General features: G+C 42.9%; 3 protein-coding genes across 6 annotated transcripts in view; all 3 read right to left on the reverse strand.

Moving 5' to 3' along the window:
* SCML4 (Scm polycomb group protein like 4) overlaps window positions 1–47,870 on the reverse strand; it is a 90,091-nt gene extending 42,221 nt beyond the window's left edge. For 2 of the 4 annotated variants that reach the window (XR_014582023.1, XM_083830188.1), the window contains exons 1-6: window positions 46,807–47,870; window positions 45,746–45,911; window positions 26,209–26,420; window positions 20,694–20,792; window positions 18,306–18,506; window positions 15,057–15,251 (exon numbers count right to left, since the gene is read on the reverse strand). Coding sequence is in view for 3 of the 4 variants with exons in the window: in XM_083830188.1 (XP_083686314.1) it covers window positions 15,057–15,251; window positions 18,306–18,506; window positions 20,694–20,792; window positions 26,209–26,420; window positions 45,746–45,911; window positions 46,807–46,831 (898 nt within the window). In the remaining variant the exon portion in view is untranslated. Of the gene's footprint in view, window positions 1–15,056; window positions 15,252–18,305; window positions 18,507–20,693; window positions 20,824–26,208; window positions 26,421–28,527; window positions 28,641–45,745; window positions 45,912–46,591 lie in introns of those variants that run through there. The other 2 variants (XM_083830190.1, XM_083830189.1) reach the window with 2 other exon arrangements.
* A 12,395-nt stretch (window positions 47,871–60,265) lies between these two features.
* Window positions 60,266–117,819, reverse strand: SEC63 (SEC63 homolog, protein translocation regulator). The gene is made up of 21 exons (XM_083831846.1): window positions 117,446–117,819; window positions 100,027–100,126; window positions 99,088–99,202; window positions 95,371–95,483; window positions 93,315–93,376; window positions 90,311–90,369; window positions 89,513–89,563; window positions 86,644–86,752; window positions 84,066–84,160; window positions 80,915–81,047; window positions 79,714–79,806; window positions 74,064–74,218; window positions 72,107–72,254; window positions 70,413–70,495; window positions 68,690–68,749; window positions 68,320–68,478; window positions 67,424–67,582; window positions 66,380–66,481; window positions 62,104–62,202; window positions 61,165–61,269; window positions 60,266–60,688 (listed from the first exon to the last, which is right to left on the reverse strand). The coding sequence occupies exons 1-21, from the start codon at window positions 117,567–117,569 to the stop codon at window positions 60,545–60,547; spliced, it is 2,268 nt and encodes a 755-aa protein (XP_083687972.1). The 5' UTR covers window positions 117,570–117,819; the 3' UTR covers window positions 60,266–60,544.
* Window positions 117,820–135,256: 17,437 nt separating this feature from the next.
* OSTM1 (osteoclastogenesis associated transmembrane protein 1) overlaps window positions 135,257–144,179 on the reverse strand; it is a 9,633-nt gene continuing 710 nt past the window's right edge. The window contains exons 2-6 of the mRNA XM_083828344.1: window positions 142,380–142,494; window positions 140,752–140,849; window positions 139,254–139,418; window positions 138,288–138,453; window positions 135,257–137,980 (exon numbers count right to left, since the gene is read on the reverse strand). Of these exons, the coding sequence (XP_083684470.1) occupies window positions 137,925–137,980; window positions 138,288–138,453; window positions 139,254–139,418; window positions 140,752–140,849; window positions 142,380–142,494 (600 nt within the window). The 3' untranslated portion in view covers window positions 135,257–137,924. The remainder of the gene's footprint in view (window positions 137,981–138,287; window positions 138,454–139,253; window positions 139,419–140,751; window positions 140,850–142,379; window positions 142,495–144,179) is intronic.

Here is a 144,179-nt window from a genome sequence, read left to right on the forward strand (position 1 = left end):
GACTAGGATGAGGAACCAGATGCCATAATTTCTGTTCCCAACTCTGCCTAAAACTCTTAATCCAGGTCAATTTGTTCCACCTGTCTCTGTTTTGGGCTCAGCAAGTGGAGCAGAAGCACCTGTTGCCATGGACCAAGAGCATTACTGCTTGAAACATGCCCAAGCTGAAGGTGCTCTGGCAGTTTGAAAAGTGATTTTCATGTCATTAGGCAAGGGGGAGCAGGAATTGCCTCACACAGCCAGGTTTCTAAGCAAGCCTTTTCAGAGCTCCTGATCTTCAGGATGACACAAGTAATCAGTGCGTTACAAGAGCAACTCACCAGAGTCATCTCCTCCTGACCAAGAGAAGCTCAGGAGGAAAGGCAGTTCACAGACTGGGAAAAAGGAGACTTTGCATTCAAGTATGTGTGGCTAAGGGTTTTAATTCACACATTTTTAAAAGATGCTGGTCAGCTTCTGCACTCACTGTTAGTGTGGGCTGCTTTGTAAAACTGCACTGGCTGATGCAACGTGAGCCACCACGTCTTCTAGCTGGGATGCATCAGTCAATGCTTGGGGCCACCCTCACATGCAGCCTCATTTGCCAAAAGCCATGACTGTGCAGAGGAACTGCTGCAGCTCTTGCCCAGGCCAAACACCTGGATTTTCTTGGAAACAAAAGCATGTGGTTTTGGGGAGGAGAGGTTATAATGTCTCTCTTCATTTGCAGTCAGGACGTGCTGGGTGGGATGTGGACCACAGCAGTGGAAGTGGGAAGCACCCCCAGGTGCTTCCATCTCGACGTCACCAGAACAGACAAGACTCAAAAATTACTAAAACATGGCATGTTCACCAATATTAGGAAGCTAACGAGCTAGGAGATAACATTAAAAAGCCTCAATCAAAAGGAGCTGGAGAGTCTCCCAGCTAACAGAGTAGCAGAAACTGGAGGATCAATGGGCACAGTCTGTTGGGGAGGAGGGATGGTAATGTAAAAATCTTGGCCACATGTGCACCAAAGCCCTTGGTGAACCAGCTGCCCCTTGCCTGGCTCTGCTTCACAGGCTGGGCTTCCTGAGAGCCCCCCACCATGGTCCCAAATGGAGGGCACCCTGGGCTCAAACACGCTCCAAAAACACCTCCCATGGATGCAGTGATGACAACTACATCAGTGATGACAACTACATCAGCTACATACAGTGAAGACAACTACAGAGCCACGGCATGGTTGGGATGGGGAGGGAAGGGACCTCTAGATGTGTCCAACCTCACCTCTCAGTCACCAATGAGATAGAACTAGGCTGTTCACAGTGGTGCACAGCAGGACAACAAGAACCAACAGGCAAAGACTGGATAAGATATTCAGACTGGATGTAAGGAGAAACCTTTTCCCTGTGAAGACAGCGCTGGAGTAGCAGAGATTGCCCAGAGGGGCTGTGCAGACGCTGTCCTGGGAGGTTTTCTAGATCCAGCTGGACAAAGCCCTGAGCACTCTGGTCTGATCCCATAGCTAACCCTGCTTGGGGCAGGGGGCTGGAACAGAGACCTCCTGGTGTCCCTTCCCACCTGAATTATCTTCTGGTCCTTGGATCAACATCTTCTCCCCTCAGGTAAGCAGCCACAAAGAGTGAAGAATGACCATGGGGAAGGCTGATGTACGGGGCCCACGGCCCTTACAGTGGCAGGGGAGGCAGCAAGAGGGACAGACTCCACTGTCCAGAAGCTCACAAAAGACTGTGGAAGCTTTCTGTGTTCATAGTTCTCCAGCTCCCTGTTTATAAAACACAGAAGCTGCACGAGCTGCAGCTCAAGCAGTGATGTGTATCAAAATAGCTGCATTTGGTAAGCTCCCTGAAGGCCTTGTAAAGTGCATGGCTTTCACAGATACTAATCCCACTTTGACCAATTAGAGGAAAACATATTTTCTAAGACAATAGAAGAAAACATAACTCTCCATTGAGGTTTAAAATGCAACAGTTTCATAAATCTGTAGCTTAGCCCTTCTGTATTCTGTTGCACTTCTGTATTTTATTTTCTAGGTAGTCAGCAGAAGGGCACACAGTACTGAAAAATTAGTATGCGATGTTTTAAAGCACGGTTTATGAGAAAGCTGTATTGAGCCTTTGCTTTGAGCACAGTAGTCTCCATTATAACTTTACACCACCTGAGATGCACAAGCCATTTTGAATTAGTTTTCCAGTCCAGGAATGGTCCACAGGCAACTGGTCTGAAAAGTGCAAGGTTGTTACATCTAGCACACCTTAAAATGTAGCAAAGGAGGAGAAAAAAATAAAAATAGTAATAATAATAATAATAATAAACACAAACAAAAACAAAAAACACACCTATTTTCCCAATTTAAAAATTCAGGCTTCTTTAGCTGAGATTGTTAAACTAGTAGTCTGCACATTTCCCAGCCAACCTCCTGAAGATGGGTCAGCAGAAGAACCTGCAGCTCAATTCCCAGTGCTGCTGCAGACCTTTGGGGTGACCTTGGTCAGGTTATCCACCACCTTTGGACCACACTTCTCCATTAGCATGAAGAAAAGTAATTGGTTAGTCATTTTCCTTGGGGGTACATCTGTATGTCACTGCAGGGTGCCACGTGGATGTAACGCTGCATGTGTGAATGCAGAACACATACAAGGGACCTTTCATATTGTCTGGGAATAGAGGCACTCCAGAAAGAACAACAACAAAAAAGTTTCCCATTAGGAAAGCAAATGAAGAGATCAATCGCAAGTCAAGCAGGAAATGGAGAAGAGAATATCTCTAGGAAAGATGATCCTTAGCTGACATTTTCCTGGGCAGATATAACCTTTCACTAAACCCAGGACACAGGATGGAGGTGGAGGGCAGTCCCTGTGGCCGAGGGGCAGCCTTTCTCTCTGGCAAGCCAAATGGCCCAGGGGAGCCAGCCCCAGAAAAGGGGCCCTCAGCCCCCCCAACCCTCCTCCTCCTCCCACATGAGGGCATCTTCCAGGCTGCTCCCAAAGCAGATGCCTTTGGCCACGCGTGGGCCACTGCATCACAGAGGCTTGCTGAGGTCACAGTGGCCACCACTGCCCTGCCTTTGCTGCGGGCCCTATAAAACAGGACCCCTGCCACTGGCCCACCACTCGCTGAGCTTCTAGGTGCTCTGACTGCCAGCTTGTGCGGCAGGAAGGAGACCCGAAGCAGTAAGGCGAGAGGCAGCCCTCGTTGGTGTGAGAGGACGGCAATGCAGTCCCAGCAAGCACCAAGAAAGAAGGCAGCTGATGAGAAGGAGAAGCATCATGGGCAGAGGCAGAGCGCTGGCGGCACAACAGACACCAGTGCCCAAGGGAGCTCTGGCATGAAGCCCACAGACCCCTATAAGCGGTACCATTGGCACCGCAGCGACGTGGGGAACAGGCCGGCCCCTCAGCCATCCAGCGACAGGGGGCCTGGGCCTTCCCAGTGGCGCAATGGCGGCGTGGGGAGCAGGCAGGAGCGTCAGGCAGACAGCCGCGTGGAGCACAGGCGTGCCTATCATCCACAACAGAGTGCGGGACCCAGCCATGGCCGTAACACAGACGGCGGCGTCAGACCCACAAATGGAAATGAAGCAAACAGTAGCATGGGACCGTGGCGTGGAAGCAGACGACCATGTGGTCCAGCACCCCGGCCTGGAAACTTCCTGGATGGAAGGCATCCCGTGCGGCCTGTCCCAAGAAGGGGCGGGCTTGGTCATCAGCCACTCCGGGCTGTGCGCAGTCCTTCCTGGCATCCATACAGCGACTGCAGGCCTCGGCCCTACCGTTGGCGCAACAGCGGCATGGGGCGAAGGCAGCAGGTTCAGGCAGACAGCCGCAGGGAGCACAGGCGTGCCTATCATCCGTACCACAGCGTGGGACCCAGCCAGGGCCATAAACCAGATGGCAACTTTGGACCCACGCACAGAAATCAACCCGACAGTGGACATAGGCGTGGAACTGGACAACCCCGTGGTTCGGCACTCTGGCCTGGAAACCTTACGGACGGAAGGCATCCTGTTTGGGCAGTCCCGGGCAAGGACTGGCTTAGCCTTCTGCCCAACACCGAGGAGCCCATGGAGGTGGATCCACCAGCAGACGTGGAGGAACCGATGGAAGTGGATCCACCTCAGCCAGAACAGACCTGGGACTACCGCGGCGCGTCTTTGCTCTCTGCTATCTGAGCACAAAAACAGCGTCGCAGCAGTGCCCAGCCAGCCCCCTACTCGTCATCGCACAGGCTCCATCCCAAGCATTAGCTTGGAGCCCCCAAACACCATGGACATCCCGCAGGCTTGCCTGCAAGATGTCCCGGCAATAAACCACTCTGTTGCCAATTCTCAGGGGTTTGAGTGCTTCTTTCCCATCCCCCAGCCCTTGTGCCAGAGGTGGCATCCCTTCTGCACAGAGCCTCGAGGAAGAGCACAAGGGAGGACCCAGCTCCCTTCGGGCTGCTGCGCTGGGGTGACAGGAGGAGTCTGTGAGGGCCACCATGCACCTCTAACATTTGTGCAAATAGTAGACTGAGGGGTGAAAACAGGAGTGTGTAAGCAATTATAGGCGTCTAATTTCTTATCCTAGGAGTGCGTTTCTCTAGCTGAATAATTGGTAACGACAGACGTGGAGAAGGTTGAGGTACTCAACAACTTCTTTGCCTCTGTCTGCACTGGTAGACGGGCTTCCCAAGTCTTTCATTTCCCTGAACCCGTAGATGGAGGCTGGGGAAGCAAAGTCCCACCCACTGTAAGTGAGGAGCAGGTTCGAGACCACCTGATGAATCTAAACAACAGGTACAAGTCTATGGGACCTGATGACATGAATCCCAGGGTGCGGAGGGAACTGGCTGATGTAGCTGCCAAGCCTCTCTCCATCATAGCTGACGAGTCCTGGCAGTCGAGTGATGTCAGTGGTGAGCGGAAAAAGGGAAACGTCAAGCCCCTACTCTTCAGCAATTAAAACAAAGAATTGAACAAAGAACACTACTCTTCAACAATTAAAACAATTAAGAGACATTTCTTCTCAGAAAGAGTGGTCAGGCATTGGAACAGATTGCCCAGGGAAGCAGTAGAGTCACCGTCCCTGGGGGTGTTCAAGGAAATCATAGAATCATAGAATATCCCAAGTTGGAAGAGACCCCTAAGGATCATCAAGTCCAACTCCTGGCTCCATAGAGGTCTACCCAAAAATTCAGACCATATGACTAAGTGCACAGTCCAAATGCTTCTTGAATTCTGACAGCATCTCCTCTCCTCTCCTCTCCTCTCCTCTCCTCTCCTCTCCTCTCCTCTCCTCTCCTCTCCTCTCCTCTCTGCAGCTTTCCACACCAGCAGCCTCACCCTTTTTCTATTTTACCAGCTATTTTATGTCTCCCTTTTCTGCTTTCCCTCCTCCTGCATTGCTGACCTGCATAGTCATTTCCTCCACAGGCATCTACCTTCTCCCCATATCATGCTTTCATTCACCTGGCTTTCCCTTTCCTGATACCTTCTGTGGGTTCATCCCTCAACTACTGCTTGGACAGCAGAGTCTGGGGTCAGGGCAGTGAGCTAGGGCCAGGGGCCTCGTTCACAGTTATTGGGTCACGTCCTGCACAGGGGCAGCTACCATGGGGTACCTCCTGCTCACACCTCGCCCTGGGAGGATGCACGGAGGGCAGACAGACACCTTGCTTTCACTGCCCTTCCCAGCAAGGACACCTACTACAGCACCCTCCCTCTTTGCCCTGTGGGGTGCTGACATAGCTGGGGTCCTGTTTCACACATTGGTAGCTTCCTAGGACAACAGCCCTTACTTCTGGACTAGTGCTTCTGTGTTGTTCCATAACCATATTCCACCACCTGCAATGTTCTACCATCTGTATTAGCTCTAATTCAATTCCCCATTAACTTTTCTTCACAGTCAATATAAAACTTTTCTTTCTCTCTTTCTTTCTTTCTTCTCTCTCTCTGCCCCACTGTTCCTTTTTTTTTTTCTCGTCTCTTATTCCCAATATTACTTAGTGATGGGCTTTGCCCTCTGACCCCTCCCTGCACCTTTTTAAGTGCTACCATATATTTTCTATAATGGGTTGACCAGATGTGAACTCAATATTTTAAGCAGCATGATATCATAGCTTCCCCAGACATCTCCTCTCCCCCTGCCAGGGCCAGCTTTGCCTCATCTCCCAGTCATTTTGAGAGGAGCTAACCACAGCAACAAAGTCCCGTCGAGAGACTGCTTATATGTTTTTACCTTCCCTCTATTTTGTACATCCTGGTCCTTGCCCAGCTCCCTGCCCAAGGGTGGGTGCCGTGGGGGGGCAGAGGGGATGATTTTCAGCAGCTGGGGAGAGTCCTGCTGGCCAGCATCATGCATTTAACTCCTGCCCTGGTATTCAGCTTATTGATTTGCCTTTGCTAAGAAGTGGGTAAAGGAGATTCAGGTTCTGGACCAGGCAGTTTCTCACTCCAACGTTTCTCCAGAGAAACAATCAGATTCCTCTGGTTCTCATTAACAGGCTCTCTAAATGTCTGTATTTCTTTTCCTTTAGTTGAGACCAGTGGAAACACAGCCTTATGACCTGTAAAACTTCCATCACAACACACAGCCATGTCTTTTTGTCTTTAGTTACAAAGCTTGGCACAAGTGGCCAGACACTTTGGGTCCCTGTAAGCAGTGATCTTCAAGGACGATTTCCAAAAAAAACCTACATTTTTGTCTAATGAGCTCCAATTACCAAGGGTTAGAAACCCTGCATCTCAGCCTTCATGTAAGGACAAGTAAAACTGGGAAAAACACAAAAAGCCAAAGCAGAAATGCAGAAATAACCACTTCAGGTGAGTTTAGCCATCAGTTCAATCTAGTGTAAGCTGGAGAGGGAGGGAGCAGAGAGATCGGAGTAGTATTTAACAGCGTGAAGATATGCCTTGGTTCTGAACTGCTATCTTCTATTTTAACATCGGCTCTTAGAAGATTAAAAAAACTTTTTCTGTGTCTGCCAAGCAGCTTCGCATATTTCCAGCCAGTCAGAAACGGACCATGCACCTTATCTGCCTTGTAGCTTGAGCCTACATGCATCTATCTGAAGATAAGAGCTTCCTGTGATGGATTAAGACTTTCCAGCTCATCCTGCCTTGATTTATTCTGGGATGACAGCACCATCCCCTTCCTTTTGGCTCCACCGCCTGCCCAGACATGCAGTGTGATGAAAACATGAGGTCACCCCTTAGCAGGCTTTCCCCTGGCGCCTCAGCACCGCTCTGCTGCACGCACACGCCGGGCAAGGACCCCATGGCTTGGCTGGAAGGGGAAAGCATTCGTGGGGGAAATGCATCTGTGGGGGAAGAAAAGGGGGTACTCGTCAATCTGAACAGGAAGATGTAAATAAGCCTCATCCATTTGTAAATGCGCTTTGAACACTGAAACCATGATCACACTGTGGGGATAAAACCTGCCATGAATCCTCAAGGGTTCAGTCTGAGGCTTTACTGCACCACGCATCACCTCGCCATGCCCCAGCTGCTAACGTTTTTTGGGAACTGAAATGCAGAACCCCCTTGGGAGAAGCTGCCAGTCAGTTAACGTCAAGAATTGAAATTTTTAGAGAATTTTGCAAAACCCAGTGTTGTCCTGATTACAAGGATTTCAGCTCAGGCAATTTTTTTCATTATTTAAACAATTTCCCCTGAGTGTTTGCAGCCTAGACAACAGCCACATTGTGTTTAATGCAGTAGAACCAGGAAATGAAACTGGCTGGGAACAGATCAACATGGCTTTATTGTCCAAACCAAGTAAAAAGGTAGAGTAAATTTGCAAGCTAGCTGCTGACAAATAAATTAGATTTAATAATAAAAGGTGCTCGTGTGTATAAATAACCCATAGAGGATTTTTTTTTAAGTGCTTGGGGGTGACTGAATAAGTGCCTTGTGTTGCAATGGAGACATTTTAGTCCTACCTTACAGTGTAGGCAAATTGTTAAGTACTGAAAACCCGTGAGTGCAGGTGAAGGGATTTCAGTGACATATGGACCCAGCCTTTAGGAAGTCTTCCTTTGGTCTCCTCCTCGTGATTTCAGAACCACTCCTCCATTCTCTTTCCACCTCCCTCACCTTTATGTTCCAACAGGGTGTACTTCACGAAAAGGAGATTTATCAGGGTTGCAAGGCTTTGTGTCTTAGCGTAGCAGTAGTTCTGCACTGGCAGAGGGAGGCGAGAGGCTGCCATCCATCTGTTCTGCCTCCAGCTTCCAACAGTACCTGGGGCTGCTCCTCTCTCCAGGCAGTTTGTGAAGCACCCTGTATGCTTATAAATCAGCCTTGATAAGTCACAAAAAGCTGTGTATAGAAGAGACTGTATGAAAATGACCGCGTTATTTGGAAATTGCAACACGGTGTGTGCTGACATTCTCTGCAGATAAAGTGCTGAATGCATTTCTGTTGTTATCAGCATGATGAGTCTCCCTGAACTGTATGGTTAGCACTGACTTAAAATATTTAACAGCGATGTGTTTAAAAAAAAATTACTTGAGATATATTATATGAGATGTCTACAGTGAAGCACAGTAACTGCAAAAATAAGCTATATTTACCCATTAATAACTAATAACCTCATCCAGTAATTAGGTAGAGCACATATAAAGTATGGGCCTGTGCATGTGTCTATACACAGGTGTAAGATCTCTTATGAAGTCTGTGCTTCATTTCTCTCTGCCCAATGCTGTTGCTCAGTTGGACTTTCTGATATTTCTTCTGGGATTTCTTCTGCGGTATAAACACAACACAGCTTGGCCCTAAGGCTTTACTTCCCCTTCGCAGATCCACGAAGAAGCCCACCATAAGCACTTTATGTTTGGTGATTCCCCAAACCCGCATCTCCACTTCATTTTCAGTGAGAGGTGGAGACATCATCCCTTGCCCAGCTCCTAGCAGTGCTCCCATCACCTTGCACCTTATGTTTCTCGCTGCTGCCCACCGCCTGCACCGTCCCAACACCAGCACCCAACTCCCCTTGGAGCTGGACTCCCCTTGCAACTTGCTTCTGATTCTCTCTTAATTGCTTTAATCTGCTCTGAACTCGTTTTGCCAACAGATGAATGTTCTCCAGGCAGATGCTGCATGTTGCTACTCTCCGAAAGGCACTTTGATGTAGTCTGTATAATTACTGCTAACAAATAAATCCTGGGGAGCACTGTTGATTAAACCAGGACCAAGAGTTTTCAAGAAAAAATGGGTGTTTTATTTCCATGGAAGTGGAAATGCAAGTTGTGTCGTGTGGGTTTCCATTTATTTGGAAGCAAAATGGAAAAGGAAAGACTGGAACAGAAGATAGATGAAGACAGATAAAGGAAGAAGACCCTTTTAAGCTTTTAATCTAAAAGGTTAATAAAGAGGCTAACGTGGGGGAGGACGAAAAATGGAGCTAAAAAAAATAAAGAACATCCAAGGAAAATTTAGTAAGCTGCCTGGAAAAAAAAAAAAATCAGTTTTGAAACCTGTGCAATGAGAATGGCAACTCTCATATCCCCTGCACTGCCAATGCCAGGCTTTCCATCACCCTGGATGTGACAGCAGCCCTGCAGCAAGACGCTACACAACCAAATTGCCTGCAGCTTCCGTGGGATAGCAGAGCACACGTTGACACATTGCTTGTGGCTCCCAACAAACTTACCTAGCACGGCTTGAACCGGCATAAGGTCAGGACCTTGAGGATCATTTTCTCCTCCCTGGCATTTTTCACTATCGGTTGTGGCCTGCTACCTGTGCTACACCTATTGATCTGACTGCATGGAATATGGATTTAGTGGATAGCAGATATTTGTATCAACATTTTACAAGTTTAGCAATGGAAATTCGTGTTTCGACTTTCATGTGAGCCACTTTAAATCAAAGACTGGACTCCTTATTTCAGATATCTCCTAAAGGAATAATATAGCTCTGCAGACATTACCAGCTAAAGCATAGTTAAAGATACACCTGAAGCTAAAGCTGAGTTGCAGTCACACGATTTACCTGACTAGGGCTCTAGAAGAGCATCTATGCTTCCTCCACGTGACTGAGCATGCAAGGCTTGAATTAAATGCTTATACCCAGGGGTGTTTTTTCTGTAGTGGATATCATCTCATCCATCATGCTTCATGCACTTATGCCCATCATTTCATCCACTTTCCTTACGCATACCCTTTGATAGAGAAAAAAAAAAAAAAAAAGGATTTATTTCTTTTTTTTTCATTCTCTAAACTTCATTTCATAGCCTAGCTCCCCTCTTCTACCCTGCACAGCTGCTGCCAGGGCCATCTCCAGCACCACCACTTCTTGCACCATGGCCCTGAGAACATCTTGGGCTGGAGGACAGAAGGGCTTTTGGGCTTCTCCTCATCCACAGCTGGAAGCAGAGTGCTTAACCACCTGGCTTTGAAGGGAGCCTTTCCAAAATGGGGGATTTTCTTCCACTCCTTCAAGACTGTAGAGGTACAGCAGCCGGGAGGGAAGGAGGCCTGCCCTTGGGCTGGCTGCTGGATGGAGATCTGCACACAGCTTCCTGCCTCTGTCTCCACAAGGAGATACAATTTTATAAACTTTGAGGTTCAGAAGGGGACTTTTCCTTCATTTGCGGGTTAACAAAGAGTAATCATACACTGTAAGGGTCAGAGAGGTCAATTTATCCAGTTCTGTCAATTCTGTAGAGTTCGGGCAAATTTTATTACAGGTAAATTTCATTTCTCCCATTCATCTCTTATCTTTCTTCTTGTCAGGCCAGGATTTGCCCCTTGGTGTACTGTTCTTTAGTCTTTCTGGGTTTAAAGGGCCCAAACCCAAACTGTATGACTGCCCTTGGGACCCCCCAGGACCACTTCCTGATGTCCTCCTTCCTTCACCCTCCTGCCTCTCTGCAAGCTTCAGATCAAACTCCCTGAAGCCCAGACAAAGATTTGATATTAGACTTCACTGTGTATGGCTGGCTTGTGCTGTTCCTCTGCTCCTTCTTTAAATGTGACCTTAATATTTTATTTATTGTTTAAAGGATAATGTTCATGGCAGAGGAATATATGAGGCAATAAATGGCCTTTGCAGGTAATTAAACACTGAAGAGAGCCAAAGCTATTGATAGCCATAAAAACCATCTATTCTGACTGTGCTGTGAAGCCAGGAGCCCTGTTCCTCGTAGCATACAACAAGACAAGATTAAACAAGTCCCAGTACTTGAAAAAAAAAAAAAAAAAAAAAGAACATTTTTCTTGCCCTCTCAGGGCTTGAAATTTCTGAGCTGCTGTTTATGTGGTGCTTTGAACAGGAAATATCGATCGTAATAATATGTAGTTTTCTATCATGTTGCTCTTTTTCTTCTGTCAGTTTTAGCAGGGCTTTGCACGTGGTGGCAAGAATCACTGCCCTCGCTGGACAGATGCTCAAATAAAGGCACAGCACGGAGGGGTGACTTACCCATGCAATCAGTGGGAAAGTCTCTGACAAAATCCAGCTCGGGCAAAAATCCAGTCTCTGACTAAAACACAGATCCCAGCCTGATGTCTTGCCTGTTGCTCACGCTCTTACAGCGCTTTCCTACAGCACTTCTCAGACTACCTTTTGAGTGCTTGTACATAGGAGGAGCCCACCTTCCTGCAGAGAGGCACTGCTGTAACAGAGAGCCTCTACCTCTTGCTGTGCTTCTGCTCCATTTGGGGCCCTACCTCCAGCCCCTAGCAAAAGAAGGGGTGCTCCTCTCCTACAGACAGCGATAAGGAACACCATATGGTATCTTTGGGGTAGATATGGGGTACCCCCTCTCACACACACACACTAAGGACAAAGATACATCTGGTGGCCACGGGAGTCCTTGGACAAAGAAAGATCTGCTGCAGCTACTGCTGACATGCAGCCATGCTCTGCATGAAGCACAACTGTCTAACAGCACAAAGTAACCAAAGCCCAAGCTTCAGGTCAGGAAGAGCAAAGAAAAGTTTGACCCAAAGGGGAAAGCAGAAGCTGTTTATCAAGCCTGATGATTCCCACATAAGCCAACACCCCAACATGTATTTTGAGAAACTTGCTTCGGTTTCCCTACCCAGGATTAGGCTGGCAAGAAGTCTTAGGGCAAACATGATTTCCTCAGGAAAATAGCACCCTAACGTTGCATAGGTGCATGCCAGCAGTATGTGGGTTCTCCAGAAATGTCCTTTCGCCGTGCACACACCCAAGCCTCTATTGGCTCAGTGTGGGAGGACTAATGAAAGCTGAATGAAGAGGGTGTGGATGGGAACACTTAACAGGATCCCTGCCCCATTAGCTTCTCATCTGTGTAGCCCCTGGCACACTTTAAGCATTATCTGCAGAGTTAATCCAGATCTTGCTTTTGTTTTAACTTAAACTTCACTACCAATCATGTGGAAAACTCTGGGGTGAGGGTGTGGAGGAGCTTTGAGCCCTGGTGCCATGGGGACAAGTAACATCTCAGGCTTTGCTCTGATGCAGACCTGAAGCCAGCCAAACCCCTGGGAGTCCTCCCACAGCAGCCCCCACAAATTGCTCTCACAGCCCCCCAAATCTCCTTACAGCTGACACAACCGCCCAGGAGACAGAGCAGGGGGGAAGGTATGTCCCCAGATGTGCCAAGACAAGGCAAACCTCTGCCTTTGGGGGGGAGACCCTCACCCCAGGCGCTAGGTGCTGCTCCTAGGCAAAGTCAGCTCTTGCTGCAAATGATCTACACATGCATCAACAAATCCCACCTGGCCTGCGTGCAGCCATTAGCATCTGGCAGCTCCCTGCGAGCAGAGGTGAGTAATGGCTTAGGGGCATGTGCTTCAGGGCAAGGTTAAAAGGTGGCTCCCGTATGGTGTGAGTGGATTAATATGACTGGACACGACGCCGGCCTCGCCTTTCGCATCTGCCAGTGTAAATCAAGAGTGACTGCACCGAAGTCAATACACGTGTTAAATTCATTGGCACACAGAGGCTGAAAGGCACATGATATTGAAAGAAAGAACATCTCGACTACAAGCTGGAGAACAGACACCATGAAAAATGGGGCTGCTTTGCATGGCTTCCCGTGGTGCTTTATTATGGCCCTGCACCTTCCATGCGAGACCTGTCCCAACAAAGGCTCTCTCGGAGCCGTCTGCATGAAGACCTCCTGCTGTCCTTGGTTATCGCCAGTACAGGGAACCCCTGTCCCTGTTCTGTGTACAGAGGGGCCCCTGTGCCGACCTTGCTGCAGAGAAATGCTGGCTCCCAAGGGGATGGAAAGGAGATTCAGGCCATGCAGCAACACAGAGAGACTCAGAGGCTCAAGCTCCTGTGCCTAAACCTGGTGTTACTCCAGCTATTGAATACAGCCTGTCATTACGAATAGGAATATTATTTATCTGCCTGTACAAAAAGCAGCTTCTGAGCCTATATCCCGGGGCCCAGAGCAACATTTCCTGCACCTTGCAACCAAGCTGCCCCCTTGCTGCTGTTAAGCCCCCTGCTCTGCCGGTGACAAAGTACCAGGGAGAGCAGCAGCCAGGCTGGGATGAGCTGTGAGCCATGTGTGATAGCAGGACCTGGCTCTCGGCACTCCCTTCCCAGAAACCTGGACGTCTCTGAATGTTATTTCAAACATGAGAAAGGAAAAAAAAAATTGCTGAAGAAATGCTAAGTGCAAGCCAAAATAGTAATCTACAATCAGTGTCTCTTGTGATGCAGGATTGAAGTACACCGGCTTGTTAGCTGTGTCTCCTTCAGCTGTTTCCCAGGACTCATTTTCCACTCTACCATGGTGCTGCTGACAGCAGAGCTGTAAAAGCCTGGGAGCCCCACTCTGTGCCCCATCCCACTCCCAGGTGAGGGAAAGAAGCCCAGGCCAGCACGTGCCCTGCCAAAGGCAGCCCCAGCCCACACTGCCTCCAGGAGGGCCAGTGACTGCCCCCAGCAGCGCGACAGCCTTGGGGTTAAGGTCTTTCCCTACATCCACATCCCCTGCCTGCTCTGGAACAAAGATAATGCTTTGCCCCTTCCTCAGTAGCTGGGCTGAGCCAGTGTGGATGGTGCCAGGGGTATCTGCAGTGAAATCGTGTAGGAGGGGAGATGCTCAGAGTGTAACAGCCATGGTGGAAACTCCAGCGGTGGAGTTGCCTTCCATCACACACAGCATTGCCATGCAAAAGCAAAAGCAAAAGCAAAAGCAAAAGCAAAAGCAAAAGCAAAAGCAAAAGCAAAAGCAAAAGCAAAAGCAAAAGCAAAAGCAAAAGAAGCAAATACAAATGTAAATGCAAATGCAAATGTAAATGCAAATGCAAATGCCAGGCCTGCTGGGTGTCACTCACTCTGTGCTACTGAAACCCCTTGGCCTCTCAGAAACATTCGGGTTGCTGCAAGTGCCCTAGTCTAGAGGAAAACAAAATTGCTTTTCAGTGTGGGCTCCTTTGTTTCCTCCCTTACGTGTAAGAGCAGCAGCTGGATTTCTTTGCCCAAAAAGGAGGTTTCTGCACTGTGTGTGCACTCCCTGCTCTCAGCCTTGGTGCGTAAAGCACACTCTGCAATTCTTCCTGGCAAACAATCTGTGGATAATAATTGTGGACACAAAACCACCCTTCTCTCAGCTGCCAGCATATAATTGGGTGTATGAGAGAGAGCATGTGCTCCCCAAGTGCCCACATCACCATTAAAGAAAGAGAAGGCACAATAATTTAAGTTGGGGTGAGGCCTGCAAGCGAAGCAGAAGCTCAGGGCCTTATCTTTGCACCTTTCTTTCACTCCCTTTGAGACTTCTACCCCAGGACTAGATATGGTTGAGGAGGCGAGAAGTTATGGGACAGAACTGACATAAACTTGGACACTGGGACCACATGAGCCTTGCTTCCTTAGGAAAAGAGATAAAAGAGGCAAATAAATCCAAAATAGTCTGAAAATCATCCCTGTCACTCCTGGGGCTCCTCCACACAGAGGTTCTCAACTGAAAGCCTCCTCTGTAGCTAACCAGGAAAAATACTGCAGATCCACCTGTCCCCCTCTGGAAAGATCCCATGGGGACCTGCAGATCTCCAGCATATGCAGGACACGACCAAAAGGAGAGAGTCTTCTCTTCTGCCCCATTAAAGCTTGAGCACAAGTTGATCAGGCAGCCTACCTGCCTCCACCCGTCTGTTCTCGTACACCTCCGGGGCTTCTGGCGCGGTGCTGTACTGCTGGGAAGGCTGGTTGCTGAAGAGGTTGTCGCACAGGAGGCTGCGACAGAGCTTCTTCAGGAAGCGCAGGACGTACCCGATGCTGTTCACTGCCAGCAGGCTCAGGAGATGCTGCTTCCCCTCGAAAGAAGCTGAGACTGGAGAGCAAGCGAGAGCAATTCAGTACCCAGCAACGTATGGATGGGGGTCATTTGAGAGCAGGAAAAAGAGGTTTCATACCAGTATTTGTCTCCATGACTTATTCTACCCAATTATCCCACCTGAAGTACAAAACAAACTGGAGGATCTTAAGGAGCTGAGTTCATGTGAACCACATTACCTTCCCCCAGAAAGATGCAGCCAGGCATGGGCAGCAGTGCAAGGATATCTAATACATGCATCTGACTGAAAAATGTACTGTATGATCAGAAGCAGGCAATTACAATGCAAAAAAACCACGGTTTTAAAAGAAAATGGGGAGACGAGAACTAAAGACATGTCTGTGAAAAAAATATCAGGGTTTTACTGAAAAGAGGTCTGCCAAACTAAATCAGGGATCTTTATTTAGTGATATAATAGCATTATAGAGAAGGGAAGGGTGGTAGTTCTGGTCATTAAAGTATGAGGAATCTTTTGTGAAACTGGAAATGATTGCGTATGAGAGGTGGGTCAGGAGAAGCCAGCAGGCTGTGCCAGCAGGAGAGCCTTCGTGCTGGGGAGGAACTGGTAGTGGTCCATGCTGGCACAAAAAGATTTTGTTGTTTTACAATACATAAAGTACAAGGCAATCCATCATTTTTTGAGGGGCTCAACAAGACCTGACAGGAGAAGAAATGATGGGACAAGCTCACTGGATGCCCACGAGCCACCAAAGTAACACATTGATGAAAAAGGCAAATGTATTTCTAGGAGAGATTGGACAAGACTTTTCCAGGAGAGACAAGGGAGTGTTAATTCCTGGAGAAATCTGAAGTGTGCTCATAGGCATCATTCTGGTCATCTGGGCTCAAAAAACGTGAATTGATGCTTGCAGAGGTGCACAGGCAGGCCACAGTGATGTCCAGGGAACAGAAAGTTTCCCTGTGGCACTGCTGCCAGCACCATCTCTGCTACACGGTGTCGTGGGGAGACCCCTGCAGCCAGGACTCTTTTCACCAAGAGCAATCTTCCTCACATTGTCGAGAGGACCTGAAAGTAACTCTGTGCTTCAGCCTAGGAGGATGAGGGCTGCTCTCTAGAAATACATCTAAGGTTGAACTCGAGGGTGAGAGCAGAGCAATTAAAATTCCTGGACAAAGCTGTCAAGGAGTATATTTAGCCAGGAATCAAAGAGGGCACAGGTCCCAGCCATCAGAGAGGTGGGGGGATCACCACAGACCCAGCAGGATCAATGGTAGCAGGACACATTCAGCTGTCAAAAGGTTTGCAGAGAGGTATGGTATGGCTGCCTGAACTCCACCACCCAGGTTTTTTCCATCCTCTAGTTACTACTGCTGAGTCTAAGTTGCAGTCCTCAGTCATTACCTTGGCATGGCTTCAAAGACTTTTCCTGCCGGCCTGGGCTGCCACAAGGGATTGTGCTCCTCATCCAATCTAGCATTTGTGAGCTGAGCCATGTTAAGATGATGACCACAGCAAGACCTGCCTGTGCTGCTGCTGGGTTGGGAGGGAGCTGCAATCTCAGAGCCCCACCATGGCCAGAGGGCCATCACGCCTCCTGGATGGTGACTAGAAGAGGTGAGAAGTTTGGAGTCATGTTGGCCAGGTGCTTTTAGCTCAGGTACCTGAGGCTGGGCCAGCTTAGATGAAGCCCAGCATTTGCCAGGCTTGGTGCACAATGTGGCTCTCCTGCTTGAAATTAAAATCATATACACAGCACAGAACCAAGAAAAAAAAGTGCACTAAATTACTTCAATCTCATGTTTCTGTGAACTAATCTGGATCATTCTCAGAGTATTCCGAATGTCCCTTAGGGAAGGCACACCTGTGGTTAGAGAGCTCAAAAGATAATTAAAGGAGAGGGAGAAAGTGGTGTGGATGTGCTGTTCCCACACAGGACACGGACCCTGCACGTGGAATTGTGATGCATGGCTTGAATCAATCACAGCAGCTCTTTGGAGAGTGTTGTTCCCACACGCCTGTCATTTCACTTCCACTGCATCCCCACATGCCCAAACAGTGTTGTGACACAAACCTCCTGATGTTGTTAAAAAAAGAAAAAAGTTCACGTTCAGTCTGAGAGCCATGCCAGGTGACTCAGGGTGGGACACGGGAGACCATCTTGACAAAGAGAGAAGCATCACTCTGGGACAATGAGAAGGTCCTCATGGACCTTGCTGGGACCATTTCCTCCTGGGAAATACTCTCTGGTTGCCCTGATGTGTTTCTGTAGTGCTGCTCTATAGGAGGCTGCTGCAGGACTCCTGCAATTCCTGCAGCTGAGAGCAGATTTGGTTCACAGCCTGCAGCAGCAGGACACACCAGCAGCTGAATCCTGTGCAAGCTTTCCTTCAGAGCAACACGTGGCCTTCACATGGGCTTGCAGTGCTGCTCATCACTGTACAGCTGCATGCAAAGCTCAGCTACTGGAGGGGCCAGAGGCTCCCAGGCTTTCCTTATAGGAGAGGTGCTCCCATCCTTTGATCATTTTTGTGTCTTTCTTGGACTCTCTTTGGTATGCCCAGGTCTCTTTTGTACTGGAGGGCCCAGAACGGGGCACAGTGTTCCAGGTGTGTCCTCACCAATGATGAAAAGAGCAGAAAAACCACCTCTCTTGACCTGCTGGTGATACTTTACCTAACACAGCCAAGAATACCATCAGCTTTCCTAGCAGCAAAGGCACACCACTGGCTCTTGTTCAGCTTGACGTCCATCAGGAGCTGCAGAGCTGCTTTCCAGCTGGCTGGTCCCCAGCATGTCCTGGTGCCCGGGGTTGTTCCTCCCCATGTGCAGCACTTCTCCCTGCTGAACTCCATGAGGTTCCTGTCAGCCCATTTCTCCAGCCTGCCAGGGTCCCTCTGGGTGGCTACGCATCCTTCTGGTGAGTCAGCCATTCCCCCCAGTTTTGTGTCACCCACAAATTTACCGAGGGTGCACTCTACCCCATCATCCAGATCATTAATGAAGGTGTTAAACAGAACTGGACCCCATACTGACCCCTGGGGTTCTCCACTCATTAACAGCCTCCCAACCCCTGTACACGAACACCGTACCTGACACCATCTCTCCTCCATAGCCCTGCTTGATGAGTGAGAAGACGGCCTTCTGCTGGAGGGCACAGTCGATACAAGCCTGGACAGCCTGCTGCAGGACCGTGGAAGGCCTCTCGGGCCCAAAGTGCTCCGGCAGTTGCTGCACTTTTTTTCGGTCGAGGTAGGGCCCCAGATTGGCTTGCTTGTTGACGTAAATGCAGGCTGCGGGCACAAAACACCAACATGGTTATTACAAAATGGCCCTGAGAGCATCCCGGCAAATGCTCGGTTTATGTGTTTCCATGAATTTCACAAGCTCTTTCATCCATTTGTGAACTGTTGCCATTTGTGATGGCACTGTCAGGCTTCCCTGCACTAATTACCCATTGCCTAAGCGAAGCGTGCCAAGCTGGGGCCCTCGCTCAGTGTCACAGGCTGCACACAAACTGTGTCACAAACTGCACACAACTGCAGAAGCTCCCACACGTCCCCTCCGTGTGCCTGGGCTCTGCTTTCTTGCAGGCTCCCCCGTGCATGCAGATGGTGACCAGAGCAAAGGCCCAGGGAGTGCAGGACAGAGGCAAGCAGGGTGACCTTACAGCAACGGGTGAACTCTAGCCTGAGGTGTTTTGTTGGGCTTTCATTTATTTATTTATTTATTTCTGTGTGTTTTCAGGCACCCTTTGAGAAGCATTGCTCTGAGTTTTGGGACGCTGTGGTTCCTTGCTGCTGCTGCCCGCGATGCCGCTGTGGTTTCTGGAGGGTGATTTCTGGGGTCTATGCTCTGCTGCAGTGCCATGCCATGGCCTGTGGCAGCTTCCTGACCCTCCACGTCCATCCCAGTGCCCTGCGTGCTGCTGAGGGAAGCAGCACATCGTCTGCACCCCAATCCCTACCGGGGACCACAGCTGGGTGACGGTGCCACACTCAGGGCTGCGAGGGACTCAGGATGGTGCATGAGGTGCGTGCAGGCAGTTTTACTCAACGCCATCAGGCCTGCCTGCAATAGCCAAAAAATCATCAGTCTCCTCTTGCTTGCATGAACTTGTTTAAGCCTGGCCAAGGCTAACTGTGTCTCAGAGGCATGGAGATAATGTTGTGGTAACTACAGGCTACCAAGACACAGCCTGAAGTCAGGCTAAAGTGAGACATATTATAATAGCTGGCTGAGTGCGCTGGAGCTGTCAGCTCTCAGACAATATAACATTATCCTCTGACAGAAATCAGATATGTGACTAAAAAACATCAAGCGGTGCGGAGGACATGATGACAGCTGCGTAAAGTTGGAAATAATTTACAGTTTGCATCACCGTAATGAAAATCTAGTGCAACTGTCACGGCACTCTCTGCCACCACATCTCTCACCGAGCAGCAGAAGGGGCTTAGACAGTATATCCTAGGTACACGGGGGCACAATAGTGATCAAACTTAACATTACACGGCACTTCACCCATTCAGAGCACTGAGCAAACCCAGGGACAGCACACCTAGCACACACGGGTCACAGGGGGTCAACAGAGTGAAGCTCTCCTGCTGCCAAACCCCACCAAATCTGCAAAAGCTAGCTCGGACCTGCTTCCATCACCTTCATCCTTGCTCTGGATGTAGCTTTCAGGCACCAAGCGCATCTCTCAGCGCAATGTGAAATGCCACTCGGCAAGCATTTGCCAAGCACTTTGCCGCCTTTGAATGCGAAGGGACAAATGAGAATAAAATATATTATTATCGTCGTTGTCGCCACGCTTAGTATCATTTTGCTACCAGAGCAGATGGAAAACTTCTCCTCTGTGCATCCCAGCTAAGAAATAATGGGATTTATATGTTTAGTTCAGAATTTAATGTTAGCTAATCCATTTCTCTGCTGAAATCTCAGGGTAAATCAACTGTCTTGTTGATTTTCTTGTCATTTACATCAATTTAAAAGCACTGACTTATGTTTCTTCTGGTATATTCTAAGATAAGCAAAAACAAAACAACAACAACAAAGACTACCAGCAGAAGTGACCAGGTCTGCTGTTGCTGTGAGCCACCGGGGTTTAGGTGCTGGTTGACCCTGCCTCTGCCCTCCTTCTCCCATAGAGGTAACAGACGCTCGCCGTTCGTGCTGGTGTTTGGTCCTGTCATTGCGACACAGCTGGTGGGATGAGTGTTGGGAATAAACTGGTAATATTTACGGGATGCTGATGTCCACATTTCAAGAGGGATGGGTTCAAGGTCTGTACCGAACTTGACACATAGCTGTCAGAACACAGTCCTGCAGGACACGTCTGCTTTGTGTGACTGGCCATCAGTCTAATCGGGAAAAATCCAATTTTCATGAGCTCTGCTCGTTCTGGAAAACACAGCAGCTGGCTGCCAGCCCATGGGACCTGCTCACCCCTTTGCCATGGTGTGCTTAAGTCTGCATACCTGTGAGAGCCTGCGGGGCAGTCGAGTTGGGGATGGTCGCTGCGTCCTGAGGGATCGAGCTAACATCAGGCTCCGGCGTGCTTCTCGGCGGGGAGATTGCTAAGGGAGTCATCAGAACACGAGACTTCAGCTGCAAAAAATAACCAGGGGGGGTAACAAAAACATACACCAGATATTCCAGTTTTGCTCTGCACGTGTTACTCCCTGGGATCTCCCACCCATGAGCAGTCTGCCACGGCATCCCCTTCCACGGGAGCTCTGCCCTTGGGAGGATGCAGGAGCCCTCAGCCTGGCTGATTTGCAGCAGGCAGCGATGCCTTCAGCTGTGGGATGCAAATATGATGCCACCCACGGGGTAGTTATTTACACCTGAGCAAATTGGGTGTAAAACTCTAACAAATCAGAGCAACAGCATTTTACAGCCCGTTTCATGTGGGTGTAAATAATTCCCCCACGACTCGGAACGGGGCAGACTTGGGGTCTTTATCCACATCATAATTCAGGGCTAAATTCTGCTCTTGCTTACAGAGGTGTAAATCTTGTGTAGATCCAGCGACATCGCGAGGCTACTTTGGGCTGGCACCCGTGTAAATAATATCAGACCGTGGTCCATAGTGTGCTACTACCCAGTAGTAAATACAAACTGCTGCACCATTACAGTAATCTTCGTGACATGCAGCCCGGCTTGGAGAAGTGAAACAGTGGGAATTTACAGCACAGTATCGCCATGTATTTTAGGTAGAAATTAAGGCAGACCATTAGCTACAGACCCAAACCTCCAGCAAGTTCTGGTGGGGAGTAGAGGTTATTTTGGATAAAGATATATGTTGTTTGTGATTTATGATTGCAACTGTGTAAAATAAGCATCACTGTTTCAGTGTAAGCAAAAGCAGAAAGAGGAATGGAGAGGGAAGACTACTGGACATAGCACCACCCAAGTGAGATTTTTATCATTAAATCTTTGGGATTTTGGACCATTCCCCAGGTACTGGCTTATCCCAGCAAGAGCTTCATTAAGAAAGGATTGAGGGTCTCTCTTGCTTTCAGTAGCACGGTAGCATGTATGGGGATGGTACCTATCAAAGCAAACAAAAAAGCTATCTTTGTTGAGATGCATGTGATTTTTGCCTGCCAGATCTCCATCAAGACCTTCTTAATCTTGCTGCTTTACAACGTAGCCACGACCTAGAATTTCCCTCAGAGCAACCCCTGTGAAAAGCTGGGCACAGTAAGCCTGGATGGAAATAAACGTTTCATTTTCCTGTGGTGAAACGGGCAGATGCTGCGAAATTTCAGGTAGCCCTTACGCTAGGCTTCTGGTCTCAATTTTGCTTGTACACATCTATATGTACATAATAAACATATGTATCTGCATGCATGTTTATGCATAGCACACGCACATTTCTACAAGTACATACATCTGTACGTAGATATATACACACTTTCACATGCATATATATCAATATGCACACACACACACACACACACACACATCCCCACAGATAACAGGTCCCGGGCACCTCTGGCTGTGTGCTGCCCACGGGGCAGAGGTTTGCCAGCATCCAGCAGGCAGCTTCCTCCACCTGGTCCTTGGCTCTTGGAGGCATAGGCAGGCTTGTGTTCAAGAGCAAACAAACAGAGGGGAAGACTTGTGTAAGCTCACCAGCTTGGAAGCCCCTTCTTGGTAGTTTGCTGGTGTAGTGAGCAATTTACTGCAAACTTAATTGCAACAGTATGTACTCTACAGCCTCTTGATACAGAGGTAAATGCCATTTTTATTAGGGGTAGCAGACAATGTTCCTCCATTCAATCAAAATAAAACAATGTCTGATTACAGGAGACAGTGCAGCAGCAAACATGGCTTAAATATCTTCTGGACACCAAAATGCAGAGCAGTCCCTCTGTATCACTAAGTGTATATCTCCAGATATTTACTTTAAAGTTTTCTTTTTCTTGGACTGACTCTTCTCTACCAAAAAGCCAACCCAATCCACCAGCTGACTGAGAGCTTGGCCGTAGAAAGCACAGACACACAGAAGTGAAAAAAGTGGTGAAGTATAGAAAAAGGGAGAGTGAGGAGACAGAGCAAATCTGCCAGAGCGCTATGGGAAGTCCTTACAGTAAAGCACCTGAATCTTCTTTTGAATATCAAATGCCACAAGTTTTAGTACGTACAATGTGAAATGAAAAAAGGCAGTTGCTCTAAAACAAGGCATTCAGCCAGATCCCTGTCTTACAGACCTTCTACCATTGAAAACAGACCAGAGGAAGCTGAACAGAGAATTAGGAGAGAAAATAAGTCCCTCTTCTTCAGCAAATCATAGAATCACAGAAACATTAAGGTTGGAAAAGACCTCCAGGATGATCTGGTCCAACCATCAACCTACTACCAACGTCACCCACTAAACCATGTCCCTAAGCACCAGGTCCAGCCTTTCCTTGAACACAGCAGGAATGGTGACCCCACCACTTTCCTGGGCAACTCATTCTAAGTCGTGGTGCATTAGATGTAGCGAGATCATGGGCGTTCGTGCTGTTGATACCTGCTGCATGCTTATCTGAGTATGCAACCACTGTGGCACGGAGGACCCTGGTGAGCCCTGGGGTTTCTGATACGACCTGAACACACTTACGGAGCAGTCAGGAATAATGCAGTGGTTATTTCTGTCATCCCACACCAAAATGAGTGAGAGAGGGGGAAGAGTATTTCCCAGATATAGCTTTTCCTTCTTCCTCTGAACAGGTTCTCTGCCAACACGTTTAATACCATACATGGGAAAGAAATAAGATGTACCACGAGGCAACCTGCCCTGGTACTTCTCTTAAACCACGTAGACCACGGATCTTCATGGCTCTGAGTTCCTGTGCACTGGTTGTCCCTTGTCCTGACTGCAGGACAAGGCTGGGGCTCACCCTGTCCCCACCGGCCTCACTCCTTCCAGCCAGGAGGGCAGAGGCACCTCCTTCTCACCTTTTCTTCGTGTCACACGATAGCTTTCTTCACCACAGCAGCTGGTGCGGGGGAGTGTGCACACAGCCTCCCACATCCCCAAAGTGTTTTGCAGTGAGCGAGGCAGGTAGCCTTGAGGGGAGCGTATGAAACCTCGAAATTCAAGACTGTATCACACGACATGAGATGAATAAACAGGGTGCTTGCAGGTGGTCTGTGCAGTCTTAATCCCAGCATCTCCCAGTCCTGAGTGCTTGTTTGCCACCATGAATTGTGACTTCCATCTTTCCCCCTCCGGGCACTGCCCACGTGGGCACAGCCCCTCTGCTGCCTGTCACTGTGACACCCTCTAACACCGCTCGCACCCTACAGCCAGGCAGCTCTGGGGGTGCAGGGAGCGCAGCACGTCCTCCCCTCCTGCAGCTGCAGCAGCCCCAGGTGCCAGCTCCTCCTGCTTCCAGCCAGGGCAGCAATCCCAGCCCATCCACCACGCTATCCTGGGGCTGCCGGCATGGACCTCTTCCTAATGAGATTCAGACAGTCAGAAAAAAATACCGCGTTTAGGGAAAACGTAGTGGTTTACGGCAAATAGCTCAGCATCAGGTACAAAATAAATTTTTTTTTGGAAAAACAGCTGATGAAATTTTATAACCGAAGCTGTGAAAAAATAAAGAGGAGAGTGGGGAAAAGGTCTTTGCTCTGTGGTGAAGAGTGATGAAATGTCAGTTTAGGAAGACACAGATATTTGCTTTAATATCAATGAAAACTGACAATGGGTCATCTGGCTATAAAGAGCATGTGATTAAAAATGTCTGTTATTCACATCTCAGTCAAAATAAATTTAAATCTCGGCTGTAAATTCCTAGTTTGCTAAAAATTCAGAAGTATTTTTCCATCTGCTCTGTAATAATTCAGCTATCTGGTTGCTATAAAGAATTTGGTTGTCTGCCATTTGGGCATGGATTCATTTTTTAAAATGCATCTAAGTCTCCTGGTATCTGAAAGTCATACAATTAGCGAGCTAATTAAATCAAGCTCGAGTTACCCATCAAAAAATGCAATCTTTGACTTGTGCTCTGGCAGTGTTTTTCATGGAGAGCGGTTCACTTCGGCTGAGCGCACCCCGCACAAAGGCTCCTCTCAGAAAAACGTTGCTTCTGTGTACAAATCCTGCAACACAAATAAATAACACGGGGCCAGATGCCTCGGATGTTGCAGATCACAAGTGTCAGCTTCAGAAACCTCAGCCATCAATTACAAAAGCATGCCTTGCTTCTAGCTGCCACTCACCGGGAAATAACATCATCCCCCCAGTGATGTCCGGCTGACTGGACGCTGGTCCGAAGCGCGATGTTACAGCAAATGTGAGCCTCCCTTTTAGCTTCTCCTGCGTACAGATGTGTGCTGCTTGGCAAAAACGCTTTCTCACAGGAGGAGGGGTGCGTTTGGGGTGGAAGAGAACATGCTCCCCAGATATTTTTTTTCAAGTTACAGATCAGTTATAAATGCAGGAAAAAGAAATGGAGGGTAGCAGGACACTCAGGGACACGAACGCTGGGGTCTGCTGAGACTTCACATATAAGGACACCGTGAGATTTGGCAAATCACTTAATCATCTCAGGGGCTCGATTTCACCACCTCTCCAAAGTGTTATTATCCCAGACTTGGATGGTTTTGATCTAAAGAGCCTACAAGTGACCCAGCAATACTGATAATAGCTTAAATTATTGGTAGCAGCAGCTAACTAAAGTAAATCAATTCAGATGTTTCCATCCCATGTTTTTAACCTAATAATGAAGTGAAAAATAATTTCTTGGTAAGTATTTCCATATGCCACATTTTACAAAACACCAGAGCAATTGCCCCCGTCTTTGCCTGGACATGTGGTTCTCTCTTGGTCTGCTGCTATACAGTTGTGGGGTAAGCCAAAGAGGGATACCGAGCCTGCTGCTGGGGCAGCTCTCCTTGGCCAGCATCACCTTCCTCTGCCACCCAGCAGTGACCGAGGGAGCCTGGGGCTGCCCCCTGAATACACTGTTTGTGCTACTTGCTCTGGCAACAGGAGCTCCAGCAGCTCTGATCTGCTAACATCCAGCAATTTGCTGTCCTTGTGAAACAGAGGGCGCATCTGTAGCAGTTCCTGGTGAAAACCAGGAGTGTGTACTGCAAACACGCACTGTGCACCTACCTGGTGGTGGAAAAGGATGGAAAATAACACAGTGATTTATTGGCAGCAGGACATTTCACTCAAACACAGCTCTTTTTCACTCCCTGGAGTAAATTCCCTTCCTGCAGCATCACAGTCCCGTCTTCCCACAGGCTGAGGTGCTCCCACACGTTATTTCCAAACACCTCAAAACATTTTTAAACTTCTAAAAGAAAATTTCCTCTATTTTTTCAGCAGCTCATGTGGAAGAGAAACCTGCTTCTCTTGTTTTCCTTGCGTCGCTCCACCCAACACTTACACAACACAGCCTCCCTTCCTCCACTGCACCTGAAATCCTAGGGCAAAACCCACTACAAACAGCAGGAGGAGGAGAAGGAGCGTGAAAACCACATATCTACCTTGTGCCCGGGCTTCCTCCCTCTCTTCTTTGGGATCTTCACGAGCGGCAGAGCCCCGGCCGGTGCGGAGAAGAGGTTGTGCACTGCCACCTTGATGGGCGCAGGCTGGAGCGGGGGTCGCCCTCGCTTCCTCCCCGCTATGCGGGGGGACTGCATGGCCCCGGGGTCCCGGCTGGCAGGCGGTGGTGGAGAGGCACTCATGTGCCCAGGAGCTGCAGATCAGCCAGGAGAGGGGGAAAAAGAAAAGAGAAAATAATTTCTTACATATTTTTCTTTTTAAGGTTTTTCTTTTCAAGGTTTTTCATCTGGAGGCAGAGCAGTCGCACGTTTTCTCGCGTTGTCATTTTGTCATTTATTGTTGATCATAAAGCGGTGACGGATGTGCTACAGGCTTCTCTCTTGTGTGCGACTCACCGACCCCATTCAGCTCGGCTTCTCCAAAGAGAGACCAACCCCATGTCATGCCCCGTTCTCTCCTCTGACCGTGAGTACAGTACAGGGAGCTGGCTCAAGTGGCGAGGTCTCTATAAGAGGTGGCTCATTGTGAATCCCACACTGGCAGGCTGGCCCTGCATCCTGCAGATGAGCTGATGAAGGCACAATGAAGATGATGATGAAGAGCTTTCCCACAGCCCTTAGATAACACCTTTGTGTCTCTGGTGCCTCCTCATTTCGCCACTGCCAGCGAACAGGTGAGAAGCCAGCTCAACTGGTGAGCAACGTGCTCCAGGTTCAGTTTCCACCCTGTTTTCAGAGGGGTTTGGAGGAGAAGACCTCCTGCAGTCCCTGCCAACCTGAACTTTTTTAGGATTTAGTGCTCCTGCAGATCCTGACCTTGGAGGAGCTACCATATACAAAACGGGCTTCCCTCCGTTTCCTGTGCAGTGCTCCCAAGCAGGGAGGCAGAGCCTTGGGGGGGGACCACACGGCTGGTGGCACAAGGTAGCCACCCAACAGGAGGACTGCCAAGCCGTTCCTCTCTGCGACGTTACAGCATCTGTCGCCGTGCATGCTAGCAGTGGGCTTTTGGATGTACTCCATCAAAAGCTGTTACTTCATCACAACTCCGTGCAGTTGATGAAGTTGAGCAGGGGTAATGGAGTGGAATCTGTTCCATTTCCCTCTGTCCAAGTTTTAATAAAGAAAACAAATACACAACCATACACGGAGTATCAAGGGAATACACAGCGTTCTTCACAGCTCCCGGCAAGGGTCGCATGCTAACAAAGGTCAATAAAAAAAACCCTGCAGAAATAGGTTTTCAAATGTTGGTTTGTGCAGGCATCTGCTTCCCTGAGCATGGACAGAATACTAGCCCAGCCCCAGCCTGCAGACATTGCTAGACAGAAGCATATGAGCAGTTCTCATGCTTTTATGATAAACCTTGCAACAACTGACATTTTCAATTTCATGCTCCCTCAGGCCAGTGATAAAGGAAGACTCCCTGCTTTACACTTCTGCAGAACCAGCTTCTGGCCCTCTCGCTTACAGAGGACAGCCTGAAGATGTGGTCCAAGAGCATCCTTGAAGCTCAGAAAAGAAAGCAAGCAGAGGTTTGTTTATTACTACAGACAAGCACAGATTTTTACAACATCTACAAACTGCAAAATCAAATCTGATAATTTCAGAAGCCAGCATGATTGGACTGAGTCAAGCTGACATTGTGGGCAGCAAAAATGGGGTTGTGCTCCCGTGTGGTGTGAAGGGTACTGCTCAACAGGGGCTCTGTCTGGTGGGAAGTGCCTGCAGCAGGGGATTCCCTGTCTTAAAGGTAAATATGTTTTGTCTGGTCACAACTTTGAAAGCATGACTCAGTAAGAAATGATTCACTCATTTGGTCTTACCCATTCAGTAGTTTACAGTGTCTGTTGTTGGAGGAAAAAAATAGAGGGCTCCCAACCCCCAGTAAATGCATTTATTTGCAATACATTACAAACAGATTTTTACAATGGCATTAGGAGTATCTGCTCAGTTCAGACAGATCCATTACATATGACAGGACTTAAAGTTTGAATATAAATTTTCTGGTCCTTAACATCAGCTGTCTGAAACTCTCATGCAAACACTGGATGTCTAACATCAGATTGGAGAAAGCACTGTGTGACAAACCTGCAGCATTTAATGTAATTTTTTTTTAATTTATATATTTTTTAAATTTAATTTTGAATTGCCCAGGGGCAATATGGTTGCGTCTTCGAGGTATACTCAGTCAGATCAGGAATGGGCTGAAAGGCCGCCAGGAGGGTCTGATTTTTACCAAATAAAAGCCTGGTGTGACTGTGGAGACTGCAGTTTCAGGGTTAAAAGCATCAAGCTCACCACAGCAGGAGTCAAATGGAAAGGCTGTCTCTGTCCCGAGCATCACCACTTCCCTTCTGTCTACAGCTGCATGCATCTTCCTCCCTGCAGCGCTTTCTGAGTGATACCCTCTGTCTCTCTCCCACCTCCCAAAACACAACGTCCCCTGGCTGTTACATTACAGGCTAGCTGTGGGCAGGGAGTCGAGCAGGGAGGGGAAATGTGAGGACTATGCTGGATTTCACAGCCTGGCAGAGATCAGGAGGGCCAGCCCAGCCCAGCTTGCCCCTGCCTGGGGATGAGCAGCGGTTCCCACGCTGCTGGCAGGCTGTGACCCATCGGCCACATTAAACCTGTGGCAGTCAGGAAACACACTAAATATTATCAGCCACTATTTTTTCATCCCCTAGCGTCTGCTCTTGAGATGTGTGGCACTGTGCGCTGGAAAAGCCTCTAAAGCTCCTTGCCACACACAAGAACCAACTGGACTGTGCACACATAATCTCAGTGAAATGCATTTCAACAGGTACAGCAGAACAAAAAGTCAACCGCAGTATAGAAGCTGTTGTTACTGCACTTAATTATAAACCCAGCCATGACTTGGTTCTCGCTTCTTTTATGCTAAGGGAAGTATGAGGACATCTTGGGTGACATTTGCTGTGCTACTCTGCTGCAGACCCTGGAAGGCGAGAGTGCTCTCCAGCAGCAGCGAAAGAGAGCGGAATAAATAAAATTTACCTCTATGTCATGGTGGGGAGTGGAAGCATGACCTCCTCTTACAGCCAGGAGAAAGCTCTCAGCCAGGCTGGAAAAACATGCAAACAAATTGTGAGTCTGCCGGAGAGATGGAGGCACCGCTTTTGGCTACCCTGAGGCCAGCATTTCACCCCCAGCTTCACTCGCAGAGAAGCCCCTGTGGGTTTCATTGCCCACACTGCCTTTCTTTTAATTGATTAGAAACATTTCTCTCCCTTTCTTAAAGTCCTGCTGGCTTCAGTGTGCTGGAAGCCCTCCCAGGACAAGGCAGCGCTGAAGGACCAGTCCTAATTTCATGGTTTGCAGCTGATGGGGTGCCCATGGGATGTGACAGCTGGGTCCCCCTTTCTGCCACCCCAGCAAAGTCAGGGCATCCCCTCAGAAGGACTTTCCCCGGTCCTGCTGGAGGCAGCTCGTGTAGCTCTGACATTGCCACCATCTGTTCTTGACCCACAGACCAGCTCCTGGAAAGCTTGGTGGCCTCCTAGCAGGTTCAGAGAACCTGATGCAAATTAAGGGCGAATTCAAGGAGGCAAATTGCAGGCTGCTGACGAAGGCACCTCCCCAGTTCAGGAAATTGCTGTGGCATGAATAGTTGGGGATAGTATCTGGGGATGGAAATCTGTGGCTTTTTGCCCTGTCCTTGTACTTTTCCTAAGGAACTAGCTTTGGACAGCCTTCAGCGTGGTGAAGCCTCAGTCTGACCTGGGTCTATCACTCTATACTTAGATTAAAAATAACAGCAGGAAACTGTTTTACATTTATGGCTTCTCTTCCCTTAATGTAGGGCTAAACACAGAGTGACCTTTCCTTGTCCTCTCAAGCCGTAGGACCTCACGATTTTATTTCCAACCCTGCCTTCCTTATCTCCCCAACAGGTCCCAGGCAGGAGGGTACAGGGAATGGTGAGCGCTGCAGGAAGGGTGCTGCTTTGTCCCACCCTGGGGGTCCTCACCCCAGAGGACCCCAAGCAGCTGTGCATGCACAGCAGGGTGTTTCTAACAGCCCAGGCTTTGCGACGTGCTTGCCCTGCAGCATGTGTTGGTATACAGGCTGTAAGACTGGCAACACAGCTCACCATGCTGGCGAATACACCTGGGAATGGAGGCAGCTACGGTGCGTTTCCTACTAAACTGAGGACTTTTGATGGACTGCAAAGATCTGTTCTTAATAAAAATAAATGCCTGTAATAAATGCAGCTTTTAACCTGCGCTCCAGTAACTGCAAGGGCTGAAGGTAAAAATATCACATTAAATTTTATGTCGGTAATTCCAGAGGATGATCATTTTAACTTGGTTTACACCAGGTCTAACGCAAACCTATTCCTGGACTGGCACAGTGACAATGCATAGGGAAGGAGGAAACAGTACATGCCTTAAGCCAAAGCAAGGCACAGAAGTGCAGTCAAGTAGAAAAGGTGCTCACCTCACAGCAGCTGAAGAATAATTCCCTTCACTTCCAGTACAGCCCCTGGTCCCTGCTGCAGGGACCCAGGAATCCCAAGCCCAGACATCCCCACCAGCACTTGCAGCCCTGCCTCCACCTCTTGACGTCTGCAGCCTTCCAGTTTTGGCCACCTGTCTTATGAGATGTCAAATGTACACAAGTGAGAGCAAAACACATTTGTTAATATCTCTGTGTTTGTGCTTGTCACCTGCTTTGCACCAGCCAGCCTGAATGTGGCTGGCATGCTGTTGCCTGGCTACTTGCATCTCTGGAAAATGGCATTTCTCTTTGCAGCTAGTTTCACCCCTTTTACCTGCACCTCTCCAGCTGCTGGATGTCTGCAGGTTATGCTGCAAGGACAATCACATGGTGATTATTAAATAATTATTAAATAATTATTAAATAATTATATATTAAATTATTATTATATTGTATATTATATATTAAATTATTATTATTATTATTAAATAATCTGCCAATGGATCCAACGTAGAGTTCAAACAAGAAAATACCCTTTTACTCTTGCATTTTTATTCATTCCCAAACATGTCTGAATGCATCAGAAGGCCAGCAACATTTCTGCCACAGGTGTTTTGTGGGTTTCTTTACAGTCGTGAGCAGCAGTACTTTCAGGCAGAGCCCCGTGGTCGGCTCGTTCCTCACTGCTGAGCACAGATCCCGCTGGGCTGCACTGGGCATTTTCACTGCTGGGGAACAGGGCACAACTGGAGCAGGGTCCGGAGCTGCACCCTGCCCTCGTCTCCCTCTCATGTCCGGGTGCCTTAATGGAGGAGTAGAGAGTGGGTTAGGCAGAGCAACAGCTTCTTCAAAACCCGTAAAAAAAGCATTGATGGTGTCTGCTCCTTGCCTTGTTACTAAGAGCAAAAGAAAGAAAAAAAAAATGTTTCCCAGTGTCATCTTACAGCCTGATCTCTCTCTTTTTTTTTTTTTTTTTCAAGTTCAGTCCAAGGCAGTGACAGTGCTGTCCTTGAGGAGGTGTTCCTTTGAAGGATAGCACCCTGGTGACAGCAGGTAGGGCAGTGCTGCCTGCCCCTGCTCGCTCAGGTTTGCTTAATGAGCCAGAAGAACCTGGAAACCCTTGTGAGAATGGGACCCCCAGGAGCAGCCGAGGCCAGCCTCGCCTCTCAAGCTTACCTTTCTTCATTTGGCCTGACGTTTTTTGGCAGACTAGTAGCCTGTGGCAGGGAATCGGGGAAATGAGACTACAGGGAGCAAGTGAGCACGGGCAGGGAGCACCGGAGGGAAGATCGGAGGATGGATGTGAGAAGGCCACGTGAGTGGTAAGGGTTGCTCTGCCGAGGTGGTCAAGCCACCTGTGGGCAGATCAGGCAGGAGAAAACAAAGCAAAGTCCCTGTCTCTTTCGTGAAATAAGGTGCAGCAGTACCACTTCTGGCAGTGCAGAGAGACAAGAAGAAAAATGGGGCCTGGACCCAGCCTACCACCTCAACAAAACCTCTGCAGCAGGTGGTTGAGCTCTTCTTGCAGGTCTTCACTGCAGTCTGTGGTTTATGATTTGCAGGGCAATGTCCCAGTGAAATAACAACCCTGCATCAGCCTCTGGGTGCACCTAGGTGCTGTTTTGGTTTGTTAAAAGGAGTTAAAATCCTCTCCTCTTATATCCTGATGATAGCACAATGTAGGCTGCTGGTGGAGCAGCCCAGGAGCCAAGGAAATCTCCTTGTGCAAGCTCAGAGGGGCAGGATGGAGAACTGAGGTGGAGGGCTGAGCACCTTAATTTTAGTGACTTTTATAAAAGTAGCTACTCCTGCGGACTTACAATCTCATGACGGCTGTCGGCCAACCCCTCCTGTCAGCCTTCCTCCGCTTTGTCTCCTCACCTTCTCCACCTGGCCTCCTCTCTTCACTGACAGACTGCAAAGCTTCGTCTTCCTCACCTTCTCTCAAAAGGAGGGGGGTCCTCCCTCATCACCTCTGCAGGCTGCTACTCTACCTCTCCTCAGGAGCATTTCTGCGGGTGTAGGGAGGTGAAATGGAGGCCTGCCACCTTTCTTACCGGCAGTCAGCTGAAGATACCACCTGTAGGCCTGCTGCGTGCGTCCCTGCTGGCCTGCATCTGGCCGTTTTCAGTCCAGGACCAAGCAACTTTCCCAGAAAGCAGGAGGATGGTAATGCAGAGCACACCTCTCTCTTCTAACCCAGCCACCAAATATGATTAACAACACTAGGATCCTCCAACCTCAGTTTCCTTGGTTGAAACCCTGGATACCGGCAAAGCAAAGATGCCCAGGGCATCTGTTTTTAATCAGTTAGGTGATGCTGAAACAAATCTTTTCTTAAATACATGAGTGTTTGTAGCCCTGACAGGACTTCAACCCACAAAACCGAGGCTGATCCCGAACCAGAAGCAATTAAGTTTAAATTGGGGTTTGTATTTTAACGAGTCCTGCTTCACATATTCAGTCAAGCAGTGGCTGGTTCAGACGGCCTTGTTTCTGATCACACATTTTGCCTGTGTGATTTACAGGTTGCTTTCCAGAGGTCCCCTCCTGCCATTAGCTTTGTTACCAGGGAACTTGCACAGTTAACAAGCCTACCCTCCTTGAACTAAAGGCTCACAAAGCAATCTTATTTATCTACAATCTTCAGACCTGTGAAGAAAGCACCAACTTCTCTTTTGAATGCAGTCACTTTCTTTCTCATCTTCTATGCTTCACACAGGAGACAGAAGCTTTCATCACCAATAAGCCGCAGACCCTCTCTGCTCTCTGTTAAATGTTCAGGGGCAAAGATTTGGAACAAATGAATGCAAAATGAGCAACATTTATATTATGGCCATTTCAGTTCTCCAGCTGAGTCTGTAATTGGCTAATACTCATATTTTTTGCCTCTTGCTTGTCTGGCAGTACTCTGGCCTTTGCTTTTATAGCTGTTGGCTTTTTTTTTTTTTTTCTCCCCAGTTTTCTATAGTTTTTGCAAGCAGTGTCTGCAATAAATGGATAAGCCTCACAAAGTGGCTTGCTCACTTCCAGGAAGAATCCAGATATCTAGGTAATTTCCCTGAAATACTTCCAGTGTTTTCCTGACCCATCAATGTATTGTTCATCCTGCAGAAAAAAAAAAAAAAAAGGAGTTTGATATTCACATTGTGCAGAAAGAAGGACCAGACACCTAAGTCAGAGAAGGCCAATGTATTCAGGTCAGATGTAGGGAGACAGGGAGGAAGAAGAGGCAACGTCCCTACACACCTCATTTGCCCCCTCACCACACAGAATCCCTCCCGAGTGCATTTGGCACAGGACGAGATGAGGACAGGTTTTGTACAAATTCCTGTGGGGATGATGGAGGAGAATAAATAGAAATAGGCAGCAGAGAGTAAGTCTCACCACCGTGATACAACCAAGCAGATGTGCAAGAATTCAGGATACCTATCCCGATTTGTCTGGTGCACACTACAATGAGAGATGGCTGGGAATTTGCCGAAAACACAATGTACAAGATTATTATTTTTTAAGTGAACATTTTGCAGGAAATCACAGGATACAAGAAAGCTTTTGTCAGAAAAGTTTCCTCACATCCAGGTGGAAGGGTTGGAAAGGAGTGACGGAGGTGGCCTCAACCCCACCTAGGCATCCCCAGCACACGGGAGCATGAAATTGGTCCCCATCACACTCAGAACTGAGCAGGAATCTCTTTAACAACAACTATGCTACTAAATAAAAGAGGAGCAGGACTAATGCCCATCTCCAGAGTATCCACGTGGCTAAGGCTGGCCCTGTGCAGCAGGCCAGGGAGGATGCTAGCAGTAAGCAGGGTTGGGAGCTCTCAACCTTTTCTATTTGTAAAAAAGGAGACCTCCAACTGTGTAGTAAGAAATACAAACAAACTTTATAGCGGAAAACAGAAATTGCCACGATGAGCAGCTTGAGGTGATCTGGCTGTTCTCTGCTGGCATTATTGCCTCCTGTGCTACTCCAGACATTTCTTTATTGCTTGCATACTGTTCTCCTCAATTACTTTACCAAGTAAATGCACTTTTGACACAGAGACAGCCCTGGTCCTGGGTACAATCCCCATCATTCCCTGCCTTGCCTGAGTCCTCAAGAGTGACTAAAACTTCTGTGCTTTGCTCCTTGTTAAATTATGTCTACTGAATGAAATCACCAGGGCTAATGTGTCCCTATTTGAAAAAGAGGTGGGAAACCCCTTTCCCATCAAAATCTGCTCTACAGGTGGCCTGAGCATTGAAGAAACCGTTCGCTCTTTCTCCTGCCACACAAAAATTGCACATAGGCATGCACACAGCAGCTTTTTCATTTGTGCTAATTATATCCACATCCCAGTGAAGCCCACCAAACCTCCTCACTCTGTCCACGGCCCCATAGGCAAGCAGGGATGCGAGCCACCAAGAGCCACCGGCCGCTGCACTGCGGTGGGATGGGCACAGCAATGGCATGGAGCGGAGGGCTGGGACACGTGAAACGTGGCCGCAAGTCAGAGGAGCTGGGAGCTGCCTCAGGAAAAAAATTCACCCCCTAAATCTGAAGAAGTGATATTACAAAAGTCAATAGGGAAATAACTTTTCTTAGACGCAGTGCAAGAATTTCACTCATTTCTCACATAAAGTTATCCTTATTCCTTAGGGATCCACTGCACTTTTATATTACATTGTGAGCAATAATACTTATAAAAGGTCCGTCCCTTTCTGGCATTAACTGGAGTAGCTCTTAGGTTTCAGTCTTTAGAGACTTCAGGGACCACAGCTTCTGAAGATGCTCCAAGCTTTCATTGCTATGCATGGGAGACACGTTTTTATTCAAACCACATTTTAACATTGGAATCAGGTGATATAAATATAAGGATCCTGAACTTAATCATTAAGCACAGAAATGAGAAAAGCACGTGCATCACTGCTACAGTCCGCTGTGTTAGCCAGGACTAGACAGTCACCCCACTGCCACCGCTTCCTGCTTGAGAAGAAAAGCTCTGGTGTGATCCAAACCCTTCGGTAAGCTCACATGGGTTCAGGAGGGAAACCAGAGCCTTCCAACACAATTATCTATTTGTGTTAACTTAAATTAACATATCCACCTGGCAAGGTGACACACGGTGTCTGAGATGTATTCTACTTGCGTCACAAGAGGCAAGGTGAAGCCATTTGCTCGTGCCCCAGACCCCTGGTGGGAGGAGGTCCCAGCTGCCCCACTGCACACAGTGCAGTCAGATGGCTTTGGCTTCCCCGTGGACAAGAACCCACCAGCCACCCTCCTGCCTGAGCAGCTGCCGTGCTGGCTGGAGGGGGTTGCTGGTGGTGTTTTGGGCCATCAGCTGTGATTCGTGCCCTGATGCACCCCACGTGCAGGCTCGCTGTCCTCATGGACACCAGATCTGCCTTAGGGGGAGGCTGCAGGTGGCTCTCAAGATGCACAGCAAACACATCTGGAGTAGAAGCGTGCTGGGAAACTACAAACATCCTGGACCTCCGACCGTGGGAACACCAAGTGGCAAGTTAGTGAAGCTGGACCAAGTGTGGCTGGGGAGTAAAGCTTTACTGACTGCAGCTGGTCACTGCAGCACACAGCATGCAAGAGTGATGTTTGCCACGGTTTGACTATATCATTAATTCGTTTTTAAATAAACACGCTACTCTCACTTTTCAGAACTTCTTTTGTACATTTACCCCCCTACAATGAGTCACTTTTTCCTGTTTTCTGGATTATTTTTACATTGTGTTTGGCAACAATCCTCTGTTCATCACCTGGGAACTTTAAACCGAGAACAAAGATGCTGCAGCTGGCTTGTGTGTCATCATGTGTATACCCTGGGCAATACATCTTGCAAAACTGGACTGATTAAGTGTCTGCTTTAACTGCTTTGAGTTTGTGTTTTTTTTTTTAAAGAACAGAAAAAAAAGACAGAAGAGATGAAAGGCACCATTGGATGAGTTTTCAGTGCTTTTGTCCTTGCAAATGCTGATCAGGAGAAGACACACTCCAAACAAGCTCTGAGGGCAACTAAAGGAAAACCTTCAGGTTCATTACGGAAACTGTTCACAAAGTTCAGCCCCCGTGTAACTCCAGCACTGACTGGTGAGAGCACTAGAGAGTAGTAGCAGAAGTCATATATGCTCATGCCATCCAGTTTAAGCCTCCAAAAGAGTGGTCTGGGACCGGAGGGGAGCTCATATTTTGTACCCACCCAGTGCACATGGTGCTTTTTTCCCCATGACACATAGAATTTCTTAATGGTTCTTGAGGTGCCATTATTTTCATTTTTTATATGTCTGTATCATGAAGTTGGCAACACTGGTCCAGCACAGGATGGCGATGTCTTCCACTGTGGCTACATTTCTTCCAACTCCTTGGGACAACAATGCAAATAGCAAAGACAACTCACAGCTCCACAGCAATGCCTGGTGCTGCCAAGGAAGAAATATCCATGCACACGGACTCGGCCACACCGTACCCCTGATTCTGACAAGTCAGCCACTCGTGTCATGTTCTGATTTAGCACTGAGGCTTTCAGACATGGAGGCAGTGAGTACCTGTGTCTGAGGACTGTCCCAATATGTGAATCACAGGAGAACAAACAACACATTCATGACCGGTGGCTCCTGATTGCCTCTGGAAAGGAAGACCTCCACCGCCTGCCAGGCACAGCATGTGCTCCTTGAGAAGTACTTAAGGTGCCTACAAGAGCCCGGTGAGGAGGGGGTGCATGCTGCTCCCCTGTCCTAAAAATATCTCTAACTCAAAGGTCTTCATAAGCACTGCATAAGAGGTTGTGGTCACCTTTGTGACTATTTCTCACACTCCCCTGCAGAATAATTTCAAAATTGTTCAATAAAAGATTCCAGCTTTTAACACTTTTCTTCTGCCAGTGAGAAAGTACAAGTGGTTATAAGACAGATAAAGTATCTGCAGGTCGTAGTTCACTCTGCCCACCCACACGTAGGTGATGGGGACATTATCTGGAGGCAAGTAATCCTTTTTGTTGTTTTTTGTGTGTCACCACATCATTCAGGGATGTATTATAAGCTCTTTGGGGCAGTACAGTGTTTGAAACAATTGGTACGTATCTCTTCATGAAACCTCTCTGAAATTACAAAGGACAGAAAATAGCAGGTTGAAATGCTCCTTGTATCTCTCTTGAAAATCCAGGGTGAATGCCAATTGATCAGGGGTGCTTAAGATAGCAGTAGTAGGACAGGCAAAGTGCCCCACTGCAAATGCCTACCTCTGAATCTCAACGCCCAGTGTAAGACTCACTCTCAAGCATAGTAATTCAGGTGGGACCCAGCACCACCTGGGTCACCATTATGCCCCAGACTCTTTGGCTGAAGCTATTTCCTCCACTCAGCATTTATCCTGTTTTTGCCCTCAAGCTTTCTTAGCTCCTTTATCACCACTCAGAAGAGAGGACTTTATCACGCTTCATGCTGGGAGATCTTCTACACTTGCAGGGAGCCTGCGAGGGACCGAGGCACGGTGCCATCCACAGTGCATGATAAATGGAGCCCTGCAAATACCAGGAGAAATTTCAGACTTTATTTATTTTCTTTTCCTTCCACTTCACTTCTACTTTGTGCTCCCTCACGGAGGACGCTCTCTTGGCCTTCCCAGTGCATCATTTCTCTCCCGATGCTTTAACACCCTTACTCTGAGCAGCCCATGCTGCCCTTTCTAGCAATCACCAGGCAACAGGACTGCAGCGTCAAGTTTCCCACTGCCCCAAAATTAGCATGAGAAACAAGCACACCAACTATAAGCGCAGGCAAATGTGACCTTTTCAGAGGCTGACTTTATTTATTTATTCTGTTGTCACTCATTTCTCTGTTGCCAAAAAACTATAAGACAAAAAGTGGTGGGCCGTCTCCAGCAGCCCATCCTGCATGGGGATGTAGCCATTGGCTGTGGGGGACTGCTGTCTCATGGGTCTTTGCAGAGCTACATAGGAATGAGTTTAGGAGAAATCCCTCACCTCTGAATTAATCATAATATACCACCCACCAGAAGCCTCATTTGGTCCTGTTCTTCATTTTTCAGTGGGGAATGCTCTCGCTTGCCCTCCTCCAGACCACGCACACAGAATTTTTTTTTTCTCCTCCTTGGCACTGGGACCTTCCTTCACTTTTCCTGGGGAGGTGCTGGGAACCCTGGCAATAGGTCACTCGCTGGTGGGATGCAGCAGCAAGGCAGGACCCTCACCAAAGCCTCCCCAGCAGAAGCCCTCGGTTTGGTTTGAACGTTGCTTGCACCAAGGCACGGGATAGCCATGCTCTGCCCTGGCTCATGTTTGTTTAAAAATAAAATAAAATAGAACCAGTAATTGTAGGAATTCAGGAAAGGAAAATCAATCAAACAAAAACAAACAAACAAAAAAACCTTAACAGTCATCTGAACTTTGGGGCTCATCAGCAGCAAAATGTTATTTTTGCCCTCTGGGCAGGAGGCAGCAAGCTGCTCTCAGCCTAGGGGTCCTGCGTCTCCCCCGGGCTGGCAGGTACAGGGGGGAGATAAGGGAATAATTTGCTTTTATGAACCTCCATGGCAAAGCTTCTCCTGCCTACCAAGGTACATAAATACCTGGATCAGCCCTTCCTGTGAGACTTCCTCCTATCCCAGGAGATCTCAGCTGGCAGAAGGACATGAGGCCTGGCACCAGGTTGATGGAAGCTCACCTGAGCACACCTCTCTTTTCAGCAGGAACAAGTAATCCTGTTTCTTCACTGGCTCAGCATCATTCCCTTTTGTCAACAGAGACTGCCACTGCTAATGGTGTAAAAATAATGGCCGAGGACACAAGATCAATAATAATTTTTGCAATATTGTCTCCCCGTTTAATAACCTCATTTAACTAGAAATCATCTGTGGCAACTATATCAGGTAGATTTAATATAAGTTTCAAAACACCTGGGATTGTGTGAATTCTAGCATCTTTTGTTAATAAAAATGCCTCTGAATTTTGAGGTTTGTCCTACGAGTCCATTTTCCAGCCACTGCATGGAGCAAGGGACAGAGCATGGCAAGGGGCCCTCAAAATGAGAGAGCCATCCATGCATGTGGTTGGGGTGCACAAGGATGGGCCCCCTCTGCCCCTGCTGGCTTCTTACCCCAAGCAGCATGAGATGAAGAAAGGGCAAATTCAGATCAAAGCCCTGCCTTTGAGAAGTGTTGTGGCTTCACCTCGCTGGGATTTGTGGGTTTTCAGTTCCGGTGCTGTAGGCTCCTTCCAACACTCACTGCGAAACTCGGTCAAAACCATCCGGCTCCACATCTGCAGTGGTAGGAGGTCATAAATAAAGAGGCCCCAGTGCCCAGCCTGAAAGCAGGCACACATTTGCAAAGAAATAAAGCCAGTATCTGCTCTGCTTGGCACAGCCACCCTGGAGACACAGTGACAGATCAGTAAGAAAAAGACCCTCGCCCTGAGGGAGGCCAGTGGCACCTGGCTGCACGTCAGCAGGGACCCCCCTGCCCTCTATGAGAAGGGCTTTGAGATGCGATCAGGCTCCCCTGCAGCCCACTGAAGCTTGAGGGACTGCGCAATATCCTACATGAGCAGCACCCTACCTCTCCATGTTTTAGGGGAAACTGAGTACCAGCACCAGAGCAGTGTTTTACATTGCTGGGTATCCTTTTAAATGACTAAACGACAGTGAGTAAGATGTATTTACATACATTATGGCCTATTCCCCCATTGGAAGACGATTTGTGTAGATAACTTCCATTAATGTTAAAGGGAGTCATTCACATAAATCCTAAATATGTTAATGGCCGACTGGCCTCCTCTGCATAGCATTTCGTGGTGCTGCATTTAGCGAGCACAGTATAAGCGCAGCTGACTTAATATGCAAATAAATTCAAGTATTTACTGAGCCATAAGAGACAGTTACTAGGCACATCTCTCATTCATCGTTTATACGGAAATAGACGGAGGCTGCCAGACAAAATCAGGTGATAAATGCTATAAACATTTTTTAAGGCGACGGGGGGAAGGGTACTGAGTCCCCAGATACACATAAGTAATGGTCACAGGTTCTTGACAACATCCTCTCTCCTGTTTATTTTCACTCTGTGTGTGTCCACTGCACACCCACACTGATGCCACTCCTTGAGGCATCGCTGTTCCCTGTCACAGCACCAGGTTCTCTCCTGTCCCCCAGGGACACAGCAGGGCCATGGTGACCTGTCCCTGGTCAGGGTCCCTCACTCAGAGCCTTCTCGGCATCTGCCCAGCTGCAGGAGTGGAGAACGCCCTCCTGGAAGAGTTGGCTACCTGCTGTGACTCACTCTTTTCCTGGCACCAAAGTGTGGGTGCCTCCTCTGACAGAGCCTAGGGCAGAGGAGTGGAGAGAGAAGTTTTGCACCTTTACTTCTCATACATATTCTCTTCAGAAGCTTCACATGGCATCTGAAAGAGCTCTCATAAGGTCTGTGATTTTCCAAGGCAGAGGAAAGATATCTTCTGTAGTAAACAGATCTTTAAAGTGCATCAGGTACTGTAGTACTGAAGTCCTCCTTCAGTTCCTTTTGCAAGATCTTGAAGGTGCCATGCCAAACAGATGTGTCTTCCACACATGGAGGATGATGTGGAACTGTCATCGCTTTTTCCTAATGGTAATAAATCAAGTAACATTGATTCACCTGTTTACTCCTCTGGATAGAAAACTAGGAAAAATCCTCTATTGCACAGTTCAACAGCTCACCTCATGGCGGCCTGCAGCTCCCTCACGAGGGGAGCGGAGGGGCAGGCGCTGAGCTCTGCTCTCTGGGGACAGCGACGGGACCCGAGGGAACGGCATGGGGCTGGGACAGGGGAGGGTCAGGCTGGGGGTTAGGGAAAGGTTCTGCACCCAGAGGGTGGTCGGGCACTGGGACAGGCTCCCCAGGGCAGTGGTCACAGCACCGAGCCTGATGGAGTTCAAGCAGCGTTTGGACAACACTCTCAGACACATGGGCTGGTTTTTGTATGGTCCTGTGTGGAGCTAGGAGTTGGACTTGGTGATCCTTGTGGGTCCCTTCCAACTGGATTTTATGGTTCTATGGTTCCTGTGCTACATAGCATACTCATGGCTATATGCACATGCCTGTATTATGAGGCCTTAGGTACTGTGAATCTCCACAGCACTCTGCTGGGCTACATCCATATCAAAAGTTGTGAGGCTTTTCTGCAGGAATCCCAGCAAACTAGCAAACACCCTAGGTCCTTCCACCATCCCTGGTGTCACCTCTGGGCTGGTGTAGTTGTCCAGGCTGGAGGGCGCAGCAGTGCCAGTGCCAGTGGGATGTCATGACAGGCAGGCCGGAGCCGCTGCCTAGGCTCATATTTGACCTTGGGTCACTCAGCTCCATATAAAAATGACAGCAGGGGAAAATATTAAACAGTCTCTGTCCCTAATGCTGAAAAACCTCTTGTAATGTTGCCCTGTGGGATTGTACCCTGTGCACCCCTTTCCCCGTTCAGTGGTTTCCTCACATGTTAAGGAAATGTCTGAGCATTATCTCTGGCTAGCTTTGGAAACTCCCTCCCTCAGTCTTTGCTCTCTCCCCCAACACAGATATTTCCCTCCCCACTGTGTCCACAGGTGCAGATAGAAATAAACCTATGGCATGGACTTTGGAAATCAGATCATTTTATACATTAACTTTATAAGAAGTACCCCCCACCCCAAACACATTTGCACTTCGAGGGTGATTTGGTGGCACAGACACAGGGGACGGGTGGTTTCATTCAGAAATAACGTAAGAGGGTGAGGTCACCTGGAGAGCCTAGTTTAGCCCAACATTGCTTTTCAGATACAGAAACCTAGATTGATTTCTGGATTGTCTGGATTGACTTAAAGTGTTTGAATGGCACGTACTCTCTGGCCGTGGGTTTGCAGACTACCTGAACACCAGCTGGAGCCTCTGAGGATGGTAACCACCATAATTCTCTGTAAGTCTGCTTGTGGCGCAAGAGAAGGTCTTTGGTTAGAAACTTACCTGCACATGGTGTCTTCTCCACGGCTGTCCAGTAGAAAGAAATCATTTGGAGCTAATGTTGCTAAAGGCTTTCATGTCGCCAAGGAGACTGCTGCATTATAGGGCCATGGCTTCTCCCTCTTGCTGGCTGGGCCAGGCCAACACACACCAACGCGGTGTACACAGCCAGCTACCTCCAGCCAGCCACCTCCAGCCAGCCTGCTCCTTCAAAGAAGTCTCAGGGGACCTGTTTTGCCACAATATTTCCATGTTCAGAAAGCTGAAGCCCGCAGGTAGCCCTTCTGGCCGTGGGGGAACTCGCTCTCCATAGTCTTCCCCTGCAAGTCCTGGGGCACGGGGACAGCACGTCTCCACGTGCCATTAGATGCAAGCCAGTTTTGAAAGCAAAACCACTCACAGTTTGGGTAGGTATTGAAATGCTGTGGGGGGGGGTACCTGAGGGAGGACAAAGTGCAAGACGAGAGTCTTCCCCGCACCACCCAGCAGGTGAAACACGCCGTGCCTGGGGGCACCTCACTCACACCACACGGGGTGGTGGAAAAGCTAGGGTGAGGTGGGGAAGAGGGTGAAGGAGGGTTGGAAAGCAAACCCCGTCCTTCACATCCTGCACCCGAAATGAATGGAGCAAGCTGAACAGTTGGAGAGCAAAGGGCTGGCATTTACAGCAACGTTTCTCCCGTAGGATGGGAATCACCTCTGAAGATGGGGTCAGGATAAACTGCAGGGCAGCAGCAAACTGCTCAGTTCAAGAGGAATTACTCATCCTTCAGCGTAACATAATTACACATCCAGACTGTCTCTGGGCAATTCTTTATTCTGGCCAAATTTGCACTAGTTCCTAAAGGGAGCAGTCAATCTTAATGAATGACTTACAGTTTCATCATCTTTGTAAGGTTTTATTAGAAAAGTAGAATATCAGAAATTTACATCTTTAATTAGTAGATTTTAACCCTAGCTTCCCTGCACATCTCCCTTTCTTTTGTCAATTCCTTCATTCTAATCAATAAGAAAACTTGGTGCAAAGATGCTTCCAAGATTGTGGATTACTTTCAATTTTATTAATCAATAGCAAATTTAGCCACTGCCTTTAATGCGTCCATACATTGTGATTCTGTTTCACACAGCAGCGTGCAATCCCCTTACAAAGATGCACAATTTTGAATGATTTTTTTTTTTAAGACAGCACAATACAGAGAAAATTTTCTTCCTTTGCACAGAGAACCAGTTCCTCATGAGGCAACTTGCTATGACAAAACTAATACACGTAACTCATTATTTCCCTTTCAGGCGAGCCTGGAATATCCTTCCTTGCACACATACACCAATAACTGTTCAGTCACCCTGCGAGCACACCTGTGTTGACCATCACCTATTAATTGCTGTAGGTGCTCGTTATGGTCAGCAGGAGAGCTCAGCTGGGAGTGCTCTATGTAAATGCAGCTGACTCCTCCTTTGCACCATTTTAAAGCTGTAGGTAGAGAAGTAGGGCAGGATTTCAGGGAGCTGGGGGATTTCTTCTCCTCACCATCACGCTTTTCTCTTAAAAAAAAAAAAAACATTGCACTGTATGATGTACTTTTTGAAAGTAATCTAAAGCCCCTGAGGATGCCAATAGGTCCTGACATGGCCAGGGACGTGGAGGACAATCACATCCCAACATCAAGCCCCCATGGGGCTGGTGATGGAACAGGCAGGCGCACCAGCCAATGGACGTGTGTGTTTCCTGTTCCTGGGCTGTGGACAGCAAACCATCCCACACCCTGCTTCCTCGCCTCTCCTTGCTGTCAGTGCCCTCTTCTTCTTTATTTTATTACCTTAAATTCTGGGGAAGGAAGATGTTCAACAGAGACCTGTGTAAGGTCAGTTCTCAGCTTGCTGAAGCTTGGAGTGTCACCCATGTACCATGACAGCGTGCTCTATAGTGTTTCACTTTTAAAAAATATTTCAAAATACATTATTCGTGGTAAGCACAATGACAAGAGAAGGACTGGGGGAAAAGCCTCTCACTGCAATTTCTTCTTTTCAGATACCACAGCTCCCATTGAGCACCCATACTAGCAGGTGAGAAACCTCAGAGCAAGGCATTCCTTGCTCAAGAAAGAAAATTGCCTCTTTCTACCTGCTCTTTTCCCCAGAATATGAAAGTACCAGAGTTAAACATTGTTGCTAAATGAAATGATCACAATATCAGAGTTACTGTGCTACATCGACAAAGCATTTATCAACTCTGCAGAGTTTTTGACCTTATGCAGCACATGTACTTTTTCTGTGGTTGGTAGTTTTGTGTTTTTTTTTCTTGCCACGTTTCCATAATCCACTGCTAACAAGCTCATGTCCCTGCCAGCCTCTCTAACCCGAACAGCATGAGCATCACCCAAATAACTTTTATGATGGGCCAAAAGGGTTCTGCCTCATTGGGAAAATCAGTGCGACATCTTAATTAAAATGAGAAATCACCTGCAGCCAGAGAGGTCTGGGAGACCCCTGACCTACGCCAAACCACAAAACCTGCACGTTCACATCTCCCAGCCACATCCTCAGTTTGTGTTGTACGAGGCTGGAGCCAAGGGAGTGATGCTGACTTACACCAACACCCGGCTGTGTGTAGCTGGACCAGGGGCTGGCAGCACATCATGAGAGGGATGCTGCGAGCACTGCTGTGGCACAAGGACACTTTTTAGATTGCATCCCTGCACCCACAAAAAACAACATCCCTGCAGTTTCCAAGTATTTGCTATTTACCCCCCTCCTGTGTGCTCTACATTTGTCTCTAAATGCCCATTCTAAAAGCCCTTGGTCTATCCTTGAGCAAAGTGCCTTCAGAAGCCTCTTGAATTAAAAACAGGCTGAAACAGAAATCCCCTCCCCAAGCAGAGAATTTCAACAACTTTCCCCCTGCATCTTGCCAGACGCACTTCACATCCCCGCGACAAGCCCCATATGCACCAAAACCAGCCCCAACTCCTGTCCGCCAGCTTACTGCTGTGGGATGAAGCCAAGGCAAAGCAAACCCCGCTCGCCCGCAGCCTCTGCCATGTACCAGCTCCCCGGTACCGGCCGCGGAGTTACTCACTGACCCACGCTGGCCTTCACCCTCGGCGAGTGAGGCGCTGGCTGCGGGATGGGGCTGGGGATGCAGCGGTGGCCGGGGACGCCGGGGAGGAGCTGGCAGGGCGAGCGGGACGTTCGTGCATCTCCTCCGGGCGTGGGGTCCTCCCTCGAAGTTATCTGGGAAGCACCTGGAAGGGCAAAGAGACATAACTCTGCTACTCCTCGGGCTTGAAGGAGAAAGCCGGCACACAGGCAGCACCGCTCCCTTCGATTTTGCAGCAAAGGGCAGCAATTCGACTGAGCATCTGGTTGGAAGATATGAGGAGATTGCAGTTAAACTAATTGCTCTATCAGCTGCACTAAAACCCCAGATCTGTGGTATAAATACTGCCTGCTAAGTATATCGCAAAGTAAGTTGCTTTTAAAACAGCATTTACCTGGCAGGAAAAAAAAAAAAAAACACAACACAAACCAAACCAAAACAAAACAGAAACCCCACTTGGAGCAGGGTTTGGAGAAGCCCGACGCTGCCCTGCAGCCTGCATGCTCTGCAGCCAGAAGTGTGCACAAACTCGTGCACGCAGGTGCTGCTGGCACGGCACGGCACGGAGCAGCCCTGCAGTACGCGCTGCTGAGCCGCTGCACCTTCCCCAGCACATCCCGCTCTGGCACCAGTTCCCAAACTGGTAGGGCTGGGAAGGGTGCCTTTGGGGATGGGTGCCAGGACGGCAGCGGCACCCGGCTCTCCCGCAGAGGGTCTCCAATCTAGGAGCTGTAAAGTTAGCGTGCAAGTGGAACGAGGACTGCTCGAACAAGGCTGAAGAACAAGAAAATCAGGCAGAGAAAAAGAAGCATGCTTTCCCCTTACCTATTGCCTCTGCTCAAACACCGGGCAGTGTCTTTAGAGAGCCCAGGCATTTGGACCCACAGGGCAGAGGACTTTCGGCACGTGCACCCAGAGCCCGGCAAAAGCCATCTTCTCCCCGTCTCTTAGCACAGTGCAAGCCTCCAGCAGCTCAGCTCTCCAGCTGCAAACATCTCATTAGACTAATGCATTCAGCACAGGCAGAAAACTCGATTTACCATAGCTACAGCAATGAATTTCCATTACGATGACAGCTTCAACCACATCATGTCCGGAAAACCAGCCAACCACTGCCTTTTAAAGAACACACACATTTTACACGCAGAAAACGAGGGCCCGTGTGCCGTGTCTCCTTTCTCTTCCCGGCTAAACGGAGAAAAAATTGCCATGTCTGTATAGTTCAGAGCTCTGCAAGCCAAAAGGTAAAGGCAGCCGGACTTTTTTTTCCCACATAGCAGCAGCTTTCGCAGCAACGTGCGGTGCGGTGCAACGAGCAGAACGGGTGCTTGCAACATTTCTACATTTTACCTACCCCTCCTCTGTTGCCATAGAAACCAGCCTGTATCATCATCCCTTTGTCCCGATCCTGCAGCAATGTGGCCCAACACCGAGCTAACGCGATGGGCAGGACCGGGCGCTCCAGTTTCGGACAAATTAAACGCAAACTGGGGGAAAGGCACTTGGGACCTTTTTGCCGGCAACACAGGAGCGCATGGGTACTGCAGTGCTCACACTCGCACATCTGCACACACATACACGGAGCCTGGAGCTCAAAGATATATCTCACAGGTATGGCCAGGTGATGATATTCATAATACTTGGAGATATTGGTCACCATAGCCGTGCTCTTGCACTTGGGCAGGATGCAGGACTAGATTTTCACTGCATTTTCAGCTACTCACCTTTGAGAAGGCACCGGCTCTTTCCTTATCTATCGTACCACCAGCAGCTCTTACTCCTCACCCCCCCAATATAATACACATAATAAATAATGATCATAGTAATCCCGTCACGCTCCATTGACTGTGCTAGATGAAATTGTACCAGCAAAGGGGCTTGTCGCAGTTGTTTGCGAGTGTCGCACAGCTCCCCGCTGCCCGCTTCACACGCTCACAGGTACTGTTACCCGGTATTTATTGCCAGAATGCGCTCCTCACCTCCCTTTATGTCCACTCCTGTGAATGTTTCCTCGGATGGGCTTGCAGCCGTAGGCACTGGTTCAGCTGGTTTTGTGGTCCCTGCTCACTGGTTCTGTGCTAGCCTGGCTTTGCTGGTTTTAGGGGAGTTACCAGTGACCCATCACCACAGATGAGCAAGCAGACGAGGAAGGAGGAGAGGAAAAGCAAGGCACCCTGACTCCTGGACCCTTCCCATCAGTACCAGAGGAGGCTCTGGTTCTGGAGCCGTCCCCAGCTGCGGGGAGGAGGGCATCCATCCACCTGTGGGATGGCCGAGTGCTTGGCTCTCTCTTAAAAGAGGAAAGCTTTGTACCCCTAAAGATAAAAGAATTGAGGTTTGGAGAATCAAGGCAGCATTTTTCTTTTTTGTTTCTCTTTTTGTTTGTTTCTGTTTTTGCTTTTGTTTGCATTCAACAGATAATCTTAGGTGTGAAGAAATATATTATCAGCAGAGAACTGGAACAACCATTTTCTGTCTTCCTCTGCTGGTGTCTGAAACCTGTGGTGCTTGCAAAGGCGCTAGGTAAGGAAGCACAGCTCAGCCTTCATCCCGGCAAAGTCCTGCAATCCCTCTTTCTTCCTCTTCTCTTTATTTCAAAAAAATCAGGGCCAGTGGGCCAGCACTCACAGATTCCCTGATAAGAATAAAATGGAAGGTGGCTGTCAACCCATGCAAATCTCAGTTGTAAGTTCCCTAACAGGATACATGGGGAAAAGAGTGATTAAAAAAAAAAAAAAAAGTAATCACGATGCCAGGATCTTTTTAAAAGCCTGTCTTCTCTTTTAAACTGTTCAAAATTTTGACCGTGACACTTAGCCATCCCTGTCGCTTCCCATTTCCTCAGCAGGCACGATGCTGCTGTGGCTTGTTGCACCCAGCGCTGTTATTTGTGTCACACGATGTTACCAGTGTCATCCAGCGTGGGCACGGCAGCACAGTGCGGAGGCATCAGCTGCAGCTTCTTGCAGAAAATCTGATATTAATACGGTGCAATGCAACAGCAAAGTGCTGGGGAGGGGATCGGGATTTTATTTATTTATTTTTTTACTGTTGTTTTTAATGCCATGCATGAGTTTGCAGTCCTCAAAACGCATCTCCACTGAGTGCAGAGCAAGTTTTGCCCCGTTATGGATGGCGGGTTTCTTTAGACTGGGCTCTTTGCAGGGCTTCTTTGATGGTAAAAGTTTAAATTGAAGAGTTTTGAATTTGGGGTTAAAACAAATAGCTGGTCTGTAGGGCTGCACAACTTCCAAAAGCAAGAGAGGATGAGATGGCATTGGGGGATGGTTCAAAGCATTTTTTATCTGAGATGGTTATCACGTCTGTAACAAAAGAAACAGAAAAGCCCCCCAAAACAACAAAAATACAAACCTGGGCTCCCTTCTTCGCTGCGTCCTCCACTCCCCTCTGTGCTCAACTGAGAGGCAGTCTCAGGTGCCCATCACCATCCACACTGGCAACAGGGAATAAAGAGGGGAACGAGGATGGGAACAACGCTGATCCCACTGAGGGCTGAGCAGGTGCCAGATCCTACCCTCACACCGTCCTCTTCCCCCATCTGCACTCCCTTGCAGCCCAACGCCGGGCAGGATCACACCAAATCTCTGTCCCAGGCAGGAAAAGCACCACCGACGCTAATAAACTCCCACGGATTGTCATTTTATTTCAAGCATCACCCTGTAATTTAAACGATTTGATTCTTTAAACAATTACATTCAATTACCTGCGGATTTCCATGAAATCAGAAAGCATTCAGGTTAAGTGAGAAAGGAAATTAAATATCCCGAAACAGCCTAAGCGTGCGCAGCCCTGCCTGGTACGTGGGCATGAGATCAGCGAGGCGGGGGCCCGGAGCATTTCTTGCTGCCATCAGCAGATGTTTGACCGTGAGGGTGACATTGGTGACATCCAGCCCCTGGGTGACCGCTGCATGAGGGTCTTTCAGGGCTGCTGCCTGCCCGGGTTATGCCCTGTATGTGATTTTCCCCGCATCTTTATTAGGCATTTCAGTTTAACGAGGTTTTTACCCATAAATCTTTCCGGATGCTGAATTAATCATGCGACAGCCACCCTTACCCTTCTCCAATCCCCCCACGCTTGGGGAGATACAATTGGTTAAGGTACGATGCGATCTGGTCTAAGGGAATGAATTTAAACAATCACCTTAATTACAAAAGCACCAGCATCTTTCAAGAAAACAGGTCTCCAGGGAAGGCATCCTTTAATAAGTCCTTTAGATGCATGAAGCCGGGGGGGGGTGGGGGGGGAAGGGGATGTGCCTCCTGCCCACCGCCTTCCCCCACTGCGGGGGGACCACAGCACCCCACAAATGGCACTTGGGGCGCAAGAGCTTGCCCAGAACAACGTAGGCATCCACATTTCATGTTTCTACTTCTGAATGAAGCTTCTGAGACTCGGCAGTGGGCTGCAGCAATGTGCTCACCAGGCTGAGCTGAAGATGAAGCCCAAGCCCCAGCAAGCCTCAGAGAGGCAAGGGGCAGCTCCCAAAATACACGTCCCAGCCTTCGCCCCCCCCCGCAGCTCCACAGCACCTCCTCCTCGCCACTTTGCCCCTGGCTTCAGGACACGGTTATTTCCCAAATCACTAAATGTCAGGAGCGGCTTTGTAATTTGCCTGGTTCTTTATTACACTTATTGATTTTAAAATATTTTAACAGCTCGTTTATTGCTGTGTTAAAGAGCTCAGAAAGGCAATAAAGTCACACGGCATCCTTAGCAATAAAAGAAATAATCTTTTAGATCTGCAGAAAGCATGTCTTCTCCTTTCCCTTCTGAGCTTATTTTAGGCAAAAAAGCAGGAGTGACAGCACCCAAAAAGTTGAGTGCCTGGACAAAATTCCCCACACCTGAAGCAGGCAGGTGCAATAAGGTATGATAACCATAGCCAGAATTGGAGCACCAACACAGCCTGCTGCAGCTAAGGAACAAAGAGCCCTTTTCTTGCCTCTGGGTTAAGGGCCTTGACACCAATGTTCATTTTTGATGTTTTTATTTATGCAGCAAACTTCCAGTGGACCACATCTGCCTGTCCAGTGCTAGCAGTGATGCTTAAAAACTGATGAGCCTGCAGGTGTGGCACAAGGAGGTCATGCCAGTCACTGTCCTGTTGATGCAACCTGCATGCCCCTGCTTCCAAACCTGTTCCCTGCAGAATACATGCAATGTTGCAGCATCATACAGCATAGGGTCTTTGCTCAGCACAAGCTGAGCAGATGCTGGGAAGAGCATCTTGCTTCAGAAACACTGAAGCGATGGCAATTACTGCATCACTCTCCGCGTGAAGATCAAGGAAGAGTCAGGATTATTTTTTGCACGACTTTCCCTTGCTAATTATATTAGCCATGCCTGACAAGGATAAGGCATTGAAAAGCTGAATTAGAAACTCTTCACTGAGTACGCATCAGAATTGTTATTTGTGAGGCAACACACTGAAACGTCAGCTTTTTATTGTAAGAACCGCAGCAGGGCACAGAGAGAGACATCCCATCAGGGGAGCGCTGGATGGGGGGAAAGAAAGTTCAAAGAAAAAACAGAAGAAAGGCTGGGATGGCAGCTGGGAGAGTGCAGGGGGCTGCGGAGCTGCCCAGGGAGCCGCAGCGCTGGGCTCCCTCCTTACAGCAGCTCCCACCATGTACCTGCAGCATCCCACGGGCTCACATGCTGCTTCTGCAGTGAAAACCCAGTCATTCTTCTACCACCATGGAAAACAAAACAGTTTAAATTGCATCAGGGCACCTTTCCTAAAAACATACCTTTCTTAGGCAGCATTTCCTAAATGGGGATTTCTCTTATTCTGGGAAATTTCTAGGATTTGATTAACCAGCACCTTAGCTTGAACTTTTGGCTGTCGTATAGAGAGGGACTGTGAGCTGGGAAGCGCTGTATTATGACAAGTGAAAGGTATCTATTTTAATAAATGCCATGATAAACAAAAAATTCAATGGCTAGTTCAATGAAATGATAACAGAAGCAACAATCTCAACATCTCATTTTCCAAGCACCTTTCTCCAATAACTCATCTCTAGTAGCATAAATGGACAGAAATAAAATGACTGTGCCTAGGCAGTAGTTAAAAAGCAAAATACTACAGATTTCTTTTTTTCCACGTGGGTTAGTCTCATGTCTTGAAGTCATTTTCCAACCTAGGGCCTCTCTAAGGCACATCAGCCACCAAACACCCACAGCCGTGCTGGCAGCTCCCAACTTCCCTCTTGTGCAAGGTGCCTCCTGATTTTGTTCCTGGGCCACAAGGAGGATTACACCCAGCCCCACTGAAGGGACGCTCGCTTCACAGCGCAGACGACCAGAAGAGAAGCAGTAGCTGGGTGCCAAGTCCTGCTGTGGACCCTTCCCCGTCTCCTCCCTCAGGCACTGGAGGCTGCCCTAGCACCAGGGAAGCCGGTGTTGTTCTCAGCCCCTCCAAATTTGGCACCCTGAGAGCATCTGAACATGGAGATCATGGAGGAAACAGCGCCACAGGTACTGGACTCGGGGGGATAATAGCGATGCACACCACACCTGAGGGGGTGGACGCCCAGCCAGCCTTTCCTACCAAGATACCCAGCCCCAAAAACATGTCCTCCAACCATTCACGGCTACAGCAGGCAGGGGACAGGGCTGGGCAGCAGACACAGCGGCACAGGAGCATGTCTTCCCCACGCTGACCGCTTGCTCACACGCCTGAGGCGAGGTTCAGAGGCGCCATCTTGTGCGGGGGCGCCATCTTCTGCAGGAGGCCTGGCGGTACCAGCGCCTTCCTGCAGTGACCACCTGCCGAAACGTCCAGGGCCACCAGCTTTGGTTTCTTGCCATAGCTGAAAAGGCGGTAAAAATATATACCTCCACATAAGACACGTTTGCATACTCATTTTTCTTAATTCAATAGAAGAAAAAGGAATAAAATCAGTCACCATCCAAATTCACTGTAATTATCTCTTTTTCTCTTGGCAAGTGCTATTTTTAGTCTATATGCATGCATAGTCATACTATAGTATAGCTATTTTTTAAATTACATATGCCAGCATAGTTTATAGATTTTAATTAGCCAGGGAGTTGGATAGCCATCATCAGTCAGGAGCTGTATGTTGTTTGCATACAAACTCAGTAGAGAAACACCCCACACAGCATCTGCTGGTACCACCAAGGATGGGAAGAGCCTCTCTGGTAGCCAAAATTTGGCACAGACTGCCGCCTGTCAAACGACAGGACTACCACGCAAGGCAGCCTGGCTCGGGCACTCGATCCCTGCTCACTGCACTCAGCAAAACCCAGCACAAGGAGGAGAAATCGGTGCTAGAGCAGGGCTGCCGCCTACCCCAGGCATCAGGTTTGGTTTCTGGTTGGTCTGCACGTGGAATAAAAAGGGACAAAGTTACAGCATCACAGGATGGCTGAAGTGGGCAGGGACGTCTGGAGGCCATCTGGTCCAACACCTGCTCAAGCAGGGACATCCAGAGCTCTTGCCGTTGAAAACATCCAGGTGGCTTTTGAGGATCTCCAAGGAGGAGACTCCACAACCATGCAGCACTTTTTATTACACAAACAAACAAAAAACCATCAACAACAATAACAAACAAACAAACAATATTATCAGTGACCAGAAAAACATCAAAGCCCATTTTATCCCTCAGTAACCTCTGAGAATAATTTTTATATCTGGATTTTATTTTACTGGTGGTAGTGGAAGTACTTTAGTGCAGTTTTAGTACTTTAGTGCACCACAGTGTTGCATGGAATCAGGAATCGCCAGGCAGGCTCTGCTGTCCTTCACCCATGTATAGTTCTGCAAGGACTTGTCAGTTCCTGTCACAGGGAGGCAATTATTTGACCTAGCAAAGCAGGTTTAAGCTTTGCAAGAGGCCTCTGTTCAATGCCAGAGATGGGACAAATTTTCTTTCCAGCTGCGGAATAGCTGCCAACAGAAGAAGAAGAAAGAGCAGAATCAAAGCCTGCTTCACAGCAGTTATCAGAGCTAGTCAATTAATTGCTCAGAAGTTAAACTTCAGAAATCATATTATAGTTATAATAAAACTAATCTAATTTCAGTGGTGATGTTTTTGAAATAAAAGGTTTGATTTTCGGGTTTTCGCTACGTTTCCCCACCTCTGCTGTTTTGACACTTCCATCACTTTTCAGGCTGGCATGATACGCATACCAACAAGCCTTGCCTGTGCCTAACAAGCCGGATTATTTTATCACTGCCTAGCCTAAAACCTCGCATCTACAGAGACCTGGATTACAAAGGCTGGTGTCAGTCCCTGTGTTGGTGCTGTTGTAATATTTAACACTTAGCACTTACATAGAGATTCAAAGCAATGTGATGTTTAATTGCTGTCATTCCTGCAAGTCTCCCAGGCTCACATTTGACCAAGGGGGCTGTGCTTCCCTTTTAAGAGATGCCGGGGTTTGAACAAGACAGCTCTATTTTTTTGTTTTAATTGGCTTTTAGCAGCGAGCACAGACATTGCTGTGCTGTGTAGGGCTCGCTGGGTAGCATGTGGGCAGCTGTCTGACCTACAGCCGCTGGTGTGGGTGCCCTGGTGATGTCTCATGGACTTTGCTCGAGGCATCTCCACCAAGGTCCTTCTAAAGGAGAAGGACAGAGAGGCACCAGGCAGGGCTGGTTTCTCCAGCAGGGGAGATGGGTGCCTCGCACCCTGCCACAAGGCTCAGATATGGACCAGATGTGCTAAAGGCAGTTTTTTTGCCAGCAAAGGAAGAGCCTGTGTAGAGAAGTCTCTGTATTTTAAATCACCAGTAATTTTTAGCATTCATACTATATATTAAATGTGAATTTGAATGTAAAATATAATGGGGCAGCTTTTCATCATCTGAATGAACCATTCAGTCCCTGCTGCAAAGGAGAAGGAAAAGAAGAGATCAAACCAACCTAACAAATCTATATCAGGAGGGAACCATAAAAAGATACAACCAGATAAAACCTTACATAAGGAAGTTAACTGCAAAGAGTAAATCTTCATAACTTCAGGAAGAAGCACCTGCGCCCAGCAGTCACTTGTGCCACATGACATTTAAAGGGAAGCTAAAGACATAAATGAGGTTGTTCAAATCGTCTCATGACAGGAACAGGGTGATGGGAAGCTGCTGCCTGTGTGTTCTGCATAGGACCAAGAGAAGAGCAGGTTCTTGTGCATCTGAATTTGTTTGGGCAACTCAAGCAGATCAACCCACCAGTGCAAAATGAAGCAAGGACTATCACATTTCATCTTTTCATTTCAGGTGACCCAAGTGATTGTCACCTGGGCCTTGGAATCTCACCACCCTGTCATGGGCAGCATCTATTTTACAGCCATTATAGCCTAATCTCATCTAATGTGATTTACACATAATAATTAATGGAGCTTCAGCTGTAAGGAAATTGGTCATTCAATTTGAGTTTAATTTACTGCACATGCATATATTAGGAAGCACGAATTCCGTAGCTGTGATCAAGGCATGGAGAAATGATTGTGTGCTGTGAAGGAAAAAAACAAAACACCCAATAAACAATATGCTGCTGACCTTCCACTCCTCTTACTCTCCTGAAGCACCTCGATGGGAGGATGGTACACAAATAATCAGCATTTGGAAATACAAGGAAAAAACATCCCCGTTGCTACTGCTATCCTATTACCCAGCCGTGGGAAACAACTGGCATGTAAGTGACGATTGCCTCGTTCTGATCCCTGTCTACATTTGGGGTGTGTGTGTCTGCCAGAGACTGGGGTGGGTTGCAGTGTGATGGCTGCAAAACAGGATGCATCTGTGGCATGCACATGAACAACTCCAGCGATGGAAAACAAACTGAGCTGAAAAATGAAAGCTCCACAAACCGAGGTGAAAAATGAAAGCATCCAGTGGCACAATTTAGGATTCCTGGAGAGTTTCAAATGGGTGAAAGGAACAGCAAAGAAGGTAGGTACATACCTGCTCCCCACTCCATTTGTTTAATTATTGGTTAGCTTTTATTAATAAAGGAACAACAAATGTTTCTCCTGCAAGCACTCAAAAGCTAATAAATATACACAAAAGGCAAAAAACACTGTCTCAAGGCTACAAGACTGAGTACATTTCAACTAGGACATTTGGGGGCATGCCATTTAGGCTTCTGGAAAGACTAATTATCAGTAGTTTATTCAAAGGTGGTCCTCACGTACCAGTTTCCCAATGGGGGTAAACTGGGGGGGGGGGGGGGAGGAGTATCACTAAGGTCTAGATCTCATACCTCAATTGTCCCTAGATTGTCCTTACAAAGAGTGCTCTGCCTTCAGCAGAACACCAGCTCAGGGGTTACCACACCTGTGACCCAAACCCTTTAACCTGTGAATGCAATTTCATCCAATATTTAACATCAGCATTAGACGTAAAAAAAAGTTTGCTGTTCCCAGCTGTGATCATACCCACCAAATTCCCAGAAGTCACCACTCTGTGGGTCATATTGACTCTTTAGGGTGAAAATAAAATATAATTCTAACTCCTGCCAACTTACCTTATACATGTTTTTTCTAGGTTTTCTCTCCAGAACATATGAACATCTCCAGCTTTGTCGATGAAGCTGGTTATGTTGCTTGCATGAAAAGGAAAGCACTCAACTTATTTTGAAATGAAGGTGGATGAATTAAAACAATTTCTCATTGTGGTCCACGAAGTACCTCTGTACCACTAAATCCTATGCAGGCAATGTAACTCCCCTGTTTAATTCTTAAAGCATACATGTGGAAGGGTTATACACACTGAGAAGTTGAAAGTGCTTCTTGATTCAACACACATTAAGTTTAGTGTATGTAATTTGGCTTAAAAATATTATAATTAGCCTTACAATCTATTATGCTAATTAGATTTATTATAAGTTTCATTGGTGGTAACTGTTCCACTACTTGACTGAGTGACAAAGCTAAATGATTTCAGCAGAAAATGATTTCTACCAACTAAATAGCTTCTGTGTGGGCTCAAGTTGCACGTTAAAACAAGTTTACACACTGCATGAAATAAACTGCAAGCCATGAAAATCATACAGATATGCAATGGGAACAATTTTGGTATTACATCTAGAGTTCAATACCAAGCAGGAATCAACCAAAGATATCTCGTACACTTGTGTTTGTTTCGTGACTTGCCAAGGTCCCAACACAACACAGGAAATAAAGCAGATGCTTAAACTACTAAATAAAAAGGAATTTAAGCATACAATCAACTTCCAATACAGGTTTTATTTTTAAATAATCCTATAGTAATTCCTATCTTATAAAGGGTTTCCTTCAACAGTCTTTAAATGAATAGTCAGCAAAGAGTTTGGTTAAAAAAAAAAGATATAAAAATAGAGGAAAATGTTAGTTTTGAACAAACAATAGTTTAAAACACAAGAAATAGATAAAAGAAACCTCCATCTATGCCTTCCTCCTCCAGAAAGGGGGAGGACAAAACCAAACCTGCAGCTAAAAACAAACTAGGTGTCAACTGGAACAATCCCAATGTTTCCTGAAGAAATTTATGCCCCTGCTTCCCCCTGCTGGAGGAAGAGCTGGAATTGCTGGAATTAAGCAGTTTTGAATAGAAGCATCTTTTCTTCTCGTACAACTTGAAGATTTTTTTTCCCTCCAGTTACAAGACATTTGCAATTTTGAAAGTGTTTAGCACATTTTTGCATGACCATAACTTTCTACTCATCGTGCAGCAGACTAGAAAAAGCATCAACCAACCACTGACAACATTTTGGGGGGCAGGAACGTCACATCACGCTCAAACAAAAATCACTTTTATAACTTGTTCCTTTTATTTACACATATCTACTTCAGATGTATCCCAAACTTCAAAAAGTGGCGTTGATCTACCTTAAATGTATTTCACAGTACTTACATCTGCCAACCACAAGCTACCACCGCACCCTGTATCAGTATTTAAGCTAGGCCAGAAGCAGCAGGGCCAGCTGTGCTGCATCACCCATCTGCCTCCTGCAGCCAAATCCAAGCACAGGCCTATGGAAATGGCTTCTGCGAGCCCTGAAGTGATTTGCAGCATCTCTGCTCAGGTGGATGGTCCAGCTGCACGGGTATCTGCTCCAATCTCCAACAGGTTAAAAAAAATGGAGTATGACAGCAGGAGGGAGAAATCAAGTCTGTTTACACAGAAATAAAAGTAGGTACTTCTAAATTATGCATAGGACACTAGTGCGCAGGGGGTGCAGCAGCAGAGCACATTTTATTTCTACTGCTTTTTTTTTTTTTTTTTTTTTTACTTTACTCTTCAAGTTACTAGTCCGGACTTTCAGAAGAGTTGAGTGTAAAAATTTGTTCAATTCATTCCAATCCTCTCAAAAAGCAAGACAGACAACGGTAAATGCAAAATACTGCTTCTTCCAGTTAAAAGTTTTACGTATACGGGTAACTTACTCAAGTAAGAGTTACTCAATCTCTGCGCAACAATTGAAATTGTTATTCAAAACTTGTTATTAATGGTCAGACCACACGAGGAGCCAACTAACAATGCAATAATGTAGCACTCAGACCTGTGTATCTGCACCTGATATTTCTATTTGCATGAAGCTCTTAAATACCTCCTCACACCCACTTTGGCACCCCTCTCAGAAGAGGATGTAAACTGATGCACAACTATACAGTTAATATTTTTAGGAGAGAAAGCACCAACCTGCCTTCTTCACATTATGAACTAGATTTCCAATACCACTTCACTTCCTTTCCTTGCATCTTCTATTAAGTTACCTTGGCTATGCAGCAGGCCCACATTTGGAGTATTAGATTTAGTCTTTGTTAGTTCAATAATTATCCATGGTTTTCAGACTTCCAGTGTAATCCCAGCTGTCAGCTTTAATCTTTAAGAAGAAAATAATTCACTGTACAGACCAGAGACTTTCTTTTAAACCACTTCAATGCATTCACATCTCGCAAGTATATAACTTGACTTCTAATAGTAAAATTTAGGAACCAGTAGTCAGAACACCCACTTTCTCCCATGCTGTTATCAATTTTAACTCCTAACTATAATCACTTTCCAGTTTTTAACAACTGCAAATTTGCTAGGAATTGCTCTGGCAGAACAATGCAAGTTTGGCATTCATTTTGCCTCCTTGATAACACTGAGTCTAACACCTCTTTCTCAAGCATTTCTCTCATCAGTATAATACTTTGCTTGAAAGACTTTCAAATGCAACTAGTGTTTTTGTTATATTTTTAATTCTTTACTGTATTTTGCAAATGAAGAATGGAGTTAAGGTGTCAAGTGCATAAGCTGTTTAATTTAAACCTAGTCTCCATACTTTATTTTCAACATCTGACATTGCATATGTTTTCTCATGTTTTACAAGTTTTTCCTGCGTGATATGCACTTCAGAAGTACTTTGAAAAATACCATAATCTCATTTAGAACATTTTCAAATTTTATTTGCAACTACTGCAATTACAAAGAATATATCAATGTAAATTTGCATTTAAAGTGACATCCCTTTTTAATAAACAAGGTCACAAATTAGTGCACAGCTGATCTGGCTTTGGGTGATTTTCATAGGATGGAAATTTCTCAGTATGACAACTTGCCCCATGTCTCACAGCATCACATTTTCATAGTTGAGAAGAAGAATCTGTCTGTGGATTTTGACAAGTCACACAATAAACCAACAGCCTTGATTCTCTCTTCCCTGAACTTATTGCCCAATCAGACTATTTTTTCTGAGCAGGAGTTGGGTAGAATCCCTGCCTTGTTTACAGACCTGAAGGAGACTGAAAATAAAAAAAGACCTCTAAGAGATGCACATTTACAAATGCAAACAGGCATCAAAATATCCAGTTTATCGGTGGGAATTCAAAACTGATACAAAACATGCACTCTTTGCACGTTGTATTTTACTCCTTAAAATGTTTCTGATAGTGTCAGGTAGATTCAGATTTAAGAATGCACTTCAGCTTTCAGCATGTACCTTTTACAAAGGTATTAAGCAAAAGCTACTAACTTATGTAACACATGGTCCCAAAGTTGCTTTCAGTCACTGTGTTTATCAAAAGATTCAGATCTTCTGCTGATCTGGTGAAATACAGGCTTAAAAAATGTTTTAAGCCATTACTATTTCCTATGGCAGAGTCAAAAAAGTTTGATTTCCATAATAATCTTGGGCATTAAAAGGCAACAGTTCTAAAAAAGCAGCCCTCCAGAATATATGGAATGTAGCAATGGGTATGAAGTCAATATAGAATAATCAAGTTAAGTAAAACAGATTTTTAAAGCTATGAATGATGTGAGCAGTATCACAGCAAAATATTGAAAGAATACCACAGAACCAAGTTTGAAAGTTGAGCAGATGTTGTTTCAACCAACAAAGATTCATAACGTCGACTATACTGAAATGTCTTCTAAAATAAATTCCTAATGCAGAAAAATTTGTTTAAAGTTGGCTCCTAGCTAATAGTACCTTTTATTTAAATTTGACCCTAAACTGATCAGACGATATATAGCCCACACTTTCAGACATTTATAGTAAAAAAGCTTTTATTTTCAGTTGAAACAAATGCACCATCCTGCACTTGAAGGCTATAATGAGCCATAAGCATATTCCAAGGTTGTGTCAATGGCAACAGATTTGTTTCACCTCCACTGAGAAGTTACATAATGCACTCTTAATTGGTAAAGAAAAATTAAACTCAGCCTTCTCAAAGCTTCTGTACTGTGTTTCTCGATTATTGTACAGTTCCACAGTCAGACCAAGAGTTTGCAGTGTGTGCAGATATTGTAGTCAATTAACAGTATTGTTTAATCATCATCATCTTCCTCCTCTTCTTCCTCCTCAAAACTGTCTTCAAAGCCCTCGCTGTCTTCCTGGTCCTCATCACCTTCTATTGCTGTATCCCATTGAGGATGATTTTCTGGCACTGGTTTTGCTTCATGAACTTCCAGCTGTAATTGGATAAAGAGAAAGAAAGAAAAGAGGAGAAAAGAGTTACAAAAAATACACACCAGTTTGAGAAAACAAAACAAAACCAAAAAGGACATGCCACACAAAACTGACAGTTAAAAAAATACTGCTTCCAGAAATATGGCATGCTAGATTTTCCCATTAAATAGATGTATCTAGGACTAAGAAAAGAGAAATTGCATGACAGAGCAAATTACACTGCAAAATTTAATAAAAAAGAAAATATATATTAAAAAACGCACACACTGGAAAGCATCACAACCTTTAGTCCCATTTAAATCCATCATAAAACTGCTACTACTGGGATTAGGCAGAAACCACTTGAAAGCCACTCTTTGCAACTATTTTAAAATTAGGACATCTTGAATTCTTAGAGATAATGAGGCTTTGAGGATTTTAGTAGCTATATGAAGTACCTTTTAATACAATACAAAAACACAATACAGTTAAGCATCACCTTCAATGGTTTAATCTGGTCCAAACCCATATATGAATCTGATCTTAAATAAACTGTGTACTGATAGTTTCCAGGCTTGCCTGGTGCTGGGAATTTCAGCTCTACCTGCAAAAGAGAATTCACTCCATGAGTTCTTACTACTTTGAAATGACAATAGAACAATTAACTAAGTACTCTAATGAGCAATAAATACTATTACTGAACAATATATATATATTTTTTTTTTTTTACAAGTGACATATATTTGAAAATTCCTATATGACAGAGTATCTGCAGAAAAATAAAGAATACCCAAGCACAATACCTTCCAAGAAAGATTAATATTCGTAGTCAAATTTTTTTTTTCCTGATTTAGACCAAAGTAGCTCTACATTTTTAAGCATACAATTTCCTCCTGTTGTATGTTTCCTAACTCTAACCTCTGTGGATTTAGAAGAATATTTGGTCTGCTGAAAGTATTAGTTTACTGTTATTTGAAATGGAACACAAAATTTATTTTAAAAGAACAAAAGACATCAGGTCTCCAGTTTTCAGAAACACAAAGAACACAGCTGAAAGGTTACAGTCTCGAAAAGGCTCAGATGAGCCAAGGCTAATGTTTTACAGAAAAAGAGCACTTAGTATTTCTCACATATTTGAATAACTTTCTTTAAGAATGATCATTTTGTATGAATATTGGGTTGATCAGCTTTTGATATAAGGAAAAAATTATGATCTGGAAAGGAAGTTGAAAGGTTTAAATTATTTTTTTCTTTTTCCATTATCAATTTTCACGGTTAAAAGGCTCTTGCATACTTCTATTAGGACAGTAAAATTTGTTTCCCTTTTTAAGAGTCAAGTATGAAAAAAATAAAACTGAAATGAATTAAATGTATTTGCATACCATAATACACTTTAGTACAGCTTTGCAATACTGAAAAAGTTTTTCCACTACTTTACCTCTTCTTTATCTTTTAGTGTACAAACATGGTATGGCATACATATTAGCATCTGCTCCTTTCGATCGGCAATATATAACCACCACCATTCTTGTTTTTCCTTTCAAAAAATAAAATAAAATATTAAAAAACAGGAATATTAAAGCCACAAAGACATATTTGTACTGTTTACAGCAGTTAATTATGATTCATTGGTCCTTATAATACAGATACAAGGGATGTTGTGTTTCTTTTTTTTTATAATTCTTATTTATGTATTAACAATATAAATAGTATATGCCACACGCTGAAAGAAAACAGGTTATCACAAGTAACTGTTGGCCTCCAAAGGTTTCATTCATTCGTAGCCAACCCGATTTACCATATCAACATGGAACCATTCTGAAGAATTGTGTACACTGAGGATTAATGAGCAAGTTCATGCAAGTACAACGCTCCCCAACTCCATTTAATACTACCTTAAGTCCTTCGACAGAAACCCAGCCTGGGTGAAAAGGTCAGCATACACAGCAAAGCATGCTGAAAGACAAAGTACTCTTCCCAGTAAACCTCTGAGCCCCTTCCAAATTCCACAGGTGGGAATCCAATACTGTTCATGTATGGAATTTGAAGAATTTTTTAAGTCTACTGAAATAGTAGACTAAAAAAACAGTTGACTAGTCCAAAATCCTAATTGTTTTATTTTTCTTCTTGAACACTTCAGAACCAGTGTTCGCTAACGTAAAATTTAGATTATGCACGTAAAAAGTCACAAAAGCTAAATAACTTTCTTCTTTTGAATTGACTAGTTATGCTGGTAAGCATTATCAACATCTCACTGGAATATTCACCTAGCAAACTATAGATTTATAACATCAAAACACATACAACAGCATCCAAGAGACCCTCATCAGCGCTGTTCAGTCCCATAGCAGAGAAGTACAAAATTAACTCAATATGTTAATGCCCATACTGCAGCGTATGAAAGTACAAGCAATTGCATCACAGTAAAGCAACAGCATTTCTTCACATGGTTAGAATAGACACTAAGAACAGAAAAAACACCTATTCATACACAATTTAAGACCAGAATTTGTAGAATTATAAGCCCTTTTTGCAGCTACTCCAAGTGACTTCTTTATGAATAACTGTTCCATGTGATTACAAGGCATAAATTATTTTAAGTGTAAATTTTAACAGAAAATACAATGTCAATCTCCTTGACAGTTGTAGCAAAGACGAATCTTACACAGTAGAAATGTTTATTTCCCAGCCAAGGGGACTCTAGGAACAGAAAGATAAACAGTATAAGCAGTACTAACAAGAACAAGAATTAAAGAAGGTAGAACCATTACAGACATGGCTACTTGCCATTTTGAGCCTATGAGGCCTCTAACCATAATAGAGAAGATCATCTTCTATACAAAGATCTAAGTTTTGACATTACTAAAATACTGTGCTGACTTGCTATACGCTGGGTATGTTTCCATCACACTTAATGGCAAGGAATCTTTTTTTTTCCTTTGAGCAAAGAACAGAACTGTCAACTGAATTTTCAGAAAAACTGGTAAAAATAACACCCAACCAAGTGGGGAAAGAAATACCATTCATTACTCTAGTGCTCAAATAAATCTATAGAGTAAACTCTTTGGAAGTAAAGAACCGGAACGCAAAGTAATTTTTTATAGAAAGGACAACTGTGCAGGAGTGTCATTTTCTGTTCTCTTATTGGGTAGAATTTAAAGTTTGTGCCTGTGAGAATCTGGCAAGCTAACAGGCAAATGGGCAAAATGCCCTTTAACAGATGGGTGCAAGGTTTGGCATGCCAGGCAACCAGTATGTTCATGAAATTGGAATACCAGGGCTAGTTTCTACCTAAAAATGTCAAAACTACAATCTGTGCAGTTTCTGGATCTATCGTTGCGGAAGCAGAAGATAATTATTTAGGAACCTGCATAGATTAAAGATGCATCGCTGGCAGAGTAATCAACTGCCTAAAAACTTCGATGAAAGCATATACTGGTCCTCAGGAGGCAGTCCCAATGAGGCTCAGCAACACTCAAACATCCATAAACCCTGGAAATACAAAGATTAATACAACACTTCATCCGCAACTCTGCATCTCTGAGCTGGCAACAATCATGATTAAGTACACCATAAATCACAGAGGAAAAAATAAACCAGAGAGTTTTGTTCTTCAGGTTTTGTTCCTTCAGATTCTGCAAATCAACTCTGAATATGCTCCAACTGCAGCTGCATTCAACTTTTGGGAAATCAGTGCAGAGAAAACAGAAAATTTACAACTGCAACACCATGCATTTCCTCCAAGTTCAAATATTCGGTCCAGAACTATATTTTCTTTTTTAAACAAAATACTGCATTTTGATTTTATCATAAAATCCATCAACAGCTTTGTTACACACAGCAGCTTATTACTTGAGAGCATAAGCAAAGTCTCTGAAGGAACCTTTAGTGCAGTAAAAATAAAACCTAATAGTTAGCACCCCTGTAGCACAGCGCATAGTATGTACTATTTGAGGTTAAACTGATGACCAAAGCCAGCTGCCTTTGCAGCAACAAGCAACAACTCTGCTGCTATCTGACATGATCTAAGGCAGACAGAAGAGCAAAATGCCAGTACAGCTTTTCTTTTCATACTGGTGCACAGTCAGAAGTTGTATTGAGAGATGGGAAGTTGCCTAATAACATCAGGAAAATGCAGCATTACAATAATCTCTTACAAAACCAGATGTCATGAGGCAGCACAACTCTCAGCTAAGGCCTTTAGGAAGAGTTTCTTTGGTTTGTTCGTCTATCTTGTCTGGCTCCTCAGCAACGACAAAGAAGTCACAGAAGACAGTGCAGGCACACTGGTTAGATCCCTGTCCTCACAATTACATCCTCACCTCTACGAGGTCCAAAAGACTCTTGCTTCCCACACTTTGCTTTCTAATAATAGCAGAACTGAGTAAAGACAGCAGGAATAGTAGGATCACAAGCATGGGTACAACAGTGTATGCTTTGCACGTGCAACAAGCCGTACAGAGCACAGAGTCTTGGGGAGTTAAGAGAAGGAGCAGATACACAGTGTCTCCAATGTTCTCCTGTTCTTCCCTATCTCAGTCACCTCCTTTAAACCACAAAAGGAAGCATAAGCCTTGCATCTCCTCCCTGTTACTGGAGCCAGCACAATGCAGGAGAAGAGACCCTAGACTAGCTCCCTAGTCAGACAGCAGGGAAGCAAAGGGAACCCTCTGAACCACCGGCCCGGAAAGAAAGCATGGCCAAATACTCCTCCTTTCTGGTTCCAATCTGGTCGTCTCCCACTGAGCTTTCTCACTTGCTCAGAACACAAAACCCACACTTTGAAAAATCCCATCCTTTTCATGGTTTCATTGTTGTAATGGGTTTTCAGCCACCTGCAAATTCGCCAGCAGTTTGCGTAAGTAACAACCGACAGAACTTGCAAAACCAAAGGCTGCTGTAGAGACACCCCAACCTACCTACAGTACTGAGACACCATTCTTAAATACATCCCCTTCTCCTTTCTCTGGCACCTCCTCACAGCTGACTTTATATTTTTAAGCTGTATAGAAAAGAGTGCTCCGTGATTGGCTTATGCCGGTTCCAGGCTATGCTGTGGTACAAAGAGGCAGCTTTACTAACCCTCTCCATCTTCCACAGCTGCACCCTCCTTTGCCACCACGCTGTTGCATTGAGACTAGAAGTCAAGCAGCAAGCCAGAACAACTGCTGATCTAAATGACTCCCCAAACTCTCCGGTCATTTTTGTTTACACAGGAGGAGTCAAGACCTCCCCCTCCCAGAGGGGCTTGCAGCAAGCTAAAGAGCAGGTAATGCTCTACATTAACTCTTTATTTAGAGCAACTGCTGTGCTTTCACATTGCACAGCACAAATGGAAGAGAGTACTATAAATTAGAGCCCTAAATCTGAAAGGTTTCATTCTGAATGTATCTGTATGTAGTAGATCAGCAGAAGAAAACTTTATTTTTTCCAATGGCAACAAGCTATCTTAAATTATATACAAATTTGCAAGCTCTGGGAACTAGATAGAAAGAATAACATATCAACAGGTTTTACTAAACTATCTGAGAAAGTTTTAAGAGGATTTTTTAAGAGGATTTTAGAAAGCAAGACATTTTCAAGTAAAGATTAACAATTTCTTCAAGTATTAAGATATTTTTGAAGTCCAGTATTTACAGGAAAACTATATAAAGAGTGATTATTTATTATATTAATTCTCATGTTTCACAACTATAATGTTTTCTATTACTGACCTCAGGAAAAAAGAGACTGTAAACGGGATGTGTTATCTTCGACTTGGTTTCAAGAAGAGCTCGTTCCTTTCTCTGTATACTTTGTTGTAATTCTTGCCACTCCTGTCAAAGACAAATTTAAAGAGTTACTGTGCACTAACCATCTCTTGACCAAAAAAAGGAAAAATTTTAGCCTATGAAAAAAAAAACCTAGGACAAGTTCTTACACTATACTGCACTATGTTTTATAAATGGGAAAGGCACATAGAGATTAAATTATACAGTACAATTAAAAGCAAAATATAGTTTTACAATTTGATATATAAATATATAATGAAACCACTAATGTAGGTATTTAAAAAAACAACAAAAAACAGATCTGCAAAATCAGTCTGCACATTCAGAACTCTCTACTATGGCATAACCTATAAACACTCATCTAATCTGTAAGTGTCTTGATTAAAAGCTTTTTTCCCCACCCAGTCAGAAAATTATTCTCACCCTGTATTGGGCTTCCAGCTGTCTCTCTTAAGTCTTCCACTGTGGTGCAGAAGTCATCTGCAACCACAATGCCTCATCCTCAATTGCAACCTCTTAATCCCCAGTTTCAAATGACTAACCGAATAATCAACAGTAGAGTTTTCATATTAAGCACATGTACCAGTTCCTTCAACTACTACATGCTTATAGTATGTATTATACAGTATAAAATAGCTACTGTATATAAAGAACAAAATTCAAAGGAGAGGCGTTATATGATAATCTGCAGCAGATAGTAATCAAATTAAGCTGAAAGAAACATTGCAAACACTCCCTGAAGTTAAGCTAGTTTTCTCTTTTCATTTTTATGCTTTGTCTACATCGCAAAGACTTTTCACTACTCTTTCTAAAACAGACTTGCAATGACAGAGCTCTTATGCCAGAATGAGACCTGAAAACCTCTGGTGTACTGGTATTACTCCTTTATCCTAGTGTTGCCTAGCCTGAGGGGATGCTAGAGGATTAAAATGCATTTTCTCTCAAGCCCAGAGGCAACATTACCCTTCAAGAAAAAGCAAGACTTACAGCTTCATCGTCTTTGTTTTGTTTCTCATCTTGTTCTCTGTCGGAGTCTCTGTCACTTCCATCATCTTTTTCACTTTGAGAGTCCCTGTTTGTTTCTTCTTCTTCGGATTCACTTCCTTTATCAGAGATCTCTTCTTCTTCTTCCTTCACAACTACTTCCTAGTGAGGAAAAAAACAACAAAACCACCCACCTCTAACTTAGTTTGTCTGCATTACTGTAGTATGTAGCATTTTCAGCACTTGTTTTAAGGTCATAGCTCTCATTTCCTATTTTGATCTACATTCTTCCTGTGTCACAGAGTACATCTACAATGAAGATTAATCTTTTTCACCTCATGTCCTAAGAGGAGCAGGGAAGCAATTTTCCTTCTCCATATGGTATCCGCAACACAAATAGGAGAAAGGAGTGTTTGATTCCAGGGATGCATTTCAAAAGAGTCATACAAAAATTAGAGAGAACATAAGGAAATACCTACAACATGACCCATGAAATGGAGAAAACACCATGCAGTGGGAGCATAAAGGTACTAACCCTGTTTAATTTACCAGAAGAAAATCTCACCTTATTCATTTTTTGTCCTTAAAGTAAAAGTAAAAGGTATGGAACAATCCATATCCCAGATGGCAGCATAACAAAATTATTAAAAAGGGAATATGAAGCCAGACTTCTAATCTAGTTAGGCACAATTTTCAGTGGGCCACAAGAAACACTACTAGGGTGGGGTTCACTGATAATTTTATCCGTAATTTTTTTTAATTTCAAGAAAAAGAGTATTTTAGGAAACACGCTTTACAGAAGCATTGAATGAAATGTAAAAAACAAACAAAACAAAAATATCAGATTAGGAATGATAACCTGAACATAAAACTAAAATATCAATGAATCTATGAGCTACCCCATTAGCTTGTTTTTGCTTCTGCTGTTTTGGTGGCTGCAATGAAGGCGGCACAGGTTTCTTTTTTAATGGCTTCTTTTTCTTTGATTTTGAAGCTTTCTTGGTTCCTTTGTTCTTTTGCTGCCATCCTTTGCTCTTCATTTTGTTGCCATCTCCTTGCTGTAAGAAAGTAGTATTTAAAATATTTATTCTGTTCATCAAATTTCAGGTATCCACTCTACTTCAAGCATTTTAAGCTGAGAACCAAAGTTAGAAAACAGAGTTCAAGAGACACTTAGTAGGTGTTTCTGAAGAAGATGCTTGAGAAGGGCAAATATAGTAACTCAAAGTTCTCTTCGGCTAGCAAGAGGAACATTTGTTCTCAACTTACCCCCTCTTCTGCTGGTTGCTCTTCTGCTGAACATATAGACTGTTCCTTTTCAAACACTTCCTGATTAGAGAAAGATGTGAGAACTGTTAATGCCTCTCTGTACCAAACGAGCAAATGATTAAAGAGTTGCATTTATATTTGAACTTAACTAAATATAGCTAAATCCGTTCTGAAGGTTTTATTCATTCTGAAGGTTTTATTCAAAATTTTTTTTTCCACTGACAAACGCAACAGGGGATTAACACATCAAAATTAGACTATTTCAAACATTTGGTCTAGGATTTTTCCACCACTAACATTAAAAAGAAATTTAGTAACAACGTGCCATCATGTTCCAAAGAACCTGCTTGTTTTATCAAAAATAAATCCTTTATCACAAAAGCAAACAGTAGTAAAATGCAAATGCTGTTCCAATTGCCAGAACATTAAAAACTAACAGCTGCACTGCTAATCAGGGACACAGGAAAGCAATCAAGCTAGATATACGAAACATTAAGACAAAAACACAAAGTTGGTATTCTGTTCACTAGAACATATCTACCTAAATGGAAGTTTTCCATGTCTTTCTTTCATCAAAGCATACTATGTGCCATTAAAAAGAACATAAAAACAGCTACAGGGATACGTCTTACAGAATGATGGCAAACAAGAGATACCACCACAAAAAGTGTCTTATAAAGAGCTAGTTCTAGTGTTTAGACCACGTATATCAAGGTCAGACCGCCTAGTAGAGTTCCCTGTAGAAAGCACCTTAAATGAGTTTTCTATGCACTGTCAGACCTCTTAATTAATTTTGAAGTACAGGTAAATTTGCTCACAATTTTCAGCTTTCTCCAGCAGAGTGATGGTGCTTTTACTTTCTACTTACTGCATCCTCAGTTATCATCGAGATGCTGCATTCTGAAATTCCACAACATGAACACATGGTAGTTGCACATACAGACTGCTTTGTGTTTAACTGCCTTCAGTGTGTAGCCTGGTCCCCAACTGTTATACTCCTGCTTGTATGCCCTATGTTAGTGACTTAACTCAAGACCTTCCATTTACTTAGACAAATAGTACAGATGTAAAAAAATATACTGGAGGCTCTGTTGGGTAAAAGTTTATTTAGGTCGTGTACTACCTTTTTCATTCAAATAAAGTCATTACTACATTTTAAGATAAAAAGTAAGCACAAGTCGGAAATTTAACTCTCAGGGTGTAGTATTATTTTGGTTACATAATGTTGCTACCAAGTCTACTTTCTATGGCACAGGTGTTTCTCCTTTATATTAAGTTATGCATATGCTATACTCTGCTGGACTGAGTTTCCTAAGTGTCCAAAAAAAAATCAATGGATTTGTAACATTGAGCCCACAAAGTGAAATCAGTTTCAAACACTATCCTAAGTATTTGATCTAATACTTCATCCTAGCTCAGGAACTAAGTTTCTGAATGTCTTTCACTGTTACTTACAAACCTCAGGGCAGTATCACCTGCCATATTCTTTTATTGTTTTCTACAGAGCTGCAATGGGTCTGACTCAACTTCAATCTGACCCCAAGAAAACTGACTCATTCAGAAACAGAAATATAGAGAGGATCAAGAGCACAAGTTCTCAATTTCAAATCGTTATTTTACAGCTATATTAACAAAACACTACACTAGCTCCCAAAGAATAAATGCTTGCTTACTGGCAGATAATTGCAGTTAACCTTAAAGAACAAGTATTGTTAATACTTACTGCCATGGTCTGTCTTGTCAGTGTGACCAGAACAGTGACAAGAGAACCCACTGTAATATTGTTGCTGTCTTCATCATCCAAAACTAGGATAAAAGGAATGGAAATTACCTGTTACACTTCTGTCAAGCATTTTTTTCCATTACACATTATTTTCTGTCAAAAAATGGAATTTGTATGCTTATATTTAGACATAACAGAAACAATCTCAAAATATTATTAAATAAAGTCTCTTACAACATCAAATATACTATCAGGATGAGGGCTGGTAATTCAGCAAACTATAAAATAGCAACATTGAGTTTGAAATTTTAATTGCATGGAAGTTAGAAAATTCAAAGTTATTGCTGCTGTGGGAACCATAATTCTATTATATTGTGCATTATATATATTAAAGCATAAAACTTCAGAAACATGAAATACCACATACGACCAAAGGGACCTTGTTGTATTTGTTCTGGGAATCGTAAGTTTGATTTTCCTGACTTTCATATGATTAACAACTCAATTTCAATGCCACTTTAACAATCATGCATTTAATTCTTTTTTAAGTAGAAGGAGAAGGAAAATAAAAGAACAGCAATGATTACTTTAACTAAAACATCAAACGTAAAACCCGCAGGAAGGCCATTGAGGAGTTTCTCTCTTCAGTCTATGAACTGGAGAATGTCCCAGGTTGAGGAAGAAGAGTTATATCCCAGTGTGGAACTTTTATTTACACCCCACCCTGCCCCAGGAAAGCAGTTTTACTATTCACTAGTTTCACATATATATATTACATACAATGTTTCATTATATTCCATATAACTTCAGTACAATAAAGTAGTGGGGTTTCTGTTGTTGTTTGCTTTTTTTTTTAAAAAAAATTAGAAATACCAAGCTCAACAGACTTTTGTTTCCTTAACAGGCATTTTCATTAACATTTTGTTCTCAGAGAAGACTATGCATATGACAAGTTAAAAATTAGGCTACCCAAACAAAATGCATCACATTTTGAATTTGATCATTGCCACCACAGTAACAATATAAATAAGTATTAGAACAACCTTTCATATATTTCAGATTTACTACCACTGATCTTCCACACAGGAAAGGAGACTGAAGAACCAATCCACTTGCCACTAAACAGCTACCTAACTGGGACTGCTTAATAATATACCTAAACTTCAGAGATTAAGACAGATACACTCATTGAAACAGTGCATAAAAAAAATCTAAGCATAGCATGGAAAAATTCTACCATATATGAAAACCGTAGAAAGATTATCACAAATAGACCCATGAATATTTAGTCATCAGGGTCTCCAATTCAAAAATTTCATAACTGACTCTCCATACTGGAATAAGCTGAGCATAAATTCTGGTATAAGGACAACTTTTTAAGATAGCTAATAAAAGTGGCATTTCAACCAGAATTCCATATTACTCATGAAATATTAAATCAACTGGTGAAATACCAGATAAGCTCCTGTAGGAAAAAGTATTGCTGGCTTGGGAATTTGTGAAATGTTTTAATGTATTTTATCTTCGCAGACTATTAATCTCACATACAAGAGTCTGCCAATCAAGAAATGTCATTTCCAAGCCACATAAATAATAGTGAGTTGTGTTTCACAGTCTTCCAAAAGACTATTGCCAATAGACTACCAAAATGTCAGAAGGCTGACACATATAGAACAAAAAGACCTCCGACTTACCCTGTGGTTTTATATCCATAGTGACATAAGGAAAGCTACCAAGGACAGCCATAACTTCATCATATTTCTTATCTTCAAGGAAATGCAGTAAATTCCGACGATCAGAACCTTTCAAACTCACCAAATCCTGAATACTTTTGATTTTATACTGAATTAAAAAAAAAGAAACCACATGGTAGCAGAGAACACAGTTCACAAAAACTCTTGCTAATACATCACTTGTGTCCCCACATTACTAATACATACACAACATTTGATTTGTTCTTATAAAAAAGCCACATTTTAGAAAACTAGCAAGTTTTGCAAAGCAATAAAACAAAGAGGTTCCATTCTAACCTAATGGTTCTGGTCTGAACATTGGTGTTTTCCACAGAATGCAATCCCTTAGAAACTGAATAGATTTGTTACAAAACTATTATTTAAGCTCAGCTCCTTCAGAAAGCTGAGTCAAGAAATCCTATTAATTCTTTATTTAACTGGACTACCTCAGTGCTTTGATATTTATACTAGTAGGAAAAAGCTAAGTAACTTGTACTTAGTTGTTATATTGAATTACAAAGAAATCCAAAATTATTCCTTTTTAAAGATTTGCAGAGTGGAGGGGCAAGGACAGAAACAGATTTGTCTGAACACTAAATTACCTCAGACTATTAGAAAGCATGTATTTTATTAAAATCAACTTAACGTATCTAGGCAGGTTGATCATGACTCCGGGCAGGCTGATCATGTCTCCATCTAGGGGACTATATTTCAAATGAATTGCACGGGAATCCTGTACAAATAAGCCTAACAAACTGGTCTCCTCTCCTTCAGGAGAAACATGAGTGGGATTACAAAGTAGTCAAATTCTTGTTTTCTTAGGAACACTACACATATCAAAAATATATTCAAAATTGTGTGTACTTTTTTGTATGCTCCCTATAGACTGCAGCTGGATTAAGGAAAATAAGCATTTAACAATACTTGTAAGAGAATGGTTCTTCTACTTGATGCCAAGGAACAGACTAATGCCACTGAATGAGCATCTTCAAAGTAAATCAAAAGAAAAATGTGGCACTCAAGAATTCGTTATCTTTACACTAATAAAGAAGCATTTAAACACCACCTAATGCTGTAGTTAAAGCTAAACAAAGCTTTCATTACATAAAAATATTTTTAACATTTATCACAATTAGCCACTGTCATAAGACTGTCACAAAAGTCAGCCTCTATTAGAATATAACTGCTTGCTTCTAACCAGGAATTTGTGGAAGATATGCTACAAATAAGCAGGTTTGAACACAGCATTAGTCAGTGCAACAGGCATAAAGAAATGTATACAGGTATTCAGGCAACATAGTCACGTGATCTTTTTTGTACTAAGTTCTACAAATATCAATACTTATCCAACTACAACTACACAGCAATAGCTTTGTTTTTTAAATGCATCCTCCTTCATACATAAAGGATCACAAAACCTGAAATACTTAAACACAGTAATTAACTATTTTTTTCCCTTTATGAAGTCCTTTGTGCTATCATCGAATCACATTTTCTATCAAACTAGATTACAGAATGGTGTAAAGCCAAACAAGCAAAAAAACATATTCCAGCTGTACTGTGAAAACATGCTACATTCAACAGAAGATAACACTTTGCAATAAGAAAGAAACTGTTTCTTCTGTTTGAGGTCAATGTGCCTTTTATACTTAACAGATATCTGATCTTAATTCCTACCTCCTAACAGAGATAGAATTTAAAAATACAAAAAGCACACAGATCAAGGATATATTGCACTGAATTCCTCATACTCCTATATATGCACATCCTATTTATACATAGATATATATACACACACACAAATACTGATATTTTCTTTTTTCTCGTAGTTAATTCGTGACCTTGTTTCCTTATAGACCAACAGGCTAATCAAAACAATGTTTTAATAAATTAACAAGCATCATTCCTAGTCTTATACCTTTTTATGATTGGAGACTCGCCTAAGATTGTCCTCTTCAATGTGAGGCAGCTGCAGAAGTGGAGACTTGAACTGCTGAAGTCCTTGGACAGTCATCTGGGAAAGCTTCATGCAATTTTCCAGAGATCCCAAAGATGGAGCACGGAACTCCCTTTCTTGGGGAGAAAGGAATATACCACATCATTTTATTTTTTTTTCCCCTTTTACACTTTTCCAATCTATATTTGAATTATAGACTACAGGCAACCTTGTTTTCAGTAAACCGAACAGAAGAAAGTAGCATTTTAAAGCTTTCAGCTTAGTTAATCAGGCAGCCTTTTTACTCTCCTTGTAGTCACATAGTTCAGCAGACATTTTCCTTCCCCCCTATTTAAGCTATCATAGTTGAACACTAAGAAAAGAAAGACTCCCATCTAAAAGAAAGACTCCCATCTAACAGTCTCAGGGAACAACAGCACAACGTATCTGTGCTGCCAGTTACAGAGAGAAGCTCCACCACAAAGTTTGTGGGAAAAAAACACAGCATCAGAAACCTGTTTTACATTTGTATACTATGTATGTGTGCATGTTTAACACATTTAGCTCTACTTTGTAAGTATATCATTAAATATAACCTATCATTAATCTTTTGCAACACATTATTTCCAAGATTTAAAAAGGGTTCTAAGATCATCTTGAGAGATAAACGTAAAAGTAGCAGCCTAGCACATGCAAGAAAAAAAATGTAGGTATAACTGAAGCTAAGCAGAGCATATTATGTTGGAAGGCAGTAAGAACAGCTGTAAAATATCAAAGGCAAGATGACTTATAAGCAAGCCTAGAGGATAGGTGTCTAAGCAAACATCTACACAACTTTTCATTTAGAATTTTTTTTTTTTTTAAGTACAGAGAGATATACATGCTACATCATTAAACAAAGCGAAGATACACAAGGAGAAAGTCTTAACCAGAGCCCAGCAAAAGAAAAAAATTGCCATTTAATACTCTTCATCATGTCTGCAAAGAAAAAAAGAACAGCAAGGCAGACAGGTTTCCACATACTGTCCTCTACTACTTTATTTGACAACTGTCAATTCGTAAATAAGATTTCAGAAAACCCTGTTTAGGAAACCCATTTCAGAATCCAGCAGCTCATGAGCTGTTGCAAGTATGAAATTGGCAATGTTCAGGTTGCTCTATACGCACTTTCCACTGAAACAGAAAAATAAGTTAGATGTTCTTCAGAGAGACAAAAGGAAGTTACACAACTTAATTCTTTTCTGAACTCGTACGTGGCATATGAAAGAGCTGAAGGCAGTTTTAAACAAGCATTACAGAAAGGACATAACTTACAAAGCCTGTCAGCTTATCTATAAATCCATGCATGCATTTTCCTAAACTTTTCCCAGAAACGATCAATTTTTGATTATCTTGACTTGTACAGCTATTTTTAAATATATTTCTACGCTGAATATAAGTATAAATACAACTATTTGTGCACATACAAATACCAATATACACATGTGTGTATACAAACATGTATATTTGGTATAGATGGATTTGACTGTTAGTGGTATGTCTGAGATGCTACAACAGGGGCACACGGGCATCTTTCAATAAATAGATGGATGGTAAGATGGAATATACCCACACTGCTAGGGCTGTGCAATCATGATTACCACAGTATCAGGGCAGTTACAGATGTGGCTATCAACAGGTTTACTTGCACCTGGATCAGAGGGCAGACAGGCTGTAACCTGCACCTCACCAAAAAAAATACCAAAACAAAAATTGCCAAGTGTTCTATTTAAGCACCAGTGGCCAAGAATTTTGATACAAAACAAGTTTATATTAATTTTAAAACCTTTTACAGAGGAAATATGGAAAGGTAACAAATCTGATCAAAGAAAACAAACTTGATGTCTTCGGTATATGTTCTCCATCTACACCACTACTTTTCTGCACATTTATAGGCAGCTGATACTGCATTTAAATGCATGTGAAAGATTGCTCCATCTCCTGTGCTCCACTGGCCCCTCTCCCCCCTTATGGCCTGTTTCTTCATGAATTATACCAAGCTATAAATACAATCAGCTATCAGAACGAATTACGCAACAGGACTTTTTATTTTTTAAACACAATATATTAATAAATAGCACAAAGATTATACAAAGCAGAGAGAAAAATAACACCAGAGAGATTACGAAGGGAACCATCTGGCTAGAAATGCTGATAAGTAACAAAGATGCAAATTCTACCTTTCAAAAAACAGTAATGGGTAGACTAACCTTCCAACTAAGTAGCACAAAATTTCATTTCCGTCTTACCTATCTACAACCTCCCCTGTAATCTTTTTCGTCTGCTTCTAAGGAAAGTCACACTGCAAGCTACGTTAATAAAAAGGTCCTAAATATTCTCTGACAAACTGGCTTTCACAGGAAATTCACCTAGAGCTTTGAGACCACAGAGCACCAGTCAAAGCTGATATTCCTGTTTCTCAAAGCATTAACTCATCATCCACATGACAGTAGAAAACATTTTAACCAAGCTGGACAACGTTATTTTGGTTTCCTGAAAATAACATAGGACTATCCGCCTGAGAGCGAATTTGAGAGCAGTATAGCTTTTAACAATACCCAACTGCCCTCTACATAAGTGTCATAACTGCATATATTTTGACAGCTTCTGCTTGTCAAAGTGCACAAGATAGCACAAGATAAGATGACCTTTAATCTATGAAACACAAGGACATCCAAAACATATGACATGAAACAAGTCGATCACAAATTTAAATGCAAATAACAGCTGCTTGTGAGGGAATGGGTCAAACCACAACCTCTAAGTCACACTGCATCTCCCAGTCTGAATTATGAAGCCTACTCTGAGCGGACAGCTCAGCTGATGTTTAACCTTCCTGCATACAGTTTCTAGAGCATATTGTATGTTTTTGACAACAAACACCGCATTGACAGGGCAGCTTTCCACTTAAAGGATGATCTCAAGGAAGCCATCAAGATAGCTGATAATCAGTGGGCCTGAACTACCAGTTGTCACCACAAAACAATGGATGCAAACAAGGGATGCCACAGAGCAAGGCATATTTTCAGGGAGCAGAATGTAAAATAAAGTCTCACAGGCTATGCAGAAATTTGGCAAGAGCATACGAGACATTTTATCTGAAGGTAATTCACAACTGCTACATTTTTTCACCAGGCTGGAAAAATCATAGCAGCGAATAAAACTCTGACTGGACTGAAATGAAAATAACATCCATTTTGTTTTTATGAAAGAAAATTCAAACTGTTATTTGCAAATAACAAATAATAAACTCAAACTTATTTGCAAAGAATGACAGCTCTGTTAAAAATTAAGACCTACATTCATTCTTTTATGATGGATTATTTCTGATAGGGCTTGCTAAGAAAGGTAGTGTCCATGGCTTTCATGGGGATACACAGCAGTAGTACAGTCCGCAGCACTACTTTTGCTATCCACAGGGGAAGGATGCTTGTCCCTGTCAGGGGAACTTCATAAATCTCCCTCCACGATGTGCTGTCCTTAGTATCTGTCACTCTTTCTTGCATCTCCTTCAAGAACAGCTGACATGGGATTGAGATGAATGCTGTATGGACATTTTAAAAGTTAACTAGGAAACTAAGTGTCAAGTTTCTGAAGATTAATTTTCAAGGTGCTTTTCTTCAAGACTTGATTACAAAGAAGTATGCATAAATGCTTACAGAATTTTTGAAAGCACAGATTTTAATACTACTGCTACAATATTATTAGTATTATTTCAGGATATTTGAAAGATGAACATAGTGCAAAACAAAACTCCTCACCCAGGCATCAATTTAGCTTTCACAAAATATGATTTATCCACAAAATGTTTCTTCAGATAATATTAACCCCATGCCTTCACCTCTATTTTAAAATATCAGGACTGCTGGACACCTATTGCTAATTAAAGAACATGATAATTAATTTGATGTACCATGCCATTATTTTGAAAATTAGAACTGAAACCAGAAACTTCCATCGTTTAAGTTTTAAGGTACTTTATATTACACTAAGATGGCAAATACAGACTTAAACGAAAAAGAGAGTCTTTCAAAAACTGCAATACCTTTTATATTACTCATATCTTAAGAAAATAAACAACAGCTTTTCAATTTCCAGTTTGTTCCCAGTGAGAAAGTCAGCAGGGAGTAAAATTCTGCATGTGTGCTGTCATTAAAAATAGAGCCAACATTTTAAATTTGCTAAGCAACTAAATAGCAAACGACTAAATACTTCTATCTGGCACATGCAAGGGCTTATAAGGAAAAAAATGTTTTCATACAAGTGCGTTTTCTAATTAGCTAGAATATGTTGACTCAGCCTGGCTGAGCTAGCAAAACTTTGAAAAAATATTTCCAAAACAGCTACTTAGCTTTTTATGAAATACATTATTAAACTATTAAACAAATAGAGCTTGAAAGCATTGGTTTCCCCATGTTAAATACGTATTTGAGATTCCTTTACAGTATGGCTGTGGTGCTAGTCCAGAGAACACTCACAAAAACATACCCAGTATCTATCCACATACAGCTGAGCTCCTAATATGACTCTCATTACTAAATATAATGCTACAATAACTTATACAATGAAAAATACATCTGTTGTTTCTTTTTAGGTTTCAAGTTTGCTCCCCAGCAGTCTCAGACACTGGTAAAGACAATGTGTATTTCTCTTTAACTTCTTTGTTGCTTCTTTTTCAAATAGGATAGTCAAACAGCATGCAACAGCTTTATCTATTCGTGTCCTCTCTCTCATTTTACCGGATTATGGAGCACCATTTCCAGCACCACATGCAATAGGGCTGAGGAAGATCTTCCCCAAAACTATTCTTGTTAGAAGACTATTAACGCTTGTTAAAGGGTTTGGGTCTAGTGAAGACCAGCCAATGAGTATTATTTGACAGCTACCATAATAGTCACCAGTTTGCCATAAGTATGCCCTGCTTATATTTGTTGTGATAAAGGAATAAGACCCGAGTCTTTACTCCACAAACAACCCTCTTAAGCTTAATCCCTTTTTATAATAAAAATGAAAAAGCTTAAGTATTACATTTCAAATGAATTATAATTTTTTACAGCAATTACAGCGAAGTACCTGCCATTACAAAATCAGGAAAAAAAACATACACAGCAGGCTAAACAACACTGGTACCAGAAATGAAGAAGTTTGAACAATACACACAAAAGAAGAAATGATAGCAAAGAAATGAGCTGAAACAAGTGACGCTCATAACAGGAGGGGAAGAGCTAGAAAAGAGTGCAATTAAAAGATAGATGAACACAAGGTTCGATTTATCTTATATTAAGTGCTATGCTGACAAAAATGAACCAGATCTTTAAGAAAATGTTTTTTAAAGCATTTTAAGAGAAAATTTTAATAGCAAAAATTAAAAGCTGAACATAGATTCTCAAGATTTCAGAGTAGGACTTGGCAGTAGCAGCATTTCAATCCTGAAAGTGGAGAACTCTCTCACTACAGTAAACAGAGTGAAAGCGCATTTAAGCATTTCTAAATATCATAGATTAAGTTCTCCTCAAGAACCACAGACTCTTTTTGAAGTATTGCAATGAAGAATGATATTTACCTGTTTTAACTATACTGTTTCTTTCCTTACCTTCACGGCTTCGAGCCATTATTATTAGTTGGCAGATCACGTTAATCATTTCTTGAAGTAGTGCCGGACTCTTTTTCAGGATAAACTGCTGATCTGCAAGACAAAACTTGCTGCAATTATACTGCATCCTATTAGGAAAAAAGGGAATAGTTTACATGAACTGGTCGTTTAATGGTATAGCCTTCATTTCTATTCATTCCTGTATTATTGAAACTACCACTTCATTCTCACTGAAGCACCTGTCTATAGGATTCTTTAACAAAACAGGAAAGAGAAAGTGCTAAGAGGGAATAAAAGGTTTGTACAGAAGACAAACAGCTTTCAGTTCAAAGTACTTATTAAATCAATCTAATACAGGATGTCCAAACAATTTAACACTCTTACTAAAACAGTGTTATTCTTTAGGTAATCACAGGTTTTTAACAGAGGGATTTAAGTGAAGTATGAATGTGGGAAAAAAAAATACAATTTGTAAAGTACTATCTAGTTATAAAGATCTATGTAAGTACAAACAACTCAGTAACAAGGAAAGGAAGGACTTTACTTAGTAGAGATTTAAAATCATCTGATTTTCCAGTTGCTTTCAAAAAAGTAAACCAGAGCCTTTTTTTTTTTAAGGAAGTTTTAAAATACGGAACACCAAGTTCATTGGTCAGCCTAAGAAGCCACGAGTTTCATGGATGAAACTTAAGAACTGCATTTCAAAACATTTCTGCCTGAACATTTACAATTATGAAGAATTGCAAAATATGTAACTGAAGCTCGTATGTAATTGATATTTTGACGTTCTAATTTAATCTCCCTTGCTTCACACAGAGTTAGGGTGGAAGTCAAAAAACACGAATGGAAAAGTTAGAGAGCAATATTATGCTCATCTTAGATTTCTTTGCTCTGAGAAGGAAATAGACTAAAACGTTACATGTGTGAGGTGTATTACAAAGAAAAAACACTCCAAAGTTACATCTGCAGGCAAAAAGCATCAACAACTACAATACTAGTATTACAGGGCTATCAAGAGAATGATAAAATGCTAAGTAAATGTTTTCAAAGAGTCATTCGAACTGAAAAGCTAAGTGTTCTGCGTAGAGATTATTGAACAGAGATCCAATGCAACTCTTTAATGGATAAAAATTATGAGTACTGTAGCATGCAATTTGTTGCTCTGTTTCAACAATGTCTGATTAGGAAGAAAAGTCATTACCTTCTTCAAGACTCTCAGGGACTTTCATCCTTGCAAGATGAGTCAACAACAGAACTCTGGCTTTCAGGCTGTAAGGGCAGGTAAGTGGAGGCTCATTCTTCTTTAAATTTATGCCACCAATTTCTCTGATTAGCTAAAATAAAATATTTAAACACAAATGGCTATTTTGGCTCCAAAGAGAAACAAATGTGAGGACAACAGTTTTCAAAAGAGAAAAAGGTTACATTCATTTATGCAAGTCTTTAAGTAACTTTTCCCTGGAATGTTCTGTAGAGATCAACACGGTCATTTTATTTTTAATACAGCTCCACCGAGTCAAGAGGTATCTTTCACTGTGTTTTTTCAACTGTGGAAGGAGGGAGAAGGGAAAACTTGCACGCAAGAAACTTGCGTTGAATGAGCTTTGATTAAATTTATATTGATAGCTAAATATTTGAAGAATCTGTCATTATTGCCAAAGTTTACCAGATTCAGCCATATTGCTAAGGTATTTATACTATACACAATATGCACTAGCAACAGCATCACCTTGACTTTTCACACATCTAAGATCAAGCCAGCTTCCTCAGATACAGACTCAAATATCACAAGAATGTGGTTTTTAAGCCTAAATTCTCTGGTAGGCTGACGATCAAGTATTTTAAGTTTTTATAAACAGCACCGACTTGGAAAAGGCATGGCGTTCTTTATTCAGGGTGACCTAACTTGATCTTGACCAGACCAAGATGCACAGTTCAAACAGGCCTCTCACCTGAGTTTGTTGAAGACACTAGAAAGAGAGGCTGAAAACCTGATTAACTGAACTTCATCATTTATAAGAATCAAGACACAACCCAGAAGCTTCACTTTTTAGGTCAACAAAGTCAGCTAAGGAGGGACTGAAGTTCCAAAAATCTGTCCACAAACAGAAGGTAGGATATCAACCAGCAGGATACACTAACTTTGGACCAGTCTTTCCCTACACTTGAAAAAAAGATCTTTTAATAAAAAGCTCCTAATAAACAAGTCATGGTGCAACACCAAACCAAGAAGAATAAAGCTCTGATAAGAAATCTTTTATAAAAATTATCTGTATTGGGTTTATGATAGAAAGGTGAAATAAAAATGTGAACAATGATCATGGCACAAAAAGCAAGATGCATTAACAAAAAACACTAGCAATACCTTCCTGTATTTATGCTTCAGGGACTTGTATTGTCATATATTAAAAAAAAAAAGAACACAGATGAAACTGATGACTGGAGCTTTAGAAATGGAAGATCCAATAGTATAAAACGCAAGGTCACACTTTGTAATGGGTTTATGTGGCAAGGGTTTGGTAGCAGGGGAGCTGTAGGGGTGGCCTCTGTGAACAGAGCCCAGGAGCTGCCACGTTACAGAGCCAACTCCAGCCGGCTTCAAAAGGGACCTGCTGCTGGCCAGAGCCGACCCAGGGAGCAATGTTGGTTGGGCCTCTGGGGGAGCAAACTGAAGAAACAGAAGAAATTGCTGCGCAACAGCAGCTGGGAAAGAGGAGTGAGAACCAGCCCTGCAGACCCTCTTTTCATCTCAACCCTTGCGCCCTTTCCATCGTATTTTCTCCCCCTCTTCGTTTGAGAAGGGGGAGTACGAGAGCAGCTATGGGGGAGTTCAGCTGCCCAGCAGGGTAAAGCCACCACACACTTGCATAATAACAAGAATTGAGGCTTCAAGATTACATTAAGTCACCCATATGAAACAGTTGTGGGCAACAGGACACTTACAGTTACTCCCTGCAGAAATAAAGGGAATGCTACTAATGCAATGCTGAGACTTAACAATGGAATATTATGGACAGTTCTGGCCAAAGTAAAAAAATAACGTTAAATTTAAAAATATAAAGACAGTGAACAGTAACTCATTTAGCACGTAGCAGGATGAGGGAAGTGAAGAGCCTTGTAGGAAAGAGAAAAGGCAGCAGCTTTCTTAGTTTAGCTAAATGAAGGCAAGAAGAAAACACATGGGTTAACACTTCTGTCTATACATGCGTTAAGGGTATACAGAGCAAGAAAAACAAACTCAAGAATAATGATGACAAAACCCACGGATATAAATTGGTCACAAACAAGATTCCTAACCACTAGAACAGCAAGTTCTGGAACAGGAGGCTTGACTGCCTTTTAAACGAAAAATGGCTAAACGTAAAGGGCTTGCACAATGCCAATGCTTACAACAGCACAGAAGACCTGATGATCAAGGTGCTCTTTCCCAGTCACGTGCTCCCGAGCACAATGCCTGCAGAAAGAAAGCCACCTAATCATAGTTTTAGGTCTTTCTCAAAGCCTACAAGAAGATGAAGAATTTGTAAGAGATGAAGACAATTAAGGAAGGAGATATCTTAGCCTATCTTAATGTTTAGGACATGAAAACATGCTTATGACTTGAAAATCCAATTGCATGCATGCAAAGTTTAAATCAGTGGGACTACTCCCCCTCATTTTGTTAACTCAAAATATTTTTCATGTAGAGCATGTTGTACATGGTGCTTTAAACCAGAACATCAGTTTCTGATAAATAAGTCTTCCTAAAACTCTGCTAGCAATAATTATTTGTTGCAGTATATATTACTGTATCTCTGTTGGAAAGACAGAATGAAAATGAAAAAAGGCAACCAGAGGAGACCTGAAATTCATGAAGGAGTCTTTATAATAGTTAAAAATATTATTAACTCAAGCAAGATAATCTTATTTCAATATTAACATATTTAACCAGATCTTAGCTACTGATACAACTGTTTATAGCTAAGAAGCTTTATCAAACAGTAATTGCCTAACACTGACACACAAAATTTACAGGAACCAATACTTTAGTTCCCTATTTAGTTCACCCCTCCACCAAAAAAGCAATCCAAGTTTTTATACTAAACAGATTCTATTTCAGGTAAGTATTATAACCAGTTAATGTTGTTTATCTATCTATCTATCTATATATATATATATATATTTAATTCTAAATCTATCTTTTACTTCTAAATCTAGGTTTTAATTCCTGTTTCTGAAAAGACACAGTTGCAATCTCAACAAAATTAATGCATTGAGAAATCAAATTCTGTCAGCTGGTCAACCAGGAACACCATCACCCTCCTCCCTTGAAGGGGTCAGTTATTTATGAAACACCTCTCAATATAACTAACCTGTGGTATCTGAATGTTGTCTGCTGGTCTGCTTGTAGCATCTTTATTGTACTGAGGATCAAATTCAGATGCCCCTGCTAAAACCATGATAAGCCCTGCAAAGATAATGGGAGACATACGAACAGTCATCAATATCCTATGCCACCGAATGATTTCTTCGGAAATCTCAGCCACAAAACTTACCCCCACTCTTCCCCCAGTAACCATGTGTGTTCATATTCTCTATGGGATGAGTTACTATTGCTACAGTGCAAAGCTACTGTGAACATGATGCTTGGCACAAGATAATTGAAATAGCTCAAGATTCCATTTTGGATGGCATTAAACACTCTAAATGTCTTCACAAAACCATAGCTTGGTTTCTTTGGGACTGGCAGACGTCACCACGCAGCAGTTTGACTACTACTGCATGCTCACAAAACCATTCACCTCAGAATTCATATGCCTGAGGCTGCCCCTCAATGTGTGTATTGTAGGAGAGATGGGAGAGAAAATTTCAACTCATTTTTCTGTTCAGTTGACATTAAAAATTCACCATTTTTTTTCTTTTAATGATTAGAAGAGCAGTTCAATAAGTACCCCTGCAAACAAATCCCATGAAGATAGACAGCTCTTTTGCTAGCAGAAAATGTGATTAGGAAAATCCATACTACCTTGAAATCTTTTGTCATCTAATTAAGATTAAAAATCTAACAGCTGGGATGTTTTAGCCAGCTTTCTGCTCATGAATGTGTCAGACCTCTCTGCTATAGGAAACAAGAAAACTCACCCCCCCATCATTTCTTCCAGTTAAAGTAACTTTTTCAGCTATAGTTACTCAAGCTTCATTCTTGTATTTTGAGCAAGTTCTTTTCTGAGCAAGTCAAAGTTACTCTGCCTGCAGTGCTCAGCAAATTCCACCTACCAACAATTAAGTTCCCTGAGCACCAATTTCCATTTCTGTTCTCAATTATCTGTTTACTTCCTGAGCATGGCATAACAACGAGTTTCAGACTATTTCAGACTTTCCTATTCTTTAAGCTTCATAATTACAGATCCTAAGGCAAAAAGAGTCTTTAAAACTCATTTGTCTTGAAATCTAGATATTTTTACATGCGCACACACGTGTGCGTATATATACGTATAAAAAAACAAGCCACATCATGCAGATCTGTCTCACCATTTCCCTAGTTTGATTACATTATCCCAGGCTTAAGCCCCAAGTTTTGGGTCTGGTACCTCACCAGTGTGAAATTCACAACCAAGCAAAGGCCTTACCTGATCACTGTGTGATTTGTCTAAGCTATCTCAGTTGTGCCTCGTGTTTCATGCAGACTGTACAACAGACCTCAGTGGAAAAAAAAAAAACAAAACTGACCTGCCTCTGAACCTAGGACTTCCTGAAAATGGTAAATCCTTAAATAAGGCCACTTAAACTTAGGGGTAACTTTTTACTGATCTGTAGGAGAGAGAATGAAAGCCTCAAACGTGAGGTTATTTCATGTTGAACTCAATTATTGACAGCAAGCTTGGAGAAAGAAGAGAACATGTCTGCAATGATCTCTCTAAACTTCTAAGAAATCTCATCTAGTCTCCGTTTCATCCTTTCACACTCAACTGTCTGGAGGAGGAGAAAGGTAAAAGCATAAGAGTATGAGAACAAACTAACCTGAACTAATCCCACACACGTAAACCTGTTTTTGCTGTGACTAGAATGCTAGTGCATTTCTGTACTCGTATCTCATAGACTTCTTTAACTAAGAAGCCTTTCTGTTCAAAAGGAAAAGAATGCATCAAGAATGGATGCTTCCAGTAACCTTTCAGCAAATCTATAACTGAACAACACTGCAATTTAATGGAGTAAGAGGTGATATTTTACATGACACCTTTTTCATTTTAGTTTGTTAATTCTGCTTTTCAGTCACTCTGAGCATGAGATGCAGTAAAATCCAAGCTAGAACTAATATCATGCTAATTCTTCAGGGCCATGCCAACCTCCAAACTGAAGGATCTAATTCCTGAACTTGAGGATACTGTAGAACAAGATAAGGTCCAATGTAATGCATCTACATATTTCTCTAGAAAAAGTTTGGTTTTGTTTGCTTAAGTGTGAGCAGACAAGAAAAATAAGTATATCAACAACTATAAACAAGTAACAAAACAACAAGAAACTGATACGGAGCAAAACTATTAAACAGAAATTTAGGTATAATATCACAAAGAATAAATTCTTTGGTAATATAAAAGTCTTATGACAACCCTTAGAAAATTCAAGACACTTATTTTGTTACAGGAACAGAAGAAAACATGCAGATAAAGGTTGCATTTCTAATGGCCACAAAGAATCTTCAAGGTTTTACGCAGGTCTGCTTCTGTTTTCCCTACATACATTTATTTTTTTTAAATGTATACATGACAGATAAACATCTATGCAACTCCCTCCCCCAGTAAGTCTTCTTATACTCTTCACCTCAACAAAATGAAGTTTTTTAAAAGCATTCTTACAGTATCAGAAACAATACTTTAACATAACAAAAGCTTATAAAGCAAAAGCATTTTAACATCAACAAATCAGCACGTCCAGACACTTTTCACTTACGTTTCATGTCCATGTTCCGTGTTTTATAGACAAAATATGTATATATTTGAGTTGTCCGAATGAGAATCTGGTCTCCACTATATCGTATCGATCGGTACCACCAGGAACCCTGAAATGTTTAGTAAGAACAACATGACATCAGCACAATGGTATCAGTATCAAAACACCTATGCAAGATCACCTCATATTTGTTCATTGTAACTAGGTAAACCGTACCTCATAAAAAACTACTTACCCCAACTGACTTTACTTATGTTGAAGTCAAATGAATTTCAGAAAGAACAAAAATATCTTTGGCAACAGTAATCTTAAACACACATCAATATATTCGTCTGAGAGAACGTGATGCTAAAAACTGAGATGATTTTTTGCCATAAGAATCTACCCTCTCCCAGCACAAGCTTGCACGCATGCACACACCATTTTGTTTATTTATGGTGTTGTTTTAGTGAATCCACTAAACAGTGGATCCACTGGAGTTACCCCTTACATAGAAAGCGGTAACTCCTTACCATGTAACACAGCATCCAAATGAAACTCAGTTTAGGCTGACCAAGTCCAAGCCAAGACCAAAAGATTTCTTTAACTAACTACACGTTTTTTTGTCGTCCCCCCCCCCCCGCCAAATTTACCTTAAGTCTCCTAATTAGAAAACGTTTTTTAGAAAATTTACAATCATAGAACAGTTTGGGTTGGCAGGGACCTTTAAAGATCATTTAATTCCAATTTCCTTGCCATGGGCAGGCGTACCTTCCACTAGAGGAATCTAAAGGTGACCCATTGTCCTTGCTGGAAATTTTCAGAATTGAGCCTTATTCCTTCATGCTGACTGAAGAATTTTTCCAAACCTTCAGAAACACTCCAACAATTCCCTTATTAGCATTACAACAGAGACTTCAAATTATGGAACTCACTGTACAGTGATTGTACTCTATAATTTTATAACCTATCATGCCACCTTTCTTAAACTGCAGTCTGCTCACTAAAATCGCCCTTGTAAACCAAGCTCACTAGCTTAGGAAAAACATTCAAGATAAATCACCATCTCTTACAAAGTTTATCATGAGTGAAACGCAGCAAGCAATGAAGTAACAAACGATGGATACTATTATTAATTTAATAGGCAATCGTGTAAATTCTGCTAGCACAGCAAGAACTCTGCAATTTACTTAATTATTTGGAAAATGTTCTAGGACTGGCTCCCCACAAGAAGAATTAGTTTGTTTTAAATTAGGTTTGATTCTTCCATAAATAGATGAACCCTGGCACAGAAGAATAGACCTTTTTTTTTTTTTTAAAAAAAGTTCTTCTGTGGAAAAGTATATATTATAATTCCATAGCTCTCAGACTTTTTGTCAAACTAAGTATAGGTACTGGAAAAGAAAAAGTGCAACTACAGCCAGTCCAAATCTAAATGAAAGAGGCTGCCCTACCTACTTTTGCAGACACAGATAGTTTCTCTTGCCTCATGTACATATACAGAATATTATTTAGGTTAATGGAAGTCTACAAAGAACTGTGTATCAGTATTTTCCCTTTTCTACATCTGGATTCAAAGGATGGAACTAGACTTAATTAATTTTAGATGTCTATCTCAGATACTGGATGACTACACTGTAGTTAACTTAGGCTTCTTTATTGTTTAACAGAAAAGAAACAGACCCATCAAAGGTATGAATTATCTCATATGCCTAGCTTAGAATTAAATGATACAATAACTTGCTCCATAAAAATAACTATTCCTCTTCACTGACTATAAAATAAATTTACAATGACAAGTTTCAATGCATAAGTCTACATCTGATATAGGGGCAAGAAGAGGCAGATTCCCCCCCCCCCCCCCCCCCCCCTCCACTCAGGACATTTCTTCATAACAACAGAAAGGATGTTTACTTTCACTTGAGCTATGATGAACCTGGTATAAATCACTAGAAGTACACATGTACAAAAAAACATCAACACGCATCAACTGAAACACAAAGAAGGAAGTGTAGGTAGACATCTTACTCTGAATTTTAGACTTGTTACTGAACTCGTTGTTGAAATCAATGCACCAGGAATTTGTTATGCTCGATCTTCAGTTAGGCAGAAAGGCTCTCTAAGACAAGTGATAATGCCTGGCTGGTTCTCAGTACACAGAGACATAAGCAGTTGTCAAGATCCCAGGAGACTTTCTCAAATAAAAGTCATTTTCCCAAGAGCATGAAGGTTTATGAGAATCAATTTTCTGAGTCTGTCTTCAAGCCATACCCCAACTATACACAATCACTGGATAAGGGACATTGTTCAAAAGCAGTACTGGAGGGCAAACTGGAGCCCTGAAATATCACTCGTCTTGCAATTGATTCCTCACACAAAGAAATCTCAAGAGCAGACATTTCATTGTGTATAGACGATCAGTAAAAATTAAAATTATGAAAACAGACAGTCAAGAGAAACAAAACAAAACAACTTATTCCACAAGCAGCAATTGTTCTAGTACCCACAGCTAACGACATCTGTCTTGGCTCTACAGTAACACTACCGAATAACTACAGTAACACTACTGAACAACTACTGAATATACTCTCAAGTTCATCACACAGTATTAATTTTCATGTGACACATGACAGAAGGTGTAAGACAAATTACCTGATTGAATTTCTAACTCTTGTGCTATCTAGTATTTTCCTAACAGCCCTCTCTCTAACACAGCACTGTGTTTTTTGGAAAGTGTAATGCAACTACACTTTTTCCATAAAAAAGGAGAACATCCACATTAAAAAAATAAAAGCTCTCCCTCTCCATGAAAGGAAAGAATGAGCAATTCATTTAGAGTCTGAGAAAGCTTTGTTTACAGCGGGTAGAATACTAATTAGATAATACTTACCACAACAACTGGAAGAATAACCATAAATGCTAATCCGTATACAAGCAAAACCTGGAAAAAAATATGAAACGTACTGTATTAGGTACTTCAGTTACTTAATACTGCTCTTGTTTAATATTTTTTCTAAAATATGATCAAGCAGTATTATCAGAAATCTACTACAAATTAATACAAGCTTATTGCACAGTACTTATTATTTCTGAAGAACTTACAAGCAATACAATCAGTTGAATACAGTTTAAATAAAGTGTATTTGTTCAGTGTAAGTAATCTTTTAAATCATCCGTGCATTGTCTTGGGTGGGTCTCTATAATTATTGAAGAGTTGGCAGCTAATTGTGATTCAGTGGACGGAGGAGATTACTGCACAAGAAGCAAGCAGGTAAGCTAAGTACCTTACAGCAACAAATGTAATGCAAATAGCATTTACTTAGGCACTGTGTGATTACAGCATCTCTAGTAAGCAAGCCACATGGGACTACAGACATCCAGCAAACAGAAACAGTTCTATATGCTTTCTTGCTACAGCAAACACATGCTTCACAGCAGCAGCACAGTACTACTTCATTACCACTACAGCGAAATTCTTCCAAGCACATAAATACAGTTTTCGAAAGTAGAAAGATACTCTATTACTTTTGACTCCTGGAACTTGCTTCAGAGGTGCATTTGGACCACAGTGTCAGTATTATTAACCATGTGCTTTGACTTAAACATGAAGTATTAAGCACAGGCACATGTTTTAAGGTGAAGACTTAAATGTTCATCTTAAAATCTCAACCTAAGTGAGATGACTCACCAAAATCGAATTTTTCTGATCCACAATCCAAGCCGGCAAAGCTATGCCAAAGCTTGTAGCTGTAGGATGAGAGAAAAGAAATATGCTGTAAAATATTAAGCGTTTTTTTTTTTTTAAGTCACATTAAGTCTAACAAAAAAAAACCACACCTCATGTATAGCACTCCAATCAGTAAAATTCTAACAAATTTAGTTAATCAAAAAACAAACTAGAAACACACTCAAGTATGCAATGAAATGACAAGACTTAAATGCAACATCTGAAATACCTAAGGTTTTAGCTTAACAGACTGCAGTGAAATAGACACGCAAGATTTATTTATATAATCAAAAAGGAGAGAAGACTTCGCAGGTGGAAAGATTTATGAGCTTTGCCTTACAGAGCTTTCAGCAGTTTAAATACACATAGATCAGTAAACACATGAATTGCAAGAAAACTAAGTAAATGAATTCTACGGTGAAAGTTTTATTTATTTTTAACTTTAGGAAAGTGTCGTGAGCTGTACATTGTAAAAACAAAACCCTCCACCAGTTCACATTCCTGTGTGATTGGTAAGAAAGTGAATGCAACACTTGTAAATTCAAAAGGAGTTCGGCTGGAGAAAATACAAGCCGTGATTCCCTAACATCTACAGTGCACAGAACTGAATACAGAATTAATATTAAATAGATTGCCTTCAGACATGCAACACTAGAGGTTCTGAAAAAAAAAACTAAAGATTTACAGGCCTGCTCCAAAGTCCACCATCTACTATATAACAAAAAAAAAAAAAATCTTTTCCTCTGTACTGGTAAGGACCAATGAGGAGCATTACCTTAAACTAGGACAGACTAGGATTCCCTATGTACTTAGAAATTACTGTTTCCAACAGGTTCTGACAGTTAGCAATTCAGACAACCAGTTGTTATGCACAAGTCTAACATAACCTCTATGTAGTTCTTACATTAGAAACTACTATCTGTCAAAATTCAAGTTAGACACCTGACCTCAAGCTTAATAGTCCAACAGAACATCAAAGTGAATTTACTGCATTATGTTACAGGAAATGCTCTGGTTGGAGAAGAGAGTCCGGAGACATTTCTCTACCTGTAATCATTACAGATTTTCAGAAGAAAATATTAAAAATGTAATGTGTCTTTTATTGGTGATATCAACTCCAGTTTCTCATAATGCTTTTGATCTTTAGGACTGTAGTTCCAAACTATTCCAAGGGCAGAAATAGATCAATACAAAGCTCTCTCCTCATTGAAGAATCTCTTTGCCCATGCTCATCAGGATGAAAAACTAGCAAATACTAAGAGAAAATAGTTTACCAAAACTGCCTGACATTCCTAAAAGCATGTATTTTTATTCCCCAGATCCATTCATGTGCTTTTAAATACTCTTTTTTGCACATTTAGTATTTTACTTAGTAAAGAAGCAAGATGAGGAAATCTTGTTTGCCTGCCTCTAACCTCCATGCTGATTCAGTTGGATAAGGAATGAATATTGCTTGCTGTTGTTTCCCTGTGCTGGGCACTGAGGGTGGGATGTACCTCGTCTAATTTTAAGCATGTAAGATGTGCTTCATCCCATCCCAGAATGTTCCTGTAAGAGGGCCTGTCACCATTCTTGGGCTACACAGAACTAAAAACTACAGCACATGACCTGGATACTGATCTTTACATTACAGGTGTCTAAATGAAAAGATTAATTTCACTAAATGAGAATTCTCCTCACACTGCAGGAACAAGGTTACAGAGCAGAGAACGGGAGAAGGAGAATTTCATTCAGGCTTCTTCCAACCATTCAGATCAAGCAACAAAGCAAGATCTAAAAAAGCAGAGAACTCTCATTCCACCACAAACCGTAAAGGTTTCAGAAGAGCAGAAGGCTTGCAAGTCAACAATATGAACTACTGCCCTACAAAACCACTTCACTTTGCCCTTCAGGAATCCAGAGCCCCTCACGTTTGTGAAAGCTCTCTAAGAAAACCATGCAAGAATCTTCTCATTTTCAAACTCTCATCTGCTTTTGGCCAAATCTTGTTTTGAAGTCACAGCTGCAGGTCAATTCAAGTTAAAGTCTATTTCCGACTTCCAAGCTACCCTTAACTCATTCCATGCAGATACATAGCATACCTTAGTCCCTCAAACTACATAGCACCAACAACCAGAGATCTATGGAGGTTACAGGTCCGTCTTATCAGGCTGCAGGTTTCCTTTTTGCTTATAACAAGTATTAGAGGCAGCTAGAGAGATGTAATAATTTCCCTCACAACTAGTACACAAACAACTGTTACAAAGATGTTATACAAGTGACTGATGGGATTGCAAACAGGAAGGAAAAATGTAACTTTCAATCTTAAATTGTTTTAGTTTGTATCACTTAAGCTAAAATTTTAAGTATACCATCATCACGTATATCACCAGACATCATTCCCATATAGCTACCCACCCAGGATCAATCGACCAGCATAGGGATAATCACCAGGACTCCTCAAGATGACAGTGGCATAGAGCTACCTCCAAACAGTACAGCTTCCAGCAAATGGAACGCAGATGCGTATACAGTATTTACTTAAACACACACTTTGAAGCAATGTATGTGAGGATGTGTATCATTATGCCTAGCAGTTTATTTTTACATATATTACCTGATTATAAATACCAAAAAATGTTTTAAACTGACAAGTTTCTGAAGACTAATGGACTATTTTCCACTTAAAACTCCTTTTAACACTGGTAATTCTCTCTAGGTACTTACTGAAGCTGGTTCATTAGTAACAAAGCTTTTTTTCCCTTTGATAAAAAAATAAGAAATTTAAAAGCAAACTCCTTCCTGACTTTCCATTTCTCTCATCCACACACCACAGCCAGTTTTACATGCAAAGAATTATTAGATATCTTCAAATCAAAGAAAAAGTATTTTACATAAAATAAGATCTGAGAGCTTCTCAAATGACCAGACATTTCATATCTTAATGCACAGAAAATACAGGACTTTAGTCATTCATAATTATTACCTTGTGGTCCATCTGGATTACCAAATTCTTCCCAATTTTTCCGTGATTCTTCATCAGTTAAGCTAATTTCAAGAAGAAATATTAAGTTAATACAGAAATAAAGGAATTTTGTCAAAATAATTAACAAAGAAACTTTAAAATGTGGCATTTATACTATTGTTCAGAGACTAAAAAAATTCTATTGTTTACATAAAATCTGATAAAAACAATTCTGTTGCATTCCTTCATGATACACAGGAAAATCCTTTTTATCAATCTGACAGCAAAAGAAATTAGAAACAAAAGGATGCACTCTTACAAGAAATCAGAATCACATTTCCCGTTTGTGAGACTGACTGCTCAATCCATCAACAAAAAGCACCTTTCAACACCAGGTTACAGTACAGCAAACTTTGAAAGACAACGAAGGTTGAAGATGCTATCTTTTGGGTGGAAGAAGGTAAATACACAAGATGAATTGATAAGTCAGAATTTATCTCTAGAAGCTTATATTCTGTTATTCTATACTTAACATTTGATAGTACAGTTGTGGGGATTTTTGTTTGATTTTTTTCATTTGGAACTGCTTAGTTCCATATCTAAGAAGAGAGAAAAAAATGAGATACTACCTCCTAAATCTTACAGTTTCTATACCTGTTCCATAATGACATTTTGTTGGCAACAGGCAATCTCAAGAAGAATCCCTACTACAACAAGGAAGTAGGAACTTTCTGCTTTAGGACACACAACACCACACAACGCCACACACTCAACACCACACATTCATTCACCACACATACGGAAGACTTTGCCACAGAAGAAATCTGGAGAATCAGAAATGATTTGGAGACTTCTGACTAAGTCTCACACTTGTTAACAAACAGACTTACTGAATATGTAGCTTTATATTCTTTCCAGACAGCACAGCTAAGGAACTCCACTGTCATTCCCTAAGATTTGCCTCTGTCGTAGCTGTTGCACAAGTATATTAAGTATGAGACTGTACTCACCTAACATTTGATTGCTAGTTTGCAAAACAGTGGTGAGATTTTTCATGAGTTTATAAAGCAATACTCTACAGAAGCATCTCAATAATGCAGTTATTTGTAAGCAGAAAGAATAATTTCAAAACTGCTCAAAGTGAGCACAGTGTTGGCTTTCCTTCTCATCTCATTATCAAACTCAAATCATCTCAGTATCGAACTTCTCATCTCATACAATACACTCAATCAGTAAGCTCAACCACATAGGCAACTCACTTTAAAGCAGAATTCTACAATTTGCTAGATCCTTGGATGATTATTTGGAGTAGAGAAGAATATAAAGTTGTACAAGATTCAGTGTACAAATAGTATTATAAAAAAATCCACATTTTTATTTTGGAGAAATTCAGAAAAGGGGATTTCTTTTATGCCAAAATCTAATATTACACACCTTCACTCAGATCCAAAAAAACAAGCTACAAACACAGGCATGACTGAAAAAAATACAGTGGAGGAAAAGCTGAATCCTTGAATCTTCTTTTAAGAACTACACAGATAACACGAAACAGTCACTGAGTCAAAAAATCAAGTCTGCAAGCCAACAGAAAACTGAATCAGAACCAGAAAAACACCTCTGCTGCCAGATGGGAACAGGATTAGAATATTGTTTGTTACTCTGGCTTTACCACCAGGTGAAATGAACAGTACCTTTATTCTCTACGTGATGGCCATTCTGAAGCATAACAGGGTTTGTTGCTTAAACACTGCAACACATCTTGTTCTTTTTCATCTTTAAGACTTAGTATGTGTCACGCTGGAAGCACTTTTCCCAGCTGACATGAAAGTTAAATACAAAGAACTAACACCTTACAGTATTCTGACAGCTGCTAACAATTAAATTATCCCTCCTAACTTGTACACACAACAGGCATGCACTGAACTGAGTCACACATTGATTTATTTTGTTGTTGTTTTTTTTTTTTTCATTACATATCGAAACGCTTTCCCTGGCTGCTTAGATCAGTCCAGTTATTACCTTACAGGTTTAACCCCCCAAGATACCAATTTTATTCAAAGGCAAAAAAGGAACTTACGCTGCATAAGCCTTAGCAATCCTCATGAACATAACTTCATCTCCTCCTTTATCTGGATGGTATTTTAATGATAGTGCGCGGTACTGTTTCTTAATTTCTGATATACTTGCTCCCTTAAAAGAGAAAGTTTTGTGTTATTAATACCTTAAATCAAACCCATTCTTCTATAATCTGTATACTAAAGCGCATTATGCAATATTTTTGAGCCATTCATGTTTAAAGATTTATGTTCTAATATGAATTATGTTCTTCATATGACGATGAAACTACATATGCATCTCATGGAAACATGATTATAGCATTTTTATAGCAGCCAAAAGTAACCTTTTACTTTTAAACCAAGTTAGAAGCTACCGCCTAACAAAAAGACATTCAGATAATTGGCTATTATTTTCTTCTGGATTTCTTGTTTGTCCATTCATAGAAAAAAAAGTAAGGTTTCCTCACCAGTTTGAGGAATCTCATCTTTTCCTGAACACACTGAAGAACACAAAGAATTCTCATTTGCAATAGTCCACTGTTTAGGCAAACAGTTCATAGATAAAGCATGAAGGTTCACTTGCAGCTTTTAGGCAGAAACAAATCTGCCAGTCACTAGGAACAGTGGATTGCCTTGCCACTTCAGAATGCCTTTGCCCAGAATCATTCTATTCATAAATAATTTCAAACTTCTTGAATAAACAGAACACATTACTTGAGGAAAAGATCAACCCTTATTTTACTACAGCACGTCATTAAATGCCACCAGCCCACACCCATGTGCACCAACTTTCAGGCTGGACCGTGAACTTCATTAAAACTTTATCTGCACTTACATTAGTAAAGGAAATCCAGAAAAGTTTTTTCTACTAAGTTATCTGCTAAGTTTCACAGACCCATTACCCATAGGGCTTTTCAACAGTTGGTGGTCTAACAGGCTGACATTAAGTATATAAAAAACACATAAGAAGTTACTTCAAAATAATGATACAGTTTTAATACATTTAAGCCAGAAATCAACCTACCCTAAGGCTTCATTTACTATGTTACTTTATCTTTCTTTATGCAAAGTATCTATCATTTTCCAACACTATATTTTAACAGCATGCCTGCCTTATTTAACACCCGGGATGAATTTAATCCTCAATAAATTAGAGCTGGTAATAACAACCACCTCAAGACTAGACAAAGAATGACAGATGAGTAGCAGAAGCTGGAAAGTGCAAAAAAAATCTGTTCATTGGAAAGGAAGAGGTGGGTTTCCATGGCTCACATGAATCCTGCACATAAAAAATAAGAAGAAATCCCAGTGTTTTTTCCTCCTCTACCAGAGGTTAGCACGTGATGCCAGATAAACTGATGATAAACTTTCCATGTATCATTAATTGCTTACTCCTCGTTTTCAAGTGCTAGGCTATAGAGACTAGGCCTGACCTACATAAATGCTTAACAGCCTAGGATAGTTCATGTCAGTCAGCACCCTGCCTGGAACACAGAGCTTTCCTACATTAACTGCTTATGATAAAGTTTAAGGCCCTGACTGTCTTCTCTGAAGAATTTAAAATTATAATTAATACTGTGCTTCACTTTTCTGCCTGTTCAATAAACCAGTAATACCATCCCAGTGCCCTATGTATCTGTGAATTGTAAATGATGTGCTCCAAAAAGAGCTATTGTGTTTATATTGTATATAAGATAAGGTCCTTGTACATTAACTGGACTTTGTTCATGTTGTGGTTCACTTTTAGAGGAAAAGCCTCATTGTATGCTAATACAAGATTAAAAAATAACCTTGGCCTTGCTGTGAATGCAAAGAAATTGAATTATTGTGCATCAAAACTTTCAAATGCTTGTATCTGCAACCCTTTCATTATTTTTCTGAATAAATGAAAGTTTTGTTGCCATTAAAGGAAAGGACAGGAAAAAGAAAAAACATTTCCATTACTTAACAACACTTCAACAGGTGTATCATTCATGAACAGGGCTGGCAGTGACTCTAAAGGTTACACTTCAATGGTACTGGAAGGCAGCTGTTAGCTTTCACCTAAGTCCAGTACAGAAGTTTTTTAGGGGAATACAACAGACATCTCTGATAGCGCAAGCATCAAACACTATTATTCTCTGGAATCTTAGATTCTACTACCCCTACTTCAACTATTTATCTTCACACACATCTCTTCATCCACCATGGAACATCTCTAGTTTTAATTCAACTTGTCCTTACGCTCCTTCTATGCACCAGTTCTCTGAGCGTTCCCATATTGGATTCTTCACTACAACCTAGATAAATTTCATGTGTCTTGAGTGCGCTCACAAACCTTTATTAATAAACATCAAGTTAGAATTCAGTACCTACACACTTTTTTCCCTCTGGGTCATAGAAATTTTCTAAAGACAACAAAAGAAAATACACTGATGACCTACTCCCTAGCCTGATTTGTTTAACCAAAGTTAACCCAGATATATGAACATTTAAACTGTACAGTTCCAACAAATACTATTCAATAGCAAAAAATTTATCTTGTTCCCGTGTGTCAGTAGAAAAGGTAAGTCAGCAATCAGTCAATTCACAGAGGAACTGAGCAGAGGCTGAATTTAAATAACTTGCCTCCGCACTTGACAGACAAGTCTTGTTCTACCTGTCTAGCAAGAAATAGGATGAGATCTACACATCTGCTACAATGGCTTTCTTAGCACAGAAAGCAGTACCAGCGATGCCTATCCTTATGCTGACAAGCCATGTCATTACTTGCAAGAGCTGTATTTGTAAATGTTCGTATTCATATTAAGCTCTCCCACACTAACAACACAAGTCAAGTTTAATCAAAACGGGGGTACGTTCAGAGTTCTTCCTTATTCTTGTGCTGAGCTGTATTCGGAGTGCATTTCCTTAGACTGGAGAGTGTAACGTGTCAGGCTTCAGAACTGAAAAGATGACTCTATGAATACTCAGAGTAGGAAATAATTACCATCAGTAGAAAATTTGCTTGAGGTATTGCAGTTAAGACAAAGAGTTTAATACATGCCCAGCAGGTCTATTTGTCTCCTCCAGACATATAACTTCTTATATTCATTTTTAATCAGACCTTCAATATAAAGAAAGCACTGCACATCTGCTTTCTATAGCAACACTACATTTTTTCAGTTTAATAAACTAATTGACTTGTATTACTGTGTAGAATTTATGGTTTTCAATGCTCCGTTCACAGATGCAACTGAGACTCAAGGCAGCCTTCACTACTCCAAAATGCACATCACCAATACCCTTCAGCAAACTCTTCCATTTACAAGAGAATTATCACTATATAACAAAGTCAAATTAATCAGCATTTTGTTTATACAGCTTATGCAGCAGCATCCCTGAAAATGGCTATTGAGAGGATTTTCTACAGAGCATACACAGCAGAATTTTTCTTACTGTAAAAAGGGAAAAGCAACACCAAAGTAAGCCTCAAAATTATTGAAAAAATCCACCTCATCGCATTAAGAAAGTCATTTGAATGTTGAATTTGTTAGATGCAAAAGTCATACATTAGTATTCATATACACAGAACATCTAATGGTGGACTTCACAACAAACAGCAGCAATTTTCAGATGCCAAAAAAAAAAGGAACAAAACCATTAGATGTGTTCACTGGAGTTAACTTTTGTTTAAAAAAATAAGTCTTAAATTTGACATCTAGACACAAAACATACAATTACAGTAGTACACACTACTGAAAGATGCTATTACTTACAGGATCCAAATGTAGAACCTCATAAGGATTATATTCTTGATACTCTCGGTCTGTTTTGGAAACTTTGTATGCAAGAAACAAAAATAATGCCCATCCAGCAAGGAGGATTATTTTCCTGTTTGGAAGAAAAAATTTTTAACATGTACAAATGCATTAGGTCTAGTGTAACTCTACAAATATCAGTCCACAAGACAATATTCAAACAGCAAGAAATATTAAAGTGCTTTAAAGCAGGTATCAAGTATCAGTTATAACTCCACCTTTGGCACAGATAAAGACAGCTGACCTGACTTCCAACTTTTTTTTTTTTTAAACAAACAAACAAACAGGCAAGCCCCTATCAAAGCCCCTTCACATTCTTTAACTGTCTGTCCTCAACAGGCATACAGTAACATTTCGTATTTCCAAAGAATGACCTTAATCTTATCCTAGACAAAGGCAAATGTTTTCTTGTTTTTTAAAGGCAAAAAATGCATTACAAGGTAAAATATTGACAGCAGGAGTAAGAAACAAGAAACTGAAAGATACAGAGTCTTCAGCTTTGAACATACAAATTATTACTATTGTATACTTGAATATATGTATTTACACATCAAATATCTAAATCAAAAGATATCACTAGCACCACTAATTTCTGTGAGGGAAGAGCATTTTTTGAACAAATAAATGCATTGTTTACATATTTATTAGTGCTGAGGTTCACTGGTTTCATTTAACATGTATTTTATAAAGGATAAAGCATTCATCTTGATTTCAAGCCCTACTAGATAAAAATGATTAGGTATTATTCAAATATAGTAAATTGCAAATGTCTCTTCTATGACACAAAAACAACTACAATGCAAATAATTCCAGCTGCTTTGATTAAGAAAAATAGCTTTATAAAAGTAGGATGTAGGAATTGTTTTAATGGAAGTCATGCAAGTGAAATATACTTACTTTACAGTGGGAATTATGTTTTGCTGTGGTTTTAACAGTCGCAAGCGATACCACAAGCATCTTCCATATACATTTCTTATATTCTTTAACCGAATTTGCTCTGTAAAAAATAATGAGAGAGATTCTGATTAATCAATCTCACAAAAAGCAAAATAGCAAACAGAATATCCTGAGTTGGAAGGAACCCACAAAGATCATTGACTAACTCTTGGCTCCACACAGGACAGCGTAAGAGTTAAACCACGTATCTACATGTGTTGTCCAAAAGCTTCTTTACAACACCAACAGGCCTGGGGCCGTAAGCACTTCCCACATGCTCACATCATCCTGGAGAAGGTATTGCGAGGCCAGTTAGAGGACTAACAAAAAGACCAGCAGTACTGGAAGAAAGAATGCTTTTCATCCATTTAAGTGAGTCTGCACATTCCATAACTGTAACAAGTTAGTCCAAATTATTCTTTACAACCTAAAAGGAATCTATTATAATTTTCCTATTGTCATGAAGATATCAACGCTTGTGAACCCAGTCTTTGCTCGCCTGAAGCCATCTGCAGATTTTTCTTCTGCCATTTTATAGTCAACTCCAGCAAGTCTCCCATTTCACTACATCAACTACTGTGAACACAAAAAATAGTGCAAAACTTTTTATGCAGCTAAAGAGTAAGGCTAGATCAACTGCTATTTTCTCAATTCAAATTACGATGCATTTTCCTCCTCTTTGCAATGCTTGCCTTTTATAAGTTGCCTTCATTTAGGTTTTTCCTACTGAGCAGGGCAAGGAGGGAAAAGTTAGTACTTATGTGTAAACCATGTAGCTCAGTAAGACTGGATCCATTATAAACAAACCAGCCAAAAAGATTTCCTTACATTTCCTTTCAGGAGAAGATGGAGCTGGAAAAATTTTTTTATTATATTGACATATACATCGTCATCACCATGACAAGGCACGGAAGCAATTCCCATTGATAGAAGTTTAGTTGTATTTCAGTGTTCAGCAAGACCAGGCTAGCCTCGGTTAAAGTAGTCTTTCACACCAAGAAAAAATTGGTAGAAAGCAAACAGCTTGTAAAGAATTTCTGTAAGCACTGAAATTATCTGCTATAAAAGTGACTTTGATCTTGTTTTCCTTTAAGCAACTCACCTATCTAGAGGCTATGCAGTCTGACCCGTAATGCTCCTCAAGTGCAGTGGACACCGTACCTGACCGGCATGAGAATAAAACCACTTCTCAGACTGAAGGAAAAAGAACTAAGAAGAAAATCTTCCTCCTGACTCAACACTTTTAGATATTGCTGGTGAACATAAAGCCATTAAATTTGCTATTTTAAAATGAGTCATTGAATTATACCGACAACTGTGATCCAAAGCACATATTGACCACATCCTAAGTTAGCCTTAAATCTGAACTTTGTACTTTTAACAAAGTGATGGCCTCGTCTTAACTAAAATTGTGCTTATGATACATGGAAACGTTTTCTTTTGGCAAATTTCTAAAAGGTTACAGTGGAAGACAATGACCACCTCTGTTTACTTATTCCGAGTTTGTGTGTGCACAGTAATCTATCACAGTAACAGCGACAGCACAGTAATCTACAAGCATCTGTAAGCACACAATTCAAATGAAATATCTAGAAACTTCAACGTGCAGCCACCAAACTATCTGAGACCAGAGAAACACGATTGCAAATACCAACACAGTGCATCAGATCAACCACAAATTCAAACTAAATCTGCATCAGATGTGAGCACAGGATAACGTTTTAAACTCTGGCTGATTTGGCAGAAAGAATGCGAACATGGACAATACCTGATCAGCCACGAACTAGTAAAGCAGACAAAAAAAGTCAAAGCAGCGCACAGTAATGCTGAACCACACAAATGTTATCAACTTCTTCTGAACTCCTTAATTCTATAGAGCGTATCTTCCCAGAAACTCAATATAACGCTAAACAGCTTTACGTGATTCTTCCTGAAGATTAATTTAGTTGTCCTATCATCCCTGAAGACAGAGACGAGAGAGGATAATTCAATCCCCTGTCTCTGATCCGAGTCTTACAGGGCTTCAAAATAACCTTCCAAGCTTGTCTCCCATTTTTGTATAATAGGTAAACTGCACAGATACTTTGAAGTTCTCCCCATCTGCAGGGATTGGTCACATACTTAAAATATGTATTAAACATGAAACTTCTGAACAAAAAAGATATGGTTAGTATTTGGTTTAGCAACTGCCAACCTAGTTTCACCTCGCTGTTGTGTAAGGCACTGTGAAGATTCAGAAGGCAATGAAAACAAGGTTAAAATGCAACACTGACTCCCTAATGGAAGAATGCAAACTAATTTGGTAGTTTGTCTTCGGAATTTTTTATTTTTTTTATTTTTAAGAAAAAAATTGTGGGAGAGCTCTACTGGTTCAGAACTAAATTTGACACAACTAGACACGAGCGTATTGTTACTTAAAATTAATTTTTTTTAAATGCAAAGCTAAGGGACATTACCAGCACATAGATCTGGTGTATCATAAAAGCTGACTGCATTAAAGACTAGCCGGACAATTAAGTACTGGGGGACTACAGAACTCTGCTACAGAAATAGGCAGGAAAACAATCTGGGGATTTCAAATAGCCGCTGGACAACTACAAGCCACAGCGCTATGTTTTTATTAAAGCCATCTATGATACTTGAACAAATCAGGTATTACCCTTCTAAAACAAGACACGTGCTGGTACAAGCCTTTCACTTCAAACACTACCTGTAACTTTGTGCTGTGCTGAAGCCAGATGAAGCCAACTGTTCAACTGAAGCAGATCAGATGAGATCAGCTACCCGACCCAACCCACGGCATGGCCCCACAGGCATTTCTGCAACACTGCCGGGGGGGGGCTGCTGCTCGGTAGCTGCCCTGACGGACTACATTGCTTGGAGAAATTCCTAGAACTAACGTGAAAATGGATTACCAGTGCACTGGGAGAAACAGAAAGTGACTAAGAGAACTTGGAGGGGACCTAGAGGTGACTAAGAGAGCTTGCTTTACTTAATCCTGTGAAGCAAAGCCTAACAGGATATGACTCCTCGTGTTTCTCCTAGGAGGCTTTTAACAAGATGCTCTGCCCTGGTTTTAAAGATCTGTGCCACGCTGTGACACAATGCCCCGGTTCCCACATCTGCCTGCTGTCCAGCCCTGACAAGTGCCAGATGATCCTCTCCTTTCTTCCCTGTCTACATCCTCCCTGCAAGAACAGCCAACACCCTTCACCTTACCGTGCCAAAAAACTTCCAAAAAGCCCACAGGGAAGACAAGACAAATAGAAGGAAAAAAAAAAAAGGAAGAAGTTATAAGAGGTAAGTTAGAGCTGGCACTAGGTCAAATAAAAACTGACCACAGAGAAAATGAGGCTAGAAACTAAAGGTGTTTTGTAGCAGCCTGAGAACTGAGGTTTTGGAACAGCCTTCCAGTAACAGCTGCAGGAGTGTTATTTTGTGAACAGTCTGAAAACAGCATCAAGGAAAAGAAAAATGAGGCGAGCGGTAGGAGCAAAAGTTAAGCCCTTCGGATGTGTAAACATGACACCCAAGTCAGACACAAGAGTCACGGCAATGATGTTCTGGAAAAGCAACACCGTGCAGGGGGACCCCTTCAAATTAATAAAGAATTAAGATATGTGCCAAGCAGTCATTGCATTTTACACACACATGAAAAACTTTGGATCAAATTTAACTACAATTAAACCCTATCAGAGCAAAAATACATCATTAATTTCTTTCCAATCTTGGCATTGCAATGGTCTCATTTGATTAACAACCCCACAAGGTAACAGGGCATTAAAAAGACGAGTGATTGTTTATAGGTATCTGTCTGGAACATAAAGAGAACCAAAACTTGCTCAATTTGATGCTAAAGTCCAGACTATTCAAATTATTTGGAACTACCCCCAGGCACTCCCCTCTGTCATAATTCATCATTAACACATTAACTTGTGGAATTCAAAAACTTGGGAGGAGGAAGAGAGAATAAAGACAGCATCCATCCCAGTTTAGGCAGAAAGCTACTGGTGAAACAACACCCTGAGTAGGAAAGATACATGACATTTCTGCTGTACACAGGAAAAAAAAAGACTTCCTATTTATTTAGAGATAACCTGTAAGATTGCACCAAAGAAAACACTTATCTTGTTAGGAAGAAATTGGTTGCACAAGAAAAACAAAAAAGAAAGCCTAGCTAGAGCCTGAATACCAGATAATTACTGTGCCTAACAAAAGCAGCAATGTATTCCTAATGAGCAAGCTGTGGATAAATCAGGTCCTTTTTTGCTTTGCCTTCCTCTCCCAAGGGTCCCTCTTTCACACAAGTGGATTTGCCATGCCACAGAACTGGCATGCTGCCCCTGCAATCCCCTGCAGACCCCGAGCATGCAGGAATACCCTTTATTTTTACCCAATAAATAAATTCATTGCAAAGCTTTACCCTGAGCAGCATACAACAGGAATTGTACCGCGTTTAGATCTTAGCTCTGGAATCCTTGCTCTGTCAGGGAAAAAGGTTCAAAGTCTGAAAAGCAGACAAAAGTTCTGTTTCTTCTCACTCCAGATCATGGCTCCCCATTAAAGCCTAAGAGCCCTTCATACACTGCCCTTTGAGATGGGATTACAGGGAGACAAGTGGGGGGAAAAATGAGTTTCCTCTGGTCAAAGTGACTTCTCATTTGATGGGTAAAATCCTTAACAATAGTGCATTTCTCCAAAAATAGGTATTAGAGAGCCTTGAAAAGCAAAGGCGTAATGCATCCATGAGCTTTTGAATTAATCTCACCAACAATAATCCATGTATCGTGGTATTGTTAAAGCACCCCTCTCAGACTTGGACAGAGTGCCATTTCATTCCTGTCAGTAACCTGGGGAAGCATCCCACGATTCCTTCATTGCCCCCCAAATTCCTTCAGATGCATCCAGAATTCCTGAGATTCACATGATATTTTTCATCAGTATAACTCTTTTCCTCCCAAAGTTTTCAGAAACCTTTCAGGGTTTTCAGAAGTGCCTATTACAGTATCTTAATAACTGTCCATGAATATCCAGACAAAACTGAATCTTAATACGCTCCTTAGGTTCTTGAGAGATTAACAAGTTACTGGTACAAAAAGTAATCAGGGCCACCTCTTTCAATTACTTGGGAAGAACTAGTCACATCCTCCAGTGATACTAGTTAGTATTTTAATCGACTAGCCCAACACTGTCCAAAGCTTTTACACAAATGAAAATAAAATCAGACCCTGGCACAGTTAGGTTATGGATATCTAATTAAAAAAAAAGTACAGTTTGTTTGTATATTAATCAGGTTACTACTTTTGGAGGAAAATAATTTACAAGCATTTCTTCCTTAAACGGTAGCTGGCCATTTGCCTACGTACCTTAACTAGACAGTGACTGGAAATCACTGGTCTAGAGATACAGTCTACTTTATCTTGAATACAAAGAGGCATTCTGAACAACAAGCTCAAAGCAATTATTTAAAAAAAAAGATAAAAAGGACTGTCTTTGATCTTTGGTCTTTATTTCTTTTACTTGGTGACTAAGGCTTTTCTTTTCATATTCCAGACAACAATACAGAGATCAGCAGGAAATTCTTAAGTATTAACAATTAACCCTGTCCTCTTTGTCAGAACTTATGTACTCCTCTTGAACAGCCACACCTTCAGAGGGAGTGATTTTAGGATGAGTAAGGCAGACTTGCATAATTTTCCTGGGTGGGTGACCCAGACCGCGTAGTTCTTGGGTATCACAGAACCACTGAACACCTGAGGCTGGAAGAGCTCTCTGGAGGTCACGTCGTCTAAGCCTGCTGCTCACAGCAGGGCCAACAAAAGCAGGTGCTCAGGGCCTTGGCTGTAGGCCTCTGAGTATCTTCAAGGAGAGGGGCCCCTCTGTGCAACCTGTTCCAGTGTTTGATCACCTTGACAGTGGAAAATAAAAGGTCTCGTGTCAGTCTATCCCATTTACCCATCACAGGCAGGGTGAGGAGCACAGGGCACCCAGACACAGAAAGAGGCCGACCACGGGCTGGATTCACAGTTTCCACAGCTTACATACCATCTGCGGCCAACAACTCGGCCATGCTTGACTTGGTTGTACATTTTTGATGCTCACCCATACCCAAGCCTTCCTTTCTGGCACACACACTCCCCTCCCGTCCCACCACATCACAAAGATGCCAAGTCTCTGACATCCCGCACAAACACTGTCTTCCAAATCCAAGGCCTTAACAGAAGGCAGCGACTGCACATTGTTTTACCACAGCCCGATCACGCTGAGGACTACCAGCAGACACACTTCTCTCGACGGAGCAGCAAGGACAGCAGCAGCACGGGCCCTGCCAGGCAGCCAGGGACATGAGTCCTCCTGGTGACACAAAGATCTGAGGTGTACATTGGCACAACCTCGTGAAACGTGATAAAAGCAGTACCAGATAGAGAATGGACTGCTACCGTGGACAGTAACAGCACCCATTAACTCAGCTATGCTAAGACATAAAAAAAGAGATCAGGGATTTAAGTTGGCTTTAGGCAAACACCATAAAGCAATACAAATACAACAACACTGTAATAGTTTTCTTTCGTTTTTAGTAACCAGTGTAAATGAACCTACACTATCCATCACTTCAGAAATAATTCCTGCCCTGCTCCCTTCTGACAAAGGAGCAGAAGCGGTCTTCACTATTCTACTATTTGAAGTGCTTGAAAAGTTTCATTTACTTGTTTTTGAAAATACAGGAGGCTCCATTTTATCCATAGGCAAGCTTGACAGATTATGCTTTTTTAGGCCCAACCTTTTTGTCTAAGGTTCTGAGGGCTCCAACAAGTGAGCCAAAAGAAAAGGGAGATTTTTCTCATCTTCTACCTCCTCTTGAGGAATCAGACAAGGTTACACAGTTTGCTGTTTGATAATTTTCATCCTGTAAATTGTGCACTAAAAGGTTACTGTTCCCTTTCACCAGTTACTCACAAGCCCTTAATGCAAGCTATGTATACATATACTTATGCAAAGGCTGACGTCTTAAGAGTTTATGCAATCACGGAAATTAAACAACGTTACAGACAACTTATTTACTGAAGTCTTGAGCTGGGGACCTCTGAACAAATTTACTTTGTTAAATTACAGAACCGATTCTCAAATAGCAGGTGATGAATACAAGTACAACAACATTGCCGCACTGACTTATTAGGCCACCTAGGGTATCTGAGAATATTATAAAAGAATGTAAAGATAAGGAAAAACACTACATATACTTTAAAAAGAAGACACTGACAAGTTGACAATGATGTTTTAAAGCAGTGACCCATCTTCCCCAAGAACTAACGCAAGATTCAAACTTGCAGGAGCTCAATGCTAAATAACTTCAAACCTTATTACAAAAGGGTTGACTTCAGTGCAAAACCCCAAGCTATGAGGCATGAAGTAAATTAAGTTGGTTTAACAGCATTCTAAAATACAGTTGTACAAAGGCAAAAGCTTTCAAATGAACACTAGTGTTTTGGTTAAGATTTTTTTTTATTGGAAAGCATGTTTCAGGAGGTAAGTCACATAAAACACTGGTGAAAGACTTTGAACTGATCATATTAGCAGAAATGTCAACAAATTAAATAGATGCTCTCCGATTTTAATACCTATTATTGTGAGAATTGCCCTCATCACCCCAAGTTGATCCATAAAGAGGACACGTCCATGTTAGCCTCTTCACTGAGATGTTTACAGCTGAATAGTCTAATTCTAGTTGTTTTCCAGAGATTGCTTCTGTCCAGTAAATATTCATAGAAGTAATCAAAATACCAGAAGGGTTTGAGTAACATGTTGCTCTTAACCATTAAAACTCCAGGCAGTTCACAACCAACAGAAAGTCCTGTCCAAGTCCTCAGTAGCAAGCCTTACCTTCCAGGGCATTTTTTTTTTTTTTTTTTTTTTGCAGTAATGAGATTAAGGGCAAATGGGACAAAAGATAGCCAAACCTTACATTCACATACTATTACACATATATTTGCTGACCAAAAGATAATATTTTTTACTAATTATTTGATGACTAAGATAATTCAACAACTAAACTCTAAGAAGTTGTTAACTTTTTCAAGATTTTTCTTGGATTTTGTTTACGGTTAGCCTCACTGGTCTCATGGCACAGTTCCACATTACAATTACTCCTTATCAAGTGATTGGCTTCATTATTAATTGGTCGTCTCATTTGTGCTGGCAAAACTAGTGGGACTAACTATATAAACGTCTTAATCTACATCACCTAAATTATCAAGCTTATAGTTGGGCCATACCTATAGTTGCATCAGCAAACCTGCAACAGAGGCTGAGAAGAGTCAAAACCTAGCCATTTTAATACGGAATGACACCCACACAGATCACAGTTAATTTTAGATGAAATCAATAGGACGTGGAAGTCTTGGAGCCCAACACTCCTGAATTATTAGTTTTACTTTACCAAATTGATGTGGGGGACCTCTGAGGAAAACAGAACACAGTCATTCCAGAAAAGATGTAAGCAAGTCATTCAGGACACCATCAACTACTAAAATACTTGTATTCAGTATTATTCCGATGCATACCTTCAATAAACTATAATAAAGGACAGATAAGTACCATACATCCACAGATAATCAGTAAGAATTTTTTTGTAAAGGAAAATTGAGCTTTACAAACCTGAGCTCTCTAAAGAAAGTAAACATATGAAAGGAGATCCTAGTGATACAGTTTATGGTTTCCAAAAAGTTTTTGAAGAGTTCCTCTTACAAATCTTTTAGAAAAGCCACTTAAATATTGCAAAACTAAGCACATGGGTAGAAGACGGAGAGAACGGCCAGTTCTCACAGGGGGGAAAAAAAAAAAAATCTAACGATCTGTAGGAATCAGTGTTTGAACTGTGATACTAAAGTTTTACTAATAAGCAACTTGAGTAATGGAACAAGCAGTAAAATAAAGCTTATGAATGATACTAAGCTCTTCTGGGTAGCAAGGATGAGGGCATCCTGAAGAGCTGTGCATATCAAGCGGACAACGGAATGACTCGAGAAATCCAGGACATGAAAAAGAGCACTGGGGACTATCCTAGTTTCACAAGTATATGAAAGCTGACCGTTACCTCTCAGGAATGACATCTTGTTATTGTGAGAAGCAGTTCTATGACAATGTCAGCTGAACGAACACTTATTATTGATAAAAAGCAAAGCAAATGTTGAGTTATGAGTAAACAAGGGAAATATTGTTATTTCACCACATAAGCTTAGGGTATATACAACCTTAAGTATGATACACAGTCCTGGCCCCCGCCTACCAGAGAGGGACAACTAGAAAACATTCAATTAAGGTCAACAAGTGCCATCAAAACTATGATAAGATTTACATCCAAAATACAAGCCACAAATCTTTACCCCGGAAGACAGAGAGAAGTGCAAAGTGAAGTAATAGAAGGCTGTAAAAAACAGAAGTGACAGGACAGATATGACAATATTTACTGCCTCCTCCAGCACAACAACTGAGGAGGAAAAAAAAAACCTGAAAGATATAAAACAAAGGTGATTATTTGCATTGCAGTCAGCAGAATTGGTGAACTCCTTGCCATGGGATGCTATGTTAAATAAGTCACTGAACTGAAAACCATTGACAACTGGAAAAATATGCAAAAGAAGCACTATTTATACTTGTCTTGTTATTAAGGCATATAAGCGTTTGCTGTGTCGTGTAAGGACAACATCAGACCTGACCCAGTATGTCTGCTCTTTTGTTTCTATAGATGTTGATGATATTTGGACCTTTTGGCAAGTCTTTGCAGAAGTCACAATGCTCCTGCAGAGGACAACAAAATATATTTTTATTTTCATTAATGAGAGAAACAATAAAAAAGATGCTTAAAAATATCACCCTTCAGCCATTATTATTTTTTTTTTTTAATAACACTGATACGGTAATAGCTTTTTGAAAAAGACTTTTAAAGCTGAGATAATATAGCTCACAAAAAATAATTAGAGGTCCTCAGCTGTAACTGATGCATCATTTTCAATACTACAAAAAGCATGATGGAAGCAACACGAACAAGACTGCAATAGACATCCTTAGAATTGTTTTTCCCTTTACAATTTGTACAGTAGTTTAGGGGAAAAACTGTATTCATAAAAATAACTGGAATTCATAATTTGGCATGAATATACTTATCCCTGTAAAAAATAAAAAATAAAGAAACTTGTGATTAGTTAACAGGAGAAATACAGCAGATGATAGAAAACGGGAGAAGTTAGGTAAGGAGCAACATTAACGATTCCTTAGCCCTTCGCTAATTCAACTCTGCAATTCACTAAGTCAACATGAATTTTGGGTTAGAGTTTTCAGGACCCTTTTACATTGTCTTTGTGTATATACATAAAATACTTTGTGAAGATAAACATAAACCTACAGGTCCCTACTTAAGCAACACTAATGTGAAACAATCCGCAGTTTCAAGTTCTTAAAGGCAGCTGAACGACTTAAAGGCAGGACGACTCTGCCAAAAAAAAAAAAAGACAACTTGGTTACTTTTCACTCCCTTTCAGCCTCTCATTTGTTCTCTGCTTTGTTTGGTCTCTCAGACTCAAAACACAACCAAACTAAACTGAGGAGGGTCATCAGACAAGGAGCCTCTAAACCGGTGCATACTTGATCGGTCACACCATCAGCCAGGATCAGGGTCCTGGTACCCTTGGGATACATCCAAGTAACAGAACAGGGATGCATCCACATCTGTAACAACTTCTGTAAGGACACACAAAAACTAAACAAGTGAGAATAAAAACCCTGCATATTCTTTAGGCACTATTCGCACTTCATTGTTGTGAGCAACTATGCTAGTTTCAAATAGTTCAACCAGCCAACCAACATAAAGGCACCTTTTGAGTCTAAAATGCGTCATCACCAACATATTTGTATTTACAATTCTTAGAAGTAATTTTCTGTACAAGGGAAATGTTAAGTAAAGGTGAAAATCTGAAGGCACCTCTTCAATCTTCTAAACTGTATGATCATTTAAAAACCAGTGCAGGCAGAAATCTTTCTGCTGTGGAAGGAAATGAAGTACCTGCTTCAGGCACCGTCTAATCCTTATATGGTCCAGCCAGCACAGCCTCCCTCGTTTTCGGATGCAGGCACACGTGTGTGAGGTGGCTTCCAGCCAAGCTCCCTCAGCAGAAGGCAGAAACACGGGGGCAAAGACAGCAGGAACACAGGACGAGACAGTCCTGGTCTAGACTTGTTCGAATTGATGCAGAACTGCACCTTCTTCACTGGCATGACTTGAAAGAACCACCACCACCAGCCCTAAACTCTCACTTTGCAGTCTCTGATGACCCTATTCTGCGTCTTCTATCTCATTGCTCTCTCAAGTTCCTGTCCCTACTGTGAGGGCGGTTTAACTGCTCACAAAGCCATAACTGAACCATCATACGTTACCCTTGGATCTACTGGGTTGAATGTCACTAACCTGAATTCTCCAACACATTGCCTGTCCATCCTTGTCTGCTCATGTAGACCCTATTGAGCTACATCACATCCCTGCAGAAAGTAGAACATGAACAGCAAGCTACATAATGCCACTTTTACCATGCTGTTTCCATAAGCTTCCATCACACAGGTTTAATTAAAAAAATAGAAACAGCTTTATTTTCACATACATGTAATGAGAGATAAAGTTCTTGTAATAGCTTGGTCTTTATCTTGCAACAAAAGGCTTTTCAGAATTAAGTCCTCTGGACAGTCTTGAAGCTACTCAACTAATCTCCAACACAGGGTTATTAATTTTATTTTACTGCTAGGATGTTACAATGTTCATAATAAAATTACAGTAAATCAAAAAGCTTCTATGAAAGGACTTTTTTTTTCCCAAATAAAAGAGCAGTTTAGATAACTGTCCAAAAGCTTAGTTTTAAAATGTATTCTGTGAGATAATTGCCAGGCATTACCAATGACGCCTCATGATGATTGCCCTTTCTTCCAATGTTTCTGAAAAAACACTACCGCTTCCAAACTGTGACAAAACATTAAATATCACCACCATACTCTCTTCTCCCTCATTATAGTCACCTAATAAGCTGTATTTTTCTGAACTTGAAATAGTTTAAGTTAACCACAGCACACTCAATCACTCAATACTGGAAAAAAAATCAATTTGTTTGTAATAATCATTCTTAAATGCGTATCTGAGTGTCACTGACTCCTCCTTCCACTTCCTGACACAACACCCACAGGTTATGTTAACTTGAGATGATACACACACACACGAGCACAAAACACTCAAATTCACAGCTAACGAGTTTTCACACCCATGCCCGTCCATCACATAAGCATCAGGAGCGAGCAGGGCATCCTGCATCCTTATCCTCTACTTCACCAACATCCAGTACTTTTATCCTGCCTCATACCAGCACACACTAAAATGCTGAGAAATCCTTCTGAGGTAAGGTTAATGAGATTTCAGTGAGCTGTGAGCAAGGATGGGGGTCACAGTCAACCCGCTCCAACCAACTTTATTTTTATTTTAGCTTTCTGGGAGATTAGGAGCAGCACAGAGCGCTACCCTGGAACGGAAGCAGCACTATCAGGAAGGGCTGAGATCCCCTCCCACAGCTGCTGTTAGGTGCAAGTGCTCATTACTCTGTTACAAATAAAACAGAAGGAACGCTGCCTGCATTCCTTACGTGGGCTTGAGACAAATCCAAGTTGCAGACTCACTGTTTGCCCTTAAAGAGACAAAGAACTGTAGCCTCCCTCCGCTCCTCTACTTCCATCTTAAAGTAGGGGATTAATACACTCCTCTGACGAGAGCCTTTAGATCAACAGACTAAAAATAAAATAAAAACATATCAAAATCATACATGGGAATCACCAGCACAGTGGGAAGACATGCAGAGGAGTACGCTTCCTAACACAGTAAACCTGCATGGGAGGACTTTCTCAGGACTTCCACTCAAGGTTTTGAACATGCGTATCAAGTACTACCTACACATGTATCTCTGTACTTTGTCTAGCCTCAATGCAAAAAGGCTGGACTAGAGGAGTGTTTCTCAGACTGCCTACACTACTTCCTAGAGGTATGGCATCTCCAAATATTAGCAGGGAATAGCCTCCTTTAACCAGGTTTCCTAATTATTTATTTGTATTAGCTCTCTGGGAAAGCTCTAGCTACGTCTCAGGCACAGACATTTGAGAGGGGAGGATGCAGGGGGAAAAAGGGTGGTGAGCAGGAGCAGAAGGGTCTTGGGACAGGCAAAGGGGAAGAACCCAAAAAACCCTGCACAAATTATACAGATTTTTATCACAAGTAAACTGAACACCTTTTATCCATTTCACGTCAGTATTTTCGTTCCTAGATAATACAAACATAGCAGCCCATCCTTCCCCCCCACCTCCACTCTTACAGTAGGTTTTTCTGCTCTTTCACTTCAGTAAGGCTGACATCCCAAGCAGAATAGCTCCTACAGTCTCTTTCCTATCACTGAAGAAACTAAGAGAGAAAACTTACATTAACATTAAGCTCTGCATTCACACAGCTATTATTCTTTGTGGGCTTTGAACTGTTTTCAACATCTTGTTTTGTTCACGTTACCTTAAGAGGCTCAGGATAGAGACCTTTATTCTTCCCAGCAGCTTTGTAACACTTTGTGAATAACCAGTGCTCTACCACAGGATAATTTACTTAAGGTATACCTAACTCAACTCAAAAATTGGCTGGAATGACGAGCCTTCCCAGAGAGGTGTAGTTAAGTAACTACAAAACACACCGCAATCGACCCCTACCTGTTTCAGCACAGTTTTCTAATTGCGTGCCTCAATTCAGCAGCACAGGTGTAAGTCAAGAAGCATACCAAGTTCAGCAAACACGTCAGCATTGTGCAACAACTGACGCGTTACCCAACTAAATTCGCTCACCTCTTGCTCTCCATTTCCTTTCTGGCTGCTGCTGCTTAATCCACACAAACTTACAATTAAACCGATTCAAAGCAATTCCAGCAACATGCAGATGCTCTGGATCGCACTTATCCATCCCTAACTGCTCAGAATAAACATCGTTTCTTCAACCCTCAAGATGAAACTTTTGAAAAACAACTTTAAAATGCTCATTTCAGAAAATATCTCCTCAGTTAAGAAGTGAATTTGGACCAGAATAACTTTTTAGCAACAGCAGATTTGGTTCCAAGTCAAGAACAGTCCTCGCAACAGTTTTACTCACAGTAATTATGCCAAAGCTATACCAATATTTACCCAAAACAGAGGTAATCCACAAAAAGCACGAGCTGGGTGTTTTTAAACATACACATATATGTGTTTTAAGGATACAAGTCAAAGCTAAACATCATGGCAGTGCCGCTGTCTCTTGAAGCCAGCACCATCCCCGAAATAATCAGTGGTGCCTGCCCAGGCTTTTAGCTGCACCATTCCCACCCCGTGCCAGCGCAGACATCCATGAATCAACCCTATCCAGAAACCAATACTCATAAAAAGTAATGCAAGGGGGGAAAAAGTCAAAATTTAGCTTCAGCTCAATGCATCTTCTTCCACCACAGCAGTCAGATGCTCTGCTTGGCACACTGGGAAAGGGGAAAATACAAGTTGTCTTCTGTCAGAGCACCGCTACCCTGAAGTTACCCTGCAGTTATGAAACTACAGCCCAAGCTGCAAAGCCAAACAATTAACCTTTTACAGCAGCCTTATTAGCTTCACAATGAACACCGGGAAAATAAAGTCATTGGGACAAATACGTTTTACAAAGTCAATTACCTGCTTGTTTGGTTTATCAAAGCTGAGGTAATGAAGTTATAGGATAGTGCATTCTGTGACAACCAAAGGACAGCAACAACCCTCCCTTTCTCCCCCTCAAAAAAAAAAAAATATTGATCCCTACTGCAGGCTGCAGCAACACTTCAGACAGACTCTCTTGCAGTGCCTTGATAAAACAGACTCAGAAAACCATGAAATCAAAGCAGGTCAAGTTCTACTCAGTATTTGAGAGATGCAAGAAGTTAAGTCACGCTCTTCTTCAGCATTGAGGAGCACTGAAATGACATTTCAAAAGTTTACTCCAAAAAGAACAAAGATCAAAATCTTAATAGCTTGCCAAAACCACTGTCCTACTGTAAATTTGTGATTAGGTAACATTTTGTGCTTTCTCTAAGCAATGAGGCAATATAGATATATACTCCTACCTTCCAGTCTTCACTAGGGCAAAAAAGCATTTGATTTCCCCTCCCCCCCCCCTTTCATTTACTCTGTCAGCATTTACTACAAAACTACAGCACAGAGCAAACACTAAGATGCTGGGGAACAGCAGCAGTTCCCAGACTTGCGATGCTAACCACCATCTGAAGCCAGCTGGAAATCACTCATCAGTAATCCACGGCAGTGCGTCTGTAGGATGAAACAGCGGGCACTGAAGGCTTGACCTCCACACTACAAACGTTTCGCTCTTACTTCACACCAGCTCTGATTTGCTCCCACAAATCAAACACCCATCAGCGGCTGAAGCACATCTTCCAATGTAGCTTTTACCCCCGAAAGAAACCTACTCTGTGTTTAAGGTGCTGTGGTTTGCAAAAAGGTCTTGAAGTGAGGAGGTCAGCTGGGTGATTTCCTTCGAAGTTCACCCCGATCGGATCTCTTTGCTTCCAAATTACATGCGTTTTGGTTTTGTGTTCTTTAAACTAGCGTGTGATTCTGGAAACAAGAAGTCACGGCTAAACAACCAACATTTTGCACCATCATAAGGTTTTAATTTATTCCTGGTATCCCCTTCAAATGCTGCAACAGGTATGGCTGAATACATACGAAGCTGTGCGAAGGCTATTCAGGGGATTTTGCTGGAAACCTGTCACGCGAGCCGTACACACACAACGAGACCAACCCAATACAGCAGGAGAGGGCTCCGGGAGCTCCGAACGGGATCTTGCACAACACCAACTTTTTGTGTAGAAAGAGCCACACAGAATGAAACACAACTACGACATCCGCCAGGAGAGCGTAGGCACACGATGAAGCCATACGCTAAAAATTGGACCATGCTCACATTTTAAAACCCATTAAGACAATTACGAGGCAGAAATCATTCTTTCATTTCCACTCATTACCACGGTTGGTGATTTTCACTTAGTTGACTCACTTCTGTACCAACGCTGCAATGAAATTTATCTTGTGTTTTCAAAGAGTGGTCTGCTACAGCTTCGTAAGAACCCAGGACTAATTGCAGAAGGATATGCGGTAGGCTCTCCACACACATGCAAGACAACGCTGGCCAGAGGGGAAGAAATGAGTAACGTTTAACAGCAGACCTAACTGGAAATCGGGTACAACCCATGAAGCCGTACTCCAAATTTACATTCCCATTTTCTGGCATTCTGTAAGGACAACCTTATATATGAGGTTCAAACATAATGCTAGTAAAGTGTTCCTGTGTCTGGCAACGTTTCCATGGATCCTGGTTTTTCTGTCAGTCCCCCGAAGCCGGGGAGCTAGCAGCAGTGTCACTGCTGGCCGTGCCACCCCGCACAGCACCTCAGGTATGTCCAAGCAGCTCTCCCCAGCAGTAGCTGCTAAAAACTACGGAGCGAGTACACCATCACCAAAGAGAAAGAATGATTTTCTTTCCCATTACCTCCCACCCTTCACCAGAACAACAGCAAAACAAAAGTCTTGCATTTGGGGGAGCAGGTCCAGAAGTAGAGCTACCTTCTCTCTTTGATCTCCTGCTCCTCGGGAGCAACCAAAAGGCCACAAAATGTCTTCAACACCAGCAACATCTTGCAACAGCCGGGATCCGGCACAAGACAAGGCAAAGAAACCTTCCTTTCAAACAGGTAGGGCTAACTCCCCTGCATACAACAGGTAGCACCAGAGGGCAGAGATCAACCCAACGCAGGGGTGCTACAGCCAGCGTGCCCTGGCAGAACCCCAAGCATGTCTGCCAGCAACGGAGACAGGTAAACAGCTGCGATCTAGCACTGAAATGACACTAGTTCTGGGATTTTTTCCTACTTACTCCTTTCTAGGAGGTAATGGAAGGAGATTTCACCGTCGAGCATTTCTTTTGCGGTTAAAAGCCAGTCAAAGCGAACCGCGTAAGCCCTTTGAAATGGCACACAAAGGTGAAAAATAACTACGAGACAGAAAGGTGGGGCGAGCGAAATGGGTTTATCCCCGGCTCAAATCCCCTAAAAGAGGCACCAGTGGGGCCGGCCCCCAGCACCCCGCCGGCCCCGGGCACCCCACAAAGCCCAACAGCGGGGCAGCACCGGGGGGGGGGGGGGGGGGACACGGACGACGTTAACGCCTCAGAGCGCCCCGGGAACCCCTCGGGCCGCCCCCCGGGGGGGTGGGGGGAGCCCCGCCGCACAGCCCCGTCCCCGCCGCTCACCGGCGTGCTGGTCGCGGGGCCACAGGTAGTAGGTGGCGGGGATGACGATGAGCCCCACGAAGCTGGTGAGGAAGTAGAAGAAGGTGTTGCCGCTGTCGTCGTACTGGAACTGCTGCCCCGCCATGGCCGCCCGCCCGTGGGCAGCGGCGGCGGCAGCGGCACCGCCAGGCCCGGCCCGGCCTCGCCCTCAAACGGCTCGAAGCGGGGCCCGCCGGGCACGCGCCGCGCGCTCCCGCGGAGACGGCCACGAGCGCGCGCGCGCGCGCCCCCGCCGCTCTCTCCGCCGGCCCCGCCGCAAGGAGACGTGTCACTGCGCAGCCACCATAGCCATTGTGACGTCACACCGCCGCGCCCGCACCGGCCGCCCGCGCTGTGATTCGCCGCGAGCGAGGCCCCGCCCCTCGCCTTCCGCCGGGGGGGGCCGTGCCCGCCCCGCCCGTGGCCACGCCCCTTCCCGCCCAGCGCACGCCCCCATTTTGTCCGCGCTGCGTGGGGCTCCCCTCGCCACAAGATGGCGCCCGCGCCGCGCGGCGGGTGCGGCCCGTGAGGGAGGGCTGGGGGCTCTGAGCGGGGCGTGTGGTGTCTTTGTAACAATGCCCTGTCAGGCCCTCGCAGAGTTCATAGGCAGAATAAAATATTTCCTGCTATGTCTTTTGCTATGTGCGTGGCCCTTCACTGAGTACTTCCTGCAGCAGCGACAGCTCTTGCAATAGCTGTTTCGGAAGACGCCTGAATACATAAAGCACTCACCCCCCTGAGAACATTTCTAGTCCTAAATTTCCCAGTGAGACAGTGAAACGTTTCCGTACAGTAAAAATATAAAAAAAAAAAATCAATAAGAACCTTAGCCTGGTTTTATAAGCAGAGGAAATGCTCCTGCCACTGTGTTCAGCTGCCGAGTCTGTTTCTTCAGATAAAGGGGTAGAGCTCTCAAAGACAATTAAGTTCCTACAGGTTTTGCAAAATTAACCTGTTGGATGAGTAAGATTTGTGGGTCCTCCAAGGTGAAGGACCAGCAGTGGGTGAGCTAAGGTAACATCTTACCTAAGCACTGTACAATCCACACAGGGAACAGTGTGTGTAAGTGCCACGCAACAAATCTCTGGTCGATGCATTCAGCCGATCACAGGAGCCAGATCAGGAGGAAAGCAGGCATCTCTCACAGGGCAGGTCACAAAACTGCTTCTTAATGCCATTATTATGGAGCCCAGCTATTGATTTTCTGTCAGGTGTTGGCAAAGTTGGCTTGTGAGGGGGCTGCCTTGGCATTAACTGATCTAGTGAGGGAGTCCTGGAGGCTGCTCTGGGCTTCATCCTGTCTCTGCTCTTCCCCTGTGAGCCTGTTCCAACTATCAGGGAACCATCACTGGAAAAATAACTTCTGCTGTCCAGCTCTGGGCTTCCTGGTTAGGAGGTGTGTCACCCAGAAGCTGAATAGCAATGAGCAGAGGCCATTCTAGCATAGACCCTAACAGTCTGTTTGAGTGTTGTTCCTTATGTACACAATTTCTCCATGAACAGTAATGGTTATCCCTTACTTCCATGGGGAAAGGGAGGAATCAGTGTTGCTTTTCCCACTGGCAGCCTGTCAAACAACCCCAACCTGTTTGCATTTCAGGTGCAGCTGTGTCTATTGGAGGTAGAGACAACATTTTGGGAACACCCCAGTAGATAGCTATTTCTAAACTAGAAGAATTTGATCTTCCCCAAACACTCTCAGAATACTTTTAACACTCATTGTGTCAAGTCACAAAAGTGCATTCTTGCATTACACACCCCTGCTGCACTACTCGCAGTCATAGTGGGCCCTTCCACAGGGGCAGAGTGATTTATTGCAACTACCCCAGAAGCACGGGGGCTGCCTCCTGCACCTCCCAGCACACTCATCAGTCTGACTTCTCCTTCCAGTGCAAAAGGCTTGGTAACATTGACCTGTGGGGTTGGTGTTATGTGCATGGTCGTGCACACAGTGGTTTCACAGCCACCAGCATCGCTTTTGCATATCCTCTAATGTTGTTTCCAGTGTCACTGGAGATTGTCAGCTGCTGATTACCTCTACCAAGCGTGCAGGTTGGGACTTTCATCAAAGGAAAGATACAAAAAAGAATTCTATCTTCAGTCCTACCTTCATCCCTAAACATGAACCAGAGACCCAAACTACTGGTAAGGTCGGCTGCAGAAGGCACAGAAAGGAGAAATGGTAGCATGAAGGCAGAAAAACTGTAAGCCTGATATCTGAAACTGCACAACAACTGATGCATATTCATGCTGAAAACACGTCCATTTTCTGATGAGCTGGACAAATCTTCTGCCCCTTGTGTTACCTAGCAGCACACCTGCGCTTTTATCAGAAGCAGCTTGAGGGGAACCATACAGTTCCGTGAATCAAGAAGAGGAGGTGCCAGGTCAGGAGAAAGACAATGCTTTGACAAAATACCGTAATCTCTACAGAAGAACAGCTACTACAGATCTAGTAAGGCACCAAAGATGACAGTTGGACTGTTTTAGCAGGAATTAGTAGGAACGGTGAAATGTAGAACATTTCTGGTGTAACAAATAGGCAGTTTCAAACCTGAATGTAAGATTTTACGACCTGTGAAATGGTAATTACAATTTAGCAGATATGCCTATAGCTGTGGGAACTCGTATCCCAGATGTCATGACCTTCCTGAACTTTTGTGTGGTGGTGAACTGCCTTCCTACAGCCGAGGGAATGCGGAGAGCAGCAATTTCCAGAGGTAGGGAATGGCCGGCAGATGGCGATCAAACACAGCCGTGGGGAGCTCTCCAGCTCATGCCATTGCCAAACACGTCCGGTAAGACGGTGACGGATTTCAATTTGCCAGTTTTGCAAGTGTATTGGTTTCCAGCAAAATGCAATGTGACTTTATATAAGTCTACCGTATCTGGGTCATTAAACCAAGAAAGGAAGAATGCTATTAGTGTGTTCAGGTGGGAAGGAGAGAAGATAACAGATTTGCATGACATATTTAATTGAAATGGGCATTACTAAGAAAATAGCTCTTTGTAAGAGCTTCAAAAGCACCTGTAGCCGTGGAAAAGCTACAGGCATGAGCCAGGCAGCAGGCTCTGCACTGTGCATGTGGCTGTGGCCCACCTCAGGCTACCCAGCTGTGTTCAGTGGCAGTGCAGGACCCCTGCTTCTCGTCTCGCAGCCTCCTCCGCTCTGCAGACCATGTCACACAGGAGCCTTTGTATTTGGCCCAGCTGTTTTAGAAATATTCTTCCTGTGTGCATGTTTCATGACACAAGGTGGTCAATTCAATTAGTTCCAGTCAGCAAACGTTGTATGTGACCAGCCTGGACACATGTGAAATGAAAACGATCTCAAGACAAATACACTACAGGAGGGAAGGTGCCTCCAGCTAAATGTACTAGGATGGATGGATACCTGCCTTCACTGCCCTGCAAACACCATTGCTTATCTGGCTAGCATTTTTTATTGCTGCTATTTTACTTGTTTCTGGCAGAGAAGCCAGATTCAAATAAATGGCCCCGTGATCCACCCTGGGACTGGAGTGGACCTGTCACCTTAGGATTTACATGCTGATTTCAATGGCAACAAATACAATGGCTGCCCAGGGCCATCAAGGAGTTCACTGTGTAACGCATCTAACACGACCATATGAGGGAGAAAAGTACCATGTTTTAACCTCTTCTTGGGGCTCCCACAAGTGTGTGACTCCCTCTGGTTGGGATTATCACATTCTTGTGTCCCCAGTACCTGATTTGTTTCCAAAGAGAGATGCGAAAGGCCATGTAACACCTTCTCCTTGGCACACTTCCCAACATTTTGGAGTGATTTCCACAAAAGCTTCCATAGATCCACTCCTGACTAGGTGCAAGGATTTGGCCAGGCTGACAGCAAGGGGATGGTGGAGGCAGTGGAGAAGCACTGGAGGGCAGCGATGGCAGAAGATCTGTAGGACAGCGAAGTGGAGCTTTCATGGGCAGTGTGCTGGATACTGCAGAACTTCTCTCAGTGGTTCACATCTGTCTGTAGTTCACATCTGTAGTTAAAGATGGTAGGAAATCAGGGGTATTTCCTACTTAGAGATGACAAATTCAGGACAGAAGTTACTAGAGCAAGTTGCTGGGAACTTATATCTCAGTTTTATAGGGATTAATGTCAGGGGGAAAAGGAAAACAAATAAACAAACAAACAAACCAAACAACAGCAACAAACAGAAAAAACACACATAATGCTCCTGAACAACGCACGGTGCCCAGAGTGGGAAAAGAAGAGCTCGTGCACCTCATAAGCTCCTCTGTAACATTTGGGCTGTGATTCCCTGGAGTCTTACCCTCAGATGAAAATCTGAGGATGGAACAAGTTATATCAGGAATCAGATTGGTTGGCATTTTGGCCTACTTTTTTATTTCTTGTTGGGTGCTTGGGATATTTCTGGGAGTGGGAACACTGAGCAGTGCATTAGGGGTAGGGGGTTTCCATGGACCTAGGTCCAAAATGCAGGTTCTCCAAGGGAGCTCTCTCTCCAGTCTTTCTAGGCCCTCGGTGAAGACAAACTCTGTTTCTCTTCCTCTGTTTCTATTCTCCCTATCTCTCTCTTGTTTCTTATCTTTTTCTCAGCTCTCTCTCAACTTTCTCTCTTCCTCTCTTGCTTTTTCTTCCTCTCTTTTTCTTCTTCCTCTCTCCCCTCTCTCCTTTTCTTTACCTTTCGCCAGCCTCACAAAGGGAGCATGCCCGCAGGTTCAGCCCTTGAGGAGGTGCAGACTTTGCCGCAGGGTTGCAAAGGCATCAAGGACATTGTGCTCATATCAGGAATACTAACGATAAAAGCTGGTGTGCTGCTGCTGCCTCTCTGGAAATTAGAAAGCGTTGTGGCTAAATCCAGCAACTGGGACTGAGGGGTATTATGACGATAGGCACAACAAAGATGCAGTAAGTGGATTATCTGAAAAGCACCCCTTTTTTTTCACTGAGTTTCCCTTTTGTTTGTTTGTTTAAATTAACTATTTTATGCCACGATATTAATCATAGCCTAAAAACAGTGCAGTGGCACTGCCTTTAGAAATGGGAAATGATTTACAAATTGACCTTGCCGCCTGACATTCAGAGCTCTTCAAACAACATGTGTTTTGATGGTTGACCTTGTAAACTGGGGAAGACAGAAGTAAGTCACAAAGATCCTCTGGGTTAAACTATTTTCCAAGCTGATTATAAAGCTTAGAGCTCAAAAGGTCTTTGCACAGAAACTCACAAAATACCTTTTCTTTTTAAAGGGTTATCATCACCTAATTCATTTTACCTCTGGTTTCGCATTAGAGGTATTGTTTACTCCTCTGCTGCTCAGAAAATGCTCAGCAAGTGTGATATTATAGCCCACCCCACAAGCCTGGCCCAAGTTACAGAGGCTTAGCACAGCATAACTCTACAGTCTGTTCGCCGTGCCTGTTTTTCATTAATGAATGTTGTTTGAATGTTTAAGAAGAGCTTTCCCTGACATTTTATTTATTTCTCAATAATCTCAATCATGCTGCCAGTGATCAGGCAAAACTCCCACTGACACTCTTGTCTGATAGACACCAATGCAAGATTTGCCTTAAAAATAGCTGTAGAACCATGCATGTAAATGTTACGCATCAGGACTTGTGCTGGCTTCCAGAAAGCTTTTGTCAGCTTTCATTAACAATTTATAATTAACTACAGTTCTCTGCTTCACTTTGTCCTCTGCTTATTTTTAAGGGGGCAAGAGCTCCTGAGTTTTGATTAAAGTGTCAGAAGGCAAAGGGTAAAAAATGTTTTTCATGAGGATTAAAATACAGTTAATATATATTGAAGAGAAGCTAGTACCCACTGGCTGAACTGAACCGCATCTCACATTTGTGGCCGAAGTGAATGGCTGTCTGTGTACACACTTGGCAGAGAAAGTGGAGATAGAGAAGGCACAGGGAAGGGCAACTGGAAGGATCAAGGGAACCGTCTTGTGGTCACAGCACAAGGAGTGACTCGGCAGGTGGGGACTCTGCAGAGGGGATGGTGGGAAGGGGCATGTTTGAGGTCTACAAAGCTTTGAAGAATAAAGATAAGACGCGCTGCTGCGCACAAATATTGCAACATTAGCATGGGAGAAAAGACCTCCAAGATGATCTGGTCCAACCATCACCCTACCACCAATGTCACCCACTAAACCATGTCCCTAAGCATTAGGTCCAACCTTTCCTTGACTGCTCTTTCTGAGAAGAAATGTCTCCTGTTGCCGCTGTCCAGTGAAAGGAGCACCGCCTGTCCTTATATTCATGCACACACACTGACATCTGTGTAGAGAGGTTTCTTTGCTTCAAAAACTGCCTTTTTTTCATGAGCAGCCTTCCTATCTGCAGTATGATCAACGGTCTCTTGAGGACCTGTTGACTTCTCTGCTTCTGCATTGTAAATGTCCAGCCCAAATTCAAGTTCCTCAGCCCTGATGGTTTTAACTTGGTCCAAACCATCCCGTCCCGGATCATTCCTGCAAGCTGGGACAGATCATGAAAAACCAGAACATCAGCAGCTTGTATCTTCCCACCTGCCTGGGCTGTGCACCCAGGGCACCAGGAGCAAGATGGTCCTCGGTGCCAGGCGGCAATCTTCTGCTCAGTGAGCTGAAACAATGGCTGGGGAGATTTGGGTAGAGAAGGAAGAGTAAAATCAACGGGATTTAGCCTGACCTAGTGAGGGCAGGGACACACATGTATGTCTTTGCCATGGAAAAGGTTGGGCCAGCACTCCACAAAATGTTGATTAGCAAGGCATTATCCTGCCTAGCGATCGCACCCACCAGCTCAGCAAATACCCAGTAGCTTCAGCCCAGCTAGACACAAAACTCCCAGCTGCATTGGGAATGCTGCAGCCAGACAAGTGGCAGCTCGGGGCAGGGAGCTGAAAACATTTTTCCCTTGTTTTCTGCCAAGGTATATGAAATAAAGACCTGTGAAAACATCATTGTGTGTTTTCATACTGTATTCTCCATCTTCCACCTCCGACACTGAGTGGTAATGATCTATAAGCCAAACACAGAGGCTGTGCAAGCCTAATGAAGGGAATAATGTAATCCTGCAGAGCCCCTATTATTATTCCTCACCAAAACACCGTGCTTTGCGGCATAAATCTGTGACCAAAGCCTTTTCAAGCATGGGCTACTGTAGAGGGTTATTATTTAGATGAAGTGAGGACGGAAGATTGGTTTGTACAACGTCTTCATACTGTGATGACACTGGTTCCATTACCGGTATTTATTCCCTAAGCGTCTCCATACACAAGTCACTCACCTCTTTAACCCACCATCGCAAATGGACGGGCTCTGCTCGGTGCAACATCCACAGCTGCACTCAGGGTCCCCCTTCTCCCCGACATACGCCCCCCGCCCCGTGCTGCTCTCAGCATCCCACAGTATGCTTTCAGACGCGCGACGCTCTGCATTTTCTTCCAGTGAGATCACTTTCTGAATTAGGAAGGGAGAAAGAAAATGCACCAACATATGCTTTGCGCGCTCCCGAGACCTACTTAAAATTGATTGAGCGGATTTTTAAAGAACAATGCGAGGACCTTTAGCGCTCTTCTCCGGTCCTGTCAAAGCACTAAGGGAGACGGCCACTAGGCTGAGCCTGCATGATGATGTATCGATTTTTTTTTTTTTTTGCAGCTGAGCACCCAACATTTCCGAACTCCGAGGTTTATAATGCAAATGCTACAGCCTCTCGCTGCAGCAACTTAGAAGAGCAATGCTATGATTTTAATAAAGCTGTCAGATTAAGTGACTGCATGGTTACACCGTGATATTAATACACGTTCTTAACTGTCAATTAGTTAACTGGCTAATAAAAAGAGCCTAGCTTATAGGATTTTGCTAATGAATATAATGCTTTGTTTCTGGGCAAAACATATGCTTTGGATATATAATTAGAAAAAGCCCCCCCCTTCCTCCCCCATCGAGAGAGCATGTGCAGCTGAATAAAGGAGCTCATTATACCTGCGAGGGGTCAAAGTCTGTGGATCTGTAGCTTATGGTATTATGACAGATTACAAAATCACTCTATTATGTTAGTCAATCTGTTTCCAAGCACAAACTAGCGGGGAGCAGGGCACTAGAAACTCCCAAGCACGGCGCCCGGTGGCTTTTCCCGGAGGTCTTATGATAGGTCAGCTGCTGGTGGCATCACCTCTGACAGCTCACATGTCAGACCTTTGCTGTATGACTTCTGTCTTTGTTATTGCAGAGCCTCTTCACCAACAATCAATCCCTGCTTCAGGTTGCAAAGAGCTCCCAGTAAGAGCTGAAACAAATTTGAAATCCATGGGTAGCCATCACTTATGCTAATGAAAGAAAAAAGCAGAGCACTTATGCTCCATCTGACCTCCCTCAGGCTCTCTCTATAATAAAAAAGAAAAAAAAAAGTTTTTAAGTAGAGAGGAGAGCAGCTAAGCAGCAACAGCTGGGAGGGAAAGCATCGGGTTCAGCATCAGTGCATTTGTTGGTTTGAAAAGAAAAAAAAAAAGTAATTCATATGCAGGATAAGGGGATTTCAGACATGATAGAGATCCTAAGAAATATTTGACTTTCTTAATCTTCCAGGAAAATTATTCTGCTGGAAAGTCTTATTCCGTCAGTTCAGCATAAAACTCCTTGGTACCAAGGGGAAAGAAAAGCCTCTTGCATTGGAGAAACGCAGGGCTCGCCAGCACCACGGCCACATCCACTGCTGCCAGGCTGCAATTTTATGAGACCCCACCGAGGAGGGATGCTTCCACCCCTGTCACGGGCTTCCACGAAATGTGGGCAGAAGCAGCTGCAGACAAGACACGAGGAGAAGTTTCTCCCACCCTGCAGACTCCAGGAGCTGTGCTGGCTGTCCTGCTGCGGGCACGCAGCTGTGGGGAGCTGGACCGCTGCTGGGACACCTGCTCTGAGCAACCCATGAAATGCCTCCAGCTCCCATTTCGGCAGGGATTTCCTCAGCTTCACAGCTCTCTGGCGGTTCCCAGCTGGGGAACCATCACTACCCCTCCTAGTAAGCTGGAAAACCTCTGAAGTAAAGGACAGGGCGAACAAACAGAGTAAGATACCTCCTCTTTTCTCTTCAGACCATCGGCGCAGCTCAGGAGGGTGAGGAATTTCTGCTATCAGGTTTTGCTGCTATCAAAATGAGAACTAAAGGGAACTTCTCCTTTGCAGGGGAGCTACCTCAGCTGGCACTAAGCAGGAAGTCAACACCGAAGTATTCAGAGCAAATCGAGGCTTTGAATAAAATAATGCTTTTAATCCTATTCCTATTAATCATCTCAAAGATTATCTGTCAGTTCCTCTTGGGGATAATATCTATTTTACTTCAGGAGCTAGCTTTTCCTCTCAGATACAGTTACAGGCTTGCAAACCCGTTTGTCCCACTTCTTTGCAGGCTGATCAGCATTACTGCTCATACAAGCACCTTGTTAATCCCCGGAGGCTGGGTCCAAACATGGGGAAAGTCACTTCATATCCCTCGAGATCAGCAGAGTGACATTGGCTTACACTGGGCAACAACCTGGCCCATACGCTCGGGTGTATTTGGCTAGAAGCCTGGGAGTTCATGACTTTTATATGTTTCAACAAAAGGCATTGAAAAGAGCTTTTGATATGGTTATTTGGTCAAAGAGATCAAACGCTTCCCCTTTGCATTAATCCTTTTCATGTTTTCAGCATGTAAACTAAATTTAAACCAAACCTCATCCTGCAGGTGTTCGGGCACGTGGTCTGAGAAATATCTATTTGGGGCAACTGCAGAAGAGAAATGGCAAAGGTTTACGAAATCACGACCGGGGTGGATCACAGGAACCGATAATGGTTATTTACGGCAGCGCAGGGTGGAGGCAGGCTGCTGGAGCAGCGCCGGCCCAGCGCGGCAGCTCCTATGGGCTGGATTCAGGGCTGCCCTCCTGTACTCCTCACCCCATAGCTGGTTCATTTATCCACCGCTCAGTTCATTGTTTTCTGACCTCCATGGGCCTTCTGTAAGGCTGCACGGTGCTTGTTTGCATGAGCATGGCTACTGTAGGTGTGCTGGGCTTTACCACTGTTCTTGAAACTGCCCCCAAAATGAGATTTACTTCCAAGAAATAACAAAGCCCAGGCCAGCAGTCATACTTGCTCATCTTTCCTGGGTTTTGATTTCTCTTTAAATGACCTCTAAAATATTTTCCCATTAAAGCAGGGTCTATTTTTAAGCTACCGATGTCATTTAATTAGTCATTTTTCACGAGAGGCACATCTGACTGGAATTTATGCTCTTTTTATCTCCTTTTAGCAGTATGTATCTTTTTTTTTTTTTTCCTACCAGTAAGATGGGATCTCTTAGTCTTACATCTAACAATCCCTAACATTTTTTTCCTTTTCCCTTACCAACCCCCTCAGACCCTGAAAGTGAGTAAATTAGACAATCTGTGCAACCCACTTCATGAATTGTCTGACTCACAGTGCAGCAGCTAGGTAATGTGCTCTGAAATCAAGAAGATGCACTTAGCAGAAAAAGAAATATATATATATATATTTATAAATCTATTTTTTTTCCTGTCCCTGTTATCTTATGCTTATTGTCCCCTTGGAATGAATTTCTAGTGTGAATAAAAAAATGAGTTTCATAGCATCACACCATCAACATAACATGCAGTTTAATAACTGCCCTGATCATGTAAAGGACAATACTGTTCCTGTACTCAGCACTCTCAGCTGAGTACAGAAAAAAAATAAAATAAAAAAAAATAAAAAAAGCAAATCTTGAATTGAAGCATTCATAAATATGAGTCATTTTAGAGACAAAAACACAGGTTTTCCCAGCTTTGATGTATTCTAGATGCTGTAGATGGTCCAGAGGAGTTAGCTTAAACAGTGAACACGTAGGTCCCGGCGTGCTAAAAGGGCAGGAAGGAGCAGGGTTGGCAGCCTGCAAAGTTCAAGTGTTTGTCATGGTCAGTCACTGTGAACTTGGAGTTCCTGCTGGATGTGTGACTGGGAAGACAATCTGTGTTCAGGCGGAAAGCTCTTTCTGAAGCATTTGGGTATCGGTGAGGGTTAAACAATTCTTCCTCGTACAAATCCACAATCTGCTCATGCTGCAAAATATCAAATGTTAAAATGATTATGCTGCAAGATTGTCTTTGCTCAGCATTTTGGGAGATAGTCTACCTAAATCTGCTTTCACCTCCAACGGTCTCTTTTGCCCTTCAAGGCTACAGACTTCTCTTTGCTTTCAGCCCCCAGTGATTGCGAGTCTGCTCTCCCTCTCAGCTGGCTGAGCAACGCTTCCTTGGGAAGGCTGCCATGGTCATTTCTGCATTATCACGAGAACCCAGCTCCCATCTGATGGCATCACAGGGAGCTGCACCCACCTGCCTGAATCAGGACGGCAAGTATTAAAGACAGAGTGGGAACCGTGGGGTGAAGAAACCATCCTGGGATTGCAAATGTTACCGCATCGTGGTGCAATGGTATGGAGCCAGAAGAAGCCGTGAAGATCATGGAATTCAGAGCAGGGAGATATGCCACCAAGACCTGGGAGCACAGAAGAACACCTGAAAGGTGTTGCTGGAAGATTTTAAATCCAAGAGAAACGGTCAGAGGCACTGAGGCTAGTGTGGTTTACAGCACCAGCCAGGGACGTCCAGACGCTCACCCTTGCATTGACCCTAACAGCTTAAGGTTGAGTTGAGTGGTGGCTTTCAACCCCAGGGGCACCACACATAGCACTGAAGGGCCCTCTCATGGGTGACAGGGAAAAGCCAGTCCATATACCCTGTACAGCAGCCCTTGGATAAGAATGTTCAAAGCCCCACTAGAGAAAAAACAGGAAACTATCAATTGAGATAAGTTGAGAAATATGACCTAATGACCACTTGCATGCCAAACTTGACCAAGTGTTTTCAAAAATACCTAGTATCTGAAAGAGGAGGAATATTTTCCAGCAATCACAGAGTCTCACAGGAGTCCAAGCCCTGCCTTTCAAGTGCCCTGGCTGTTGGGATGCTGCACAGTACTCTGAGTCAGTGGATTTTAGCACATTTTTGAAGGCTGGGTTTGAACTCCCAAGTCAGTAATGGGGAAAACGTTTAGCATTTTTCCCCTTGGAATTCCTACCTGTTCCCCCATGGTGCCACAGAGGTGGGGACAGCTATCCCAGGGAGAGATGCTTTAAAGTTGCAAGTGTAAAAACAGGCAGCTTGAGATGAGAGCAAGCTAAAACCAGGAAGCTCAAAGGTGAGACCAAAAAACACCCTGTGCCAGCCAACGTCCAGGTAGCGGTGTAGGCCCACATTGCATCCATGACCTGTGTCCTAGCTAGGGAAAAAGCTCATCCCCACTCTAAAGACACTGAGAGGACCACACAGACCTGGAAGGAAGGGAGATCTTGAAGGTCTTTTCCAACCTTAATGATTCTATGATTCTAAGATGGTCCCCAGGAGGCCAGGGGAGCAGGAGGTGAGGCAGTCAGCAGGAGCTCCTCACCATGACACAGGGCTGCACGTGCCCAGTGCAGTCTGCACCCCCAGAGGTTTGGAAATGGGGGACACCAAGGGCATCCTGAGCTGGGACTGTCTTTAGGCAAGATGATTTGTTTGTGTGAAAACGGGGCACAAGTTTGCAGCCTTCCCACATGCTTCTGGCAAGCAGGCCTAGGGGGCTGTGTGGTGGTCCCGTGCTGCATGGGATGGCTGAGGGAGCCTCCAGGGCTGGGTCTTCCCCTGGCCTTTCTCATGGCATGGGGATCTCAGCGTTTTCCAGGGGTGAGGCCAGCAGGCAGGACAGCAAGGTGGCATGACACCACTCCCTCACGTTACCATGAAGAGAAAGGTGAAAAAACACCAGGCCTCCCAGAGGATCCAAGCTCTGCCACTTCCCATGCAGCGTGACATTTTATTTGGGAAGCTCACAGCTGCTTTGCCAAACTGAAAGGTGCAGTTACATTTACTGTGTTCGTCTCTCCTTCCCCGCCAGTGCTGCTGCCAGCAGAGAACAGACACCAGGCCGTCCCTGGTGAGCACCGCTGTGGGGCACCACGGCGTGGCTGGGCACGCACAGGGCCGCCCTTCGCAAAGGGCAGCTGGCCGAGTGTCGTAGGAACAAACAGGTAAGGTAGCCTCAGCCATGCCAGACAGACAGCCAACAGGCAAGCTGAAAGCCAAGGGAACTGTACCGGGAAAAAGGAAGAAAATAAAAGCTTAATCTCAGTAAAAATATAGTCTCTGAACACTGGCAGGGTCAGGGTCAGATTGGGTTACGTGTTGTATAAGTCCCCGTTGTACAAGCCAAGGCTGGGCAGAGGCTTTCCCAGGACTATTCGATCCTGCTTTCTCTTAAGCAGTCTTGCTGTTTCTGCCTCATTCCTTCTTTCTCACTGTCCCTTCTCCTGATGTTTGCTTGGACACCAAACAGGTCAGTCCAAGTGCTTCCGTTGCCATGATTTAGGAGATCACACAGATCACTTGGTCTTTAAATAAAACGCATCTGGGGGCTCATGAGCAGACCTAAAGTAACTCACACAAGTGGCTACAGTAAAGCACACATATTCTTTTATATATAAATACACACTCATGTATGTACATACACCTTTTATACTGCTTATCTGTGTAACAGACAACAAAGCAAATTCTGCACTAGTGAAACAGTCTGCTGTAATGCAAAGCACCTAAACTGCAGGGGTGCACCGATAGATGCAGTCATGGCTAATACCTGTGCAGCCTGGGCAAAAGAGTAAATGGTGCTGTGGTGTTTTCTGATAACTGAGAAAAAAAAAAAAAAAAAGGCACGGCCATATTTCATATAAATAACATGGCTGTTATTACTCATCCCATGTCCAGCTTTACACCAGTTGTTCTGGAAGAAATTCTCCCTTCCAAGCACACATGCTCCCCTCTGGGCACTCTATCCCATTCAGCTTTAGATTCTATTTTTCAGGAAATCCTGCCATATTAATGGCAAGCTAGCATCTCTGCCAATACTTGCTAGCCCTCTCTTTGCACCCCAGCACTCACCTTCCAGGCAGACATTCTGAAAGCATCTTCAGACTATTTTTTCAATGGAGACATGTAAAGTAAGGCTGCAGACTTTCAGAGTCCATTTCCTCCTCCAGCAACAGCTGCCTTGAATCTCTTGACTCTCCCTTTGCCAGATCACTTTCAATTCTCTGTTCTGATCAACAGGAAAAAAAAGCAGCATTCGCCAAAAGAAACATGCACATTCCAGCATCAGAAACACAACCCACATTTGAAAGCCTCTTCCAGCACAGTGCAAACACTCTGACCTTTTTCTCATTTCTCTGTTTGACTAATTGCTCCCAGTTCAGCACACTTTTGCAATACTTAACTGCAAGTCTTGACTCCAAGACACAAAAAGCTGCTGAAGTACACACATGCAACTTATCATAGTCTTCCAAAGAAAATGAAAAATAACATTGTACTGCAAGCAGCATCCCTGGAAAATTCATTGTCTTTTTTTTTTTTTTTTTTTAAAACTATGGAGATTATATGGATGTCCTAACAAATACAACTTGCTTCTTAATCATCAAGAAGGGAATGTTACTGTCTAAAGCATTCTTTCCATGACCGAGGGAAAATAAAAATACAACAAAGTAATTTAAACCCACTGTCTTTAGAGATTCCCAGTTGAGGATTGCCCCTGTAATGGGAAGACAGGTACACACAGTTTTACCTGGATGCTGGAGAGCTTACAGTCTTCAGACTTTGCATTATACCTAGCCAGGTGTTGTTTTTACAGCTTGGCCAGGTATAAGATACTTCTTTCATTCATATTTTTCCGATTCTTTCTACAGACTGCCTTGAAAGTCATCTGTCTTTACCACATCTATCCCAGGACTCCTCTGTAAAAAAACAATGTACCTGCTCACTGCAGTGTGCATTTCCGGCAGCACAGAAGACTGCTACTGTTCCAAATGCTACTAAAAAAAAAAAAATTTTTTTTGAATGAAGTCCAAAGGAATATTCTGATTGCCAGTGGCTGTACTCTCTGTCTTAACCTAGATCAGTTTGACATAAGCCATTTATTTCATGGTTAACCCCGGAAAAATCCTGCAGGGAATAGAAATTCATGCATTAATCCTGCTCACCAGTTTGGTTCCACTTACGGTTGGATGAAGGAGCTGCTGCGTTGCAACTCAGACTCAAATCTATTGCTTCAAATGCTTTAACAAAACAACACTTCAGAGCCCTTCGTGATCCTCACACAAACTCTTTATTACAGAGGAAAGAAAGAGACAACACTAAGTGCTGAGCATTACAATGAAATGTAAAGCAGCATTAAAGTTGCTCTGTGCTTAATGCTGTGGTGTTCTCAGCTAATCTTGTTTTGGTTGAATGGCATGTTCATTACAGCAAATAAATCAGTAACGTGTAGGATTATTGAAGAGGAAAGACATTAAACCAGTTTAAGGCATCATATTGATTGATTTTTCTTTTATTATTTTTTTCAGTGTCTGATTTAGCTTGGTGTTTTCAACAGTCAGTTCTAATAAACGCTTGTAGAGCAGAGATTAAGCAGGTGGGAATGTTGCCCAGAAAGTGTATTATGAATAACTTAAGGCACTGGCTTAATTGCAGCAATCCATGATACTTACTGTGCTGGCACTAGAGTGGAATTTTCAGTATTAAAAGTTAAAACTTCAACCGAGCTACTAGCAAGTGTCTCTCTGTTATTAAATATTTGAAATAGCTTTCCAACATTTTCACCTTAGATGGGAGTAGGTGAAGATTTCAGGGTTCATTTAACTATTTAACTTATTTCCAGCAAAAATCATTAAGTAATTTAAAAAAAATAATAATTAGCAGTTAACTCTGCAACTTTGCATTCGATTGCAAAGCATTGCGACAGCATCCCTGCCCTCCTGCCACCTGGTCAGTCCTAATTCTATTTGTGAGATGCACAGAAATAAATAAAAAACCAAACACAGCTCACACTTCAAACCACAGACTCCTTTCGAAGCTACACCATAGTATAAACTATCCCTGTATTCTTTATCCACAATGGGCTGGCAGCAGGGGACATCAGTTTTTCATACTTGTTTCTTCAAGCTGTGGCAGCCACCCTGCACCCCTGCGTGTTGGGATGCTGAAAGCACAGCCTGCTTGGAGCAGAACCCCATAGTGCCCAAAAGCGGGGAACCAAACACGTCTGTGAGTCCTGAGCAACTTGATCCAGCTTTAGAGATGGTCCTGCTTGAGCAGGGAGCTGGACTTGGTGACCTCCAGCGGTCTCAAAGTAGAGATGCCCAGAGAACAAGAAACACAGTTAAGGCTTAAATAGAAAAGCAAAATGCTCCCTGATAGCAGACAGCCTCACCACAGCATAAGCAATCTGGCAATATCTATATAGAGTGGAGATCCCATATAAAACACTGATGACAGTGAAAGTCAGTGTCACCGTATACAAATATTTCAAAGTCAGGATTCAACAGGAAAGGTGGGCAAGGAGGTTGTTTTGTCTAGGGGTAGAGACAACCATTTCTTCTCTGTCTAGGGCTGAAAGTTACAAAAATCCCACAGGACAAAAATGTTCCTCCTTCCCTATCTCTAATCTGTGCAAGGAACAAAGGTCCATCCTAGCCCCCCGCAGCCGCAGAGAAGCAGATGTGCTTGTGGCTGCTCCCACGTTTATGTTTGCCAACACAAATCAGAAACACCCCAGGCAGCTCCTTGGACCTCAGAGCAGATGCTGGGGGAAAACAGCTTGGACCAGCACCATCTTTCCAGCAGACAACAACTTCGTTTCAACCCTTGGCACAACACGAGATTACTAGTTGCCCACAGGTCATCCTGGCTGACTCTAGCAAGTAGGAACAGATACTATTTGCAGTGCTGGGAGACGTAATGCTTCAGGCAAGTCATAGAATTTATTAACTCTACTGTTTCAAAGGGTACCTTTAAACACTGCAAAAATAGAGAAGTGTTGGTCAAACTTAATAAAGACAATCTTCATTTAATATAGAGTTTCTCTGGAACGATAAGCCATGTGATCAGTAAAATCACTGCTCTCCTAAGTCAAACTTAATGAAGATCAGGCTAAGAAGTGTGCAACTGAGTGTGCTTTCAGATACCCATTTCCACCCTCAATTACTCCCTGCACCTCTGTTCCACTCACTGGGTTAATCCCCCACTCTTCCTGCTTGTCCTTCTCTTATACTTATTCCCTTTCAAATCCCAAGAACACGTGCAGGCAGAACTGTACCTAGTTTTCCAGCTGAACCTGTACCTCAGATACTGACATAATACTTTCCCAGCTCTTCTGGAAGTCCCTTTGTGACAAACTGAGATTAAATTTGCCTTTGAGACATTCACACCTACCATATATGCATAATGCTATCGTCAACCAAGACCCAGGTCTCTCCACCATGACTCACTGCACTGTCATTTTAAGAAAATCTTCCAGTCCAAGAGAAATTCAACAGGGCGACTGCTGGAGCTGAAAGAGGGGCCAGTGCAGGTAACTAAAAGCCACCCCACAAGGACACCAAGTTATCCCAAGTACCCTTACCCCCAGACAACTGTCTAAGAAACTCCATTGCAGCTAATGAGACTCTTTCTGTATACTTCTGCAGGATTTAACTGCACTCAAACTCCACCCTTTCTCAGCAGTTGCAATTCATTTCTTCTGTAATTCACTGCAGCGCCGCTTTGAAAATGTCCTTCCGATACTGTTTTCCTGCAAATGGCATAATGAGGAATAATAAGCAGGTGCCTCTAAACACAAACCCCGAACAGCAGGAATATAAAACTCCTATAAATGGAGCAATTAAGAAACCACACTGTTCACTGTTTATTGACAATCTTTATTAAAGCTGACTCTCAGCATTTAGAGGATTCCTAATAAGTATAAATACAAATCAAAGTGCCACCCCACAGTTAGAAATCTTTATTTGCACAAAAGGATACAAACAACCAGTATTTCCAAAGTTCACTGTTTTGTACATATAATACCAAAAAGGCAAAAAATAAACGAAGATGAAAGTTTAGCAGCAAAATGAGTTCTAGTTCTCCTTCAAACACACCATCTGTGTGCTTCCACATTACTCTTGGAAAGATTATAAAGAGAATTCAGTCAATTTATATGTGAAGCATCCTACCAAAAATATAACTGTGTAAAGCAAGTTAGCAGTACAAAGTTTGGAAAAGAAAAAGGAGAAATAGTGGATATAAGATTTAAAATCTCAAGTGTAAACATTACTGCTGCTTTAAAATAAAAAAAAGTCACATGAGTATTTCCGTTTGGCTTAGCAGCCAGGAAAATAAGAAAAGCTGATTTTTTTTTTATTTTTTTTTTTGTAAAGTGCTTAACCACCATATCCAAAAGTAATGACTTTGAGACCTACTTAGCACGAATGTGCTCAAAAAGCCACCGCTTACAGTATAAAAGCTGTCATTCTGAAGTGCTGCACATACAAACTGGCTTTATCTGCATGAATGAAAGATTGTTTTGAACAGCTCTCAATCATATGATGTCCCAAATCGATGTAATGCTATTAGAGCAGACAGCTGAATAAGTCCCAGAAAGTTGAAGTTTAAGAATAACAGATATAAAAATATTAAACGTCTTTTTTCCTAAAGGCAACATGCCTCTCCTAGCCACAAGGAAGTAACTTTATAGAATAACCAGAAGAAAAACTTTTCTATTATTGTTACGAGCTACCTAGAACAAACTGACGGTTGACCTAGTAATTCATGTTTAACAGAGGAAGATAAATACTTCTCAGTCATAGAATGAAAAAAAAAAAAAAAGCAGTCATGTGGATGGAGCCAATCACTAACACAGTATTTTACTTGATAACAAACACACAGTGTCAACTTGACTTTAAAACTGACAGTATGTCATGGCTCAAAACCAAAAAAACCCACAATGACTAGGATGACTTCAGGACTGTTTTGTTAAACCATTATATATGTATTTGAGCCCTTGTGCAAAGAAATAATTAAACAAACTAGGCTCAAATGCAAGTCAAGTACGTAAGACTTTCATACAGTTGTTGACCACAGTCAGACACGCAGGTTTCAAGAGAAATTCGATTTTTAGATGATATGGCCATTTGGTTTTATCTCACGGTTATAAAAACAGGTATTTCCAAATGGGAGCAAAGCCATTCATTAACATCAAGTACAGCTATAAGTTGTTTCAACCCCATCACTCTCCCAAATTAGCACCATCATCAGCCAAACCGAACCTCTGGTATCACTGCAGCTGCTGCTTGTTGAACCGTACCCACCGCCTGTCAGCAGCACTATCCATCCCTGCAGTTACTGTACAGATTTTTCATCTGCTTTGGAATTCCACATGCTTGTATTTATTATTCATCTGTTTCACAGGGCTAATTTTTAAAGACTATTTCTTGAAAGTCATCAAATTCCAAGCACAGCATCTTCATTGTCCTTCAAGACAGTTTTCAAGTTGCATGAACCCCCTGGTTCATTTACCTGTACAATACATGTTATGCATGAAAGGACCATTTTTTCCCTACCACACTCCTGTAAATACCTCTGTATTAAGCCACAGCAAGCTCTAGGCTAGGAAATTCAGCATGTCCAGTGACTTGACTTTACCTCAACACTTTAAAAAAGCAAAAAAAACCCACACTTTAAAGGCAAAGGAAACAACACAGACAAACAGTGATGCATTCCCAGTGACCTGGGCAGACACCTAGAATAAGCCTCCGAAAATATAACATTTGAAAAGCAAATATTTTAGTGGTTGAAGTGTGCAAATGACTAAATATGCCACTTATATCAGAGATAGCTGAATACTGTAGTCATCAATGATCACTATTCACGTCTAGCACTGGCAGTTCTGTTGCTTTTGTTGCTGGCTTTAAACATTAAATATTACCACTTCCTCTGCATATTTCATGCTTTTCACAGAGACCATTACAATCAACTGAGCAGCAGCATGACTTTAGAGAGAAGGATCAAAAAGATGGGAAGTTTTTATTTTTTTGAAGCTTTCCTGTCCATTCCAAGTCTGACAAGACAGAGTGTTACATGGAAATAATGTTTCAAACAGGAACATCAAATATTACTTCAAGTTTTTCCTGTCTATGAAAATCACCTCAAAAAGATCCAGAATCTCAGATAGATTTCTGTGAATCAAATATGATAAATTAAAGAGGAAAAAAAAAACATGCAAAGAAAGTATAGCTATTCTACTGGTGAGAAGTACAAAAGCTTAGAGAGAAAAACACCAGCTTCAGCCTGAGACTGAAAAAAAAAACCACAGATTTTTCAAAGCCAGAGTCCATACAGTGTCACACAGCCCTGCCTTGTCATGTTTGTTAATATCCTTGCTTAGAAGTCAGACAGCATTTTGTTTAACTTGTGTTGCTCTGTATCATTACACTAAACCATAATTAACTCCTCTTTTGTGCCGGCCTCATTCCAACACAATTGTACCCACTGTATACCAGCAGCAGTTCTCAGGTTTTGTTTTGCAGCTCAGCTGTATTTTTCTTGGATGTTCACAAGACTGGCATTTGACTGGATACGCTTGGCTAGAAAGGGAAAAATTATATGAAAATTAAACACAAAGAATTCCACAAAACTCGTCTCTCCACTCCCTCTATTTATCCGCCACAGACTTGCAAACAGCTTTCTGTTCACGTCCAAAAACTTTAATGAAAAGATATGGCTGAAGCTCTTTCCTACCCTTCTTCAGGGGACAGCAGCAGACTAATAGTCGCTATTAGCGCTGTCAGCACAGCTGCAGGCAGAGCCGGCTGGGCCCCCGCTCCCACGGGAGCCAAGAGAGTCCCTGGCACCACCCAACTCTAACAGCACAACGCCAGCAACATCACTTACGCAGAATGAGTATCCGTTTCTTCTGCTTTGAGTGAAGGAAGCTACTAAGATAAAAAACAACAGGTAGGAAGAGGATGAAGGATGAAACTGCAATCACCGGGACCGTATCACTGCAGGGAACGGAGCAGTTGAAAGTCCTGCTCCAAAGCTTCCGAGTGATGTTCATCTACACGGAAACATAAGGAAACAGTGAAGGAGAACGTATTATATGGATATTCAGGATATTCAAGGATTCAAGGTTATACGGATATTCAGGATATTCAAGCACTCAAACATGACCTCAGAAAACAGCTTGAACAGATCTCCCCCCAAAAAAACAAGCAAATCCCTGGAAATGTAGAAACATGCAATTTACGTGGAGCCAAAATCTCACATCAAAGTTTCAACAAGCGTCAAAAAAAAAAAAAAAGACTATACTCAGATATAATGTAGACAATGCCACATGCTCATTTGCCGCAGAACTCACTGACAGTTTGTGGGGACAGGGTTAATCTCACACATTCAGTAACACTCTTTTTGCCCAACTGCTTGAAACCTCACAATGTAGCAAAGCTCCTTCCAAACACAGGTGGCAAACACTGAGGACCCCTAGAAACAGCTGCTGTAATAGGGAATCAATTATCACACCGGCTAGAACAATAGCAGTGAAGCTTTGCATTAAAAGCCAGAAGATTAAGAGATTTTTTTTTTAAATCCACCCCCTTCACTGTAACAAGAAATTAAAGTGCAGCTACTCAAACTGGAATGTGCTCAGGCAATCAGGAGCCTCAGTCACGCTCCCGCTGCTTGACTGAGGACAGGACCTACCAAGACAGCCTCCCTGGGCTCCCTCCCTTCCACTGGACATCAGGCTGCCAAAAGCCCTGCTGCTGGTCCCAAACTGAATGGGGAAAAAGCAATCCCTAGCAAGAAAAGCACACATGACACAGATTAAGGTCTCCCTGTTGAGTATGAACAAGTACTTACTGCATCTTCCACATCGATACACAAGTGCGCGGAGTGTCCAGACTCACTGCCATGTCTGTTCAGCTTCTGCAAGTTGTTATAGAGGTCGTTCAACATCTTGTAGGTTCCGTTGCAGTTCTTACATACTTCGGTGTAGTTATTTGGTGACACATCAACGGCTTGTCCCTAGGGTTACAGAACAGCACTCACACAGAGTTTGAAGGAATTATAAAAACTACAGTCAAGCTTGAACCAAAATTCAGATTTATAACAACCCACATTGAGGAAAGACCCAGACAGACAACTCACATGACAATGCAGGAGGAAAAGGGACCAAAACACTAATTCATTGGGCTGCTCTAGTGACAAGAACCTTTTTTTTTTTTTTTTTTTGCAGATTATGCATCTCTTGAATCAGCAGGTGTTATGTTTTTTAAAAAACATTTTTAAAAGTACCGGCTCCCAGAAGGAGAGACAGGAGAAAAACTGCAAGCAACTAGATGTTATTCTGGAGCCACAGATCAGGTTCCTTAACAGTGTTTTGTATTTTTTTTTCATTTGACCAGGTTGATCATCTGACCATAGGCAAGTAACTGTTGCTACTGCTGAGCAACTCTGACCATCACAGACTTTGCCATAATAAACAACCCTTTTGACTTTTCGGCCTTCACCATCACCAAATGCAACAGAACATACTTGAAAACAAAACTACAGTTTCTAACGACATTCCAAACCCAGTAATTACTGTATCAGCTAACCACTGACCACTGGGTTAAGATCAAATTTGGATATTTGATTGACAGACCACTCCGCGTTGCGCCTGACCAAGGCATATCCAGGCACATTTCCTAGATAGCATTAATAATAAAAAACACAGATGGTTCCCTCAGAAATTGTACCATACCCATCATTTCCCATTTTTCCTATTGAATGATGTCAGAACTTGGCTAGCTTCCAAATGAAATGGATTATGTGCCTTTTCTTAGGCGATTTATGGCATTTTCTTTAAGGAAAATTACCACATTTATTTCACAAAGTGCGTTATGTTGCCTTTCTGGTACGGACTACCAAAAAATTCACTAGTCAAGAGAATTGTAACAATCATATAAGGTAGCCGGTGTTTCTGAACTGGTCTATGTTATCAAAAGGTTATTTAAAGATTGCATTGTTAAGTCAGAAGACAACATTTCTACCTCTTCGTGGAACAAGTGCCAGCAGTCAGACATTATCGTACTTACTATGTAATTATCAACTGTTGTGAATTCAGAAATTCTGATGTGAAGTAGCATTGCAACTACATACAAAATGAAGTCAAGGTGAATATCAATTAGAATTAATTTTAGGCTCTCAGTCTGTAAATAGCCACATTTTTGCAGATCACTGATCTATGTGCCTAAACTGCTGGCGAGCTTGAGAGTTTTATTTGCCTAATACGTATCCGCAGTTTATTCAGCATAAACAAGATTTTTCTAGCAATTAGAGGATTTAGTGATTCTCTTAAATACAACAGCATAAATACCTGAAGGTTATGTTCAAAACACGTCAGAGACTTATTGAATAAATCCAGGAATTCTACAGTAGAATTTGATAATCCCTCACTGTTGTTCTTTAAACAATCTGTCAAAGAGAAAGAAAAACATCAGGATATTCTAACATTTCCATAGCTGACAAGCCCCAGGCACTCCACTCTTGCAAAGAGAGCTCTCGACTATAAAAGACAGGTCTAGTCAACACTGCATTTTCCTTATCCGCCTGCCATTGATGTCTTAGACCTGCTGACCTAACTCTTCATCGAGAACATTTTTCAGAATTAATTGGCCTTGATTAAGTGAAAGATGAAGACTATCATCAAGAGCTTTCTGAAGAGGAGGTCTGAATTATCCTTGGACTTTAAGATAAAACAAGACATTACTTTTATTTTCTACCCTGAAAATCTGGCTTTGCCCAGCAACAGTAACAGCCATTATATGGCAGCAGAATCATCAGAAGCAGAGATGAAAGTGGGGGCACCCAGGGAAAAGCTGGACCATGAACAGCGTTAGAAATCAGAGTGTAGGTTAATGCTATTTAATACAAGAGCTGACCATTTCACCAGCTTTCAGGGGAGCTTTGGGGCTTTCCTCCAAGTCACAGACCCACTCAACCCCAGCCCATTGGCACTCCCAGGCAGCCAGCCACCCAGTTTCAGGTGCTCTAACCAGACAAATCCTTGAAAGTGACAGGGGTTTGGGAATTTAGACATTCAGCAACAGCACTACAAGAGCAAGCAGACATCCTAGAAAATTCTCATGAAAGAAGGAAGCACCATCAGCGTTGAGTGGGCATTCACAAGGACACAGGGAAGGCAGCACACAGATCAAAATCTGAGCATGGCAGGACAGCACAGACCAAAGGGCTCCTTCCACACTGCCTTTCCAGCCCTCACGGAGCCAGACTCGCAAATGAAAAAAAAACCACAACACTCTTCCAGGCTCTCACAGGACTTTGTAGAAAGCCCCATTATCCGTAATGCTTAGCTTCACAGTGCTATTCCCTCCATTTTCTAGTGCACCTTTTAGCATAGCGTCCCACTTCCCACACCTGGGGAAGAGCCAAGAGCTGCAGTTCATCTGCAAGCATGGCACAGCACCATCAGCATGGGGATAGCGAGGCACAAGGATGGACTTGGACACCCTCCACCCATGAAATGAAATCACAGGCATGACTGTGGAGGCAGATACAAGTAAGCACTGCAGTTACTGACTTATTAACAAAAAAGTCAAAGTTCCTTACATAAATTAAAAAAAAAGGAAAGATGGGAAAAACAGAAGAAGCTACAGTGAAACTAAGGGAAGTCTCCAGCAGGGTTTGCAGATTGCACAAACACACACAACCCTAATGTAACCTCCTTTTGAAAGGCTTGCCTAGAACAAATACATGTAACTTCCAATTTTTTATATAGACGAACACCCTCAGATTTTTGGCAGTATCCCTTAACCAATAAAAACCTCCTGTAGCCCTCATCGGAGTTGCTCTAGTTTAGGATCTTTATGTTATATACTGTATGTATTTAAACAAATACATACAAATCTGATCCATGCAAATCTTAGGGCCAAAGTTAGGACTTAACTTAACAGTGGCATGAAAGCTGTAGAACGAGTCACTTACTTGCACAGTTGGCTGTCTCCCAGGTTTCGTTAAAGAACTCTGAAAGGGTCACAACTATCTGCAGCCTGTCCGAGGTCAAGATGCTTTTGGCACAATTGTGGCTCTCAGAAGAATTCTAGAACAAAAAGGGGAAAAAAAAAGCCATCTGGTGTTAAAAATATGAAGTGAAAGTTTGAGAAGTATTTTTAGGTAAACACAGCTAAATGAACGCATCTCATCACATTGCCATTTCTAGAGCAGAATCAACTGAACGATAAACATCTTCTGATCCTCCAAATCACCCTACACGCAACACAGCTTAGTGCACATGGTCTTTGAAGATCTACTAGGACTGCACGCTTGTTGGTCAAAAATACACAGACGCATGAAAGCACAGAGTCAGAGCCTCCCCTGTCAGCCAGCTTGTACTCATCCAGTTCTGGGCTGCTGCCCTAGGAGCCAGCTCAAGCCAGAGATGGGTAGGGTACCATTCTCATCAGATTGCAGACTTATTTGAAGGAGCTGAACCAACAGAACGGCCTCCAAGCAAACAAAACCCAAACAAGAGAGAGCAAGGTCTGGCCGTGCCGTACCAACACGCTGTACCACGGCCACCCCCCCGCATCCAGGAATGTGGGTCCTCTGCACAGCGGTCGCTCCCACAAGCCTGGTGTCTGGCCAGGCTCTCCTTCACCCAGTGCAGGTACCAGGCTGATCTCATCTCAGAGAGCCATCCAATGTACCCCGTCCTCCAAGGGGAGGCGTGGCAGAACTCTTACAGCAAATTACTCTCTGGACCAAGCTAGTAAAAAATGCAGAATCACTCCAAAAGCAGTTACAGAATAAAGAGGAAACGAAGCATCCCTATCAGAACTTAGACTAACGTTTTTCTCCTCCAGAGCCTTCATTTCTTCCCCAAGTCACTGATAGAAAACCACGCTCTCCAGTCACCTGACTCCCATGCTCCAGTTCCTGGTTTCTAGCTGCTAAATTGCCTTAAGCACTCCCCAAAATTGCCAAGGCTGCCAAAAGCCTCTTTGATGAGCAACATGGGACACGCAAGAAAAGAATCCCTTCAGCAAGAAGCATGTTGCTTGCACAGCTTTATGAGAGATCCAGCACCTTTCTCTTTTAAAATGGGTTTACTTTTTAAATAGGTTTCCCCATGAGACTCAAAGGCAGAAGTCACTTCTGGTAACTCCCACGCTTCCATTCTGCTAAGTGGCATGCAGACATGCAAGGCAGTTGTTTATGCAGGAAACTCCCTGGTTGCTTCAGGAAGCGAGTTAAAACTGTGAAGCTTCCTCACCAGCTTTAATCCTGAGTGGGGAAAAAAAAACACTTTAAATCCCAAACTGGATCTGGTAGAACTGTATCACTCCTTAAGGATGTTTGCCTAGCTTATTTATAAGCCTACTGAGGATTTCACGTTGCAGAGCTGTCCAAAACTTAACTTGGCCGCTTCTTCCATGCTGCAGTGCCATTACTGCAGGACAGAACACGAGGTTACATCAGGTATCTGGCCACTTTTATGATCATGGACCTAGGTCACAAGGGGTTGCCTCCTTTATTTCTTCGGTTAGGCAATCCATGCACAGAGGGAAAGGCAAACACAGACGTGCATTTCAGGCGAAATGCTGAACCTGCCCTCCCAGGCTGCCGGTACTCCAGAACAGAGGCCATAGGGAGTTCATACACATTATAAGTACCGGGATTTGTTTGGCAATGAAAACGTCATGTTGAAAGTTCCCCAGCAATGGCCTCCACCCTGAAGCGTTTCGGCCGCATTACAAACCCTTCAGGAGACAAGGTGCCACGTAA

This window comes from Anser anser (assembly GCF_964211835.1).
Source record: "Anser anser genome assembly, chromosome: 3".
NCBI lineage: Eukaryota > Metazoa > Chordata > Aves > Anseriformes > Anatidae > Anser > Anser anser.

What these genes read in the sequence shown, in the direction of transcription:
- SEC63 (XM_083831846.1), bottom strand. Translation starts at nt 117,569, where the DNA reads ATGGCGGGGCAGCAGTTCCAGTACGACGACAGCGGCAACACCTTCTTC. An exon ending in TAATCCAGATGGACCACAAG is followed by an intron (nt 90,370 to 93,314) that starts GTAATAATTATG and finishes CTCATCCTACAG; the next exon opens with CTACAAGCTTTGGCATAGCT. An exon ending in ACAACATTCAGATACCACAG is followed by an intron (nt 81,048 to 84,065) that starts GTTAGTTATATT and finishes ATTTTATTTTAG; the next exon opens with CTAATCAGAGAAATTGGTGG.